The sequence below is a fragment of the Rhineura floridana genome, chromosome 1, assembly GCF_030035675.1.
Source record: "Rhineura floridana isolate rRhiFlo1 chromosome 1, rRhiFlo1.hap2, whole genome shotgun sequence".
Taxonomy (NCBI): domain Eukaryota; kingdom Metazoa; phylum Chordata; class Lepidosauria; order Squamata; family Rhineuridae; genus Rhineura; species Rhineura floridana.
This window is the reverse complement of record NC_084480.1, coordinates 289114072-289216177: the sequence shown is the minus strand read 5'-3', so window position 1 is coordinate 289216177 and position 102106 is coordinate 289114072. Positions and strand designations below refer to the sequence as shown.

General features: G+C 42.7%; 4 protein-coding genes across 4 annotated transcripts; 2 read left to right on the top strand and 2 right to left on the bottom strand.

The window, feature by feature from the left end:
* Positions 1-5149: 5149 nt before the first annotated feature.
* Positions 5150-46068, bottom strand: DCAF13 (DDB1 and CUL4 associated factor 13). Its single transcript, XM_061604769.1, has 11 exons — positions 45726-46068; positions 41842-42041; positions 40342-40449; positions 37902-37991; positions 33734-33889; positions 32793-32870; positions 28748-28830; positions 24363-24527; positions 19020-19155; positions 6580-6743; positions 5150-5848 (listed from the first exon to the last, which is right to left on the bottom strand). The coding sequence occupies exons 1-11, from the start codon at positions 45793-45795 to the stop codon at positions 5761-5763; spliced, it is 1338 nt and encodes a 445-aa protein (XP_061460753.1). The 5' UTR covers positions 45796-46068; the 3' UTR covers positions 5150-5760.
* On the top strand, positions 13272-16380 carry LOC133375618 (differentially expressed in FDCP 6 homolog). Its single transcript, XM_061607405.1, has one exon. The coding sequence runs from the start codon at positions 13291-13293 to the stop codon at positions 15163-15165; it is 1875 nt and encodes a 624-aa protein (XP_061463389.1). The 5' UTR covers positions 13272-13290; the 3' UTR covers positions 15166-16380.
* Positions 45565-64368, top strand: SLC25A32 (solute carrier family 25 member 32). The gene is made up of 7 exons (XM_061604783.1): positions 45565-46439; positions 50507-50657; positions 52550-52635; positions 54566-54726; positions 61374-61487; positions 61646-61791; positions 63818-64368. Exons 1-7 carry the CDS (start codon positions 46220-46222, stop codon positions 63948-63950), a joined length of 1011 nt encoding a protein of 336 aa, XP_061460767.1. The 5' UTR covers positions 45565-46219; the 3' UTR covers positions 63951-64368.
* A 2733-nt stretch (positions 64369-67101) lies between these two features.
* Positions 67102-77947, bottom strand: CTHRC1 (collagen triple helix repeat containing 1). The gene is made up of 4 exons (XM_061604794.1): positions 77481-77947; positions 72118-72339; positions 70027-70243; positions 67102-67542 (listed from the first exon to the last, which is right to left on the bottom strand). The coding sequence occupies exons 1-4, from the start codon at positions 77643-77645 to the stop codon at positions 67400-67402; spliced, it is 747 nt and encodes a 248-aa protein (XP_061460778.1). The 5' UTR covers positions 77646-77947; the 3' UTR covers positions 67102-67399.
* Positions 77948-102106: the final 24159 nt, after the last annotated feature.

The following is a 102106-nucleotide window of genomic DNA, read 5'->3' as shown; positions in this document are numbered from 1 at the left end:
ATACTTTCTACCAGTTTTCCAGGGACAGAAGTTAAGCTAACTGGCCTGTAATTTCCGGGATCCCCTCTGGATCCCTTTTTGAAGATTGGCGTTACATTTGCCACTTTCCAGTCCTCAGGCACGGAGGACCCGAGGGACAAGTTACATATTTTAGTTAGCAGATCAGCAATTTCACATTTGAGTTCTTTGAGAACTCTCGGGTGGATGCCATCCGGGCCCGGTGATTTGTCAGTTTTTATATTGTCCATTAAGCTTAGAACTTCCTCTCTCGTTACCACTATTTGTCTCAGTTCCTCAGAATCCCTTCCTGCAAAAGTTAGTCCAGGTTCAGGGATCTGCCCTATATCTTCCACTGTGAAGACAGATGCAAAGAATTCATTTAGCTTCTCTGCAATCTCCTTATCGTTCTTTAGTACACCTTTGACTCCCTTATCATCCAAGGGTCCAATTGTCTCCCTAGATGGTCTCCTGCTTTGAATGTATTTATAGAATGTTTTGTTGTTGGTTTTTATGTTCTTAGCAATGTGCTCCTCAAAATCTTTTTTAGCATCCCTTATTGTCTTCTTGCATTTCTTTTGCCAGAGTTTATGTTCTTTTTTATTTTCTTCATTCGGACAAGACTTCCATTTTCTGAAGGAAGACTTTTTGCCTCTAAGAGCTTCCTTGACTTTGCTCATTAACCATGCTGGCATCTTCTTGGCCCTGGCGGTACCTTTTCTGATCTGCGGTATGCACTCCAGTTGAGCTTCTAATATAGTGTTTTTAAACAACTTCCAAGCCCTTGGTCTATCTGCACCTGTGCAATGTACCATCCCCCCTGATATTTGGGAGAATCACTTTTCACAACCGTTTGCAAGAAATAGTGAAAATTCTTGCTGGTCTTCTCTTTCATTTGATCCAAACTTTTTACCAAAATGGCCCCCAGTAACACAAGCAGAGGTTTCTGCCTTAATAAATACTCTTAAAAATGGAAAGGCCCCAGGGTCCGACTCGATAATATCAGAAATGCTAAAAGTCAATGTAGCATGGTGGGCACCGTTGCTAGCCTCTCTTTTTACTCTCATAAATTTGTCTGGAAAAATTTCCGTCTCTTGGTTAGAGGCGGTGGTTATTCCACTTTATAAAAAGGGTGAAAGGGGTGACCCGGAAAACTATAGGCCCATCAGCCTTCTTTCAGTTGTGGGTAAAACCTACGCAAGTCTTCTAAATTCCAGATTACAATCCTGGTTAGAAGAAGAAAAAATTTTGGGACAAGAACAGGCTGGCTTCTGCAAAAATAGATCTACCATCCATCATTGCTTAATACTAAGGTATCTGGCGGAAAAATATATGAGTGGGAAAAAGAGGGGCCTATTTGTAGCCTTTATGGACCTTAAGATGGCGTTTGATTCAGTCCCGAGAGACCTGTTATGGATCAAATTAAGTAAGACCTCAATAGACAAACGCCTCTTATTTTTAATTAGTAGGCTATATCAATCTACATCAATCCGGGTTCGTCACGGGTTAAATGGTGACCTGACGCGCCCTATTCCAGTAGATATTGGAGTTAGGCAGGGGTGTGTTTTGGCCCCCACCTTATTCAATCTTTTTATCAATGATTTAAGTATAAATTGCTGTTCAAACAAATTCCACTCGCCAAAAATTGCAGATGTAAGATGTCCCATTCTGTTATATGAGGATGACACGGTCTTGTTGTCTTTCTCAGAAATTGGATTAAAGCGCCTCCTTCATGTATTTATGAGTTACTGCGAAAAAAACCTTACCATAAATTTTACAAAATCTAAAACAATGGTCTTTTCCCATAGGTCAATGAAAATTAATTGGAAACTTAAAGGCCAAACAATTGAACAAGTAAAGAAATTTAAATATCTTGGAATTACCTTTTGTTCCTCTCTCTCGTGGTCCTCCCATATAGGGGCTGCAATTTTAGCAGCACAAAATACCTCAAAAGCTATCATCAGATTTTTCTATACTAGGGGAGGTCGCTATATTCCTGCGGCACTAAAATTCTTAGATTCAAGTTACTCTCCCAACTTCTGTATGGTTCCCCGATATGGATAACCAATTTTAATGCGAAAGTTGAATCGGTGCTCTCAGGTTTCTTGAGAGCTATTTTCAGTTTGCCCCGTTGTGCCCCCCCCAGCAGGACTTTGTCTTGAGGCTGGAATTTCTTCAGTCGAGTGCACGGCATGGTCACAAGCATTTAGATTCTGGATCAAGATGGCTTACTCAGAACCCTCTCTGGGCTATGCTCATTTAATTTGGAAAGACCCTTTTAAAAGTTCTTGGTCTAAAATCTTTGACGAAAAATTATCTAGGTCTGTCTAAAGAACTTTTGGCTACCTGGGACTCCAGGGTAGCCAAACAAAATATTGTCCAGAGGATAAAGGACCTAGATCGTCAGTACTTAATGTCTAAGGCACATTCTTCTAGCTCTCCTCTCTATTTTGGTTTAGTTTTTGCTTTCCTTATCATGCATCATATATAGAAGAGTTGAGTTTTCCGCATTACAGATTTTTGTTTTCTCGGGCTAGATTTAACTGTTTGCCTTCCGCAATGTTGTCGGGTCGATTCTATGGCACTCCTTTGGAAAATCGTTATTGTATATGTAAGGCGAATTTGCCTGAAACTATTAGACATGTACTTTTGGAATGTGAATTACACTTGGAGGTAAGGAAAAAATTTATTGAGCCACTTATTGCCGGATTTCCCGGTAGATCTATAGAATGGAAAATAAAATATCTTTTATCAGATAATGATAAAGATATAACTGAACAAGTAGCAAAATTTTTGTATATAGCTCAATCTATACGCAAAAGACTGGTTTCTGACAATTTGTAAAACTAACTCTTTTAATAACATTGTACAATATTTTAATTTGCAGTTTGTTTTGTAATTACGGGTCTATGACTGTATAATAAACAATTAAATAAGATAAATAAATTCCACACACATTCCTCCACAATACTTTCAAACATTCTCCACTAATCACATTAAATTATTCCCCCCTCATATCTTGGAAACAGTGAGGCCTACTGTATGCAGGCTATTACTTAAGCTGAACATGTGAATTCGTTCATTCTGGGAGGAATGGCGGGAAATAAATTTAATTCAAAAAATCGAGCCAAATAAAATTTGAGCCAAATCAAGAAAGTGTCAAAGACATATTGTAAAAAAGTGTAATGAAAGAAATTCAGTTTCTTTCTCCTTCATGAAAAATAATCTATTAGAATAAACTGTGATATCTGTCTGACTCAGAAAATGATTTAACTTAGTGGCCTCTCCCCAGGTTTTTCTGTTTCAACATATCTGTTTGTGATTGAGAAACTGTCTTTAACTAAATTCCTGAAGTATCTCCAACTGAAACTTAGAGCTGAAAGGGTGTAAGCAGAAGCCATGGCTTCCTTTACATCCTCCCTGAAAAGGCACTAGTTTAGTGCCCTTGATTTCTAATAGAGAAAGTTGTTGCTTTAATTGCTCTGTGCAACAGTGAGCTCAGAGATTATTCTGTTTGGCTATTTATTCAGAGGGTCACAATCCACATCAAGGTAGCTTTCCTTTGATTAGTTAAAAAGACTCAAGGTGAACTGTATATCACAGCCTCTCCCCCATTCTGCCCATTCCCAAAAGCAAGTTGATGTTTTTCAAAAAACAGGCCTGAGGAAAAAACACAACTGCAACAATGTCAGTTTTTAAGAAAGTTTCATAAAGTATGCCAATCACTTCAAAGAACTTGCTTTCCCTGAAAGTAACAGGATTGTTCAGCAGCTGATTTCAGGGCTATCAGCAGCAGCTTTAGGAAAGGGGGCCTCTGTGCATGGAGAACATATGCACACACATTCTGTAATTTAGCAGTTTTGTTGTGTGTGCATGATAGTCTGCATGGACCAAACACTTGATAATACTGGTGCTGTCATCAATACAGTTTGGGCACCAGTTGGACCTCTCTTCTCATCTGGGCCTCTTAAGAAAGCTGATTTAACAAAGGCCAGCAGCAAATTGATGGATGCTGTCTGCCATTCCGATTATTTGGTTTTAAATTGTTGGTTGAATTTTAATTTTAACTGAATTCTAAACTGCCCTTCATCAAAGTAATAAATGATAATATATTTGGGCTTCCATTCGGTGCTTTCACCAGCCTCAATGACTGTTACTGATTACTTGTTTTTAAAACCATTCTCAGAGCAACATTTTGACCTTTTCCCAGACCTATAGAGGCATATCATGCTGGCAGAGGGTAAGTTGTCCAAAAATGTGCAGTGAACAGAGCAGGGACTTGATTTTACACCTGCATATCAGACTCAGAAGTATTTGGAAAACAAACATCATGGCATGGCTGAAGTATCTGCTCAAAGAGCACTCTGAAAAGAATCACAGAACAGTAGCGTAAGGCCATCAAGTCCAACTCCCTGCTCAATGCAGGAATCCAACTTAAAGCATAGCCGACAGGTGGCTGTCCAGCTGCCTCTTGAAGGCCTCCAGTGCTGGAGAGCCCACCACCTCCCTAAGTAACTGGTTCAATTGTCATACTGTTCTAACAGTTAGGAAGTTTTTCCTGATGTTCAGCCAAAATCTGACTTCCTGTAACTTGAGCCCATCGTTCCATGTCCTGCATTCTGGGATGATCAAGGAGAGATCCAGGCTCCCCTCTGTGTGACAACCTTACAAAGACTTGAAGAATGCTATTATATCTCCCCTCAGTTCATACTGAAAAACAATAATTCCATCATAAATGCATCATCCACATACACAGGCTCAGCTGGCCAGGTTTCTACAGCTGCAACGAGGAGGCCATGGGGGGGGGGGGAACCTCCTTCCCTGCCCATGGAGAGGGAGGTCTACAATATCCTGTTGGGATCATAGGTCCACAATATTCAGGGACTATAAGATTGCATCTCTAATTGCCATATCTGTTCCTGAGTGATGGTTAACTTTCAAGAGTAAAATTAGTATTAAGAAATCCAAACAGATAAATGAATCAAGGACCTGATCCTGCCAGTTAAGAACTTTTAAAACTCTACTGATTATAGTGAAGAAGTTCAGAACCTGCTTAACATTCTTAAAATGAAAATGAAGTGAATCAGTTCTTAATTTTGGTTGGATCATGTCCCAATAAAAAAGTTAAGGTACTACAGCAGATTGCTCTTAATCACATTCAAAATTGTTATGTATATTTTTCTGTTCCACAGTTTTACAAACTATTTCAAGCTTTACATGAGGCAGCTACAATGTATTCAACACAAATCTTCATTTTAATGTTACATATTGAAACTGTCCTATGATTTTGGTGGCTGGAGTAAGAAAACATGGTCTGTTTTCTTTTCAACAGTGTCCTAATGCTTCAGAGATTGGTTTGCCAAATTATTTAATAAGAATACTTCACAGGTTTTAGAAATTACAACCCGAATGCTTATAAATTCTACACTAAGGGGAAAAGCTGCTTGTCACATATTGAAGTTGTTTTTTTTTTGGCAGTGCATACAACAATCTTTTTCAGATGACATAAAATTTGACTGACAGAGGTACAACAGAAAGAAATACAACTGGAGGTCACAAAATTAAATTCAATCATATCAATAGCAGATCTGGATATGAATTTTTACAACTGCCTGTTAATACAATATCCACAGATTACTAAATTTCACAATGGCAACAGTGATATTTAAAAAGTAAAAGTGCTGGAATTGTATCCTATAACACAAGAGTATGCAAATTGTCTTTAACAATTCAAACACTAAAATAAGTAATTTGTATGAACCATTATTTCACTACAGCCACAATGTGTTTCTTCTTCTCTGACACAACCGGTACAGATCCAGGCTTGCTATGTTTCCGGCGGTTCATTTCCCTAGAATAAGAAACAAATAGATTGTTAATTTCAGTCATAAGTAGTAAAATTTTATTAAAAAACAGAAAGTGCTTAGCTGGTCTTATTCTATTGCTTCTAAATAATTACATATACTAAAAATTGCTTCTTATATCTAGAACATCACTAACATTTGCTAGATCATAAATTATAATGTTATTTTATCCTTAGATTATCAACTTGGAAAGAAACTCACTTTGAGCGATTCTTTTTAAGACAACCGATTCAATTAAAACAAAAAAAATGAAGAACGTATTTTATATTTTTCTCTGCTGTTTCTAAGGGACTTCTGTGTATCTTGTTCCCTGCAGAAGAAGAGAGGCCACCTCATCCCATTTCCCCAGCCCTTGAAGAGTATTTGCCACCAATTTGGCCTGCCTTTTTTACCATATCGACTCAGTCAATCCAATTGCTTAATGCAGCAAATAAATATTACATAATCAGGGTTGGAAAGGAACCAATGCACTATCTAGTCCAACTTCTTGTCCTACAAAAAATATGCAATAAAATTAAATTTCCCTAGACTGCTGTACAGATTTTTTTTAAAAGCTTTAATGGAAAGATTCCACAGCCTTCTTAGGCACTTTCTCCACTGCTTATCTGCTCTTAAAATTAGCAAGTTTCCTCTAAAACTATTCAGAACTGCTGCTGGCTAACTGAAAGCACAGCTCAACATAACATGCAATTTAAAAGACTAAACAAAAAAAGTATACTTTCGCCGACGAGCTTCTCTCATGATTCGTTGCTCCTTGGCCTGGCTGTAGATGATCTTTGGCAAGTGACGATGGCGACTTATACGTTTGATCTGGGGGTGGTGCTGGAATTTTTCTTTCAATTTTTGGTTGTAGTTTATAGCTGCTTTTTCCCGAGGAGTAAGCTGTGGAATAGATCCTGATGTTAAAACTGCATAGATGGCAACAATGATGTATTCCAAAAAAGCAAGATTGTATAGTTTTAGAAGTGTGCAATTTCCATGAAGTCTTGTTGATTTACATGTGCCTGTTATTAGACACAGGACTGTAGCTGCAAGATCTCAGAGAATGTAGCAGATACCTGAAAAATATCAGTTCAAACTGTGCAATCCCACACTTTGTAAGAGAAGAATCTGCATGTTTTAAAAGAGGTCTGAGAAACTGTGTATTCTTCTCCTATCACCCAGAAGTAGGCTATTCAGGTTGAGGAGACAGAAGGAGATGAAAAACACCACTCATCAAATAACCCTTCAATTAGCAGCAATCATCCTGCCCATCAGAGTAGAGGCAGCAGACATGAAGTAGCCCCTGGAGTGGACCAATTTCCCATTTCTTTTTAATAACAGTAGAACAAAGATTGACTACATACCCATAGCATTTGCCTAAGTTGATATGATAGAAAGAGGTTCCTAGAAAAATCAAGAACTAGTAGAACCCATTTTCAAGTATGTCTGCTTAAAACTGCTACCTAAAACTATTCTAGGAATCCACCTTACTTATCTAATGCTTACTGCCTCTGAGCTACGTAATCCAACAAACATTAACATGACCCAATTTTTCTTTGGATTTTTCATTCGATGTCTTAGCAACATCCCAACTCAAACATACTGAGCTGGATCCAATAATCCTATGAGTAGAGTTACTCATTAGGATCTACTAATGGAAGAGGGGTGCATGAGAAGAGGGTTTTTTTTGCTGATTCTCCCTTGATCTTGATAATTTGCTCCATGGTGCTGAGGAATCCTTCAAAACAGTGTGGGATATTATATGAATAGGTAGCTGCAGGGGAAATAACTGGAAATCACATTCTGCCCAATTTTGTTAATGGGTACCAGCACTGGATCAAAGTCCCTCCCTGAATGGAAGGACACCTATGGATCCAGTCTCAATGGACAAATCCCTGTAGCTGAAGTTGACACAAGAACTTTCATATTTATATTTTAAGCTTGCAGTACTCTAAAAATGGCTATTATCACTTTACTTTCAATTCACTGGGAATTTCATTGTTCTAGGATTTTAGGGTGGAAATAGTTCTGAATTTTGGTTGGAAGCGAGGAAACGGAAGCGAGGAAACAGAAGCCTCTCGTATCCAGCTGCTTGGTTTGGTATAGATTATTTTATTGCTAATTGAGGAAGATTGATCCAATTAGTCTTTCTTTCTGGACACCTTGTTTGGTATTTCTGTTATAAGGAGCACTAATAAATTAAGGGGGGAGGGAATTCACCAAAACGTCAGAACATAAGCATGTTCTGAAAACCTTAGTTAGAGGTGGTATGTTTCTGAACCCCCGTTGCTGGAAACCGTAGGAAAGTGCTCTTGCACTCAGGTCCTGCTTATGGGCTTTCCATGGGCAACTGGTTGGCTACTGTGAGAACAGGATGATCGACTAGACAGCAGGGCTGTGGAGTGGGAGTCGGGAGCAATTTTGGGTGTAGTCAGAGTCAGAGTCTGAGTCGGAAGAAATGTACCGACTCCAATTCCGTCTCCGACTCCTTCATAAATGGCAAATGTATATTAACTAGTAATAACACATTTACTGTAGTAAAATGGTAGCACAAGGCATTTCATCACCACCACGTGAATCCAGAGCTTGGAAAATTACTTTTTTAAACTACAACTCCCATCAGCCCCAGGGATTATGAAGGAGTCGGACAGTAGAAAAATAGAGGAGTCGGAGTCAAAGGTCTGGCGTACTGATTCCACAGCCCTGCTAGGCAGGCCACTGGCCTGTTCCAGCAGGCTCTTCTTATGTTACCTAGCTGCCAAACTACTCATGATTTCATCAAGATGAAACAAATGAGGAAAAGTCACCTTTTGGGGCTCTAACTGCATACATTTAACACCTAAATGACCAGTTGGAGTTGTCTGAGCATTCAAAGAAAAAATATTTAACTGTATTTCAACATTGGCTAACATTTAGAGGGGAAAAACACAGGAATCCTTTAAAGTTACATGAGATATTTTTCCTTGCTCATTATACCAAGCCATCCCATAATCGTTTGTTTAGTCAGCAATACATTCCAGGCATTCCTGCTTTGCAGACTGTCAATGCAATCCAGATTAAAAGGCTTTCATTTTAATTAAAGGCAATTACTTTTAAAAATGGTAGCTGACAGAACCTTGTGCTTTCTGCAGACAAAAACAGTCTGGCGTGTTTATATGCACTCCTCAATTACTGCGTAGGTGAATGTGTGAGAAATCACTGGGGGATGGGAGGTTGGAGGAGCAGGAAGGGATCTTGCGCTGAGGAAATGCAGGAGGACAAGGGCCATGATGAGGGGCATTCCGATATATTTATCCAAACTAATCATACAAAGGTCAGTAGCATCTCTACAAAATAAAGCATTAATTTTCACAAAATGGTAACTGGCAGCAGAGCAGAAGCCAGACATATTATTTATTTATTTGTTTATTTATTTATTGTGTGACTGACTTTGTAGCCCCAGCCTCTAAAAAGGACCAAAAAAAAGTCAGTCTGCAGTGGCTGTTAGGCCAGACTCTCACTCTCCTACCAGTCCAGTCCTAGGAATCAGCTCTTGCTGCTAAGATAACCAACCACTGCAATAGCTACAGAGTTTTCTATGCTTGGCAAGATAGCCTTCCTTGCCAAGAAACCTCAATACCTCTTTCAAAAATATGGCTAATGCGCAACTGTATCCATCTCCTACATACAAAGAAAAAGAGTTCACAAAATGCTCCACAAAAGAGATGGAGGGGCCATATCCCCTCCCTGACTTCAACCAATGGATATTGCCAACTTTGTTGTTGGCATGAATATGTAATAGCAACTGTCCTCCAAAGAATCAGCATTGTGGGCTGCCTGATGCTTAATTGTGGGACTATAATCAGATGATAATCTCTGTTCTGGAGCAAAAGCAAGAGTAGCAGCCTCACACTAGCACTCTGACCATTATACGTGTGCCTATATGCTACTACTTCAGCCAAGAACCCAAAAGGCATAGGATGTAAACGTTCATTGTATTACCAATCCCTGTATTAATCGGTATAAAGGCCAAGAGAGCTTACAAAACATCAAAGTTAGTGAATACTCATAACTACTAGTTCTTTACACTCTCATTAAGTTTCCCCTCATGACCACAACTGTAGCATTTTCTTGGTGAAGAAGATAGCCAAGATTACTAAACTGCATGTCAAAATCATATCTGGTACACCATATTAAATGCCTATCTCATAACTTAATTTCATTGCACACAAGTTTTGCAATTTAAAAACAAAATTGCTTTCAGAAACTTTGCATCACAAATGAAGCAGTTTCTTTTTCAGAAAGCAGTGTAGCCCTTTTTAAAGGACACTCTCCTGTTGCCCAAGCAACTAGACGTCATTTATCTCACAACAATTACCCAGAATATCATAAGCTTAATTGTCAGTGGAGTGTACACAGGATAAGCGCCTCTGGCTCCTGCAGAGATGCTGTTCTTGCTGGACTGTTCCACTGATTTACATAATGAGTGGAACGCCAAATACATTAACGAAGCAAAGGAAACATGAATGTCAGAACTGATGAACATTTGGGCAGCCCCAGCATCAAAGTACAACCTACACGTCAAATAAACATTCATCAGCTATGAAAACCACAAGCTAAGCAGTGTATCTATGTCTAATCCAAATGTCTAGTAAAATTCTGCAGTGCATGCATGACAGAGGAGAATGCTGTAAAGATCTAGACAGAATCTAGATGCTCTTCTGAAAGTTTTTTTTAAAAAAATTAGCCTACATGACACTTCCCACGCATTAAACACTTGCATATTTTTCTTTAGAAGCAGTAAATTTTGCAGTATCGCATTAGCATGGAGCTGAATGATTGGCTCTACCATTTTGAGGGATATTTAGCCAAATAACTATTTCTGGTACTGGCGTCCCTATACCTAAAATGACAAAAATTGTGCAGGATCCATTGGGGGCTCAGTGAAACCTTTGAATCTGTCTCTTGACTTGGTCAATACGTATTCCATCAATGAAAGCAAAGGGTTGCAGCTGTTGTTAAACCCATGAACATGTACATTCAGGCAGACCCCATTCCTTTCAGTCCTTTAAACGGGCCCCGAAGATCCATTTTTTTCTCTATAGTTCTTAATGATTAACATAAACTGGGGTTATGAACCGAGGCTGTTAAACTGGAGTGACTGGGTTAATCAAGTTTTTCTCTCTCCTGGTTTTTAGGTTTCAGTATTATGAATTTTATATTTTAAAGGGTTTTATCTGGATTTGTATTTTTATTCTAGAGGCTGCCGCTCCCGTGCACTTTGTGTGCCAACCTCACCACCTAATCCCAGGAAAGGCAGCCCCAGGTACCCCCCCTCGCCAACTCCCCATGCCACCAAGCATTGCTGCAAAGATGTAGCTGCCACCTTGCTCACTAGACACTGGCCTACCTCATGGCCCCTTGCACTGACTGGTCAGTTGGTATTCGCCTGCCTGCCTCACTCATCCTGCACCTCACCTGCCTCGCATCACCGCTTCTCACCATACTGTAGCTCACAGTGCCATCTTCTGTGGCCAAGCAAACTGCAGCATGATGGCTTTTAACATTTTTATGTATATAGGAAGGTATGTTGTGAGCTGCTTTGTGGAACAATTTCTCCAAGTGGATTATAAATCCTTTATATACAGTTCCGCAGCTGAGCTCATGGGACCAAATTAGTGGTGGAACCCCAACACTCATGAAGAAGAAAAGGGGGAACCATGGGGTAAAATCTTACCTGATGTGCTCAAGATTCTACAACAAAGGCTCTTACCATATATGGAGCGAGAAATGCCAGACATCCAAGCTGGATTTAGAAAGGAAAGAGGCACCAGATATCATACCGCAAACATACGTTGGATAATGGAATGGAGCAAGGAATTTCAGAAGAAAATCACCCTGTGCTTTATAGATTACAGCAAAGCCTTTGACTGTGTAGGTCATGAAAAACTGTGGAATGCTTTAAAAGAAATGGGGGTGCCACAGCATCTGATTGTCCTGATGCGCAACCTATACTCTGGACAAGAGGCTACTGTAAGGACAGAATATGGAGAAACCGATTGGTTCCCCATTGGAAAGGGTGTGAGACAAGGGTGTATTTTATCACCCTATTTGTTTAATCTGTACGTAGAACATATCATACAGAAAGCGGGATTGGACCAAGATGAAGGAGGTGTGAAAATTGGAGGGAGAAACATCAATAATTTAAGATATGCAAACGATACCATACTGTTAGCAGAAACCAGTAATGATTTGAAATGAATGCTGATGAAAGTTAAAGAGGAAAGCACAAAAGCAGGACTACAGCTGAACGTCAAAAAGACTAAAGTAATGACAACAGAAGATTTCTGTAACTTTACAGGTGACAATGAGGACAGTGAACTTGTCAAGGATTATCAATACCTCGGCACAGTCATTAACCAAAATGGAGACAATAGTCAAGAAATCAGAAGGAGTCTAGGACTGGGGAGGGCAGCTGTGAGAGAACTAGAAAAGCTCCTCAAATGCAAAGCTGTATCACTGAACAATAAAGTCAGGATCATTCAGACCATGGTATTCCCAATCTCTATAGCACAGTGGGGAGGACAGCCTGGCTGGAATTCCCGATCTCTATGTATGGATGTGAAAGTTGGACAGTGAAAAAGGCGGATACGAGAAAAATCAACTCATTTGCAATGTGGTGTTAGAGGAGAGCTTTGCGCATACCATGGACTGAGAAAAAGACAAATAATTGGGTGTTAGAACAAATTAAACCAGAACTGTCACTAGAAGCGGAAATTATGAAACTGAGGTTATCATACTTTGGACACATCATGAGAAGACATGATTCACTAGAAAAGACAATAATGCTGGGAAAAACAGCAGGGAGTAGAAAAAGAGGAAGGCCAAACAAGAGATGGATTCCATAAAGGAAGCCACATACCTGAACTTACAAGATCTGAACAGGGTGGTTCATGACAGATGCTCTTGGAGGTCGCTGATTCATAGGGTTGCCATAAGTTGTAATCGACTTGAAGGCACATAACAACAACAACTGGACCCAGGAACTAACAATTGTAATGTGCTAGGATTCAAGATCTATCATCAAGCCCATACAGCTGAACTTGCCTGTTTTATACTCTCCATCTCAGCTCTACAATATGTTCAGTTCTCAAATTATGAATGTTTAGAAACAGTAATCACCCTGCTTATGGAAGTTTCTGGACACTTACAACCCAATTATAGGCATATTTACTCACAAGTAAGTTTGACAGGACTTACTAAGTTTTCCTAGCCTTAAGTAATTGGTCTTAGTTAGCATCCTTGTAGAAAATGTAAGATATATTCTGCAGTATGTATCAGTGGCATGACCAAAAGATACGGTTTATGTTCCTAAATGGCATAAAGTTTCTATTTCATTTCAAACCAATATAGCAACCAGTTAGTGTGCATGGTTCTTCAGTAAGACTGTCCTCGGGGCTCTCGAATCATGGAGTTGCGAGCCGAGCTTTTAAAATCTATCTGGTACGCCTTTACGGCCTTGGACGCGGAGAAAAGCGGCAAAGTGTCCAAATCGCAGCTGAAAGTGCTCTCTCACAACCTCTACACTGTGCTTTGCATCCCTCATGATCCTGTGGCACTGGAGGAACACTTCAAGGATGATGATGATGGGCCAGTATCAAGTCAGGGGTATATGCCATATCTCAACAAATACATCCTGGATAAAGTAGAAGAAGGTGCTTTCGTCAAAGAGAGTTTTGATGAGCTTTGCTGGACATTGACAGCAAAGAAGAATTACAAGCCAAACCGGAATGGGAACAGTGTTGTACCCCATGAAGATGCTTTCAAACTTTGGTGTCTCTTTAACTTCTTATCGGAAGACAAGTACCCTCTTGTTATGGTTCCTGATGAGGTGGAATACCTCCTGAAGAAGATCTGTACAGCCATGAGCATTGAGCTCAGCAGTGGTGAGTTAGAGGACTACTTTTCCCAAGAAGCCCAACAACAGAGTGGTTTGACAGTCTGGCAATTTCTTGACTTGGTTAACTCAGGCCGGTTTTTACGGGGAATTGAGCGTGAGGCCATTAGTATGGCTGTTGAAGAGGTCTACCAGGAGATCATTGGAGATGTGCTCAAACAGGGCTATCTGTGGAAGAAAGGTCATCTGAGGCGGAACTGGTCTGAGCGATGGTTCACCCTAAAACCCAGTGATCTCTCTTACTATGTGAGTGAGGAACGGAAGGAGAAAAAGGGGAGCATTTCTTTGGACAGAAACTCATGCGTGGAGATCTTGCCCGACAAGGATGGGAAACGGTGCATGTTCTGTGTAAAAACAGCTTCTCGGACTTATGAAATGAGCGCCTCCGACACCCGGCAAAGGCAGGAGTGGACTCTTGCCATCCAGATGGCGATCCGCCTCCAGGCAGAGAGCAAGAAGTCCCTGCACAAGGATTTGAAGCAGAAGAGGCGGGAACAGCGAGAGCAGCGAGAGCGAAAGAAGGCTGCCAAGGAGGAGGAGATGCAGCACCTGAAGCAGCTGCAGGAGGAGAAGGAGCGCAAGCTGCAGGAGCTGGAGCTGCTGAAGGAGGCCCAGCGCCAGGCCGAGCTCTTGCTCCAGGAGGAAGAGCAGCGGCGCCAGCAGCAGCATGAGGAAATGCAGAGGATGCTGGAGATACAGTTGCAGGAGGCTGAACAGGCTCGTGCTAACATGCAGGCTGAGATGGTTCTGAAAGAGGCAGAGGCGGAACGTCAGCGCAAGCGCATCACAGAACTGGAGGAGATGCAACAACGACTCCAAGATGCACTGCAGCAGGAGGTTAAAGCTCATCAGGATGAAGAGTCTGTGAGATATGCACAAGCCAGGCTGTTGACTGAAGAGGAAGAAAAATTGAAGCAGTTGATGAAGCTGAAGGAAGAGCAGGAGGAGTACATCATCAAGGCCCAACATGAAAAGCTGGTCCTCAAGCAAGAGATGGAAAACAAGAGCAAGTTTCTGGAAGAGGCCCAACAGCAGCTGGAAGAAGTGAGAGTTAACAGAGAAAGGGTGGACCAGGACGTCATGTTGGCCCAGCAGAAGCTCCAACAAGCCAGCACGAATGTAAAACACTGGAATGTTCAGATGAATCGGCTGATGCACCCCATTGCCCCAGGAGACAAGCGTACAGCAGTGAGTGGAGGGTTCCCTGGTTTCAGTCCTGCACTCCTGTCCAGGAGAGATTCCTCCCTCAAACTGAAGCAGAATCTGGAAAAGAAGAAATCTGATGATTCTTTTATGAAGAATGGAAACCAGGAAAACCTAAATGGAGAGACTGAGAAGCAGCTGCAGGCATCTGATAAGAAAAATCCTAGTTCAGAAACTCTCTGATTAGCTACAGAAGTGATGCAAACCCACTTGTTGAAGTTTAGGGACCAGGAATTAGACACCACAACAGCCTGAAATAGCTGTGGTTATATACATATGAGTACTGAACAGATGTAAAGATTGTATAGGGAAGTATGGTGATGATTCTAGCACCTGATGTATATAAAATGGACAGAATCCAAAATACATGAATATGGTTCTTTGGGGTTACAGTTCCCACTGTGGCACACTTTATTTGGCCTCAGCAGAAGATGAGAAATCCTGGTCACACTGTCTCATACTTTGCTCTTACTGGCACGAGGAATTCCTAACGGCTGCTGTTGCTGGTTACCACCACTGTAATATGCCAAGAAGTTTGTCATTCATTCTCTTTAAAAGTTTTTTTTTTTTAATGGTAAAATCTATATTATGCACTATTGTGGTTTGGAATATGTTCATATAAAAAAACTAGGCCCTGTTTCTTCAGGGTAATATTGTTTAATTTCTGCTTCTTTCATTAATCTTTTATTATTTGGCAGCTGAAGCTACTGAACACGTACAGCCAGAGTTTGTGTAATGAATTATGTTTCTAACTCTCTTGAAACCAATCGGCAACCTTGTCAAAGAGGTTGTCTGGAACAATCAACTTCAGTGGACAGCTGTGTAATATATAGTATGAATTTTAAACTGAAAATCTGTACTTTTCTTTAGCAAGCATTATGAAATATATGCCCCTTTTGTTTCCAAAATGCAAAGAGCCAGCTAAGAATTCTTTAGAGAGAGGAAAGGCCCTGGAAGATCCATCATAACATTTTGCAGAGGGGCCACAGCTGGTGTCCTAAGAAGAGTCTCTTATAAAAGCAACTGTAAATAGAATTCCTGGTGCGTAATCGGGGGGGGGGATGGAGAGTAGTAAGAAAGGCAAGGGAAAGGAAGGATTAGTGGAAGACAGGGTGGGAAAGTGAAGGAGAAAGATATTATGCTCCAGCGTAAGAAAAGAGTTCTAACTAAATAGAAGTAGTTAAAAAAAGTTTGAAGTGGGGACCTTATCTTTGCACTATAGCATGATAAAATGTGAACCTAATCACAGAAATAAGTCCCACTGAATGCAATGGGACTTACTCCTTACAAAGTATATTTAGAATGGCAACCTAGGAATCGGAAAGATTAATAGTAGTTTCTCAGAGCAGAAAGTGGTACGAGTGGTATGCACCCTCTTTTGTCCCACAGTTTTTGCAGGGTCCAAAGCACTACAAAAAAGCCTGCAAACCCTGTTTGACCAGGGATACACCATGAGCAATGATGGTTCTGACATACCAGCTTCAACTCTCTGAAAAACAATTGTCAGGGTACAGTCTCAATAAAAATAATCTAAGCTTTTATCAAATTCCTCTCCATGTGTTTAAATTTCAATACTGGGGAGAAGAATTCTAGTCTGGCCTTCTTCCTGATAAGTTACTTTTATGTGCAGGGATTTCCCTCCTACCCTTCTCTGGAGCATTCAGTAATGCTCCTTCCCTACCTGCAGTGGAAATGGGCAGCTGTTCCACTGTGTCTAATACTTGTAAAATGAAGATCTTAATCTTTAAATCTTTAATCTTTTAATCTGTATTTTAATTTTTGTAGTATTTATTTTGTTTTTGCTGTGCTTTTCGTTGTTTGTTTGTATATGTTTTTGTATTTTTATTATGATATATTGTATTTTATTTTGTTTGTTCACCGCCCTGAGAGCTATTTCGCTAAGGGCGGTATATAAATTGAAATAATAAATGAAATAATAAAAATAAGTAGATGAATGTCAATGGCAGAAATTTGATTTAAATTGGTCTCTTTTCTTGGAAATGTAAACCAATTATTTACATTGCCTTGATTTAAATCAATGTACCCTATAAGCTTACTTCTGGAATGCTCTGAGCAAGTAAATGGCCTTGGTAAGTGTCCTTGCGAGTATACTAAGACACACAAACAAAAATCCGTAAAGTTTACATTTAGCTGCATCCAGTTTTAAACAGATAGGATGCTGCGGTGCTAAAGTCACGTAGGTCAATACAGTGCATTCTCCACTATGTGATGGTGGCAGATTCCATGGAGGTAGTAGGCATAAGGACTTACACATTGTCACTGTGCCCCAGGATTTCTTGAGGCTGAGTGGCCCAACCACAATAGCAACTCACATACCCTTCTACTGCTGACCCATTGTGGTCACTAATAAATGTATCTATCAGAGATACAGGGGAGAACAAAGAAGAGTCTCATTTCTTCCAAGCCACCATATAATGACTCCCCTCAACTCTATGCATAGAGGTCCAATAGGGGAGGCAAGACGCACCTTCCTCTTTATTTATTTATTGTACTTATATACCGCCCCATAGCCAAAGCTCTCTGGGCAGTTTACAGTAACTAAAAACATTAAAACAAATATACAATTTTTTTTAAAAAAATGTTAAAAACAATTTAAAACACAATTAAAAAATTTAAAACAATTTAAAACACATGCTAAATTGCCTGGGAGAAGAGGAAAGTCTTGACCTGGCACTGAAAAGATACATTTCCCTCGGAGTAGGCACCCGGAGGAGGGCCTTTGATCTTGACCGTAGTGTACGGGTGGATTCGTATCGGGAGAGGCGTTCCATCAGGTAATGTGATCCCAAGCCGTGTAAGGCTTTATAGGTCAAAACCAGCACCTTGAATCGAGCTCGGAAACATACAGGCAGCCAATACAAGCAGGCCATAATCGGTTTTATACGTTCGGACTGTCTGGTCCCTGTTACCAATCTGGCCGCTGCATTTTGCACAAGCTGTAGTTTCCGAACTGTCTTCAAAGGCAGCCCCACGTAGAGTGCACTGCAGTAATCTAATTTGGAGGTTACCAGAGCATGGACAACTGAAGCCAGGTTATCCCTGTCCAGATAGGAACGTAGTTGTGCCACCAACCAAAGTTGGTAGAAGGCACTCCATGCCACCGAGGCTACCTGAGCCTCAAGTGACAGAGATGGTTCTAGGAGAACCCCCAAGCTACGAACCTGCTCCTTCAGGGGGAGTGCAACCCCATCCAGGACAGGTTGGACATCCACCATCTGGTCAGAAGCACCACCCACTAGCAGCATCTCAGTCTTGTCTGGATTGAGCCTCAGTTTATTAGCCCTCATCCAGTCCACTGTCGCAGCCAGGCACCAGTTGAGCACATTGACAGCCTCACCTGAAGAAGATGAAAAGGAGAAACAGAGCTGTGTGTCATCAGCATACTGATGGCAACACACTCCAAAGCTCCGGATAACCGCACCCAACGGTTTCATGTAGATGTTGAACAGCATGGGGGACAGAACTGACTGATTCTTCTTTGCTCCTAGCCTTTTCAAGCAAACTGTTTCCCTCCTTCTGTTCTCTGGGTTGTATTCAATGTAGTGCTAAGGTGAATGTTCTGTCAGCACAAGGATTTCCCCTGGTGCAATGGGACATTCTCCCCCTCTCCTTCCCCATCCAATGTGCCCCCTAAATCTGTTCTGGGAGTTTCCCCAACCCTGTAGAGCAGATGTGGGGATGGCCCAAGGTATGCACTGGAGGAATGTCCTGTTGCACTAGTGGTAATCCTTCTGTGCATGCAACTGTTTAGTTGAATACCGCCTTCAGTTTTCACAGAAGATAACCCTCTCTTAAAAGTTTCTGTCTTCAAAGTAAGATGTCTTCAAAGGTTTTTAAAAAAATGTTTTTAAAGACGTTTTGTATTCATGTATTTTAAAGCCTGTTTTTATCAAGTTTTAAAGTGTCTTTAGTGCTTTTGTTTGCCGCCCTGAGCTCCTGCTGGGAGGAAAGGCAGGATAGAAATAAAATAAATAAATAAATAAAGTTATATAGACAAAATGAATTTGTTTACTTACCACACCCAGCTTTTCAGAAGCATTCGCTTTCCACAAACGAATGTTCATTTCATCAGAGCCACACAAGATATACTTGTTGTCAGATGTCCACTTAACAGTAATAACATGCTGCATTCGCTTTGTGTGATAGACTTCTCTAAAAAACAAACATACACCAAACTAGAACATATATAACAAAGTTTTCTTCCATTGTATGTCTTGCTTTCATGACTGGAAAGTGCTATTTTATTCCTAAAACAGACCATCTTTCTTTCTTAGGGTGCGCAACACATATTGTAGATACGTTAAAGAATACGTAGCACCATCTAAATCCTCAGAAATTACTAACTGGGTATAATAGACTCAAGAATAATTTTATCTGGAGCACTTACTGAACCCCTACTCAAGAAACATTACCAGGCAAATATGCAGTTGCCTAGTGATTAAAAAGAGTGGCCATGTGAATCACCTCTGTGTTAACACTGACAATTTCTGGCCTCTTCACACAACTCTGAGTGCACACATTGATTTTTTGCCGATCTGCTATGCTTCCATTAACTGAGTTGGGTGTGCAGCTGCCGTTCCAAGTGCTGAACTTGCTACAGATTAGCTTTTGCCACTCGGTCAATCCACATCCGTTTCACTATAGTTGTGACTCTGTGCCAAAAACCAATTGGCACATATGTTGTTGAAAGTGACATGACCAGTTCAGCTCACGGCATCACAGTTGAAACTCGGCTCAACCTAGTTTGATGAAAACTAGATGTTGCTATGGGCTCAAAAGGTTGTATGAATAGAAACTCAGAAGTATATTCTTAGACGATCCATGGATTTAGCTAGAAATTTTTTGTAAGCTTCTTAATTTGGGACTTCAATAATTAGATTAGAAAGGCACTTCTGCTTGTACAAGGCAGCCCCTCCACATTCTCCCAGTTTCCTTGCTGTTCTGTGGTCCCTGGTACCATTCACACAACATTCCAGAGAGTCCCTTGACCCTCAGGAGTGGCTTTTGGGAAGGGGGAGAAAGAGGAGCTAGGAAAGCTCTGTTACCCAAAGAGAGTTCCACTGCTGCATCTAGCTCCTTAAATTAGAGTACAAGCAATCTGTTCTTTTTTAAATTATATTTCAAAATATTTATATTCATAGAGGCACAGAGTACATTTTTCTAACTATTTGACAACTATACAATTGATATTTTCATTTGGTTATACATTTTTATTGTAACCTATATTTTTCTTCATTCCAGTCTATTGTGTAAAAAATAAATACACAAGACATAGAACAGACAAAAATGATAATTACTGCTTACAGTACGACTTTGCTTATGAACCTAGCAGTCTAATTTATTTTCCATTAAGATTGGAACGTGACCAAAGTACATTACAACCATGAATAAACATTCTTAATTTTAGTTTATTAGTCACAGAAAAGATCCCCCAACTCCCCCATAGGGAGTTGTAGCTCTGTGAGGGATCAAGTACAATTCCCAGGATTCTTCGGGGGAAGTAATGTGCATTAAATGCACTGTGCATACACTACTGTAGTTTTCAAGCATGTATTGGCTATTTTATTATATAGCTTTATATAGTATTAGATAATTTTAATTAATGCTTATTATTTAAAGTATAAACATTGGGCAATATCCAATGATACCCATCTCAAAAACCTGCTCCAGCCCCCTCATGCCCCTAAAGTCTGTCCCAGAGGGTCCCCCAATCTCCAGAGCATATTTCACGGTACACAGGGGCTTGCAGGGGAAGAAGAGGAGAAGCTTTGTTGCATGTGTGGTTGCCCACTTTTGAATGTCCCAATATTTTGTGTAAGCCATTTTGTGAGGTTTGCCTGTAAATCTGTGTATAAATATCCTTAAATAAAGGAGTTAAGTAGTCCAGGAGACCTCACAACAAAACCAGAGTACTGCAAGTCTTGGACTTTGCACATATGAAATGGGGCTATAGTATGCTATGGTAAGGAAATACCCAGCATACCCCATTCATTATGATTAGCTGCTTTTCATATATCACGTACACAAAAGGGAGTAACTAAAGAGAGTCTCTCAATTTGTTTAAATTATTCTAGATACATAACAGTGACATGTTCATATCAGCTGTCAATCTGGTCCTAAATTGTGCTGTTAAAGTAATCATATAAATTTCTATTCAGACATCGGTCCCAATGAGTTCAATGAGGCTTATGCACAGGTAAAGGGATTCAGGATTTCAGCCTTAATTTTTTTTAATCCACCACTAACTGATTACATACATTGGTAATCGTTCTCTTGTTCCAATCACTCCTTAACAATACCCAAACATTAAATGCACAGGATCTGTAATAGTAGTCACAGGTTTTGAAAAATCACTCTTAGGGGACAAGAGCAATACAATAGCACATGGGTGAATAACCTGATTCTTTCATTTAATCACCAACACTTGGCTCATTTGCCAAGGGCTTTTAATAAACTTAATAAACAGAGTATTTCTTATGTTTTCTGCAGTTTCACATTCAGGGTTTAATTAAGAACACAAAATATGCCATGCCTTATGAGCTCCTGGGACTATGAAAGAAATGTACTGGACTAGACAAGTAAGTTCAGCAGTGTAGTTTTGATCAGTAAAGAATTACTTCTATGCAAGACTCATGTTTTTAAAATGACATTGTCAAAGAAGCTAAGATCTCAGAAGTTACCTTATACACAAATTATTTTCTTTGTTAGAATGGCTTTACTGTATTTTATTGCTATCTGCTAATATTGTATCTGATGCTGTATTTTACTGTTTTCTTTATGTGTTTTAATGATTGTTGCTAGCCATTCTGGGTTCAGTAAGAGGAATGGTGGGCAATAAACAAATAAATAATGTTTTAAACTTCCAAGAGGCAAAGCTCTGTTCTGAAGAAAAAATTAAGCTACTTTACATAATAAGGGAGGGGAACTGGATCCATCTGGCAGGCCAGATGCTGACCTCTCCAAATCCTCAAAGGAGATTTTGACAGGCAGGTAGGGCCACCGACCTCTCAAGTGACATCAGTTCAATGGGCAAATAACATTGCATTTCCCCCCCTTTTATTACAGAGACAACAGACGAAAGGACTGTAGCTCAGTAGTATAACACCTCCTTTGCATGCAGAAGGTCTCAGGTTCAATCCTCAGGATGTCTAGACAGGACTGAGATAAAGACCCCTGCCTGAATTCTTGGACAGCCGCTGTCAGTCAGTGTGGACAATATTGGGTTAGATGGACCAAGAAGTCTGCCTCAGTATAAGGCTGTTTCCTGTGATCCTTTTCCATGCCCTTATTGCTGACACCAAGAGCTGCAAATGCTAATTGTAACCAACTTATAGGTTAACCCCAATGTTCATAATTTCTACTTGTGATCTTGCCCACTATTATTTTTTTACAAACTGAAACATACTTTTTTCTTATTTTTCATGCTATAAGAAATAAAGTTATTCTTTCCAGTGAAAAATGACTTGCTTCTTGAGCAGCCCATCATGCTGCATGGCACAAGGATCTCAAAAAACAGTGGATTTGCAAAAGCAGAAATTCCACTGAGTGAGCAAAAGCTCACAGGCTAGTCTGAATTGGGATTCTGGCCAAGGCAGACATGCTTTAATATTTGAGGTATCAAGTGAAAGCTAGTCAGGAAGAACCAAAATTTAGAACCTGACAAGAATCTAGCTTCTACATTCAACATACCGTATATTCCGGCGTATAAGACGACTGGGCGTATAAGACGACCCCCCAACTTTTGACCCTGATCCCCGTTTAAAAGCCAGCGTTCCTCTCCCCTTTCTTCCCTGCGTGGCCAGCGCCCCCTCGCCCCATAGCCCGCACCGACCTGTGGGCGGGGATGCGCTGCGCCCTGGCGCGGCCTTTGCCCACCAAGAAGTGGACATCGCTGAGCACCTCGTTGTTGAAGAGGAAGGCGAAGCGCTCCTGCACCGTCGCCTTCGTCGCCTGCCAGTTGTAGGCTGGCTCCTGCGGCGCCAGCGGCGGAGGGCACCGAGGAGGAGGCTGCAGGGGCAGCTGTCGGCAGCGGGTTCCCGCCTCCGCCGCCTCCTGCTGCTGCTGCTGCTGCTGCCGCCGCCCGGTGGTTGTGCGTCAGCGGAGGTGCCGGTGTGGCCTGTGGCGGCGAGAGCAGCAAAAGCGGCCCGCCGTTGGCCGCCCGAGGAGGAGCAGCCGTTGGCCGCCCGAGGAGGAGCAGCCGCTGCCACCGCGGCCCCGTCGCTCGCCTGAGCAGCCGTGGGCGGAGGAGCAGCAGCAGCGGCGGGAGGCGGCGCAGGCGAGGCCGCCACGGAGGAGAAGGACGCGGGGAGGCTGCTGCTGCTGCTGCTCCCCACCCCGGCCGCCATTTTGCGACCATTTTGCGACGGAGGAGGAGGTGGAGGAGGCCGCGCAGGGCGCCGCCTTCGCCACAGTGGAGGAGGCGGAGATGGTGGGATGGAGGAGCAATGGGGATTCCCCTCAGGGGAGGGGACGCCGGGCCAGGCTGCGAGCAGGAGAAATACCGTATATTCCGGCGTATAAGACGACTGGGCATATAAGACAACCCCAACTTTTGAGAAGATTTTCCTGGGTTAAAAAGTCATCTTCACATAACAGGGTAACTGTATGTTTTGGTCATGACAAAGAGGTAGAATGTCTAGATATCCCACATGCCTATTCCCGAGAACAGTTGGTCATGGAACTGACTAGAGGGAAGGAGACCCTAAACTTAATAATGATAATGGTGTGAAGTATGTGTGTTGTTGAATCAATTAGGAACAAAGTGGACAATTGCCAAGAAGGTCCAGCACAGTCATATTCTACTTCAAAAAAGGAAACTTCTCAGTAAAAGGGAAGTAGAAAGGGAAGCTCAAGAGAATGATTGGGGGTATTCAGACTACAATAATAGAAGCTCAGCTAGAATGTATACCGCAGATCGGGAAAGATAGAATGTTTAAAATGGTTTAAAATTGTGTTTTACATTTTTTTAAAAGATGTGTTTTTAAATGTGTATATTTGTTTTTAATGTTTTTTGTTATTGTAAACCGCCCAGAGAGCTTCAGCTATGGGGCGGTATATATATACAATAAATAAAATAAATAAATAAATAAATAAATAAATCTTATACGCCGGAATATACGGTACATTTTGACAACTATGAAATAGTAAAACACTTGACAGGTCAACTGGAAATTCAACAACCAATGAATTTTTAAAAAATCCAAGCAGCAATATCCCCCCCCTCCAAAAAAAACAACTACTGGTAAGAAGATGTATCCTGCCTCAAGAGAATCAACACATTAAATAAGTTAATGAGAGCATTAAGAATAGTGGAAAATAAGGAGGGGTCCCAAGAGAAGCTTATCTGTAAAATCACTGACCTGCTGTGACCTTTGTCTACAGGAAAAATGCGAACAGATTTATCAAAGCTGGCTGATACAAATTCTTTCCCAGTAGGAGAGTAATCTACATCAAGGACTGCAGACACATGATCCATATGAACCATTAAAGGCTTGTCAAGAAATCGCATATCAAAAGTATAGAGGCTGCAAAGGAAATAAAAACTCTTTACTTTTAATTCCATTACATTTGATTGCTCAAGTATTATAGTAAAGCTTAATGTTTTTTGGATGAATTCTGGCATAATCAAACATATTTTCAAAATATCTAGGCATTTTTACTATGGCTGACCATTCATTCAATTAAAAAAACTCATCTAAACAAGCAACAAAAAGATATAAGTGAAGAATTCAGTTATACTTTTAATAAAAGTTAAAGCTACACAGCTTATGTCCTACTAGCATCTGGATAAGCAGCTGCAACCAATGCATCCCTACACGAAGACCTACCAGACTACTTTTAAGCAGCATACATGAAATTAAGCACGTTTCTTCATCACTTTCAATGGGTCAAGTGCCCGAAAGACTCCACTTCAGTGAAAGTACCACCCTTTAAAAAATGCATTAAATATAAGGAAGCTCCTTTGAACTAATGAGATTTAAAAGTGGGTAGAGCAAAAGCCAAATCATCTTAACCCATCTATTCCGCCAAGGATGTTGCAGACCACAGCATCTATTTGAAATATCTGCAGAACTAATTTCAGCAAACCCTAACCAGCACATACTCCCATTTTTTCCTGAACAGTTACAAGGTAAGTTGTCCTTTGGTGTTCTCCTTCTCCACTGCTTTTCAATTAAAAAAAAATTACTTGCAGGGATCTGATTTACCCCTATTGAAATAAATGAGAAGTGAAAGTACCAAATGCCTAAGCTAAATAGGGTCCATTCTATTCTCAGTAACTTCTCAAATAAGATAAGGCATTTTGCCCATATAATAAATTCAATTTTTGTGATTATTCTACAGTATGGAATAGATCTTTTCTATTGTTGTATTTTCCCCCCTGTACATTCATGTGTACCAAGTAAGTAGATAAATTACAAAGCACTGCAGGTATCCGTTGGACCCCAAGAAAAAATTTGACCCTACCGGGCTAATTCTGTTCCAAGTTGGCTTTATCTTGACACAGGAATTAACGCTTTCACAATACAAATGTGCAATACTGTTGTCTTATATGAAATGCTCTTTTGGACCCCTTCCATTATCTACTATGATCCCAGCATTTCACCTTCTGCTTTGCTTTCTTTTCTGGTTGCAATTTTTCCCCTTTCAGGGCTTCCTGGAGGATAGCCAAATTGACTTCTCCCCAGTCACATGATTCAGTGTTGTCTGCCCCTCACAAAACAAATATATACTCACTGTTCTCTGTATGTGTTTTTCTGTTGTTGAAAAAATAAGTCAACATTCTGGGGTCTAACATACCCAATAGTTTTGTGTCTATCAGATAGACAATGTTTTTTGAAAGTTATATCATTACAATCTATTTTGATGTTTAAGTGAAGTACGTTTTACATTGTTATTTCCAGCTAAGACTCTAAAATGGTCCACTGGACCCCAATAGCAGATTAGTGCTATCAAAATTAATGGTGGCATAGAAGCACTACATCCAAATATTCTGGTACAACTGGATTTTTGATTGAAAAGATAACAAGGCTTCTCCTCCATAGTTAGTTTCAATAGGCACTAGCCAGATAGCAAAGCATGCTGACATTGGAGATCCTTAAGATCTTAATTTTCATTTAAATTCAAGAAGTAGTAAGCACAGAAAAGACTGTGTATACTTTATGATCCTAAAGGCTATGTTTATCACCTTATGGAATAAAGTGGTAGCTAATGTGCAAATGAGAGCCAGTGTGGTATAGTGGTTAAGGTGCTGGACTACGACCTGGGAGACCAGGGTCCGTATCCCCACACAGCCATGAAGCTCACTCGGTGACCTTGGGCCAGTCACTGCCTCTCAGCCTCAGACGGAGGCAATGGTAAACCCCCTCTGAATACCGCTTACCATGAAAACCCTGTTCATAAGGTCGCCATAAGTGAGAATCAACTTGAAAGCAGTCCATACATACATAATGTGCAAATAATAAATAATGGAACATATGGATAGACATTTATGTGAAACAATATGCTAGTTACCAGAGATCAAGATCACATAATTCCACAACTTTTGATATAACCACAGAGACTGTGCTCATGTTTCTCAAACAGAATCCCATGTGGCATAGCAAACTGCTTTTGAAACTTAAGGGACTTTCAAAAGCAGTGCATTATAGCACGCAGTCTGCAATTCAAAGAAAACAAATCATACTGAAAACACCTAAGTTCTCAGGCACATTGTTACATATGCCTTGGTCACATTCAAATTAGATTAGTGCAATGTGCTCTTAATGTGGTTCTGGTTTTAAAGACTGTTCAAGAACTTCAGTTGACACAGAATGCTGATATTCAGGTACTGAATGAGGCCTGCTGCTTGGATCGCATTACACCAATAAAATATCACGTTCAGTATTCAATTATCTGCTTCCGAGCCCAATTCAAAGTGTTACCTGGTTTCCTCTCTAACTGCCTTTAGATGCCAGGGAAGGAGCTCGCATTTCAGCATGCTTTTGATCTGAATGATAAGTGACTACTTAGACCACTTCTCTTTTTGAATTTTGTGGATTGGTGTTTTATTTGTAATGATATTGCATATTTTAATCTGTATTTTATTTTTTTAATCATATACTGGCCAGCTTGAAGGCCTGCACAGAGGAAAAAGCAGGATAAAATATTTTAAATAGCTCTTTGGATCCCACCTCAATAGCCCCTTTGTCTTCCTACATATATATACATATTTGGAAGCCCTGAACATTATTATTTATTTATTTATTAGATTTATATCCTGCCTTCCTCCCAGTAGGAGCCCAGGGCAACAAACGAAAGCAATAAAAACACTCTAAAACTTCATAAAAACAGACTTTAAAAGAAAATATATTTTACAACTTTTTTTTAAAAAAGCTTTAAAAACATTTTTTTAAAAAAGCTTTAAAAACATATTAAAAAGCAATTCCAACACAGATGCAGAATGGGATAAGGTCTCCACTTAAAAGGCTTGTTGAAAGAGGAAGGCCTTCAGTAGGTGCCAAAAATATAACAGAGATGGCACCTGTCTAATATTTAAGGGGAGGGAACTCCAAAGAATAGGTGCCACTACACTAAAGGTCCGCCTCCTATGTTGTGCAGAACGGACCTCCTGATAAGATGGTATCTGCAGGAGGCCCTCATCTGCAGAGCGCAGTGAGAGACTGGGTATATAAGGGTAAGACAGTCTTTCAGGTATCCTGATCCCAAGTTGTATATAGCTTTGTACACCAAAACCAACACCTTTAACTTAGCCCGGTAGCCAACAGGTAGCCAGTGCAATTCATTCAGCAGCAGGGAAACATGTTGGCAATACCCTGCTCCAGTGTGCAGTCTCGCTGCCACATTTGCACCAGCTGCAGATTCCAGACCAACCTCAAGGGCAGCCCCACACAGAGCACATTACAGTAATCCAGCTTGGAGGTTACCAGTGCATGGACAACAGTGGTCAGGCTATCCTGGTCCAGAAACAGCCGCAGCTGTCTTACCAGCCAAAGCTGGTAAAAGGTACTCCTAGCCACCGAGATCACCTGAGCCTCTAGCAACAGATGGATCCAGGAGCACTCCCACACTACAGACCTGCTCTTTCAGAGGGAGTATGACCCCATCCAAAGCAGGCAACTGGCCAATTATCTGAACTCAGGAAAATGTCACACTGCAGTTTGCAGCACCACAGACAGAGGCTACGAACTGCAGTGCAATGACATGATCAGCGGAGAGCAAGATAGTGAGGAACCAGGCAGCAGCAGGCAACATCCTGTAGGAGCTGTGGAGTAACTAGCTGGGGCAGCTTTAGGAGGCCTCAGCATTGCCAGTGTGAGGCCTTCAAAGCAGGAAGACTGGCAGCCCATGGGGGGGACAGCTTGGGGACCCATGTGTGTGTGGGAAGCTTGATGACCCTTGCTGGGGAGAACACCAGAGCTAGTGGACAACCAGTGGGCAGCAGTCTGGGCGAGCTGCAGAGCGAAAGGCCAGCACACCCCTGCCAGGCCTCAGCATCACTATTGTGCCACCTGGATGTGAAGCCTGTCGACCTGTCTAGGCGAGGGGAGAGTCGGCCTTGGCGACCTGGGGCAAAGGAAGTGCCTTGTCAACCTGGGGGAGAGTAGACACATGAAGTGCACAGGGGCAGAGCCCCTCGTAACTTTTATAAAATCATATCCTTAAGTGAGGCAGAAGTCAAAACTTAAAAATTTACAAACATTCTGAACAAGTAAAGAAGTCTAAAAAGACAGCAAGCAATTCTTACTTGTAGTCCTCATTTGCAGCAGTGAAAATAAAAGCCTCCATGGGATTCCAGCAAAGTGTATTTGTTCTCATATCCAAGATAACCTGTGGAAATTTAAATATTGGAAAGCAGACATAACAGCAAGTTTTCAAGCTTTTACTACATAATTAGTAGAAGTTACACAGATGCGGTTATAAACAATCTTCCCAACATGCCAGGGAAAGGTGCGAAAGACGCTGGTGATGACACGTGCGTGCATGTCCAAGTCCAAGATGCAGCACAAGGACTGTGGATTCAACGTAAGGTTTTCACGGCAGCAGCATTCCTCTAGAAACATGACATGTTATCATCCAGTGTATTCGTCCGATGGATTCTTGTTCAGAGTAGCCATCCACACAGTAAATACAGTTCCTGGGATCTCAAACACACCTAGATTTTCCAGCTATCAGAAGAACCTTGTGTATAAATAATGCACAATAAAATGTTCTCATACAATGATGCCAAATCCTTTAATGAAGTAATACTTCAACAATTAAATGACTTCTGTCCTTATGTAATCAGCCATCACTAGTGTTGCATCTTTACTGCATTATGCTCAAAACTACATCTTAGGAGACTCCTCTGTTATTTAGGGGAGGCTTCTATGTAGGATGGATATTGTGAAATTATGTTAATTGGTTAAAATGCAGGGCCTGCAACATACTGGTAGCAATTTGATTTGCTGCGCAGGAACTCTGTAACAAGAGACTGCTCTGATCCTCCTTCTGAAAGGATAAAACTGACAACTTACTCCAGCCAGATCCCAACATGGCAGAAGGCTGATGAGTTGAAAAGTATTTAGCAGTCCAGGTTAGATGGTCCCACTTGAAAGGGAACTTGAAATTTTAGAATGTGAGGTGAAAGCTGCTCTTAAAATATTTGGAAGAAACAAACAGGAACAGATGGCATACCAAGAGAGTTGCTACAAGTTACTAACACTGAATCTGTCCAAATTGTGACAAAAATTTGTCAACAAATATGGAAAACTAAACAATGGCCAACAGACTGGAAGCGTTCAAGATGCATCCCAATTCCAAAGAAAGGGGATCCCAGGGAATGCAGGAATTACCAAACTATTGCCTTAATATCCCAGGCAAGTAAAGTAATGCTCAAGATTCTACAACAAAGGCTCTTACCATATATGGAGCGAGAAATGCCAGACATCCAAGCTGGATTCAGGAAGGGAAGAGGCACCAGATATCATATTGCAAACATACGTTGGATAATGGAATGGACCAAGGAATTTCAGAAGAAAATAATCTTGTGCTTTATAGATTACAAGCAAAGCCTTTGACTGTATCGAACATGAAAAACTATGGAATGCTTTAAAAGAAATGGGGGTGCCATAGCATCTGATTGTCCTGATGTGCAACCTATACTCTGGGCAAGAGGCTATTGTAAGGACAGAATATGGAGAAACCGATTGGTTCACCATCAGAAAGGGTGTGAGACTGGGCTGTATTTTATCACCCTATCTGGTTAATCTGTACGCAGAACAAAGCGGGATTGGACCAAGATGAAGGAGGTGTGAAAACTGGAAGGAGAAATATCAATAATTTAAGATATGCAGATGATACCATACTACTAGCAGAAACAAGTAATGATTTGAAATGAATGTTGATGAAAGTTAAAGAGGAAAGCACGAAAGCAGGACTACAGCTGAACATCAAGAAGACTAAAGTAATGACAACAGAAGATTTATGTAGCTTTAAAGTTGACAACGAAGAAATTGAACTTGTCAAGGATTATAAATACCTTGGCACAGTCATTAACCAAAATGGAGACAATAGTCAAGAAATCAGAAGGAGGCTAGGACTGGGGAGGGCAGCTATGAGAGAACTAGAAAAGGTCCTCAAATGCAGAGATGTATCACTGAACAATAAAGTCAGGATCATTCAGACCATGGTATTCCCGATCTCTATAGCACAGTGGGGAGGAGAGCCTGGCTGAGAGTCCAGAGTCTGCGAGTTCAAATCCCCGCTCGTGTCTCCTGGGTGTCAAGGGCCAGCTAAAGATCACCCCCACAGTGAGTGGCTCAGGGGTTACGTGTCCTGCCACCTGTGCAGCCGTAGGCAAGCTGCATAGTCCCAAGGAGCCCAGTTGCCCCCCAGCTGGCAGTTGTGGACAAGGAAGGGGCTGCTTATGCAGCTGTGGCAAGCTGGGCAGGCCCTAGCCAGCTGGGGAGGACTAGCCTTAGAGGGAGGCAATAGTAAACCCCCCCTGACTACTGCTTACCATGAAATCCCTATTCATAGGATAGCAATAAGTCGGGATCGACTTGAAGGCAGTCCATTCATTTCATGTATGGATGTGAAAGTTGGATAGTGAAAAAAGCGGGTAAGAGAAAAACTCATTTGAAATGTGGTGTTGGAGGAGAGCTTTGCGCATACCATGGACTGCGAAGAAGACAAATAATTGGGTGTTAGAGCAAATTAAACCAGAACTGTCACTAGAAGCGAAAATGATGAAACTGAGGTTATCATACTTTGGACACATCATGAGAAGACATGATTCACTAGAGAAGACAATAATGCTTCGAAAAACCGAAGGGAGTAGAAAAAGAGGAAGGCCAAACAAGAGATGGATTGATTCTAGAAAGGAAGCCACAGACCTGAACTTACAAGATCTGAACAGGGTGGTTCATGACAGATGCTCTTGGAGGTCACTGATTCATAGGGTCGCCGTAAGTCTTAATCGACTTGAAGGCACATAACAACCACAACAAACGACAGCTGAGAGATATTGTAAGCCAAGGAAGAAAGTCTGTTATCCTCAGTCAGTGAATACCTTTCACCTTTACTGAACCTTAATGAGGCTTCTAATATCTCATTGTAAACAATTTCATCACATCATCTCATACCATTTATTTGGCAAATAACTGCACCAACCATACCATAAACTGAACCAGGCAAACAACATTTTCATTATGTAGTATGGTGTATTCTGATCCACAGCCAATTTCTGTATTGAAATGTTAAATTCAAGGCATGTGATAACAATGTTTCAGAAAAAGAGAACCTAAACACTTTACATTATTTATTTATTTATTTAAAAAAAAAACAGATTCCTGTTTGCAGATTCATAACCCAAGAGAAACAAAAATTAGGATCGGGAAGTGTGACACTACAGGGTAGTGACTATGGTGATGTCCTTTTCTACATCCACACTATTTTAATTCTAGCCTTTTTATATACCACATTTACTGTGCTCAAAATATTTTGCATATCTCCACTGTCTTCCTATGATAGTCTAAAGCAGGGGCAGGGAACTGGAGCCAGCCCGTACACATTCCCCTACCCCCCCTCCAGGGGCCACTTTGACAGATGGGTGTGGCTGTCCACTTACCAATCCCCTAACATCACCACAATGTCAGATGAAGGGCTTCCCTTTGCAGACCCAACTGAACTCAAAATAGATTACTATACTAAGAAAGATGCCTACAGTTGATCCCCTGCTTTCAACAGGCAGAAACTGCACTCAGGGGCTCCCAGATGGGACCACCAGAGTGCAGCCAATCCCCGTAGGGGTTACAGTCAGTGCAAATCAGTTGATCAGTGCTGATTGCATCCTCTGCTTTTAGCAGGGATTGGCTGTACTTGCACTTGGAAGTTCAAATTATAATCCTAGTGCAGCTTGTATTTGGTGCCAAACACAAGCCTCACTTGCCAAAAACAATCATGAGTGCAGTTCAACACTCCCGATTGCTCCTTTGCAGCCCAATATTTACCTGCCCCACACCTGCTGTCACATATGCCAGATGTGGGTCAGGTAGGTGCGGTTTGGGGGAAAAAGCCTTGCAGGCCAAAGGTTTCTCACTACTGGTCTAAAGTGGTCACAAAAAGCTACATTTTCTATGTTCTAAGCATCATACAAATTTTTAGATTAAAAGAATCTAAGCCCATACGAGCACTATGAAAATGAAGCTGCTTCTTGGAAGTAGAACTTAATGGACAATGTCCCTCCCAAGATAAAAAAGTGGCCGCAATGCACACACTTTAGTAACAGTATTTTAAAGATCATGCATTACCTTCTTCAGTGCAGTTGATTGTCTCATGTCATACAATACAATATTCCTGTCTGATGCACAGCTTCCCAAAAGGTACATCTGAAAAATTAGTTGTGTATCGAGTCATTTTGTATGTATATGCAGAAAGCAAAAATTTCTTCTAAAACACTGTAGGTGCCCACTGAAAACATGTATAATATATACAGGAGCTGTTTTAACAGATATCTGTATCTTTTAAACTGTGTAACTTTCAGAGGCATGCATGTGCAGCACATCAACTGGCTGATTTATTCTCCTGTTGCTTTTTTTCTTTTTAAGGCAATTTGGGGCTTCCCAGATCTCATGTGTTTAAGCGTGCTTTTAAAACACGGAAGAATGTAAAAGTAGTTTGAGTGTCTGGAAGAAATGACAGGAAAACTCTTAAACTACTCAGTGTGTACATAATGAGTGCAAACCTCAGACACATATACTGAATGATTTTTTTTAGGATTAATCCAACTTAAATTTACTTAAAAGAATTCTGGAACTCTATTTTTTTTAATGTTTCAAAAATCTCTACCTTTCCACCTCAGACTATGTTTTGGTCTCCTTGCGAACATGCTTCTGTGTTTTTCCTCTCAAAGGTCCTACTTTCATCAAGCTACCCCACCCTCCACCCCCCTCCATCAAGCCATCTCTCCCCTTCCAAAATCCTTCCTCAAGATCCACTTGTGCAAAGCACAGAAAAGGACAGGCTATGGAAGGCCAGGCAGGTTTGCCATCGCTGGTTCTTGTCTGTGCTTTCTGCAGTCCTTTAATGATCCTCACTTCTCATCTCCCTTCACCTTTGCTTCATCTATCCAACTTATCACGTCCTCCAGCAGGAACCATGTCCAGTCCTGCATTTTATACGGTGACTCTACCATGCTGTTGGTACTAAAAGGAACTTCTAGTAGAATACATACATACAAATAAATTGTTACCTCAATTGGATTGAATTTAACACTGCTGATGCTATCGACTCCCCACGTCAAAGAGCATAAAGGACTGGTTCTCTGTTCATCCCAAATATCAACCTGATGACCACAAGTAGCAAACACAGGATCCTTCCAATGGTGATCAATTCCAGTGTACACAGTCTTTAAAAAGCACAGTAACAATGATGGTTTTCTATTCAGAAGATTTTGTACTTAGTGTCATGTATCTAGTGCTAGGAGTTACAAGATGTAGCTGCAGGAAGCCCTAAGCCATGAGGGACCCTTCATATCCCAATTGTCTGCTTTATTTATTCAGACATATTGCAAGCCACTTTGGTTAGTAGGAACAGAATAAGTATTCCAAATAAATAATGTGTTTTAAAATTATAGTTAATCATGAGTGTAGCTCTATGAGTACTTAAAAACCACTATGTTTTAGGAAGTACTGATACCAGATTTTTTTATTTATGTGCATGTTGTTTGACCACACTTTAAAAAAAGAAAATAAAAGAAAATCCCTTAAGAGGAATGTGCATAGCAAGTCATCACAGTTGAGTGAACATAATTTTTAAAAGCTAAATGGTAGCTATTCTCGTAATCCACTATTCAGAAAGTTTTAATACTGAAATATAATACCCATTTACTACACTAAGGAAATTGGGAAAATTACTAACAAATATATATACTTGAATTCTATTATTTACTGCACCAGGAAACAAATGCACAAGAGGTATAGCAGGGAAATACAATCTGGTGGCTCCCATATTAAATGAGGCATATTAAATGAGGCATATTAAATGAGGCATATTAAATGAGGCATATAGTGTAGAGGCCCACGGAATAGCCTTTTTGGTGGTGGCTCAGTGTTGGGGGTACATCTCACCCCAACTTTGTATTTTTTCAGACACCAGGTTAAAAACCTAGCTTTTTGCCAAGTTTTTAGTGTCTGATGGGTTACGGTTATCCCTGGATATAAACTATAAACTATATAAACTATATCGGAAGGACAGGGAAGGACGTATTGGTGGCGGAGTCGCTCTATACGTGAAAGAAGGCATTGAATCCAGCAAGCGAAAACCACAAAAGAGCAGACTCCTCCACAGAATTGTTGTTGTTGGTGATACCATGCCCCAGGAGGGATTTAATACTGGGAACGACCTATCGTCCCCCTGATCAAAATGCTCAGGGAGACCTTGAGATGAGATATGAAATTGAGGAAGCATCCAAACTAGGAAATGTGGTAGTAATGGGTGACTTCAACTACCCAGACATAGACTGGCCGCATATGTGTTCCAGTCATGACAAAGAAGCAAAATTTTGAGATATTCTAAATGACTATGCCCTAGACCAGTTGGTCATGGAACCGACCAGAGGGACAGCAACCCTGGACTTAATCCTCAGTGGGGACAGGGACCTGGTGCGAGATGTAAGTGTTGTTGAACCGATTGGGAGCAGTGACCATAGTGCTATTAAATTAAACATACATGTAAATGGCCAATTGCCAAGAAAATCCAACACGGTCACATTTGACTTCAAAAGAGGAAACTTCACAAAAATGAGGGGATTGGTAAAAAGAAAGCTGAAAAACAAAGTCCAGAGGGTCACATCACTTGAAAATGCTTGGAAGTTGTTTAAAAACACTATATTAGAAGCTCAACTGGAGTGCATACCACAGATCAGAAAAGGTACCGCCAGGGCCAAGAAGATGCCAGCATGGTTAACGAGCAAAGTCAAGGAAGCTCTTAGAGGCAAAAAGTCTTCCTTCAGAAAATGGAAGTCTTGTCCGAATGAAGAAAATAAAAAAGAACACAAACTCTGGCAAAAGAAATGCAAGAAGACAATAAGGGATGCTAAAAAAGAATTTGAGGAGCACATTGCTAAGAACATAAAAACCAACAACAAAAAATTCTATATACATTCAAAGCAGGAGACCATCTAGGGAGGCGATTGGACCCTTGGATGATAAGGGAGAACGATAAGGAGATTGCAGAGAAGCTAAATGAATTCTTTGCATCTGTCTTCACAATGGAAGATATAAGGCAGATCCCTGAACCTGAACTAATATTTGCAGGAAGGGATTCTGAGGAACTGAGACAAATACTGGTAACGAGAAAGGAAGTTCTAGGCTTAATGGACAATATAAAAACTGACAAATCACCAGGCCCGGATGGCATCCACCCGAGAGTTCTCAAAGAACTCAAATGTGAAATTGCTGATCTGCTAACTAAAATATGTAACTTGTCCCTCGGGTCCTCCTCCGTGCCTGAGGACTGGAAAGTGGCAAATGTAACGCCAATAGTCAAAAAGGGATCCAGAGGGGATCCCGGAAATTACAGGCCAGTTAGCTTAACTTCTGTCCCTGGAAAACTGGTAGAAAGTATTATTAAAGCTAGATTAACTAAGCACATAGAAGAACAAGCCTTGCTGAAGCAGAGTCAGCATGGCTTTTGCAAAGGAAAGTCCTGTCTCAGTAACCTACTAGAATTCTTTGAGAGTGTCAGCAAGCATATAGATAGAGGTGATCCAGCGGACATAGTGTACTTAGACTTTCAAAAAGCTTTTGACAAGGTACCTCACCAAAGACTTCTGAGGAAGCTTAGCAGTCATGGAATAAGAGGAGAGGTCCTCTTGTGGATAAGGAATTGGTTAAGAAGCAGAAAGCAGAGAGTAGGAATAAACGGACAGTTCTCCCAATGGAGGGCTGTAGAAAGTGGAGTCCCTCAAGGACCGGTATTGGGACCTGTACTTTTCAACTTGTTCATTAATGACCTAGAATTAGGAGTGAGCAGTGAAGTGGCCAAGTTTGCTGACGACACTAAATTGTTCAGGGTTGTTAAAACAAAAAGAGATTGCGAAGAGCTCCAAAAAGACCTCTCCAAACTGAGTGAATGGGCAGAAAACTGGCAAATGCAATTCAATATAAACAAGTGTAAAATTATGCATATTGGAGCAAAAAATCTTCATTTCACATATACGCTCATGGGGTCTGAACTGGCGGTGACCGACCAGAAGAGAGACCTCGAGGTTGTAGTGGACAGCACGATGAAAATGTCGACCCAGTGTGCGGCAGCTGTGAAAAAGGCAAATTCCATGCTAGCAATAATTAGGAAAGGTATTGAAAATAAAACAGCCGATATCATAATGCTGTTGTATAAATCTATGGTGTGGCCGCATTTGGAATACTGTGTACAGTTCTGGTCGCCTCATCTCAAAAAGGATATTATAGAGTTGGAAAAGGTTCAGAAGAGGGCAACCAGAATGATCAAGGGGATGGAGCGACTCCCTTACGAGGAAAGGTTGCAGCATTTGGGGCTTTTTAGTTTAGAGAAAAGGCGGGTCAGAGGAGACATGATAGAAGTGTATAAAATTATGTATGGCATTGAGAAAGTGGATAGAGAAAAGTTCTTCTCCCTCTCTCACAATACTAGAACTCGTGGACATTCAAAGAAGCTGAATGTTGGAAGATTCAGGACGGACAAAAGGAAGTACTTCTTTACTCAGCACATAGTTAAACTATGGAATTTGCTCCCACAAGACGCAGTAATGACCACCAGCTTGGATGGCTTTAAAAGAAGATTAGACAAATTCATGGAGGACAGGGCTATCAATGGCTACTAGCCATGATGGCTGTGCTCTGCCACCCTAGTCAGAGGCAGCATGCTTCTGAAAACCTGTTGCCAGAAGCCTCAGGAGGGGAGAGTGTTCTTGCACTCGGGTCCTGCTTGCGGGCTTTCCCCAGGCACCTGGTTGGCCACTGTGAGAACAGGATGCTGGACTAGATGGGCCACTGGCCTGATCCAGCAGGCTCTTCTTATGTTCTTAATTCATTTTAATTATGCTATTTATGTAATTTATTTTGATTATTTTAATGATTTTGTTTATTATATACAATGCTTTTATTACATACTATGCTTTTATTACCTTCTTTTTTCCATAAACCACCCTGTGACCATTTTTGCTGAAGGTCAGTAAAGGAATACATAAATTAGCATTGCAAAGAAGCTAAGCTATATGAATATTATGTAATATTGTGTAATGAGATCATTCAGTGACACTCCCCCTACTTCATCACTGCCACTGCAGATCCAAGGTCAGTTAGACTCCAGTAAAACAATACCTTTGAGTTTTTAAATATAGAAGGAAAGAGAAAGCAAGAGAATGAATAAAGTAATACCTTTCCAAGAATTGTATTTATTGGTTCTTCTGCTTCACCATAACCTGGCCTCTCCATTTTCCAGTGCTTCACTGTTTTATCATCACCAACCTAATGATTTTGGAGAAAACATTATTTTCATCGTAAGAGAGTTAACAATTTGATCCTATTAATGTTTGTGAAAATACCAAGTAAGTGTGCATAGGATAGCACTTAGATCGATTTCCCATCCAACCTAAACAGAAACATGCCCCACATGAAATAAAGGAGCCTTACTTCAAGTAAATATGGTACCAGTTTTGCTTTTCTCCCAGATAGTATGACAAATCTATTATCCGGGAATATGGGCAGCAAACCTGAAAAGGCACTGGAAAGGAGCCTAACTATGTCTATTCTAATTGCTCAGCCCTATGGAATTCAAAAGGGCTTCCTCCCGGGGGGGGGGGGGGAGAGAGAGAGAGAGAGAGAGAGAGAGAGAGAGAGAGAAAGACTTGAGGGACCTCTGCAGAGAGCGGAGCCCTTGGTTCAACAGCATTACAAGCGGCCAAGACCCCAAGGATCTATCCGCGGAGGCAACCAAGGGAAAGGTACAACAGCCCTGCCTCAGCGAAAGGCGAGCTGCCACCCTGCCATCAAGTACATCTCCCCCAAGCACCGGCTTATCAAAATCGAAAGCAACGAAGGTTGCAAGGGAGGCAGCAGTGTCCCCATCACCTGGAGTCCTTCGGCAAGCGCCAGGCCCGGCCAGAAGAAGCTCAATAAGTGCATGGAGCAAGCGGAAGGCATTGTCGTCTCCAGCACCAAGAAGGAGAAGTGGACGCAGGAAGGCCGCAGCGAGGAAAGGCCTCCGGTGGCTTCTCACTCTTCCTCCCTCCCCCCATCAGACTCTACCTTTGGGACCCTCACAAGGCGAACCGGCAGCTCCAGGGCCAGAACTGCCATCCTGCCACCATCGTAAGCGGGAGCCCCGGCTTCTGCGGGCTGAGAGGGCCATGCCACTCCCAGAACTATGGGGATAGGACTATGACTGAGAGTGTGTGGCTAGCTTTGCAAAGTAGCCCAATGCCTATAATACCTATTTAGCCAAAGTGAAGGGGGAGGTAGTTTGTGTTAACTTTAAAATGTATTACCAATTGTACTGTTTTTATTATTGTTTTATTTATGTATTATTTATGTTTTGTTGATATATTACTGTTTTATTGGTGTATTTTTATACAGGTGCTCTTCTGTAAGCTGCCTTGAGGGCCTTTTGGCCGGAAGGCGGGGTAGAAATATTAAAATCAAATCAATCCTACCAACTGTGTCCCTAACCATCTCAAAGGTATTATGGAAAGAACTATGGAAGTGAAGCAGTTGTATTTCTGCTAGTAGCATAATGCACACTGCAAATTGTGAAAAACAAATGATGAATAAAGCAGAGACATTAGCTCTAACAAGTATTACAAATGTTACCACGCATCCATTCCAAGCCTGAAATCATATACAAGTAGTGGATCTTATTTTTGCGTAAACACAGACTGCACAAATATTCCAAAATATCCATAAAATGCCATATTAGATTATTTTGATTAGTCTCACAATATTCATCAACAGACAGATGTTTGTACCAAAGAGGATTGTATTTAATTATGCTGACGTATACTGCAGTAGCTTCACTCTCTTAATTTATTGAATTGTTTGATGGAGATAAAATAGTCACCTGCACTGAGCGAATAGACATACACTATAGTGACACAGGATTTTTAAATCAGATGCATTGATCCACATATTCAGACATCTATATACTTCAAACAGAGGACATGTCCTTCTGAGATTTGGAAGCTCAAAAAAGGGAGCAGACTCCTGCAACAGCTTGCTTTATGCTCCCAGAAAGGAGCACTTGTATGGAAGAGTAAAATGTAAAGATTTCATCTGGGACAGCGACAGGGAACATGATTTTTAGTCTGCAGACCACATTTCCTCATGGACAACCTTCTGGATGCACATACCAGTGATGGTCATAGCCAGAGGCAAAAGTGGTCAGTACAATGGATGTGATTTCACAGAAGGCTACATTCCACCCACACAAAAGTCAGGTTTCAACACACACACTCACTCTCACTCCATTCAGGAAAGCAAGGGGCTATTACCACATTTCAAGGTCATATTCAAGCCAGGCAAAAACACTGAAGAAGAATGTGGGCCAGGGCTGGTGAGGGAGTATCTTGCCGAGAGGTCTGAGGGTCACATAGAGAGGACTGGAGAGCTGCATTTGACACTCCCCTCCTCCCCTCCCCAGCCTGAGGTTTCCAGCCCCTGGCCTAGGACAACAAATAAAGTGCAGTAATAATTGAGTCATAAAATAAAAGCACTTGATTCTATTATTTAGAAAACAAAATGCAGCATGTGGGAAAATAACAGAGAAAAGAAGTACAGCAAGCAAACTTTTGAATTTCTCCTTAAGTCTCACTATTACACTTACAGTGAAGAAAGACGTACCACAGAAACGGGTACACATTCCTCTCACAAAGCCCTCATGTGCTAGCACTGTGCGGGTGCATTCATGCTTCATCAAGTTCCAAATTCTAACCTGTTAAAAACAAACAGCAACATATTGCCATTGAACAATCCAGCGTTAATACTGTTTTTGTAACAAAACAACTGACACCCTTTTAAAACTAGATATAAATAACATCATTTCAATATTTCTGTCCATTTTTATTGCTTGGAGACATAGCAATACACAGGAAGCTGTTCCATTGTTGACCAGGCAAATACAACTGAATGTTTTGTAGAAAGAGATTTGAGTGACAAGACAAACTGGCACATTTTTAATTTGGTAGTTCAGTTTTTTCAGGAGTTGATTCTGAAATTTCACTTTTGAAATATTACAACTCACACATCCTGGAGTGAAAATGGTTGACCTTCCAAAGAAAAGCTCTGAGATCTAATTTTCACCAGCCAGGATGAGAACAGGTCAACATGCTACTAGTCATGTACACACTACCCCTACAGTGCAATCCTATATGTGTCTACTCAGAAGACAGATCCTACTGGAGTTCAATGGAATTTACTTTCTAGTAACGATATAGTTGATTTGGCCTTTAGGAGGACCTTATAATATCAATAATTTGATACCCGAGTTTGCTTGTTTTCCTCTCCCCTCCCTGTCCCTTCTTCCTTCTGTACCATGCCTTTTCAGATTGCAAGCCTGGGGGAAGGGACTGTGTTGCTTTTGTCAATCTGTAAGCCATTCTGAGAGCCTATCTGGCTGAAGAGCAGGGTATAAAAATATATTTGTTTTTAATGTTTTTAGTTACTGTAAACCGCCCAGAGAGCTTCGGCTATGGGGCGGTATATATCTATATCTATATATAGATATATGTAGGATTGCAAACCTGAGCATCTTCTATGGCTATGTCCATGATGATGATGATGGATTGCCTTCAAGTCAATTCTGACTTATGGCAACCCTATGAATAGGGTTTTCATGGTAAGCAGTACGCAGAGGTGGTTTACCATTGCCTTCCTCTGAGGCTGAGAGGCAGTGACTGGCCCAAGGTCACACAGTGAGCTTCATTGCTATGTGGGGATTTGAACCCTGGTCTCCCAGATCGTAGTCCAATAACCACTACGCTACACTGGCTCAACTGAACTCAACCCAGTTACAGTTATCCAATCCTTCATGCTATGACAAGATCATTATTTCCTAAAGTCATGGGCTTCCTTCCTACCCTTTCTTGCCAAATACTTTGTCTCAGGAAGCACGGAGAGCATGCACCTGGAAGAAGGACCAAGACAACCAGTTCCCATTGAAATAGCCCTTGTTCCAGGGCATAGGACCCAAGAACTAAAACTAAGAGTGCAATCTTGCTCATAGTTACAGATACACACACACAACTGAAACCCAAGAAGCATTTCCTTGCAGCACTGAAATAAGGTATAAAAACATGACTTTAAAAAAAAATCAAGTTACACTTACCTCTCCATCACATGCTCCAGACAAAACTGTGGACAAGCTCTGTGGATGCTTAGCAATGCAGTTAATACCATCCCTATGACCATCTAATGATGCAACAAAAGGCTTTGCAAATACACGGTCTAATTTTGTTGCATTTAGAGCCCGTGTATATTCCCGTGGAACCTCAAAGGGATGCAGTGCAGGATCATAATTCCGTGGAACTATAAGACAAATTATATGAACATATAAAACAATAGAAAATAATATTGTCATAAAGCTTTTGCTTTGCTTTTTATACATTTAGCTAATAAGCCACCTGGAAAACAAACATGTTCTCACAGTTTGGATCAGCTATACTAGCTTTGAGGAAATTAAGAAACATGTTAAAACAGAAATATATTGTTCATAATCTGCCTTCAAGGAATTTTGTTTTTAAAATGGATACTCAAACAATTTGTTTTAGCTCAGTAGATTTAATTTGAGTTTTTAATAATTTGGTGATCAAACCAGTAAATGACAAAACCACTCAGAGAACATGTAATATATTCAGGAATGGCTACTCATCCCCAGTGTTTCTGCAAATTTATATTTATTATTTTTATTATGAGTTACATTTCTAAACCACCCTTCTACCCAAGGAAGCCCAGAGCAATGTACAATAATATATAAAACCATAAAATACATATTATAAATAAAACAGTAACCAATATACAAAATATCTATAACCCTCAGAGCCATTTAAACACATACAAAAAACCATCTGCAGCCATTAGGTATTAAAATAAACTAACCTCAGCTCATAAAAGCCAGAGTAAATAAAAATGTCTTTAACTGATGTTTAAACATGTAAAGTGAGGAGGACAAACATATCTCCAAGGGAGGCCATTCCAAAGTAAGAGTGCCACCAGAGAGAAGGCCCTGACACATGTACCCATACACTGAATCCTTTTGGGGGGGGGGCACAAGCAGAGAGCTCCGATGGCAATAATATTAAGGATCAAATTGGCTGGTATTGGAGGAGATGTTCCTGCAGATACTTGGGCTCTGAGCTATGTAAGGCTGTTAAGTGTGTCCTGGCAGCATATAGGCAGCCAGTGCAGCGTTTTTAGGATTTGTCTTACATGTTCCATTGCGATTGTCCCAGTTAATAACCAGACAGCTGCATTCTGCACTAACTGAAGCTTCTGGACATTCTTTGAGGGTAGCCCCATGTAAAGGACATTACAATAATCTAAGCGTGATGCCACCAAGTCTTGGTTACTGATGCCTGATTGTCTCAGCCCAGGAATAGCCACAGCTGACAAACCAGCCATAGCTGGAAACAGGTACTCCTTGCCACAGGTACACTAGTATCTCCAATGACAACATCAGATCAAGATGCCATATACCTGCTCCTTCACAGTGTGTTACCCCATCCAGAAAAGGCCATCTTTTCACTTCCCCAACACAAGAACTGCCTGTACACGGGGCTCCATCTTACTGGGATTCAGTCACAATTTATTGGTCTTCATCCAGCCCATCACCACCTCCAGGCACCAGTCCAGCATACTCATAACCCTGTACTTTGAGTATCTGGACAACTTCTCCCAGCAGTTCCATATTCATAATAAATAGCACACAAGCCAAGGTAGAACTCTGTGGGACTCCATAGCCCAACTGCCATGGGGCCGAACAGGAGTTTCCCACTGCTACACTCTGGTACTGATCCTGCAGGCAGGGTGGAACCAATGCAACACTGTGCCCCCAACCCAAACAGCAGCTCCAGGAGGATATCATGCTCTGTGGTATCAAAAACTGTAGAGAACTCAAATAGAATCAACACAGTAGCACCCTGTCTCTCTTCTGACATAACTCATCAATCATGGCAACCAAGGCTGTTTCCATGCTGAAACTGGGTCTAGATAATCCACTTCATCAAAATGCACGTGCCCATCCACCAACCCCTTGATCAACCTTGCCCCAAAATGGTTTATTTACAATTGAGTGGTAGTTGTCCAATAACTCTGGGTCTACAGATAGTATTCAACCTCAGGATAAAGTACCAGCATGATGGTGTTTAGGTTTTGCATCCATGTTTAAAGATCACAACTGTCAAGAGCAGTAGCAAAGACTGCTTTCAACTTTATTTTTTAACCAATGCACATCTTAAGAACCGTATAAAAGTTCTGGATCTATAGCCACACTTAAATGAAAAATGTTAGAAGAAATGTTGAGTAGTTCGGAACACTACCTGTCTCCCTTGCTGCTTCATATTCTTGCAGCTACCTATCAGAACACCTGAAAGATGTCACCTCTCTTACTTACTTCAAATCCCTACTCTAAACACACCTTTTTCATTTAGTTTTTAAGCTCAACCCTACTGTGACTAACAGAGGAAGCTAAACTCTTGATCCACCATGCATCATATGCAATGGAGATATCTGCCTGGCTTTGCCAGCAGGGGTCTCCACCATCATGGAGATCCCTACTGCACCTCCCAAAAGCACAAATGGGCAGAACTTAACGTTGGTGGCATCCCTGCCAGTGATAGCCAGCAGAACCCCCCAGAAACCTGGTGTTTCTGGGGCATGGAGGGGATGGAGCTGGGTTGGGCAAGCATCCACTGGATACTAAAGTGGTCCAGCTACTGGTGATGGGCCTGAGCTCAGCCTCTCTGCTGCACTAGTTTGAAGCTGGTGCAGCAAAAACTGGAGCAGAATTTACTCACACACACACCTTCCACTCTGGCTAGTGTGACCAGCAGGCCTTTATATGTGGAGGTAACTCTGCCACTCTGTTCAGTCCCACTGCTCCCAGCCTGGAGTTAGGATTGCTTCCTAAGTCTTTAAGCAAGCTTAAGCACAGTAGTATATTATTTCCCTGTTGTCCTGCTTCCCTCCATGTCAGATTTTAGACTGTAAGCTCCTCTTGTGTTCTGCAAAGTGCCATATACATGGATAGCACTAAAAACAACAGGTTCAAGACTTCTGCAACCCCTCAATCCAGACCTGACTGAAAGCTCAAGAAGTCAAAGGCAACCGATCAGACTATACTTCTGTAATTATTGGCCTCCTTATACAACAATGAAATCCTAAATAGATTAAAGGAGAACAGGAAAGCACGGCTGAAATGGTAACAAAAGGTATGTGAAACCTGAGGCTTTGGTGATTTGGGAGAAATACTAGTAAAGAAAAAATTACTGAATTATTGTACAGTTACTCATGACTGTATGGTCCATGGGAAGACACCCATTGTTAGACAGCACAAGAGCATCTAGGCGCCTGCTCAAACCCATTATATGTCTAGCTGCACACCTAAAGTATAATTGCACCGAATGGATTCCTATTGGTTGCTCATTTGATGACAAGCTTACATTTACTCTACCCAGTGAGATTAGAGTTTGCCCTAACCTCCCACAAGAACTGGGCTACACAAGCCCCAGACTGTGCCAGCTACACACACCAAAAATTACAAGAAGCAGCCATGCAATCAAGACCCTTGGAAAAGACACAGGTATTATTGCTCCAGATGTGCAAACCACATGAAGGTCTCAGTGTTCTACGGATGTTCTTCAACAGATTTTACTCCCCATGCATAAAATAATCCCCCTCCCTAATTTAGATTATGGTTATTGGAACAGGATTGGCAGACACAGCGACACTCTCAGCCCAGATCACGTGATTACTCTCCCAGTAGATATTTCTCAGCCTGAAGGGGGAAAGCAATCCAAGCACGATGTACGAGAAAGAAAAGAAGGAAAACGCAGCCTGACTTGGAAGTCGCCTTCACGCTTTGCGAGCAGCAACATTCAGCTCCTTGGTGCCTTGGCAAACTTGGTGGCTGCCAGGTCGCCGCTTCCTTAGAAGCGTCCCCTCCTCGTAGGAAACGCGCCTTCCCTTTAAAAAAACTCCTTTTTCAGCGCTCACCCCGTTGAAGGTCCAGCTTGGTCTCGCGCACATAATCATCCGGATTCCGGCTCAACACTTTCACCTTCATCCTGCGCGACTGAGAAGGGAGCTGGTGGTGGTAGCGGAGAAGAAACAATACCCCGCCCTAGCTACCCTTCGCCAGACCACATGGAATGGGCAGAAACTAGGCAACGCCAGAAATAACTTCCGGCTCAAAAGAGCCACGGTAGGCACGGGCTCCTGGTAGGAGGCACAGACAAGAGAAACCGGCTGCTCCACGATCACGTGAACAAGGACGAATTAAGACACACTAAGTCCGCCCACTGGGGGGGCACGGCTGCCAGTACCGCGATTTGATTGGAAGAGCCGAGAGGGAGGGACTCGGCTCTTACTCTCTATAGGACGAGAGAAGTGCCTCATAGGTCAAAGGGCAGGTTACTTCAGACCTCCCACATGACCGGCTGCGGTCTGCATATTATTAAATCAAAACAAAATTCTCCTGGTTCTCTCCCATGAATTCTACTGCCGCCATTCCGGGCGCGCAGAGCCCGGCATGTGCCGTGGCGGGGTCTGCTTCTTCTTCTTCTCCTTCTCCTCCTTCTACCTCGGTCCCACCAGCGCGGTCTCTGTTCAGGCACGTGCACTTCGAGAACCTGGTGGCCGGGCTGAGCGGCGGCGTCATCTCCACGCTAGTGCTGCACCCGCTCGACCTGGTGAAGATCCGCTTCGCAGGTGAGACATCCCATTTTACAAGCCCTCCTCCCACCTCTCCCGACCTCAACGGTGACGTCATCGCCTGGCCCACAGGTCACGACCCCTCCCCCACTTACTGCTGGTGTGGCAGTCCAGCCCGGCTCCATTCCTCGCCGATAGAGGGCACGAAAATTTGCACAAAATTCGAATGTGCATAGATGTGACAGTAGAAACAATTCCTATAAATTTAAAGTAGAGCTAGCAGGGGATGAGGGTTGGCCTTGCTTCCCGAGAAGAAGATATAGGAGATAGTCGAACCTATAATAATGCAAGGTTCCTGATCATGAGGAGGATTTTAAGGGTATTCAGCTGAACAGGCATGGAATCCCTCTTTAGACCTTCACACTCAAGGCGAGTAGGGTGAGACAGAGTGGGTGGGACAGGCAAGTGTGAGGGTGGGAGGCCAGGCTGCCACATGTAGTCCTGTACCCTCTTTAAACGGAGCAATTCTATTAGTACAGGAATTTGGCTGAACTTACACCAATTTAAGTTACCCCATTCCAAACTCTGTTCAGGAGTGGGGCTATTACTGAATTGTATTTATATCCCACCTTTTCTCCAAGGAGCTCAAGATGGCTTACATGGTACTCCCCCTCTTCATTTAAGCCCCACAACAACCCTGTGAGTAGGTTAGGCTGAGAGGCTGTGACTGGCCAAAGGTCACCCAGTGAGCTTTGTCACTCAACTGGCCCAAGCCTGGCAGAGGGAAAACAAGCCTTTAAAATATATCAATTCAATGTAAACAATGGTAACGTTATACATATTGGAACAAAACATCTTATTTCACATATATGGTCATGGGGTCTGAACTGGCGGTGTCTGACCTGGAACGAGACCTTGGGCTCGTAGTGGATAGCTCAATGAAGATGTCGCAGTGTACGGCAGCTGTGAAAAAGGCAAATTCCATGCTAGGGATCATTAGGAAAGGTATTGAAAATAATGCTAATATCATAATGCCGTTATACAAATCCATGGTGCGGCTGCATTTGGAATGCTGTGTACAGTTCTGGTCGCCTCACCTCAAAAAGAATATTGCAGAGTTGGAAATGGTTCAGAAAAGGGCAACCAAAATGATCAAGGGGATGGAGCAGCTGCCCTATTTGGAAAGGTTGCAGCATTTGGGGATTTTTAGTTTAGAGAAAAGACAAGTAAGAGGTGACATGATAAACATGTATAAAATTAGGGATGGCATGGAGAAAGTGGATAGAGAAAAGTTTTTCTCTGTCTGTCATAACACTAAAACTCATGTCACCTCACTGCTGAAAGAATTGCACTGGCTGCCCATTAGCTACTGGGCCAAGTTCAAGGTTCTGGTTTTGATATACAAAGCCCTGTTCAGCTTGGGACCAGGATACCTGAAAGATCGACTTATCCCTTATATACCCAGTCGATCACTGAACTATGCGGGTGAGGCCCTCCTGCAGATACCATCTTATCTGGAGATCTGTTTTGCACAACATAGGAAGCGGACCTTTATTGTTGTGGCACCTACCCTTTGGAATTCCATCCCCTTTAATATTAGACAGGCACCATCTTATATTTTCGGCGCCTACTGAAGACCTTCCTCTTTCAACAAGCCATGTAAGTAGAGACCTTATCCCAGTCTGTGTTGGAATTTCTTTTTAAGATGTTTTTAAAGCTTTTTTAAAAAGATATTTTGTTTTAATATGTTTTTAAAGATGTTTTCTTTTAATATATTTTAAAGTCTGTTTTTAAGATGTTACACAGCACATAGCTGTGGTAATTTGCTCCCACAAGAGGCAGTGATGACCACCAACTTGGATGGCTTTAAACGAGGTTTAGACAATTCATGGAAGTTAAGGTTATCAATAGCTACTAGCCATGATGGCTATGCTTTGCCTTCATAGTTGAAGGCAGAATACCAGTCTGAATGCCAGTTGCTGGAAACTGCAGGAAGAGAGAGTGCTAATGCACTCAGGTCCTGCTTGCAGGCTTCCCATAGACATCTGGTTGGCTACTATAAGAACAGGACACTGAACTAGATGGGCCATTGGCCTGATCCAGTGGGCTCTTCTTGTGTTCTTATAGTCTTGTTTTAATAGAGCTTGATTTACACTACCCTTTTTGGCTGTGTAAGCTCTGCTAAGTTGCCCGGTTGTGTGACTGTGCTGAAAGAGGATTGGAATAGGTCTGCCTCTTTGTGCCATGCCCCCCCACACCCAGTTTTGGGTCTTGCCCCAGTGTAAGCTTCATCCATTTAAGTTTCACTAGCTGAGCCTCATCTGAGCCCACATAGCCCCTGCTCAGCAGGTTTGAGGGAGTTACGTCAGTGTACTCCTGATGAGGGAGTTAAGCCAGCTGAGCCGCAGCTCAGCCAGGACAGCCCAAGATCTACCTATTCCAGATTCACTTATCCCAGCAGATCTAGGGCTTGGATTGTGCCGTATGTATTATTTTCACATATGTTGGAATAACACCTGAATAGGTCTTTCTTTCACAATTTTCATAACAAGTATAGTATGGATAACTGCACCATTCTTGCATGGAAAAGGGCTACTTGCAGTGTGGTATTTCTGTACGTTGTTCACTTACTCATTCTAGAAGATGCAGCCAAACAGTTACAGACACACTTGGAGGAAGCAGATTATCTAGACCCATTCCAATCGGGCTTCAGGACTGGACATGGAACTGAAACAGCCTTGGTCGCCCTGGTGGATGATATGAGGAGGGCGTTGGATAGTGGAGAATATACCTTCCTCGTCCTCCTGGATCTCTCAGCGGCTTTCGATACCGTCGACCACGGTATCCTTTTAGATCGCCTGGAGGGATTAGGAATAGGGGGCACTGTTTTACGGTGGCTCTGTTCCTATCTTTCAGACAGGCATCAGTGGGTGGCATTGGGGGACGAGGTTTCAGACCCTTGGCCTCTCAATTGTGGAGTGCCACAGGGTTCTATCCTCTCCCCCATGCTATTTAACATCTATGTAAAGCCGCTGGGGGGCCATCATCAGGAGATTTGGGCTGCAGTGTCACCAATATGCGGATGATACTCAGCTCTATCTCTCGTTCAAGTCCTCACCAGAGTTGGTGGTGGATACCGTGTCCAAGTGCCTGGAATCCGTAAGTGGATGGATGGGAAGGAGTAGGCTGAAACTGAATCCTGACAAGACCGAGGTGTTGCTCGTGGGAGATAGGAAAAGGTTGGGAAATATAGACCTGGTGTTCAATGGGGTAAAACCAGGTCCGCAGCCTCGGGGTCGTTCTTGACTCCCAGCTGTCCATGGAGGCTCAGGTCTCGGCAGTGAGCCGGGCAGCTTGGTGTCAACTCCATCTGATATGGAGGCTGCAACCCTACCTTTGCGCCCATCTTCTCCCACGGGTGACACATGCCCTGGTCTCCTCTCGCCTAGACTACTGTAATGCGCTCTACGTGGGGTTGCCCTTGAAAACGGTCCGGAAATTACAGCTGATACAGAATGCGGCGGCACGTTTGATTAAGAACAGCCGTCGCCGTGATCATATCACTCCGGTGTTAGTAGATCTACACTGGTTACCAGTTGTTTACCGGGCCCAATTCAAGGTGCTGGTGTTGACCTTTAAAGCCCTATACGATTTCAGCCCAGTTTATCTGAAGGAGCGCCTCCAGCATCACCAATTATGCCGCCTGACAAGATCAGCCTCACAAGACCTTCTCTCGGTCCCACCAGTTAAAACAGCTAGGCTGGTGCGGACTAGAGAGAGGGCATTTTCGATTGTGGCCCCCACCCTCTGGAATTCCCTTCCTTTCGATCTTCGCCATGCCCCCTCCTTGATAGGTTTCCGCCGAGCCTTGAAGACCTGGCTGTTCAGGCAGGCCTATGGGATCTCTGGGGTGGGTTAGTTTTAAAGCTGTTGATTAACATAAGAGGGGTGATTAGTTGATTATTGAGTGTGCTTTGTAATGGTTTTATATTGTATTTTATTTTATTATGTCAATGTACGTCGCCTAGAGTGGCCATTGATTTGGCCAGATAGGCGACTCAAAAATAAAATTTTATTATTATTATTATTATTTCTTTAGACTAATCTGCAATTGTTTTGTATAGTGAATGACGGCTTGGAGCTGAGACCAAAATACAATGGTATCCTGCACTGCTTGACAACCATCTGGAAACATGAAGGATTACGCGGCTTGTATCAAGGGGTGACTCCAAACATGTGGGGGGCAGGTGCTTCTTGGGGACTCTACTTTTTCTTGTAAGTTTCAGTACTTCCCTGTGTTCTATTCAAATATATAGTTGAAACACATTTTGCACATCCTTCTAAGTGAGTATTAAATTACATTAGATAACATTATTTTAGCCTTCTTATGATGCAAGTGTAAGTAAGAATCCTTTCTAAATTTTTCACAGGTCCCTAAGGTGGATAACAAAATCTGTAACTTAAAAAGTGCTAGTTAAATATCAATACCTGTTCATACTTATTAATCACAGCAATTTAGGATTATGCAGCCAAACTGAAAGAATATAAGATGCAAACAAATAACTATATTCATGCTATTGTAGTTTTATATTAATCATGACTGCTGCAGATTTATCTTTCTGACTTTGGAAGGTGAAGCTAACCAGGCCAATTCAATGTTTTTATAGGCCGATCAGAAGTAAATCAAGCTGGGGAGAGAGGGCTATTCCTATAAGCAAAATCCAGGATCTGGCTTCTTGGTTCTGACTAGCCATATTAGGTCATTCTTCTTAGGACTCAGCATAATATTTTAAAGACTCATCATGAGTGTGCTGAAGGCTACTCTCAAAAGGATCTCTGTACTAGAGGCTGCAGTTCACTTGAGAGTTTGAGTTAGACTGCTAGAACAAGCAATGTGAATTGAGACGTAGGAAGCAATACCAGGGAGGTTTCTAATTTAACCCTCACTGAATGAAATGAAGTAGTGGATGCTCTTTTGTGTCTTAACCGTTCAGTTAATGGCTGGGGAAGCTGGGCATCTGCCATTAACTTCACCAGGACAAGGGTCAAGTCTGAAGAATGCACTGAGCTAATCTATTAATTTTCAACAGCTTTTACTTGTCTGATTTCTGTTGCACACCAAGCCACGCTCTGGATTACTGTTCACCAGCCATAGCTAGATCTTACTACAGTCAACACCTTGAAGTCATGAGGTTATAGAAATATATAAAAGTTTGGTGTAATCAAGGCTGCATTGATATTTAATGCTTTGAAATATTGCTTTCTTATCAGCAGTTTCCCCTCCAAGGCTTTTACAGCTCCGGTAGCATATTTTTCAGTTTTACACTTGTATTTGTAGCAACGTGTTGTTTTTATATGCCTTCAAGTTGATTACAACTTATGGCAACCCTATGAATGTTTTTTTTATATATTCATAGGGTTTTCATGGTAAGAGGTATTCAGAGGTGGTTTACCATTGCCTTCCTCTAAGCCTACGGCACCCGGTATTCCTAGGTGGTCTCCCATCCATGTAGCAACATACAAATCTATAAATTATTACTGTATGGATAGTAGCTTAATCTTTAAATGCTTTGTATTTCAGGAATAGTTGTAAAGTTCATACAATATAAAAAGCCTAAATGAAATATTAATTTATGTATAGGATTATCAAAATCCAAATAACCAAACTCCTAATGTCATGTATCCATGGGGCTTTGGACTATGGCCCTCCATACCGTGTACCCAATCACCTCTGAAACTGAGGAAAGTTTTAAAAGCAGTTGGTGGGATCTGCTGTTCAGAGAAGAAGAAAATGTGGGGTGGGATCCTTCTAGTTGCTGGTATGTGCCCATGGGCTTGCTAAACAGCTATTTAAAGAGAGCCAGTGTGGTGTAGTGGTTAAGGTGTTGGACTACGACCTGGGAGACCAGGGTTCAAGTCCCCACATAGCCATAAAGCTCACTGGGTGACTTTGGGCCAGTCTATTCTTAGGGTTGCCATAAGTCAGAATCGACTTGAAGGCAGTACATTTACATTTTTATATATTTTATATGCACATAGATAAGGATGTATAATTTTGTGTGTTCTTAGGTGCATGTGTAATTTTGTGTGTTGATATACAGACTGTATTTCACTTAGTTCTAAAACATCTGATCAGCTTAACCTTATCTCAACATTTCACTCCTCAGCTATAATGCCATTAAAGCCTACAAGACAGAGGATAAGCGGGAAAGCCTTGGTGCAACTGAACACCTAGTATCAGCTGCTGAAGCTGGTGAGGAAAATATATGTGGGAAATAATGTATACTTCCAGCCTGTCCATATGCTATATTTTGTTTTTGTTGATCATTTTGTGGATGCCTCCAGTTCCAAATGCTCATGTTTAGTTCTGCAAATCTGTTTGATCATCTCTAAACAGTCAACTTTACTAAATATCTAAACTCTCAATGGAATCACTTGCCTTGAGCAGCAGTGTATTCTGATACAGATTTAAATTCTTGACCATACAATTTTGGTTCAGTAAAGAGGCACCCCTAAATATATTCTGAATCTTACAGTGCAATTCTGTGTTTGTTTACACAGAAGCAAATCCCACTGTGTTCAGTAGTGCTCATTCACTAATAAATGTGTTTAGGATTACAGCCTTAGTTATATTTTACTCTTCAGTGAGTTTGCCAATGGAGTATAGATACTGAATTTTCTTCAGCTTTAAACACTTGCAGCATTTGCTGTTTGTCAGAGCTGCTCTTTACAACACCTGGTATTGCAACACAGTTCTTTCCTAGGCTGGAATTCAAAGAACTGTGCAACTAATTCTGTGTTTGTAAGAGGCTTTTTTTAATTATTTATAAGCATTTTTACTCTACTCTTCAGCTAAAAAGGCTCCCAGAGCAGCTTACAACCATCAGTAGTAAGACAGTGCCTGAGGCTTACAATCAAAAAGACATGATGCATAACGAAAAGAGGATGAGGAGGGAGGAGAGGGAAAAAGCAAGCTTCAGTTATAGTCCTTGTACCAAGAATTGGGATGGAAACAGTTCAGGAAGCCCAATGGAATGGCTGCTGTCAGGTGACTGTTGGAGACAAGCCAAAGGCAACCCATGTCTCAGCAGAGGTGATGGAATGGCCTGGTTTCTCTTCTCTCCTTCTGCTGTGCAGCCTTGTGTGTAATCAACAGCAGATTTCCATGCCTCATGGCAACCCACTTCTGAACAGAAGATGGAGAGGGATACCATGTACAAGAGCAAAAGAAAGAAGCATACATCTTGTCAACAATGAATTATGCTGTACTGATACGATTACTAGCCCTGATTGCAAGGTTGATGTCAGAAATACATAGGGTAGGGGCTGCCAAACGTTTGGGGCACATTCACGAACCAGTGAAACTGGGGCAGCTCATGTGTATGGCAAACCATACACATGCTCTGTAACCACATGCTCACTCTTCTCCCCCTACCTCCGCAGATCAGTGAAAATACTTTTTCTTTTCAAGCCTAATGAAAGGAGGTGTGATCTTGGAGCTGGGAAGGCAAGAGTTAACCTGCAGCCTCCAGGGATATCACTCCCTTCGTGATTTTAGGTGGGTGGGTGAGCTGAAAAAGAAAGGGTTGACCCTTTCTCCAAAATAGATTGTCCTCTGTCTGTTGTAATTAGGCTTGAAAGAAGTCTTCTATTGTAGTAAACCCATCCACCCTCAAAATGACCTCCATGCTGCAGTTCTATTGGCTACAATAGCAGGCGTCTTTTCAAGCCTAATTTCAGCAGGGGGAACAAGATCCTGCAGGCACCAGGGAAGTCTGTGCGGGCACATTAATTATTTATTCTGATAAAATCAGCAAATATGTAAATAAATAATAAAATAATAAAGAATAGTAAATAAATAATAAAAATAATAATGTGTTCCTGTGAGTGCCATGTTGGTAACCCATGATATAGGAAGTGAAAAGGAGGCATTTGGCAAAGGGCACACTGTGCAAATACCCCATATTCTACTGATCCATTTTCTTCAGCAAAAATTACTTTCTATCTGCTGCTCTTGAGAGATGCAGAACAATAGGTAAAATAAGTCTGGAATGTTAAATACTGAAGTAAAACTTTATTGAAGTGAGAAACTGTCATGTTTGTGTGTGTGTTGAAATGCTGTCCTTTGGACAGTATGAAAGTGCTCACACTGATACAATTCTTGACTCTCCCTCTGACGATAGGAGCAATGACGCTGTGCATTACAAACCCAATCTGGGTAACGAAAACTCGGCTTGTGTTGCAATATGAAGCTGGTGTTGACTTGTCAAAGAGGCAGTACAATGGGATGCTTGATGCCCTTAGTAAAATATACAAGTACGAAGGTATACGTGGCCTGTATAAGGTAAGATAACTAGAAGTTATGGCCAGGAGTCCTGGTATTTCATATTGGTAAAATAGTATTTTGACACTGCGTACAAAATCACTGAATTGCATGAGTTTCCTCCTCTTCTCCCTGCCTCTTCAGTGTTTTCATTCTCTTGTCACAGTGCCATACTCAAGACTGTTGAAAAAGTTGTGAGTAGTTTATTCTAAACTTAGTCAGGATTACAGTTTTGGTCCAGCATGCTTTAGCTGAGTGACAATTCTGTTCTGTAGGGATTTGCTTTACAGTTTTCTATTGTTGCTAGCAAAAGCTATAATTTCTGCCCAGTCGCAAATGCTTCCTTTATGGGGAAGTTGATTGAGAGGGATGTGGTGCAGCAATTGCAAGTATGCATGGATAAAATATTATTTTGACTCATTCTAATCTGGGTTCAGGCCTGGTTATGGAACTAAATCAGCCTTGGTTGCCCTGTTGGATGACCTTATTGGGAGAAGGATATGGGGAGTGTGACCCTGTTATTCTTACTTGATCTCTCAGCAGTTTTTGATGCCATTGACAGTGGTATCCTTCTGAGCCAACTTGGTGAGATGGGTATCGGAGGCACTGTTTTAGTGGTTCCAATCCTATCTCCAGGGTTGTTCTCAGAGAATAACATTGGGTAATTATATTTTGGACCCCTTGCAGTTGTGCTGTGGAGTGCCACAGGGTACCATCTTGTCCCCCATGCTGTTTAAAATCTATATGAAGCCCTTGGGGGCCATCATGAGGAGATTTGGGGTGAGGTGTCAGCAGTATGCTGATGATACTCAGCTCTATTTTTCTGTAACATCTGGGTCGGTAGAAGCCGTGCAAGCCCTGGATCGGTGCCTAGACTCGGTGGAGGGCTGAATGAGGGCCAATGAACTGAGTCTGAACTATAGCGAGACTTGAGTCTCTATGAGTTGCTGGTTCTCAGGTTGGAATAACTGGTCAATTGCCTGCTTTGGATGGGGTCATACTCCTTCTGAAAGAGCAGGTTTGTAGTCTGGGGTGTTCTTGGATGCATCTTTGTCACTAGAGCCCAGGTGACCTCAGTAGCTAGGAGTGCCTTTTACCAGCTTCAGTTGGTAAGACAACTGTGGCCGTTTCTGGACTGGGATAGCATGTCGACTATTGTCCATGCACTGGTACCCTCCAAGCTGGATTACTGTAATGCTCTCTATGTGGGGCTGCCCTTGAGGATGGTCCAGAAGCTGCAGCTGGTGCAAAATGTGGCAGCGCAACTGCTCACTGGGGCAGGGTGTCTCCGACATGTTACCTGCTGCTGAAGGAATTGCACTGGCTGCCCATTAGCTACCTGGCCAAATCCAACATTCTGATTTTGATGTACAAAGCCTTATACAGCTTGGGACCAGGATACCTGAAAGATCGCTTTACCCTTATATACCCAGCCGATCACTGTGTTCTGCAGGTGAGGGCCTTTTGTGGATACCATCTTATCAGGAGGTTTGTTCTGCACAATACAAGGATCGGGCCTTTAAGTGTTGTGGCACCTACCCTTTGGAATTCCCTCCCCTGGCCTAAATATTAGGTGCCAGAGACCTTATCCCAGTCTGCATCTGTGTTGAAATTGCTTTTTAAGGTGTTTTTAAAGTCTTTTTTTCAAGATGCTTTTAAAAACGTTTTGTTTTAAAGAGGTTTTATAAGATCCTCCGTGGCACAGAGTGGTAAGTGGCGGTAACGCAGCCGAAAGCTCTACTCACGGCCAGAGTTCGATTCCAACGGAAGGAGGAAGTCGAATCTCTGGTAAAAGGGGTCGAGGTCCACTCAGCCTTCCATCCATCCGTGGTCAGTAAAATTAGTACCCGGCATATGCTGGGGGGTAAAGAAAGGCAGGGGATGGAACTGACAATCCCACCCCATATATATGGTCTGCCTAGTAAACGTCGCAAGACTTCACTATAAGAGTCGGAAACGACTGGCACTACAAGTGCGAGGACACCTTTACTTTTTAAAGTGATTTTAGTGTTTTTGTTTGTCGCCCTGGGCTCCTTCTGGAAGGAAGGGCGGGATAAAGTATTGTGTTGCAATCTCTCGGGATATTGACACTGAAATGGGTACATATGAGCATTTTAAAACTCTACTTCTCAGTCAGGTATAGAACAGTCTTCTTCTTGGGAAAGCACCTTCTCCTGACTAGAAGGCTTCTTTCTCTCTCTTTTCATCATGAGGGGTGTCCTAGCTAAACTTAATTTGAGCAGATGCCCCTATGTCCTTTTTGAATTTTACATTTTGAACTGTATACCAACAGTTCTTATACCTCTGTTTTTCACCCTTTGGTTGTTACAGTAACAATTGGATAGACAGGGTAAAGGACATACCTGTGAGTAGACTTAATGGAAAGCAGCTTGTTGAGAAGTGATTGATGGGCTTCTGATCTGAGAGAACTGGAACCCTGCCATCTTGTGAGATCACTGGGCTGTCTTCTGAACAGGATGAGGTACTTCCTAACCATAGAAGACTGGTCCACAGACATCACATAACTGGAATTTTATAGTAAAAAAAAAGCCCTCTGTTGTGATTATTGATGCTTGAAAAACATCTACTTTGTGAGCTTTTCCCCTGTAACCATGGAGGTTGGAAACTATTGTTCGGTTGTCATTTATTTGTTAACACATGTGGATATTTAAAATCATTGCTTTTTTTTCTTCAAGGAGAAACTAAGGATATTGGGATGCTTATCATATTGTAAGCATTGATGGTGATGCATGTGCAGAGTGATACTGGTCTGGGAGGATCAGAGCAGTGGAGCCACCACTGCATCCAAAGACCTGTCAGCTTGTGCCAGCCAGGGCAGAAGGGGAGGCAGTTTCTTTTGCTACTTCAGCTCCAGCTGCTGTACCTGAGGGGGCGAAGAATCAGGCTCCTCCATGGGGCTTCAGATCCAGTGGGTCCAAAGCTGCTAACACCCCACCTCCACCTCCAAATGCCATGTTTCAGGGCTTTTTGTGCTTAATTGCTGATGCAAGAGCCACCAGCTGCAGCTTCACAGCTAAATTATTATAACAGACTTCTGTAGAGTTGTGCTTAACTTGCATCTGATCTTCATAAAATTCTTCTGGAGACCAGGCAGGAAATCCATTTGTTCTCATCTCTTAAATATATTTTTTCTGTGTGAAGGACAGAACATAAGAACATAAGAAGAGCCTGCTGGATCAGGCCAGTGGCCCATCTAGTCCAGCATCCTGTTCTCACAGTGGCCAACCAGGTGCCTGGGGGAAGCCCGTAAGCAGGTCCCGAGTGCAAGAACACTCTCCCCTCCTGAGGCTTCCGGCAACTGGTTTTCAGAAGCATGCTGCCTCTGACTAGGGTGGCAGAGCACAGCCATCATGGCTAGTAGCCATTGATAGCCCTGTCCTTCATGAATTTGTCTAATCTTCTTTTAAAGCCGTTCAAGCTGGTGGCCATTACTGCATCTTGTGGGAGCAAATTCCATAGTTTAACTATGCGCTGAGTAAAGAAGTACTTCCTTTTGTCTGTCCTGAATCTTCCAACATTCAGCTTCTTTGAATGTCCACGAGTTCTAGTATTATGAGAGAGGGAGAAGAACTTTTCTCTATCCACTTTCTCAATGCCATGCATAATTTTATACACTTCTATCATGTCTCCTCTGACCCGCCTTTTCTCTAAACTAAAAAGCCCCAAATGCTGCAACCTTTCCTCGTAAGGGAGTCGCTCCATCCCCTTGATCATTCTGGTTGCCCTCTTCTGAACCTTTTCCAACTCTATAATATCCTTTTTGAGATGAGGCGACCAGAACTGTACACAGTATTCCAAATGCGGCCGCACCATAGATTTGTACAATGGCATTATGATATCGGCTGTTTTATTTTCAATACCTTTCCTAATTATCGCTAGCATGGAATTTGCCTTTTTCACAGCTGCCGCACACTGGGTCGACATTTTCATCGTGCTGTCCACTACAACCCCGAGGTCTCTCTCCTGGTCGGTCACCGCCAGTTCAGACCCCATGAGCGTATATGTGAAATGAAGATTTTTTGCTCCAATATGCATAATTTTACACTTGTTTATATTGAATTGCATTTGCCATTTTTCCGTCCATTCACTCAGTTTGGAGAGGTCTTTTTGGAGCTCTTCGCAATCCCTTTTTGTTTTAACAACCCTGAACAATTTAGTGTCGTCAGCAAACTTGGCCACTTCACTGCTCACTCCTAATTCTAGGTCATTAATGAACAAGTTGAAAAGTACAGGTCCCAATACCGATCCTTGAGGGACTCCACTTTCTACAGCCCTCCATTGGGAGAACTGTCCGTTTATTCCTACTCTCTGCTTTCTGCTTCTTAACCAATTCCTTATCCACAAGAGGACCTCTCCTCTTATTCCATGACTGCTAAGCTTCCTCAGAAGCCTTTGGTGAGGTACCTTGTCAAAAGCTTTTTGAAAGTCTAAGTACACTATGTCCACTGGATCACCTCTATCTATATGCTTGTTGACACTGTCAAAGAATTCTAATAGGTTACTGAGACAGGACTTTCCCTTGCAGAAGCCATGCTGGCTCTGCTTCAGCAAGGCTTGTTCTTCTATGTGCTTAGTTAATCTAGCTTTAATAATACTTTCTACCAGTTTCCCAGGGACAGAAGTTAAGCTAACTGGCCTGTAATTTCCGGGATCCCCTCTGGATCCCTTTTTGAAGATTGGCGTTACATTTGCCACTTTCCAGTCCTCAGGCACGGAGGAGGACCCAAGGGACAAGTTACATATTTTAGTTAGCAGATCAGCAATTTCACATTTGAGTTCTTTGAGAACTCTCGGGTGGATGCCATCCGGGCCCGGTGATTTGTCAGTTTTTATATTGTCCATTAAGCTTAGAACTTCCTCTCTCGTTACCACTATTTGTCTCAGTTCCTCAGAATCCCTTCCTGCAAATGTTAGTTCAGGTTCAGGGATCTGCCCTATATCTTCCACTGTGAAGACAGATGCAAAGAATTCATTTAGCTTCTCTGCAATCTCCTTATCGTTCTTTAGTACACCTTTGACTCCCTTATCATCCAAGGGTCCAATTGTCTCCCTAGATGGTCTCCTGCTTTGAATGTATTTATAGAATTTTTTGTTGTTGGTTTTTATGTTCTTAGCAATGTGCTCCTCAAATTCTTTTTTAGCATCCCTTATTGTCTTCTTGCATTTCTTTTGCCAGAGTTTGTGTTCTTTTTTATTTTCTTCATTTGGACAAGACTTCCATTTTTTGAAGAAAGACTTTTTGCCTCTAAGAGCTTCCTTGACTTTGCTCGTTAACCATGCTGGCATCTTCTTAGCCCTGGCGGTACCTTTTCTGATCTGCGGTATGCACTCCAGTTGAGCTTCTAATATAGTGTTTTTAAACAACTTCCAAGCATTTTCGAGTGATGTAACCCTCTGGACTTTGTTTTTCAGCTTTCTTTTTACCAATCCCCTCATTTTTGTGAAGTTTCCTCTTTTGAAGTCAAATGTGACCGTGTTGGATTTTCTTGGCAATTGGCCAGTTACATGTATGTTTAATTTAATAGCACTGTGGTCACTGCTCCCAATCGGTTCAACAACACTTACATCTTGCACCAGGTCCCGGTCCCCACTGAGGATTAAGTCCAGGGTTGCCGTCCCTCTGATCGGTTCCATGACCAACTGATCTAGGGAATAGTCATTTAGAATATCTAGAAACTTTGCTTCTTTGTCATGACTGGAACACATATGCAGCCAGTCTATGTCCGGGTAGTTGAAGTCACCCATTACTACCACATTTCCTAGTTTGGATGCTTCCTCAATTTCATATCTCATCTCAAGGTCTCCCTGAGCATTTTGATCAGGGGGACGATAGATCGTTCCCAGTATTAAGTCCCTCCTGGGGCACGGTATCACCACCCACAACGATTCTGTGGAGGAGTCTGCCTCTTTTGGGGTTTCGAGCTTGCTGGATTCAATGCCTTCTTTCACGTATAGAGCGACTCCGCCACCAATACGTCCTTCCCTGTCCTTCCGATATAGTTTATATCCAGGGATAACCGTATCCCACTGGTTTTCTCCATTCCACCAGGTCTCCGTTATGCTCACTATATCAATGCTCTCCTGTAAGACCAAGCACTCCAGTTCTCCCATCATGGTTCGCAGGCTCCTAGCATTAGCGTACAGGCACTTGTAAGCAGTGTCTCTCTTCAAGTGTCTTTGGCACTTGTGGTTTGGCCTGTGGTAATTTTGCTCTTCTGAATTTATATCCTGTGCCCCTGCTCTCGCAATGTCTACTTCTAGGCCTACCCCTTTTAAAATTTCATCATTTCTTTGGTTTTTATCCCAGGGGGGAGGTTTATTCCGAACCGGACCTTTCTCAGCTCCTGTCGGGTTTCCCCCCTCAGTCAGTTTAAAAGCTGCTCTGCCACCTTTTTAATTTTAAGTGCCAGCAGTCTGGTTCCATTCTGGTTCAAGTGGAGCCCGTCCCTTTTGTACAGGCCCGGCTTGTCCCAAAATGTTCCCCAGTGCCTAACAAATCCAAACCCTTCCAGTTTCAACCTGTTCTCATGTTCTGGCAATAAAACATTATAAACATATAACTGTAATATTATATTGCACTGTATATTAGTTTTGTGTGATAGGTTAGTTAGCTTTCATATTTTAAACTGTCTGAAAACTGTGTTTAGGGATTTGTACCTGGTCTGTTTGGAACATCACATGGAGCACTTCAGTTCATGGCATATGAAGAATTGAAATCAAAATATAATAGACATCAAAACAGACGATCAGATACGAAATTGGTAAGATAATGTGAAGGTGGAAGTATTTAGTTATAATACTTGTATATTTTAGTGACTGGGAAAAAATAACATAAATCAACTACCTAAAATGTGAAAATCTGGTTTTGGTTGTTCTAGTAAAGTTGTTGGGAGCTAATACTGTACCATTTTGTTTTTAGAGCACTTTAGAATACATAACGATGGCAGCATTATCAAAAATATTTGCAGTTTCAACAACATACCCATATCAGGTTGTGAGGGCACGTCTCCAGGATCAGCATAACAGATACTCAGGAGTAACTGATGTCATCCATAGGACATGGAGGTAGGCCTGGAGATCTAAATCTCGTGTGAATGTGCTGCCGGTATTATCACTGATGTACTTAGCATTTTTAAAGACATAAAACTTTCAACTTCTCCTCCTTGCATGTTGCTGCATCAGTAAGACAACTTTATAATTATTTAAGAGAACTTCAAAACAAGCATGAATGGGTTTGTAACAGCATTAAAGAAACTAAGTCTGCAATCCTAAGTACTTTTGTCTGGGAGAAAGCCCCATTGAACAAAGTGGGTATTTGGCTGCAATCTTAAACTTACTTACCTGGGAGGTAAGTCCCATTGAATTCTTCTGAGTAGACATGGTTAGGATTGTGCTATTAATTCTCAGTGAATGTGATTTGGATTGCACTGTAAAACTGTATAGGAAAGGTGGTGGTATTCAGTTAAGTCATACTAAGATCAAAATCAATAATTTAAGTTCTACTCTGAGTACAGTAGGCCCCACTCATATGGCAGGTTAGGTTCCAGACGCCCGCCGAAAAGCAAAAAATGCCGAAAAGCAGATCTGCTGTAGTGCGCGAGGGTCTGGAACCTAACCCGCTGATCGCACCAGAGGAGGAGGAGATCAGCTGTAGCATGCTACAGCTGATCTTCCCCTCCTCTGGCACGATCAGCTGGAGTGTGGGAGTCTGATCGCCCCGAAGAGGAGACGATCAGCTGTAGCACACTACAGCTGATCTTCCTCTCCTCCGGCAAGATCAGCTGGAGAGCAGGGAGCTCCAGCCTCCCCTCCAGCTGATCACCCCGCTGGTGCCGTATTAGCGGAACGCCAAAAAGCGGGGCGCCAAGAAGCGGGGGCCTACTTTATGACTAACGCTGGGTATCACCCAGGGTTTTTGTTATGATTTTTATGATTTAAATTATTAAACACATAATCTTTTCAAAATATTATGTAGCCATAACATTAAATGTGAAAAATGGGGTGGGAGCTAGGGTTGGAAGAAATTTGTTGCATTGCCAGCATCTTCTCCTTAAGAAGAGGGCTGAAGCAAACAACCCTGTTGAACTCCGTTGTTGATTTGTTGTCATTTTTAGCATCTTTCATTGGTAGACTGCAACGTTGCTCTTACCGATGGTTGGGCAAAGGTATAACTGCACCATCGTTCTTCCAAGGGTCCATTTGTCCAGTTCTTCCACCTCCTGCTGTAGCAAGCAAGTCTCCAGTGTTATCCCACAACATGTGGTGGATGGGGGTGTAGAAAAGGACTAAAGATATAATGTATATGTTTCCAAAAAGTGGAGGAGGAAATCACCTGGCACATAAAACCGCATGACCCATAGAATTCTGGAGATGTTGAGAAGTGTTGTGAAAGGAGAAATAGTCCATGTGTAATTTGTGGTCAGGGTGTGTCAAGGTCAAGATAAACATTTAAAGGACTTACCCATGAAATCTACATAGCAGAGGCCGCTCAGGTTGAAAACAGAAAAATGCAGTAACATTTAGAGAACAAAGAACTCTATATTATTAAGCCCACACTGACAACAGTTAGCCATATGTAATGTTACTGAAGTCAGTTCAGAAATTTGGAGGTATTTTCATGATTATCATAACACCTATCTTTGCAAATATGCTTTCAGGGGTGTTTCAGTATGGTCTTTTGGTGCTTTCCTGAATTAGGTATCTCTTTAGAAATTGTGGTTTCATGTTTCAAGATTATTTGTCTAGAAATGTAGCCTGAAAGTTCAATTTAGAAGAAAAACATGTAGATAATTAGTTGTCTATTATGGGTGGTATCCAACTAAGTCATAATTGAAGCAGACCCATTGAAATCAATGGACACGTTACTTATATCCATTGATTTCAATGGGTCTGTTTTATGATTTACTTGGCTACATCCCTACATTTGTACCTCACCTTTCTATCATTGATATTCAAGAAGGCAGTAATTAAATAAAAATATAATATAAACAATAAAATCAAAATAGCACCAACTAAAAATAATTGATTGAATGATTTTTCCCTATCAAATATGCTTGGAAGTTGCAAATAAATGTTTTCTGCTTCTAAATAGGAAAGAAGGAGTTCATGGATTTTACAAAGGAATTGTACCAAATGTGATCAGAGTCACTCCTGCATGCTGCATTACATTTGTAGTATATGAAAAAGTATCCCACTTGTTGCTTGGCCTTAGGAATGGTGACTAAGTATTGGATGCCTCAAGAAGAGCATCATCATACTTTGATTCTAGAACAGATCAGAAATATCACACAACTGTCTGGCTTGAGACTGATTTTTTCTGATTCTCACAGAAGAAGATGGAGACGAACACCTTTTGTTGTACTAGATAAACCTTTTCTGTATTTGATCTGCAGTCTGCCTGGAACATTATCTCACCTGAACCTTCTGACTAAGCATTTTTAGAATTTCGTTCTATAATACTTTTTTCTGTCTAACCCTGTTATATGAAAAGCAGTGGACTCTTCATGTATAGTAGCAGGGCCCTGATGTCAAAAATACTAGATGCAATAAGGTCCCCAGCAAGCTGGTATGTTTCAGGTTATTGCAGGTGGGTCTCTACTTGGTATTTCTCCAATAAATTGTGGTAATATTTATCCACAATGATTTCGGCTTTCCAAATCGTTTCATTGCCCAAGTAGCAAGTATCACTTTGAATGAAAATGTAATTGAGAAGGCTCTGGACTCGATAGTATAGCACTGGGAAACGGACCACTGTGGAAGGGGCCTGTCACTGCTAGGTGGTGAGAAGCTGAGATTGCTGCTCCTACCACTCTAGCCTCCTCTTAACCACCATTCTGACCATGGCCTCTCCAGCAGCCGGTTCACCAGACTGCTTGCCGCTTGCCCGGCCCATCCTTCCTCTCTTGGGCAGTAACAAGGAGCATCAGCAGCCGCTGGAAGATTGAAGTGTGATCCTATTTTAAAAGAACCAATTGAGGGTAGTTTTTAAATGAGACTTGCTTCCCAACGTGTGCAAGGAATTTCCAGTGTTAAAACTCATTGAAATAAGGGCCGGGCATGATTAATTTGGCATCTGATTGGTCACAGTGCTTAGTAGTAAAGTTTGCATTAGAAAATATAGATAGCCAACTAAGTCATACTCTGAATAGATACTTGACATCAAAGTATTGCAATGGACCTGCTTTGTAGGTGTCATCCACTGATTGTAGAGTTCTGCATGCCCATTATTAAAGATGGTTACTGAATGCTGTAATGGCACATGGAGGATGTGGCACCTAAATAAAATGAATGTATAGGTTAAACAGTCACTTGAAAATAGTTGATGGCCTGTAGTTATAACTTAACTAGTTTATGACCAAGTTCTTTTTAAAAAAAGAAACTAAATGGGTTTTTGGAAGTGTATGTCATATGCAAACTGCTTTTGAAATAAAGGGGAATTTCAGAAGCAGTTTGTGATGAGATATGCACACCAGCAGTACAAAGGGCGGGGGGAGTCTACCCTATGACTTGAAGGAAGCACAAGCCCCTATGACTTGAAGGAACTCTGGATTCTAACTTATGAATTCTTTGGACAAGATACAGCCACTGTAAAGCACCTCCACTCATTTTAAATCTGTGGGGCATTAGAGATAGTTAAAATGGTCAGTGGACAGAAATTCTTGTGTGCCTTCCAGATGCGTTTTATGCTAGTGCAAGACTGGTTCCGTCTAGTGGCCCTGCCTGCTAGGTGGAACATTGTGATAGGGGGAAAAGCTGGTCTGGCTTGTCTGTGAACTGTGGAGCCCTTGCTTCCCCTTCTCTGTGGCAACTTGGGGGGCAGGGAAGCACTCTGACCTAGCTGCTGGTTGCCTTGGAACTGCAGAAGCAAAGGAGAGGAGCACTGGCCAAAGGACGAGAACCACCAATATCTGTTCAAGCAAAAACAGCAGCAAGGGAAGATCAGCCAGGCCTGACCTGGATATAAACACCTGCTTGTAGCTTTACCACTTCATTCTGGCCTTGAAGAACTAAACTGTCTCCACTCCCCTTCCTTTGTGTCTTGCCTTTATAAATTGTAAGCCTGATGGCAGGGCCTCTCTCTCACTTTTTTTAGCTGATGCAAGTTTATGTGAGAGAATTCTTGTCTGAAAAGCAGGATATATCTCCAAACAGAACATAAGCCCCTGTGTGAGGAAAATGCTATGTCTTTTCTAGGATGTGGCATATATTTAGTTTAATATTTTTGGCAGTTTTGTTTACATTTTGTTTTAAATTGGAACAAAATGATGAAAAATTCTGAAAGGTTTTGATTACATTGTAATCTCTTCTTAGTTTCATAACGTAAGATAACCATGAATTATGTGTGATGTATTTACTCTCCCAATTTTACATGCTTCAATTAAAAAGGGGTCCAGAAAACCCATTTTTAATGCCCAAGATTAGAATACTTTACAAATTGATTATGTTAAAGACACTACCTGGCAACCTTGTGCACATATTTCATATTGCTCCCTGAAGATGTCCTCTTATAGAACTTTCTATGAAGATAGTGTACATGCAAAGTTTCATTTGAACATTCTGCCGGAGTGCAATGCTTTTGATATTAAGCTGGTTCTTTGAGATTGTGACTTATGTTTGTACCATTGACTAGTGTGAGATTTATCGGGGCTACTGATTTAGCTTGACCTTCTGTTTTACATAGATCAAAAGTTCCATGTATTTTCCCAGTTTCCACAAGCAGAAGTCCTCTGCGAGTAGTCATCCCCACTCACTACAATGGAGATAGTGGTGCTGAATACATAAAGGAATCCATGTGGCATTGCCCTGCCCTTTAAAAGGAAGAGGGAACCCAGTGTACTCAATGCTCATGAGAGCTCCTAAGCCTGAAGTAGTAATTTTCTAGAATAGAGGTTCCCAACTGGTCCATGGACCACCAGTGTTCCATGAACTTAATTCAGGTGGCCTGTAGCATGTCTGTAATTGGTATCATTGATGTATTCAGCATTGTTAAAGACATAAGTAAAAATTATAGATCATTTAGTACAGCACAGTACAATTACTGCAACAGGCAGAAAAATAATTAAGTGGTCTGTCAAGACCCTCAGCAATTTTCAAGTGGTCCCTGGAGAAAAATGTTTTGAGAACCACTTTTCTAGAAAACAATCAGAATTCAACTATAATTGATTGTGCTGTCATTTGCATCAGCATTCTGTCATTCAACACAAAATTCATTCAAATCTGTTTTGTTTACAGTAGGAAAAGTGGGTCTTCTCCCATCCTCCACCTTTCATTACAAAGGTGGTGAGATTTAAAGTAAAGCCACACTTACTTGTGGTGGTAAGTATATGTCTAAGCAGAAGCTGTTTGCTAATAAAATCTAGATTCCTTTCCTTTGGCTATTTCTAAAAGATTGTCTTTATTAACAAATGTAAGAATAGTACCGTTTTTACAAAAGTAGTACATAAAATCAGATTGCTGCTTCAGAATCTATATACCAAAAATTGTAGCAACCCATGCAAGGGCTATTTTTTTAAAAGTATAGAAATCAACTGGTTACAGAGTATTTTCTGTAAAACAAGTTTGTGCGTTATGGTCAAGGGCTTCTATATATAGAAAACTAGATTTCAAGGATGGGGTTACTATATAAGGCATGAAATATAAGTGGTTGGTGGTGGTGGGAGTCATTGGAAGACCTCTATTTAGGCAATTCTTCTATAATGATGCGAGAGACTGAGTTCCATCCAGTTGAAGCATCTCCAGGTGGGTAATCTGAGCACGTACCAACCCAAACAGCAATATCCACCAGTCCAGCACTGATTCCTTCACATAGTCCTTCCACTGTTTTAAAGACAAAACACATAGCAGTTTCACCCAAAATCATCTGTAACAAACCTCAAAAGGTGTTTAGAATTGCAGAGGATAGAAAAGGGGGAAGTAAGGACCTCTTTAATAGTAGAGGCCCCCCCCAAAGAAAATGGGTGACCAGAATGACCTACAGAAGGGCAGGAAACCTGTCACTCTCCAAATGCTGTAGGAGTCCATCATCTCTCTCCATTAATCATACTGGCTGGGTGCTGATGAGAACTGCAGTTCAACAACATTTGGAAGGCCACAGGTTCCACCCTTGCAACAATAGGCCAAGGGCTGGCAGGGCAGCAGGGAGCACTCAGTATGTACTCGTCTCCTCTGCGTGCCTGGAATGAAAGAAGATTGACAGGCATGCGGGAGAGAGCCTTTTCAATTGTGGTGCCCAGACTTTGGAATTCCCTGCCCCAAGAAGCCCGCTTTGCTCCCTCCCTGATGGTCTTCCGGAAACGTTTAATAACTGCTTTGTTCCGGAGAGCCTTTGGTTGGGACTGACGGGTCAGCCTGGCACTGTTCAAAGTTTTTTATCTTTTATTTTTATCTTTTAAGTTCTTTTATTCTCACTCTCTTATATGTGTATGCATGTATGTATGTTTGTATGTGTATGGATAATGCATTTTATGTATTTGTGTATTTTAATAAATTGTTTTAAATTTTTAAATTGTGTTTTAAATTGTTTTTAAAAGATGTGTTTTTAAATTTGTATATTTGTTTTAATGTTTTTAGTTACTGTAAACCGCCCAGAGAGCTTCGGCTATGGGACGGTATATAAGTACAATAAATAAATAGTATTTTATGCATTTTAATTTACCGTAATGTTTTGTTTTTTTATTGTGTATTTTATTATATATGTGTTCTATTTTATTGTAGCCGCCCTGAGTGCCCTATTGTAGGGTAGAAGGGCGGGATAGAAATATTTTAAGTAAATAAATAAAAATAAATATGTACACTTTCGGCTTGCCAGGACTTGAAGGTGGGATGGCTGAAGAGGAGCAAACTACTCTGGCATCCATGTGGTCACTTCGCCTAGTAGCCAAAGGGGCAGCAGATCATATACCTGCAATTGCTCCCTTCTATTGCTTTGCTAGCTAAGAGTGCACAGCCGTGGGACCTCAGAGGGAAGACAAGAAAGAGGTCCCTTCCACCTTACCTCCCTCTTCTATCCCCTGCACAAGTTACTTGCAAGTTCCCACTTGCTATCTGTATTTTTAAACCTTTACACATTGTTTAAATGTAAAGTAACCCTTTAAATTTTTATTGAAAACATTTATAAAATGTTATTTAAAAAAAACTATGTTGTGTATATAAAATAGTACAATCATATCAATAATATACAAATAAAACCAGCAGAATTTAAAAACAAATATACATAAATTATGTCCGTACAGGCTTTCTGAAATAAAAGTTTGTAGCAGACTTCTAAAACAGGGTAACAAAGATGCATGCCTAATATTAGTAGACAGGGAGTTCCAAACACAGGCATCTTTAAAAAGAGGAGGGTGATTCACTATGATTTGGGGAAAAATGGCATCACTCTTGGATTTTGTTTTTGTTCCTTTGATTTAAAAAAACCCCATCCAACTCACTTCATCAGCTCTTGAAAGCTGTCAACAAAATCAATATTCTGTGAGAAAGTGCTCATTTTAATAGAAATGTTTTAACAGTGTTTAGTTGTTGTCTAGAGACCCTCTGTGGCACAGAGTGGTAAGTGGCGGTAATGCAGCTGAAAGCTCTGCTCACGGTTGGAGTTCGATTCCAACAGAAAGAGGAAATCAAATCTCCGGCAAAAGGGGTCGAGGTCCACTCAGCCTTCCATCCATCTGTGGTCGGTAAAATGAGTACCCGGCATATGCTGGGGGGTAAAGAAAGTCTGCCTAGTAAACGTCGCAAGACGTCACCCTAAGAGTCAGAAACAACTCGCACTATAAGTGCGGGGACACCTTTACTTTTAGTTATTGGCTTATGCTTCTAGGGTTTTGTATCAGAGCAAATTTAAAAGATAATAATCAGGTTAGTTTCTGACCCTTGCATATTGGAGTCAGTCTTTCTCTGTTACAGCATCCCAAAAGGCATAGCAGGGAGGAAGCTGAATGGATCAGCTATCACTAGCATCATGCTGAGTTGCTGTAGGGCAACAACCGTAGCTTCTACTTTCCATCTATCTACCTTCCAGATGAAGAGCTACTAGCTGGCATCTAGAGTTAGGGTCTAGAAGCTGCATGTATACTATATAGTTTCTTAGCCTTAGAACTAGGGGGTTGAAGGCTGGAGGGGGGGGCTGTAATCTGTCTGATATTAAAGATCCAACAGTTCTTTACCACTAGAAAGGAAAATCAGGACATACCTTATCACTAACATTTTTACTTGCTGCTGGTGACCAGGCAAGTGACACAGTCTGCACTGCACATATTTACTGTGAAATTCTTGTTGTTCTCACAATATGATCTTCATACATACCTGAAGAAGTACGGTGTATGTTAATGGTGGAATTTAATTCTGGACTTCCTTGATCTAAATAAATTATAGCTTCAATAGGAAGTGGCCCAGAACATTCAGCTCCATTAAATGTAAAATACCATCGCTGACAACAGGCATTTTTGCATTTAAGTCGCAGTGATCCACTGAAGAGGACCCTTAAAGCACTGTTGGTGCGCATCTTTGTGAATGTACATTCCTATTAGAAAACAAGAACAAGTTGTGTGTTGAAGCTGTTGATCATTTGTTTACTTATTATTTTAGAAGAAGCTGTTGAATTTTTAGCCTGGCACCACACACTGGCTCATCTTCGCTGTGTGGGAGTTTGCATGTGTGTGTATGCATGCGTGCACACCCACGCGCACACACACACACATTTTCAACTGATCCATGACACAAATCTCTAAAGTGAATTTCAAATGAGAGAGAGTTCAGATCCTGTATGGTATTGTGCAGGGCAGGAGTAACCAACATGGGACTACAACTCCCATCATCCTTGACTTGATGGTTGGGGCTGATGGAAGTTAGAGCCCAACAACATCTGGAGGGCCACAGGTTGCTCATCCCTACTATAACAGATATCATTTACTTCTTACTCGGTGGCCTTTCCAGGTACCCCCAGATAGATGCACGCATCTGGAAACTGGCACATTGAAAGCTTCTGGAAACAGCAATTATGCCAAACTGGATTTGCCATTCCATGATGGCTAGGATCTTAGAACACACTGGACATCCTCTTCAAAAGGTCCAGCTCCACATGGATCTCCCATACAGGAGTGAATGCAAAAATCATGGTACAATGAAAGGAAATAATATAAGACTCCCCTTGTTTGTTTGAACAGTATTTGTAATTAAGCAGTAGTCCTTTATGGTATCACTTAGGCAAAGTGAAGCAAGGAGTGCATTGCTAATCATTTGTTACCTGGTCATAGGCAAATAGGAAGCTGCCTTATACAGAATTAGACTAGCTACATATTGTCTACATCACTGGTCCTCAGCTGGTAGCATGGGACCTTAAGTAGTGGGTCTCCAAATCAGAGCTTGGAAAAGTTACTTTTTTGAACTACAAATCCCATCAGCCCAATCCAGTGGCCATGCTGGCTGGGGCTGATAGGAGTTGTAGTTTAAAAAAGTAACTTTTCTAAGCTCTGCTCCAAATGCATGTCTGGGCAAAAGGTGGGTCCTGGGTCTGCACAGGTTGAAGACAACTGGTCTACACTGACTGCCAGCAGTTCTTCAGGGTTTGAAGATGTCAGGGATTGAACCCAGGACCATTTGCATTCAAAGCATGTGGTCTATCTCTGGGTATTGGCCCTATCTTGGATGACAGTGACTATACATAGTTTTAGTGAAAATAACTCAGGGTATAAAAGTGCATGCCATGATGAAATGCAGTTTTCATGGTGATGAATAATTTTGAAATCAGAACAATTAGCAGCACTCTCTTAACTAAAAGTATTATTGAAGAAAGAATCATTAACCTATTATATTCTCTAGAAAAGACAATAATGCTGGGAAAAACAGAAGGGAGTAGAAAAAGAGGAAAACCAAACAAGCAATGGATTGATTCCATAAAGGAAGCCACAGACCTGAACTTACAAGATCTGAACAGGGTGGTTTATAACAGATGCTATTAGAGGTTGCTGATTCATAGGGTCGCCATAAGTCATGATTGACTTGAAGGCACATAACAACACTATTAATCACTGACAAGGGCATTTGCCTCACAAAAGCTTATGCCATAAGTTTGTAGGTCTTGAAAGTGCCACACATTCCTTGTTATTTCTTTCAGAGTTAGACAAATTGAGTCCCTTCTCTTCCAGGTATCCTCTGTATCAGAATGCTCTAGATTTTCCCATTTAAATCCTAATACCGTGGCTTCTTCAGGACTATTCTTGTCAACTATTTGAGATATCGCAGTAGTACCCCATAAGTACTGTTACTGTTGACTGTAGCAGGTCCTGGCTGCTAGGATTAGCCAAAGCAAAGCAAAAAGGAAGGGTTTCTCACCCCACCTTTGTATTCTCACCCATTACATTTGTTGTATTATATTATAAATACAATCGTACTTACTGCAATTTTTCCAAGGTCTATGCCATAATTCAGAGCACTCCAGGAACATTGTTTGTAGTTGGGTGTCCAAGACTCCTCAAAGCTTTCTCGCATACATTCTCCTTTTTCTCCCTTTAGCCCATCTCGACCTGGGATCCCAGGTGTTCCAGGAATTCCATTGACACCAGGGTTTCCATCTCTTCCAGGAATGCCGCTAGGTCCTTGTAAACACATCCCATTATACTGAAAAATCAAATTATTCAGATTAGATTAGTTCAGATTAAGATAGATAGATGATAGATAGATGATAGATGATAGATAGATAGATAATTATACAGCCACAAGAGTGGCTGTATACTATAGCCACCATGGATTTGTTGCATTTTGCAATGTTAAATTGAAAATACCTCCATGCCATTCTTCTGCTTCCCATAAACTCATTTCAAAACAAAACCTTACAAAACCTATAGTCCTGAACTCTGAGACGCTTGCTTAAAAACGCTCTAACTGTTCATGAAGATATACAAAACACTCAGAAAATCAAGAGTTCAAAGTGTAAAACAAGAGGAAAAAATCCAGATCGCTTTTGGACTTTTCTCTGTCAGTAATCTCATAATTTATTGAAATTAATTAAAAACCAATCATGTTCACAGAGTACCTGTAATCCTATTACTGACCTTGCCCCATACTCTGACCTTTATCAGATAAAGGTTTCATGTGGATGTGGCCAGAAGCCGGGTTTACATTTGGGTGGGAGACTACATGTGTCTGCTGTAGAATAAAAAGGTTGGGGGAAACCCTGAAAACAATGATACTGTTCACAATAATTTCCTTTTGGAAGGAAAAGGGGCTTTCCTTCTGCCAGGTGCCCACCCACCTAATCTTCTCCCCTCCCTTCTCCATCTCCCCTCTACCTTCCTCCTTACCCCTACCCTTCCTCCCTTTCCCTCCCTCTTACCCCTCCTCCCCCCTCCCTGCCCCTCCCCCAGGTCAGTTTTTCACAGTGTCAGCTCTCAGCTGTAAGACAGTGATAATAACACTAATCTAGCTAGCAGGGCTGCTGCAAAGATTACAAGAAAACATGATGTGAGTTAAATGCTTTGAACACACATAAGTGCCACATAAAATGCCAAGCACTTCTCCTGTTACCAAAGCAGGATTCCTAGCAAGTGAGAGGGAAGAGCTGTCACAAAGAAGTGCTCTACATATAAACTCACCTTTCCTCTTCATCTTTTGGTTGTTAATATGGTGTTACGTGATCAAATTTGTTTTGATACCAATTTTTATTTGATTTTATTTATTATTGCATTTATATCCACCTTTCCTCCAAGGAGCTCAAGGTGGCATGCATGGTTCTCCACCTCTCCATTTGATTCTCACAACACATGCACAACAACCCTGTGAGGTAGGGTAGGCTGAGAGGCAGTGACTCGCCCAAATCACCCAGTGAGCTTCATGGCTGAGTGGGGATTTGAACCCTGATCTCCCAGGTCCCAGTCCGGCATTCTAACCACTTTGCCACACATGCTCTCAGAAAGACTGCTTCTCTCTAAATATCTTACTTACAGAGATGTACATGTATGCAAGTGTCTTATTTTGCTCACTGTACCCTCACTAGGATGTTATGATTGGCAATGGATTTCCATTAGGCACAGTGATATTTAATGTGGTTATCACACATTGGTGTCAGTGGGTTTTTCTCTATACTGTAATATACCGCTTTGTACAGAACAGATGTGTGAAACAGCCACAGGTAGTATAAAACTCCCTCTGCTCCAAACTGTGTAGTGGGCATTGGAACTGCATTCTGTACCCATCTGCTCTCAAGCTGAATGAGATTTGGAATAAATGGGCCTACTCAATGTTGGTTGTGGGTTTTGATTGCTGTCAGTTTCAGTTCCACCTGCTTCTTCATGCTCTATTTTTGTTTTGTTTTATAATCTCTCTGCTCAAAAATTGATAGTATTATGCTAGCCAGCTAAAATTTGGTGCAAAATCTAGTACTAACCAGCTAAAAACAATAGGACATGTCAGTCAAACTTTGCTTTAATACAAAAGAACAAAGTGCCCACATCAACTAGATAACAATATTACTGTCAGTGGCAAGGGGAGCATGTCTCCACTTATCTCAAGAATAGAATTTTATTTTAGAAAATATGGGGGAAGGGAAATACCATAATTTCCATTTCTGAAATAGCAAAAGAAGAGCTTATAAGACAAGTGTAGAAAAAAGACCAGTTACCCCTAAGGGAGAGTGGCTCATCCAATACCTTGAGCATTTGTGTAGTGCAGTGGTTCAACTGTAACCATTAGAGGAGGAGTGGGTAAACTTGTGGCCCTCCAGATGCTGTTGGACTCAAACTCACATCATTGACCACTGGCCATAATGGCTGATGCTGTTGGGAGTTGGTGTCCAACCACATCTGGAGGGCCTTCAATAGAGTACTGGACTCAGCATGAAGCTCACCAGGGCCAGTCACCATGTCTCAGTCTAATCTACTTCATGGGGTTGTCCAGAGGATAAAAGACAATGAGAACTATGTACCCCACTTGGAACTCCTTGGAGAAAAGTGGAATATCAATATTACTACTAATAAATCAGTTTCTAGACCAAGGATTTCCCCTCCCTCTCCAATAATTAATCACAGCACATTTGAGGTTTTGCATCTTTTCTCAGATTAAAACAGTGTTTAACATGCTCAAAGTCTGTACAATAAAACACAGTGTTATTTTGCTCTGTTTGGTCTTATTTTCAAGTGTTAGTTGCTAGCTATGTGCATCTCTTCAAACTGACAGTATAGATGAGCTCTGTCAATTTTTATCTATGACTTTTTGCTCCACCAAATCGTAAACCAAAAGCGGCAGTGTTCATTATATTTTGTTGTTGCAAAGGAACCATTTCTCCCTCTCTCTCTCTCTCTCTCTCTTACTTAGACATTGCTCCCCCAAATGGACATATAACCAGGAGTAGAGACTGTGGTGAGTGTAGCCACAGCCTACCAAGAACAGCTCTGCTGATGTGTCCACCGTGGAAATGAATGGCTTGAGTGAGGAAGAATGTTTTAAGAAACCCACTAACCATTTCCCTGGATGTTCATACACAGTGAGTAATAACAAAGAGCAGAGGAGATCAATCAGATTAGTCATCTGCTGCTGCCAGAGTGTCCCACCACAGCAGATTACACAGCTGTCTCTTTTCCAACACTGCAGCTGTGGGTATTACTTTAGCAGAGAGAGAGAGACCTCAGGTTGTAACAATGAGCACGGCACAACTGCAGCCTGCAAGGTTCCTTTAAATAAAATAGAACTGGACTGCCTTCAAGTCGATTCTGACTTATGGCGACCCTATGAATAGTGTTTTCATGGTAAGCGGTATTCAGAGGTGGTTTACTATTGCCTTCCTCTGAGGCTGAGAGGCAGCGACTGGCCCAAGGTCACCCAGTGAGCTTCATGGCTATGTGGGGATTCAAACCCTGGTCTCCCAGATTGTAGTCCAACACCTTAACCACTACACCACACTGGCTCTCTCCTTTAAACAAGTCAGGCCTTATTTAACCATGATGCCAGGTGAACAAGAAGGATTTACCTGTGTGGTGTATGCTGCATATGCCTGGCATCTAATTTAAGACCGACTCTTAGCCGCTATGCTTGCCAACATTAGCTTCACACACCTGTATGCTAGGTTATGGCTTGCCCTGGCACACTATTAATTTATTTTCTTACATTTATATACCCCCTTTCTTCCATCACGGAATCCAAGGTAGTGTACACACATGCTCTCCAAAAAGCCACCTCTCTAGGCACTGGCCAGACCCAGACTTGCTTAACCTTGTGGGCCTTTGGATCTCACATGGATGTGCAGGCCTTGGCAATCCAGTTTAAATGAGAAACAGAGCATATGCATTGGAAAATTCTTCTTGCTGCACACCATCATATTAAATTTGGTCTTAGAGGAATTCAGCATTCAGAATGGGACAAACGAACTAAGTGGAAGGCACATCACACAAATTCTCATCTTCCATCTTCCATCTGGAAACCTATGTCCTCACTGTGTGAGGCTGTGTGGATCCAGAATTGGCCTCCACAGTCACTTACGGACCCACTGTTAAATACCTTATCTTGGAAGACAATCTTACTTGGCCATGAGCGATCACCAATGAAATGAATGGTAGGTAAGCTTTCAAGATTGACCTAGTAGAATTCTGGGTTTAGTTTTCTTGCACACAGTTGGATTTTTAATGCTTCCTGGGGGAGTAGTTGCTCAGGGTCACTCAGGATCATAGATCCTTTACTTTTTTGGGAGCAGAGTCCCTATGTACAAGCTGATCAGCATGAAAGGGGAGCATGTTAGCAAATGAGAAGAGTATTCTTACTTGGCTAACAAAATACCTCCTTGCCCTTTCGTGTTGATTGGAGCTAGAGTGAAAGGAGGTGAGTCAATCACTGAGAAGACATCCCTCACCTTTCATGCTGATTGGCTCCTGGGGTAAGTGAGAAGTGAACTTCATGGCAAAGTACCTTGGTGTCCCAAGTCCTAGTCCCGCACTTGGCTTCATTTCAGAATTCTTAAACTAAAAAGGTTTCTGGTGACATTTAGCCCCCAGAGCAGCCTTTCCCAACCAGTGTGCCTCCAGATGTTGTTGGACCACAATTCCCATCTTTCCTGACCATTGGTAATGCTGGCTGAGGCTGATGGGAGTTGTGGTCCAACAACATCTGGAGGCACACTGGTTGGGAAAGGCTGCCCCTGAGAGAGAGAGAGATTTGGGGTGGGCAACCTATGCACACAGCAGTTTTATTCTGGTTCTATAATTCTGTAATTGCAGAAGAGATGGTGGATTCTGGGGGCATGGTGTGACTATCATGGAGGGACCCTGCACTTCTGATTTTGCCAGGACACTACTGATCCCTGTTTATTGTTACCCTGTTCCCTCCCCAACTCTTTTTTCCTTTTGTATTGTGTCTGACAGATTTTTTATCTTAATTAGCACCTCCAAAATATTAGGGTCTTTGATAATTGTTGTTCTTATTTCCCTGCATGTAGTTTGTAGCTAGTGTGGGGCACTGTTGGGAGACCAGGGCTCAAGTCCCCACTCAGCTATGAAGCTCGCCGGTTGACCTTGGGCACGCCAGTCTCTCAGGCTGACCTATCTCACCGGGGTGTGAGGATGATGAAATGGAGACTGGCGAGAACTGTGTAGGTTGCCTTGAGCTCCTTGATGGAAAGGTGGGATATAATGCACAGAAGCTCTCCTTGCGGGGCAGGCAATGTCCCCCAGGGCGCCCTTTCAGGTCCGCTGGTTGGCTTCAGCGAGGGTCTTTTTGCATATCCCTCCCTCTCCGCGGCGCGCGCCCTCTGTCCCTCCCGCCTCTTGCCCACTCACCAAGTCCAGCACCTCCCGCTGGCGAAGCGCCTTCTGCTTGCCTTTGGGGTTCTCCGTCATTCCGGGTGGCGGGGCGGCCGCCAGCAGCAGCAGCAGCAGCAGGAACGCCGCAGCCGGCGAAGGCGGAGAGGGCAGCACGGCGGCGGCGGGCGGCAGGCGCTTCATGGCCGGCAACCGCTGGCGGTTGTGAACCTGGAGGCAGAGGAGCGCGGATGAATTGCGCAGTGTCTGCCGCGCTCACAAGCGAGCCTTTCACTGCCTCAGCCCCTGCTCTCTCCCAAGGGACGGCCGGGAATGCGCAGCCTACAGCGCTCTCCTGCAGCCGCGGCCGCCGCCGGGCCGGCAAACGGCCAAGCAGAGAAACGGGAGAGGGAGAAGGCGGGGGTCTCCCCCACCCTAATTCTGCGGGAGGCAGAGAAAGAGTCAGTGGGGCACAGCAGCGGGGGATGGGGGCGGTCTACAGCTAGGGAATGAATGTGCGAACTTCTCCATCCCTAAAGCGGTAGCGCCTCCCCGGTTCCGCCGGAGAATTGCCACTTGGGGGCGCAAGGTTCAGCTGACCCTCCCGTCCTTCTCGCTCCTTTACCTCTAGAGCCGGCTGGCTTCTTGGATTAAAGCCAGGCTAGAAAATGCCGCCACTGCTTTGTCTGGAAAGAGGCAGAGAGAGGGTGTGTGTGTGTGTGTGCCAGAGAGTCATGGATACATATAGTCTTATATTTCCAGATTCAACACTCCTTGCTTTCTGGAATGCCTCAGAGAACCCCAGACTCTTTCCATTAACACAGAGGGGAGCCTCACCAGGAGATACTTGCTTAATGCTTACTGATATCCCTGCATTACAAACACATAAAAATTATAAAAGGATGTGGAGAGTTTACACCAGTGGCATTTATACATACACATATGCACACATTACCTTGTGGGTGGTGGTGGTTGGCAGTTGCACAGTGTGATATATGGACCAACAGTGGTGCATTTCTGAAGCACAGGGGCTCATCATGACAACATAGCCATGTTCCCCCACCCTCAAAGGACAGTCCAGAGTCATGCTCCCAAAGAGAGGCCCAAATTCCAGGGCCTATATTGATCCATTTTATACAGGAACATCCCAACAGCAACAGTATATATGGTATAATGCCCAATTACTAGGATCAGGTGACAGTAATAGAAAACGACTTACTTTATGCTTATTTCTTAAATTTTGATTTACAGAATATGGAAATGCAGAAACTTATTTAAGTATCACTTGTTTCGAAACAAAAACAGCATTGCCTCCCTTGTGTAAAGTTCAGCTGCAGTCATAAGCATAGAAGGCAGCTTCATCTTATGGCCCAGTAAGATGGTGGCGGCAGCTGCTCAGAAGTTTAAACCAGGATAACTAGCGTAGGGACCTTAAACTACCTTAGCAGCAAAGGCAGAATCACACTGATAGCTGGAGAAAACAAACGTTAGACGAAGGGAAGTACTTCTTCACACTGCGCATGCTCAAAACTATGGAATGTGTTCCCACAAGATGTAGCAATGGCCACAAACTTAGAAGGCTTTAAAGATGATTAGACAAATTCATGGAGGATAAGGCTTACCAGTGGCTACTAGCCACAGTGACTATTCGCTGTTGGGAAGCAACCAGTTGCCAGGGATCACGGATGGGCAGAATGCTGTTGCTATCATGTCCCGCTTGTGGGTTTCCCATAGGCAACTGGCTAACCGCTGTGAAAACAGGATTACTAGAATAGATGGGACTTTGGTCTGACCCAACAGGGCTCCTCTTACACTCTTAAAATTAATATAACAGCCAATCCCATAGTGACTCTGACAACCATGCAACAACAATCATCCAATAAGTGTTGCTCACTGACATCCCTGCACTAACCATGCCTACAGGCCCAGCTCCGGAGGTGGCAAGGCAAGTTGCCCAGAGTGGACCTTCCACCACTTACTAGTTGTTAGGGGTGTGCTGCAGCAAAGAGCAAAACTCCAGGCCTGCAAAGGCACATGCACTGGCTGGCCTTAGCTGCACTGCATGTATGGTTGGGTAAAGACTGGCACGAAGCTTCTGTGAGTTCAAATCCCCGCTCGTGTCTCCTGGGTGTAAAAGTCCAGCTAAAGATCACCCCCACAGTGAGTGGCTCAGGGGTTATATGCCCTGCCACCTGTGCAGCTGTGGGCAAGCTGCATAGTCCCAAGGAGCCCAGTTGCCCCCCAGCTGGCAGTTGCGGACAAGGAAGGGGCTGGCTTGTGCACCTGTGGCAAGCTGAGCAGGCCTTAGCCAGCTGGGGAGGACCAGCCTCAGAGGGAGGCAATGGTAAACCCCCTCTGAATACTGAAGTCCCTATTCATAGGGTCGCCATAAGTTGGGATCAACTTGAAGGCAGTCCATTTCTATTTCTAAGACTGGAAACTGATTTGATAAAAGTTTATCCTTTATTCATTCAGACACCGGATATTACACAACATAACAGCTTTGGAATGGACATAAGTTGATTGATCATGTTTTGTATACAATTCTTTCATAATCTTGCAAGAGTAAACTGAACTATGCAGATGGAATTATTATTTAATAAGAGCCAGTACCGTTAAACAAAGTTGTTCATGTTGAATATTGGGTTACTATTGGGTGTGTGGAAAGAAGCTGGGGCTGTCTGAACATTTCTCTTTACTTTTGGAAGGATATGCTTACTCAGCAATGATTTTAAAATAAAAGGGAAAGTTTAAAGAGAAATGGGATGTGTATGGTTGCAAATTAAATTTGTGACAGTAAATGTTTTCTTCAACTGCATTTACTTCTATATAAATAAAAATGTAAGCCCTGAATCCGTCACACTGCAGTTCGTAGCCCAGCTGACAGGTGGTGCTGGGAACTATCTTGCAGCAGTGGAGGGGAGAGGAGGCAGCTGGAAGCAGCTCAGGAAAGCCATGGAGGAACATCCTGAAAGGCAGGTCTAAAAGGGAAGGGGGGAAGCGGAGGGAAGGGTTTAACCAGCTCTAGAGAGAGAGGGGAAGGGGCAAGGGTTTAGCCAGCTCTAAAGGGCAGGGGGAAAGTGGGGGGCTTAGCCTGCTCTAAAGGCAAGGATGAAAGCGGGGGGGGCTTAGCCAGGTCTAAACCCCACATGCTAATGTTAGGTCCAAACCCAACACGCGAGTCGCCCTGTCAACCCCAACTCGCTTACACCCGAGAAAAGTGCGGAGCTGAGTGCAAATGAACCTACTATCAGAGATCAAGTAACACAAGACAATTCCTTTGCAAAGGGGACCCAATACTCACAAGTCAAGACAGGTCAGCATGGGAACCTCGTTTATTGGTGTCTTAGGGTTTATATAGTCTCACCCCGAAGTTTACAATATCGGGCTCACGTCATAAAATACAAAAGAAGCAATTGCTAGATATTACAGCCTCAAGGCATATGTAAGGAGGTAAAGGGGTGCAGGGGAAGGACAAAGTGGAAACATTGAGACTATCTTTCAGACTCTATGTCTGCATACTTCGCATGTCCTTGAGATAAGCACTATGCAGCAACAGACAAAGGCAACTATTGAGGGGAGGCCCAGCTGCAACCGGGCGCCCCATAAGTTGGAGACAGACATGAAATTACTTTGCTTGCATATCAAAGGGTTTTACAAGTCAAGGTTTGTGGGGCAGAGGAACAACTTTTAACATTTCTATGCAAGGCACATTTGTAACAATAAGCAAGGTTATAGGCATAGATGTGATACAAGAAATACATAATAGTGAAGTTTCCAGCTTAAACCGGCTTTATTATTCGAGCCACTGGAATGTAGGTAAGGGTCAGGTCACCAGGAAATAAACCGACATTTTATATCAAAAGTCATCTAAAGGCCACTTTGGTTCTGTTTTCCATGATACCCAAGCTGGTTCAGGTAAAGCAAGTGAGTTATAGTTCTACAGGCAACTGGGCTTCAAATCCAATCCTAACAGTCCCCCCTTTCAGCCCTGAGAGAATAACTAGTCTCTCAGGCAGCTGTATTACCTTGCTTGGGTTGCCAGAGCGGTCTCAAAGCCATTTCCATGTAGGTTGGCTGCGGCTTTCGGGAAAATGACAGTATGAGTCTGTTCAAACAGGCTGAGGCCAATTGCATCAGATTTGGAATGCATTGCAAACAACAGCAGACAGAGATCAATATGGCAATCACCAGGACAACATAAAATATAATTTTGTGCCAATCTGGCCATGCTGAAAACCAATCAGAAAACCCGGAGAACAAGGAGAAGTTTCCAATGCGCTCTACCTCGTGATAGATTTTTCCGATATCATTAATGTGTTTAATGACATCAGCTTTGCTGTCCGTAATGTGGGTACAACATTCGCTCCCTATTAACGAACAGACCCCCCCGTGAGAGCTTAATAAAAAGTCCAAGGCTAACCGGTTTTGCAAGACTACAGTTCTAATTTGTCCTTGCTCATTTGTGAGGTCCGAAAAGGAAATAGCCGAATCATTCATAAAACGTTCAAAGGCTTGAGAAAGTTCTACGAGTTCCTGATATGTTTTGGCTGCCCCATACATTGGGAAAAAACCTCTCAACACTGCCTCCCCTGTGCCTCTCTTGTTACAGCGGCGCAGGGTTGGCAGGGTGGGGGAAACCCAGAGCCCTGGTACCACCCTCCCTAAAGTACAGGTCCAAGAACCCGATGTTGGTAGTTTCCTTACCGCCGAGTGCCCACAAAGCCACCAGAGTCCAGCTGGGGTTTGGTGATCCACTAAGTCCGTGAGGAAAGGCACTAAGCGATGGTCTGCAAAAGTCAACCGCAACAAATGCTGCCAGATGGATAACCATGTTAAGCCTGCTGCTCTGTGTGTCCCATTTAAAAATGTCCAATTACCCGGGCTTGTAGAGAAAATTAAGCCATCACACATCATTCCTCCCGTCGGCTGGCTTCCACTGCCTACACAGACTGACCTGGCGATGGGCCCGCTTAAGACCAGTCCCCCTTCCAATTCCTGTGAACTGGAATGTGAAGCAAAAGAAAGATACTCCTTTAATGGCAGAGGGGCCCCTGTCAAGGGGACTCCAGCCTGACCATGTGGGGGAGTATGAGCACAGACATAACAAGTGCCTTTCTTAGGGGCTGTCTCTTCCATCAAGGCAACAAACGTGTTTCCATCCCACCCATCGCCTATTTTTGTGTTTCTTTGCCTGAATCCACCTATTGTTTTTATTTCACGTGTGGCATGTGTTACCTGATTTTGTGAGGGTTTCCGTGCCCTCAGCTTATCATTCAGCCATGCATAACAGGATGGTATACGAACACCCACACAAAACTTCTCTTTTTCTGTTGTCTGGATCTGAAAAGTAAGCATATTATACTCCGATCTTATAGTATTAACATCCAAATTAGAGGGACAACCATAGTTAGGCATAGGGTGATATTGTCTGCACCGAAGTGCGAGTCTGATGGGCCATTCAATTTCTATGCGGGTGCAATGAACCATCCAGCTGCCTGTGTAGTTATGTTGTAATATAACGGCCACTTTGTAACATAAACGTCCCGTAATTTCAGCCTTCACCATTCCTTCCTTTATTTGGTCTACGTCGTACAGAAAAGGGTCCGGGCAGTCCTGTGTTTTGGGTATTGTTCGTCCGAAATCTTTTAGGTAATAATAGTCATTGTCACTGCATATTTTCACATTTGGGGGGCAACAAAGGGGCCAGGCGTGGTGGATCAAGACGCCTCCGACCCACAAACAGACAAGCATCCTCCATTCTTGTCGGGCCATTTCAGCGTTGGCGTGATGCTATCGTTTACTCAATATCTGCGTCCTGAAAGGGGAGTTGAGCCGCTTGCCACTGGCCGGTTTCTTCGTTCCTCTGCAAGCGTATTTTGGGGACCCGGGGAGGTGGAGATGCCGCCACTACAGCAGGCCTTACGTGGGAATGATGTATCCACGACTTTCGCCCTTCAAGGAAGACGGCCGCTTGTGTAGATAAGAGGACTTGGTGTGGTCCCGTGTATCGTGGCTGCAGAGAATCGCCCCTCACAAATTTCTTTGCCCAAACAAAGTCCCCTGGGCGGTATGGATGCACTTGGTCCGCAAGGGGCACCGTCTTGGTAAATCCAGCAGTTTTCCACAACTCGCGAATTCTATTCTGCAGAGAAAGATACTGGGATACAGTTATGTGATCCCCCCCCAATAGTGAAACATCCACATTTGGCAAGCTGCCCCCTTTTGTTGGAGGCCTGCCATACATTAATTCATACGGTGAGAGCCCTAAGGCTCGGGTAGGACGGGTACGCAAATGGAAAAGAACGAGAGGGAGTACCTGAGGCCACCTTAAACCTGTTTCCTGAGTATACTTAGCCAATGCAGTCTTAATCTCCCGGTTCTGTCTCTCCGTCGCTCCGGATGATTGTGGATGATAAACAGTGTGAAACAGATGTTTGATTCCCAGACCTTCTTCGACTTTTGCCAGAATCTGTCCTGTGAAATGTGTTCCTCGATCTGAATCTATAACCTCTGGAACCCCGAACCGTGGTATTATCTCTTTTAGCAGTAATTTGGCCACTGTTGTAGCGGTGGCATTTGTGGTTGGGAATGCCTCTATCCATGCTGTTAAGGGACATACCATGACCAAGAGGTGTTTCTTTCCTTCAGCTTTTGGGAGATCAACAAAGTCAATTTGAATGTGTAAGAATGGTGCGGCCGGTACGGGTCTACCCCCTTGCGGGGCCCTGTTCGGTAAGGCGGGGCCGTTTGCTTGGCAAATGTGACATGCTTTCACTATTGCACCACATACTGGTTGAATTCCGGGGGCATACCAGAAACGCGTGATCGAGTCCACTAATGCGTGTGTACCATAATGACCCCCATGGTCATGGAACCATTTTGCTGCTGTTTGGTACAAGGATCTGGGAAGGCATGCTCGACCGTCAGGCATGGTCCATAATTGCTGCTTCAGGATTGCTCCTAGCTCAGTCCATCGCTTTAATTCCTGTGGGGGTACTGAAACAGATACAGGTGGGACAAAAGCAGTGGTTACCAGTGCCAGAGTTGGCATGCTTATAGGAAATAATGCCGCCTGACGTGCAGTTTGATGTGCCAGGGCATTTCCTAGGGTTACAGGGTCTTGCTCCTTGGTGTGTGCTTTGCAATGCACCACTGCTAGCTGTGAAGGTTCAAGAATAGTTTGTAACAACTTTTGCACAAGTTCCAGATGTTGGATGGGTTTGCCCCCAGCAGTTGTAAACCCCCTGTATTTCCACAAATGAATATGACAATGTATAACTCCGAAAGCATACCTGCTATCTGTGAAGATGGTCACCTTTTTACCTGCCGACAACTGGCATGCTCTAGCCAGAGCGTAGATTTCTGCTGCTTGTGCTCCCCACCGTCCCGGGAGTGCTGCCGCCTCTATTACTTCCCACTGCGTTGTTATAGCAAAACCCGTGTATCTTACCCCATCCTGGTAGTAGGAGCTGCCATCAGTGAAGAGAACGATATCTGAGTCTGGTAGCGGTTCATCAGACAGATCAGGTCTGATCTGTAAAGTAGATTGCAGAACTTGTACGCAGTCATGATCCGGAAAAGGCAGAGGCAGCTCAGGCAGAAGGGTAGCTGGGTTTAACGGCCTGCAACGTTCAAACCGCACGTTAGGATCCTCCAGCAGCTCTGCTTCCAGTTGTTGCTGTCTCTGTGCTGAAAAAACTTGCGTGGTGCCTTTTCGCAATAAAGCTGAAAGTGCGTGTGAAGTCCAGACAGTAGTGGAATGACCAAGGGTCAATCCTTTTACTTTAGTCAGGAGTAAAGCCGCCACTGTCAGCGTACGTGTACATGTGGGGGTCCCGCGAGCTACATTATCAATTTGTTGTGAATAAAATGCCACTGGGAAGTGACTGGGACCATACAGTTGTGTCAAAACTCCGCTAGCTACCCCCGATCTTTCATGCACAAACAAATTAAAGGGTTTACCGTAATTCGGTGGTTTCAAAGACATAGAAGTAGCTACGCTTTGTTTTAATAATTCAAACGCCTTTTCATTGTCCCGGCTCCATTGTATCAGATCAGGAGCTTTATTTGTGGTAAGTGCATGTAGCGGTTTGCTCAATTCTCCACATGATGGCAGCCACGGTCTGCAAAACCCAATCAGTCCCAGAAAACCTCTTAATTGTCTTTTTGTCTTTGGAAGCGGGCAATTCTGTATAGTAGAGACGCGCCCGGGATCCATTTGTCGCCCCTCTGGCGTTAGGATAAACCCTAAATATTTAACTTTTTCTGATAGCCACTGGATTTTCTTTGGGTCGATTTTATGACCCCTTGAATGCAAGTATAACAGAAAAGCCTTACCATCTTCTTGCAGCGCCCCCTGGTGTCCATTCGTGATCAAAATATCATCAACGTAGAAAACAAGAACCGAACCCCCTTTTGGGGTGAACCCCTCGAGGTCGTCCCGCAGGCACTGGCTAAACACCCCGGGACTGTCGCAGTATCCCTGGGGAATTCGGGTCCAAACGAAAGAGCGCTGATCCCATTCGAACCCGAACAAATGCTTCGAATCTGGGTGGAGAGGAATGCTGAAAAAAGCATTTTTTAGATCAATGATGGTAAACCACTTCGCGTCCCATGGAATCTGGCTGATGATTGTCACTGGGTCGGGAACAACAGTGTGTAAAGGGACCACATACCTGTTCACTGCCCTCAAGTCCTGGCAAAATCTCCACCGGACTGGATCTCCGGGTTTCTTTGGGGGTTTCTTTATAGGTAGAATAGGCGTGTTGCAGGGGGTTCGCTGCGGCCGGATGACTCCTTTTGCAATAAAGCCTTCAATTATGGGGCGTATGCCTTCTCTTGCTTCCAGTGATAAAGGATACTGTGCAACATTAGGTGGGGGAAGGAATGGCTTTACCTGGATTCTTACAGGGCTTACCGATCGCAGCAATCCCACATCCGTATCTTCTGTGCCCCATAAGTCAGGCGGTAAATCAGCAAGATCTTCTGGTAAGCTATGTCCTAAATGTTTGTGTTTAACTGCAGTTCCCACTGGAACCCTGTGATGTTCCTATATATTAGTGTATATATGGTAAGTGCTGGTTGTTTAGAGTATACATGGTAAGTAGTGAAAGAGGAGGGGGAGTGAATGGGCAATAGAATGCTTGATGATTGGCTGAATGTTTAAAATGGCTGACAGTATAAATGAAAGGATGACAGGTAAATCTGGGTGAATGTGAGGTGGTGAATTGTGGAATCTGGGGGGAGAAGAGAAAGAGTGGATTGCTTGGTGGGGTTTGAGAGAGTTGTTTGTCAGGAGAGAGTGGAGAAGGAGGGAGGTGGAGTTCGGATTAGTATTGAGTAAAACCATATGCTTATGTGCCTTAAGAAGAAATCTTGTTAATGTTGTTAGCTTTGTTATCTGTAATAAATACTTAATTTGGTTTACCAAAGGCCTGATCCTTGGCTGGGGTTTCACAGACCAGAAGGGAGGGTAAGGTAATGACCAAGGCTGAAGGGGAACTGTAACAAATGGTGGCAGCGGTGAAGAGAATAACAATACCAGTATTCAGAGTCTCTGGGAATACTAGTATTGGGACGTTACTGGTGGTTGCCTAGCAGGGGGATCTGTTGAGATCTGTGCTAGAGCGGATAGGTAAACCATAAGAGAGTGCGGTCCGGACTGGTGGAGTCCCTGGTGGTGCCTATAGACAGGCAGTAACCACGAGCAGGTAGGAACCTGACAGGGAGAGCCAGGGAAGGACGCATCACATGTGGTGTCAGTAGCGGTGGGATATGAACAACAGAGAATCCAGATACGAACAACAGAGAATCCAGATACAGTGGTGTGGCAAACAGAAATAACAAAACAAGATTTCTTGTGAGAGTGACTGGCAAAGAGTGTGTGGCAAAGAGTGAGTGACCATGGCTGAATACATAAAAATGAAAAGAGAGGAGCTGGTGGAGAAGTGCATAACATTCAATTTACCTCATGAGGGTAAAGGGGTAGATGAATTGAGGGTAGCACTTATAGGATTTGCAACTGCCCAGCAAAAACAACCTGTCAGGGAAGAGACCCCAGAAGGATATTTAAGCAATCCCGCTTATATAGAGTACTTGAGAGAGAAGTAAAGAGGGAGGCTGAGGAAAAAGACAAGCAGAGGGAGTTGGAAGCTGAGAGATTGAAGATGGAAGCTGAGAGATTGAGGATGGAAGCTGAGGAAAAAGACAAGCAGAGGGAGTTGGAAGCTGAGAGATTGAGGATGGAAGCTGAGAAAATGAGATTGGGGTTTGAGGAGAGGGAGAAGCAACGAGCAGTGGATGATGAATTACAAGTAGAAAAGTTAAAATTTGATGGAGAGAAATTTCACTCTGAGGAGACAAGGAAAGACAGAGATGGAGCAAAAATAAAAATTACTCCAAAGGACTTTGCTGTCTATGAGCCTGGTCAAGATCCTCAAATTTACCTCAGCACCTTTGAAAAAGCAGCTCAGTTGTGGGGGCTACCTGAAGATAAATACATGCAGTATTTATCAAATCTGATTAAAGGGGAATTGGCTGAGGTATACCAATATTTTCCCTCAGACAGGCCCGTCACCTATGCTGAATACAAAGAAGCAGTGTTTAAAAGATTCAGACTGGGGCCTGATTATTTTAGAAAGCTTTTCAGAAACTGCCAGATACAGACAGGGAGGTCTTTTGTGGAACTGGGAGCAAAGTTGATGGATATATTTGGAAAGTGGATGAGTAGTGCCAAAGCTCAGTCAGCGGAAGAGGTGAAAAGCCTCATGATACTGGATCAATTATACCATCAGTTACCACCAGAAATAAGGCTCCTGGTCAAAGACCGTTCCCCTACATCTGTGCAGGAGGCCGCCGAGATGGCGGATCACTTCGCCTCCAATAGAACTGGCTGGGTGGGGAAAACATCAAGAGAGTTTAAACCCAGACCATATAGTGCTGGCAGAAGGGACGTGGTACCACAGCGAGTGAGTACTCCAGTAAAATCTGAAGGGCACAGGACACCCCAGAGTGGATCTGTGTACCCTAAAAGTGAGGAGAAATTATGCTACAAATGTGGTAGACCGGGGCACCTACGTTTTCAATGTGAGGTTGCCAACCCCATTAGTAATCCTGCTCAGACAAGGGCAGTGAAAACAGAGCTCAAGGCTTTAGAAACAGCGAAAAAGGTTCAGTTCTGCCAGATAAACTGGACAGAAGTAACAGACCTTGATTCAAGTCTGAGAGAGGAAGTGAGTGTACAAGGGGCAAATTATTGGGCATTGCTTGATACTGGTGCCGCTCAGACATTACTGAGGCCAGATTTAATAAAATCTGAGGTAATATTACCTCAGGAAACTGTGACTATCCAAGGAGTGAGGGGTCAACCAGAAAGTTTGCCTGTGGCCCTGGTGGAAATGACTTGGAGAGGCCGAGAGGGCCGATATAAAGTAGGCATTAATGCCCAGCAACAAGAACCAGTAATACTGGGAAGGGATGTAATGGGCGCCCAATGAAAGATCTATGTAGTGACCAGACAGCAAATTGGCAGAGAAAAAGAAGCCATATTAAGGGGGCTGAAACAAACAGGGTGGAATCTGTTAACCAGCCTCAGGTCACCATAGCAACCACTAGCAGGCCTGCTGAAGGAGACAAAATGTATCAAGTGGTCTCTGGGGAAGAAGCAGAGCAATTCAGGGAAGAGCTGCATCAAGATATAAGTCTGAAGCAGATAAAGGAACAAGCTCTGACCCAACAGATTCCTTTCACTGACAAACTTAGGAATCAAGTTGTGTGTGAGAATGGGATTTTATATAGACTGTGGATGCCTGCTGAGAGAAAGGATGAATGTGAACCAGTGAAGCAATTGATAGTACCTAGCAAATACAGAACCAGATTGCTAGAGGTAGCCCATGATGTCCCATATGCAGGACATCTGGGAATAAAAAAGACCAAGAGGAGATTGGCTGCACATTATTATTGGCCAAATATCTCCAAGGATGTAAAACAACATTGTCTATCTTGTGGAATATGCCAAAAGGTGGGAAAGAGTGGAGTAAAGACCAAGGCACCCTTAAAGCCCCTTCCTATAATTGGACAACCCTTTTATAGAGTGGGAATAGATTTGGTGGGCCCTTTTTCCAAACCCACAAGGCATGGCAAGAAATATCTAGTGGTGGTGGTGGATTTTGCCACCAGGTACCCAGACGCAGAAGCACTGAGATCTGTAGAAGCCCCTGTAGTGGCAGAGGCTTTATTAAAAATCTTTATGAGGCTGGGTTTCCCTCATGAAGTGCTGACGGATCAAGGCAGTGTATTCATGGGAGAAGTGATGCAATGTATGTGGAAATGTTGTGGTCTAAAACATCTAAAGACCACTACTTATCATCCCGCCACTAATGGGCTAACTGAGAGATTCAATGGAGTTTTGAAGGGCATGATCAGAAGCTATGTTCAAGATCACCCACAAGACTGGGATGAACGTTTGGGATGCTTCTTATTTGCATACAGAGAAGTCCCTCAGGAGTCAACAGGCTTCTCACCCTTTGAACTAATGTTTACTAGAAAAGTGAGGGGACCTTTGGAACTGCTAAAAAATTCATGGGAAGGAACCCTGGGAGAGTACAAAACATCTGTAGTAGATTTTGTATTGGAATTCCACAATAAATTAACATCAATGATGGAAGTAGTGAAAGAGAATTTGAGTCATGCACAGGAGAAGCAAAGTTACTGGTATGACAGAACAGCCAGAGAACGTGTGTATGATGTGGGAGATATGGTTATGGCATTCATACCCAGGAAACATGACAAATTACAGGCTAACTGGGAAGGACCATATACCATCAGAGAAAGGCTTGACACAGTGACATATGTAATCACCACAGACCAATTAAACAAAAGCAAAGTGGTTCATTTAAATATGTTAAAGCCTTACCATACCAGGGATGCAAAGGTGTTGCAAGTTACCTTATTCCCTGAGGGAAGTGGGCCTGAACTTCCAGATTTGGTACAGGAAAGCAAAGACAAAGGAGGAGTAGATCAAGTGGAATGGTCAGAGGAGGTGAAGGAGGAAGTAAAAGAAGAGATTCTGAGAGTTTTGAAAACCTATAGGAATCTCTTTAGCAACAAACCTGGCCGAACCAGTATAGTTATACATTCCATTGATACTGGAGATCATGCCCCAATCAGATCTGTTCCGTACCGTGTGAATGGGAAAGTTTTGAATGAGATCAAAAAGGAGGTGGAAGAGATGCTGGAATTAGGAGTGATCAGGGAATCCATCAGTCCCTGGGCCTCAAGTATTGTCCTGGTTCCGAAAAAAGATGGAACAACAAGGTTTTGCATTGATTATCGGCTAATCAATAAAATTACTGTCCCAGATGCGTATCCTATGCCTAGGGTAGACGCAATGTTAGAGTTATTGGGGGCAGCAACCATTATCTCTACACTAGATCTCTGTAAAGGATTTTGGCAAATGGAACTAGACAAGCAATCCAGAGCCAAAACTGCCTTCAGTACACCAGATGGGTTATATGAGTTTGTGACCTTACCCATGGGACTAAGGAACTCACCAAGTTCATTTCAGAGGCTAATCAATACTGTGTTGCGAGGCATGTCAGATTTTGCAGTGGCCTATATCGATGACGTGGCCATTTTTAGCAAGTCGGTGCCTGAGCATGTCCAACACCTGACAACAGTATTGGAGGCCTTAAGAAAAGCAGGCCTCACAATAAAAGCTAAGAAATGCCAGTTTGGACTAAAGGAAGTAATCTATTTAGGACATAAGGTGGGGAGTGGGAAAATCACCCCCTTATGGAGCAAGGTGGAGACAATACAAGCGTGGCCGATCCCCTTAACCAAAAAACAAGTAAGGGCATTTCTGGGTGTGGCTGGATTTTATAGGAAGTTTGTGAGAAATTTTGGGGAAATAGCAACCCCCTTGCATGAATTGACCAAGAAGAAGTGTTCTGAGCGTGTGGTATGGACGGATAAATGTCAGAAGGCTTTTGATCTACTGAAGCAAGCCTTGTGACAAGGACCCATATTAATAGCACCAGACTATGAGAAACCATTCATCGTGGCTACAGATGCGTCGGACCTGGCGCTGGGAGTCGTCTTGCTACAGGAGAGAGAAGGCACCAGACATCCAGTGGCGTACCTGAGTTGCAAGCTGACGCCGAGGGAGAAAAACTATTCGTCGGTCCAGAAGGAGTGCCTAGCGGTCGTGTGGGGACTGAACAAGTTGCGCCCATACGTGTGGGGACAAAGATTCACAGTGACTACGGATCATCGGGCCTTGTTATGGTTGCAGACTATGAAAAACCATAACACTATGCTGCAGAGGTGGTCCTGGGCCCTACAGGACTATCAAGTGGACTTCCAGTTCATAAAAGGCAAGGACAATGTACTGGCCGATGGACTTTCCAGGCAAGTGGCTGGGACTGCAGTGACGTGACCAGACAGAGGAACAAAGAAAGACATTTTCCCCATAGAGACTTTTATTTGTTAACGCGACGTATAAATCCTGGAACAGGAATAATACTCTGCCGTTGTTAAAGGGGGGGGAAATGTGATGTTCCTATATATTAGTGTATATATGGTAAGTGCTGGTTGTTTAGAGTATACATGGTAAGTAGTGAAAGAGGAGGGGGAGTGAATGGGCAATAGAATGCTTGATGATTGGCTGAATGTTTAAAATGGCTGACAGTATAAATGAAAGGATGACAGGTAAATCTGGGTGAATGTGAGGTGGTGAATTGTGGAATCTGGGGGGAGAAGAGAAAGAGTGGATTGCTTGGTGGGGGTTGAGAGAGTTGTTTGTCAGGAGAGAGTGGAGAAGGAGGGAGGTGGAGTTCGGATTAGTATTGAGTAAAACCATATGCTTATGTGCCTTAAGAAGAAATCTTGTTAATGTTGTTAGCTTTGTTATCTGTAATAAATACTTAATTTGGTTTACCAAAGGCCTGATCCTTGGCTGGGGTTTCACAGACCAGAAGGGAGGGTAAGGTAATGACCAAGGCTGAAGGGGAACTGTAACAAATGGTGGCAGCGGTGAAGAGAATAACAATACCAGTATTCAGAGTCTCTGGGAATACTAGTATTGGGACGTTACTGGTGGTTGCCTAGCAGGGGGATCTGTTGAGATCTGTGCTAGAGCGGATAGGTAAACCATAAGAGAGTGCGGTCCGGACTGGTGGAGTCCCTGGTGGTGCCTATAGACAGGCAGTAACCACGAGCAGGTAGGAACCTGACAGGGAGAGCAAGGGAAGGACGCATCACAAACCCCCAGTACACTCATCAGTAAACCCACCCCGTCAGGGGTGCAGGTTAAGGTAGCCTCCAGTTTACATAACATGTCACGGCCCATAAGAGAAATAGGGCATGAGGCGGAATAAAGAAAAACATGGTTAAACACTTTATCATTGTACTTTACTTGCAATGGTGACGTTATGCACATAGGTGTGGGGTTTCCATCTACCCGCATTGTCATTTTTACTTCTTTACTTAACCAATTATTACAGGCAACATTTATCAAGGAGTATGTGGCTCCAGTATCCACCAGGAAAGTTACCTCCTGCCCCTGCACACTTAGGGACAGTCTGGGTTCTTGGATTGGGAGAGAAAGGGAGAGAAAAAAACCTGCTAAAGACATAAGATTCATTAGTCCTGTTCCCAGCCCCTCCCTATCCATGTTTAGTCATTTCTGGTTCACTTGGCGACCGCCGTACTGGTCCCATGAAGCCGGTGTTTGTTGAACGGCAGGTGGGGATGGGAGCGGAAACTCTGCATTCGTACCTGTAAAGTCTGGGTAAGAGGGGTTATTAGGTGTATATTGTGTGTTCCCTGTCCTCCACGGACAGTCCTTCTTGAAATGAGAGTAATCTCCACACTGAAAACAAGCTCTGTCTCCCTGCCACGACTGCCTCATCTGTCCCCTTCCTCTCTGCTCTCCGGCTCTCGGCCCCCTCGGAAACCCTCTTCCCCTGCCTCGATATCCTCTATTTGGTGGCTGGCCTCTTATCGCAAGAGCCAGCATTTCAAAATCCTCCTTCTTCTCCTTCTTTCTGCTTTTCTCCTTGTCTTTATCCCACACAAAATCCGCCACTTCCAAGATCACAGTCACAGCCTCCCCCCCCCATCCGGGTCTGAAATTTAAAAAATAATCCCTCACCGCTGGCTGCGCTTGATGAACAAAATTGGCAATGAGGGTCGGATGATCCAGCACGTTTTCTGGGTTCAAATTGGTATAGCTATGTGCTCCCTCTAACAAGCGCAACCAGAATTTCCTGGGCGGTTCGCTGGCTTCTTGTTTTATCGCCATAAATTTAGCTTGGTTGGGGGGTTTCTGTGACATCCGTTCCAAATGTGTCAGAATCCTATCCCTATCGGTCTGCAGCTGGGCGCGGCGAGGCTGCGTCCAGTCTCCCGCTACCCAAGCCGCAGCCGTTTGTGCTCGGTCCGACCAAGCTCTATTTGCTGCCGCCTCCGCAGCCCATGCGGTCTCCAGTGTCCACAACCTGCTACGTTCCTCACCTGTCAGTACCCTTCTCAACAAATGTTCCACATCCGAGTACGTCGGATTGTGGCTCTCAAACAACCTGCCCAACAGTTCTCTTATCCTTCTTGGCTGTTCCCCGAAGGTCCCAGCCATCCTACTCCATTCCTTCAAATCCCATTCCAACCAACTCTTTAACTCAACCACCTCTGTCCGCTGAACAGCACCACGGCCATCCACATACGGCTGATCATGTACAATCAAAGGCAACTCTAACGCTTCTGCTTCTTTCCTTTCCTTCTCCTTTTTTCGCTGGCGCGTGTCCATACCCCCTGAGCCCCCCTTCTCTTTTCCCTTTTCATCTGTCTCATCATCTGACACATATGAAAGGGTCCCAACCTCCGGATTGGGATCTCTGTTCCCGGGAGCTGGGAGCGGATCCGGAGCAGAGGGTATTATAGAACAATTCAAGACCGTTCTTTTGCTTGACGTATCGTCATTAAAATAATGAGGAGGGGGTTCCTCAATGGACAGAGTTCTCACTGCCATCAAAGTGAGGCTTTCCATAGGAGCCAGAATTCCAATTGGTCCGGGTGGGTATCCCCAATCCATCTCCGTACTCCCAATAGCGGACCGGTTTCAAAGGACCCACCCCTCGGCCACCGTTCACCCGGCACCGACACTGCAGTCATCCGCGGCCACTCCTCCTCACAGAGCTCTATCATCTTTCTCTTTTTTAGGCCTCTTTTGCGCACTGGCAATTCTTCCTCTTCCCACAACATGCACATTATTCCTAAAGGGCTGTCCTTTACCGGCACACTCTCTTTATTTCCCATGACGTCTGATAGAGGTTTTCCTCAACTGTGCTTTATCCCCGTAATGTCAAAGCAACCCGCTTTTATTGACAACCGAGAAAATTCTCTCGTGGCGCCTGTTATCAAATTAAGGGGTGCAATGGCAAAAAGAGGGTCCGCACAAGGGATCCCGGATGAGCCCCCAATTTGTTAGGTCCAAACCCAACACGCGAGTCGCCCTGTCAACCCCAACTCGCTTACACCCGAGAAAAGTGCGGAGCTGAGTGCAAATGAACCCACTATCAGAGATCAAGTAACACAAGACAATTCCTTTGCAAAGGGGACCCAATACTCACAAGTCAAGACAGGTCAGCATGGGAACCTCGTTTATTGGTGTCTTAGGGTTTATATAGTCTCACCCCGAAGTTTACAATATCAGGCTCACGTCATAAAATACAAAAGAAGCAATTGCTAGATATTACAGCCTCAAGGCATATGTAAGGAGGTAAAGGGGTGCAGGGGACGGACAAAGTGGAAACATTGAGACTATCTTTCAGACTCTATGTCTGCATACTTCGCATGTCCTTGAGATAAGCACTATGCAGCAACAGACAAAGGCAACTATTGAGGGGAGGCCCAGCTGCAACCAGGCGCCCCATAAGTTGGAGACAGACATGAAATTACTTTGCTTGCATATCAAAGGGTTTTACAAGTCAAGGTTTGTGGGGCAGCGGAACAACTTTTAACATTTCTATGCAAGGCACATTTGTAACAATAAGCAAGGTTATAGGCATAGATGTGATACAAGAAATACATAATAGTGAAGTTTCCAGCTTAAACCGGCTTTATTATTCAAGCCACTGGAATGTAGGTAAGGGTCAGGTCACCAGGAAATAAACCGACATTTTATATCAAAAGTCATCTAAAGGCCACTTTGGTTCTGTTTTCCATGATACCCAAGCTGGTTCAGGTAAAGCAAGTGAGTTATAGTTCTACAGGCAACTGGGCTTCAAATCCAATCCTAACACTAACATTAGACCAGCGGTTGAGAACCTTTTTTGCTCCCACCTTGTGGGCCAACTTTGATAGGTGTCAAGCATGTGACATTACAGTTATTTCATGTGATTAACATTGGGGTTGCCCTGCCCACCTCTTAAAGGTGGCCCACAGGGTGAGAGGAAAAATGTTTCCCCACCCCTGGTTGAATGAGTTTGTCTTGGGGGGGTTGGCAAGGTCTAAGAGTACAGGGAGGGGGGAGGGGTGGGGGCTGGGTTTGTGAGCAACGCAAGCAAGGGTGGAGCCCCTAGTAACACAATACAGTAGGGCCCCACTCATGCGGCGGGTTACGTTCCAGACCCCCGCCAAAAAGCAAAAACCGCTGAAAAGCGTAACTCATTGAATAGAATGGTGTGCGACGCCCGAAAACTGCCATAAAAGCAGAACAAGCGCCGTATGAGTGGGACTTTAGTCTAATTGCATCTAATTGAGACCGCCGCATTAGCAAAGCACCGTAAAGCAAAGCACCGTAAAGCAGGGCCCTACTGTATTCAGTTGTTCAGGAGAGTGCAGGGTCATTTAAACCTGAAGTTTCAGGGATCTTATGGCACAGCCAATAGTTCCCACAGGGGCTATCATGCTAAGACTGAAAGCTCCAAGTCTCTTATGAAATAATAGTCTATGTGCAGAGATTTGTATAGTTCCTTTCCTATCCCACAGTGATGGACACCCTGATAGACATTAACTACATTCTTATATCATTCTGGATGTAAGACTCTGCAAAAAGCTGCAGGTTTGTGAAAAGTCAAGCAGAACTGTTTGATTTTATGCTTACTCCAGGCTTCAAAACTAGCGGCGGTAATGCAGCCGAAGCTCTGCTCACGGCCAGAGCTCGATTCCAACGAAAGGAGGAAGTCGAATCTCCAGTAAAAGGGGTCGAAGTCCACTCAGCCTTCCATCCATCCGTGGTCGGTAAAATGAGTGCCTGGCATATGCTGGGGTGGTAAAGAAAGGCCGGGGACAGAACTGGCAATCCCACCCCATATATATATGGTCTGCCTAGTAAACATCGCAAGACATCACCCTAAGAGTCGGAAACAACTCGCACTGCAAGTGCAGGGACACCTTTACCTTTTTACACTTACAAACTGTAATGTGTTTTACATTTGCATTCCCCCCCCCACCATCCCAGTCCTCCCAATAGCTCAGTGTAGCGTAAATGTAAATGTACTGCCTTCAAGTCGACTCTGACTTATACATGAGGCTATTTCATGGCCAAGGAATCCTTAATCCAAATTCAGCACTATAAAACTACAGAAATGGAGGGGGGGGAGAGAAAGATACCACGGACAAAGTTACAACCACACTTGCAGTACAACAAAAAAAAGGGATGGTATAATACTAGACAGCCAATTCCCTATATGGTGATGGGGGGGGGAAGAAATGAACCCTCCCAGGTCAAGCCGCTATACCATCCCCAGAAGAGATGCTTGCAATTGCCACTTTGCCAGGATTGAAATAGAAGGGAAGGCAATATGGTAACTGAAGATCTCTCTTTTCCATCCACTTCCAGCAAAGGTGAATTTGCCTCTATTATGCTTCCTGCCAGGTCTAGAGGTTCACCTGTGCAGGCAGCACAGATATTGATGCGGCAACAGAAGGGGAAGCAAAATACATTTCCATCATCTTCCAACAAGCTACAGAAAATGAGCCCTGCCTCTGAACTGCCCCCTGAAGCCAAGTTGGGGAACCAGGGTTGATTTAGGAGCACTGGCCAAATAATGCTGTAGGTAGGATACTCCCCACATCGGCCAACAGCCGGCCACTCTTGGCATGGTAGGTTCTGTAACTATGTCTCACTGCTTTGATAGCCGTTCCTCCCACAAGGGACTGAACAGTACTGGCAAATCAGCATCACTACCACACTCAGGCTTTTTGTTGCAATTGTTACAATGGCCAAGCACAGCAGTTAGAAAAAAATTGAGCTTTCTGGCATTACTACAGTTGATTGCTGGCAAATGCCAGTGGTTGTGAGTCAGAGGCAAGGGATTCAACTGCTTCCCAGGAAGCTGAATTGTACTGTAAACATTTATCTTAGTTATGTATAGGGGAGGCTTGCTGGGGCTTGCCTTCTTGCCATTAAATCTGACTGATATAATCCATCTCAAAATATTTGAAAAGAATGCGCTTATCAATGCATAGTGAATGATTTAGAAAGGAAATGCCCTGCAGCTCCAATCCATAGATACTGTTTTACCAAACACTAAGGAATACACAATTTTATATATGCATAAGGATTTGTATAAAGGCAGGGTGTGACTGAGCTCTGTTAATATCAGTAGGAGCTTTATTAAGCAAATGTCTGTTTGCTTATTTGTATTATTTTTAGTTCAAATGTTCCCCATCTTAAGAGTGGAAAACCCAGCTAAACAATTTTAAAAATGCAAATTTGTAAAAGGAAGTTAAATACATTTTAAAATCTATATAATAAAAACTTTAAAAGAGCACACCATCAAAGGTATGCTGAAAAAGCAAACAGTGTTTTCTTGGCATGCAAACAGCAGCAAGGAGAGGGTTGTTGAGGTCTCCCACAGCAGGGAGTTCCAGAGTCTGTATATTTATTTATTCATTCATCCATTCAATTTGTATCCCGCCCTTCCTCCCAGCAGGAGCCCAGGGTGGCAAACAAAGCACCAAAACACTTTAAAACATCATAAAAACAGATCCCAAAACACATCAAAACAAAACAGCACCAAAAACATTTTAAAAAAAAGGCCACCCAATATACCACCATAAAAAAATAAAATGTCCTCTCCTGACAGTAGGACACTGTTTTATTTACTGCAATTATATAGGCCACCCAATAATGTTTTCTCTGGGCAACTCACAAAATACAATATTAAAGTACAACAAAGTAGGAATAGAGTAAGGAACGCTGCCTGGTAGGGGGGACGGGACTGATGATAGCAGGGAAGTTCAAAGCAAGGAAAGAAGGCAGTCAGGCAGCAGTTGTGGGGAGGAGAGTGGGTTGAATGGGGTGGAGGGAAAGCACAGTGGGGCAATGCAGAAGTCAGGTGAGAAGAACAAAGTGACTAGGGGGGTATGAGGGGAGCATAGAGTGAAGCAGAGACACCACATAAAAGTTGGATCCAGTAGAATTAACATGGCTCCTCTTGAATTGCATAAACTTTTGCATGGGATCCTTCCCAAACAAATAAAAGTTTACATTGCTGTCTATAGACTGGCCCATAAAAATTACTAATCTGGTGCTTTCTAGTGCTGCCACTGCGCTAAAACATGAATCCAAGGCATGGATCCTGATGAATCCCCATGATTTTTACAAGGGATTTCCTCAAAACTACCACCAAGTCATAGGTCACCTCCGAGTCCACAGGTGTGTTCTGCGATTTGATGGTTTTGCTGGCAATCCTGTGTAAAAAAAATGGAGATCCATGAGGATACTTGCCTTGGATCAGGATTTTTGTACCAGGGCAGCACTAGATCTATAATTTTTACTGCACAGTCTATTGACACCAGTGTAAAGCTTTAATGGGACAACGGTTTGAAAAGGGATCCATATGAAAATTGTTTGCATTCAAGAGGATCCATTTTAATTATACTGGATTCAACTTTTATTACCTGTGTGTGTGTTTTAACCAAGGGATGGAAGGTTCTTACAATTTTTTTTTTAAAACTAGAACTCCAATATACATCAACCATAGCCTGGTGCAAAAGACATAAGCTTAGAATTAAAAAAAATTCTGAGCATAGGAATTATTTTGAGGACCAGAAAGAATTCCCATAATACTAAGCAATGTGTGATGGACAGGATTGGATTCTGCCCCTTTCAATCTGCAGCCAATCCTATAATTGGAATGTTGAGAAGGACAGCAAGGGTAGGACAGAATCAGATAGGATTAAGATCAGATAGAGTTAGAGTGAGCAAGGGAGCAGGAGCATGCAGAGGGCTAGAGGCAGGATAGGGAATAAGTATAGAACAGGAATAAGAGTTGTTGTGAATTGTGAATTGTTGTGAAAGAGAAGGATTAAAGAAGAAATACTGATAGAATTCAGGGAAAGGTTAAAAAAACTGTAACAGTGTTAGCAGTCATGCATTTGTGCCAGTTATACATGCTTGTCTGAGTAATGTTATTGGTATAAACTTAAAGGTTGTCTTTGTTTTACACTACTGCCTGGATCACTTGAATGCTGGAGGAGTGGTAAGTTAAAACTAGAACTTGAACCCATGTAGAAGTGGTCATGCTCATAAAGACATACTGGGACACACATTTAAAGTAATTTATTTTCAGTTCCTTTTTGGGCAATTACTCATAGTCTATCAGTACCTTGGTAGAGGTTATATAAGGCAGGTGAGGTGGGAGAGGTAGCTCCAGTTTTTCAGTTGCTATGTCTGTACTTTCTATAATCAGAGGATTTTTTAAAAATGGTAATGTGAATAAGCCAAGAGAATATCACTGAGAGGATTTTGTCCTCGTTTATTTATGTATCCTACTATATTGTAGGAATTGTGATTTGAACGGTACACATACAGCTTCCAGTGTCACCTACAGTGATTCTCCAAATGCAGTCAGTCATGGGCTGGATCAGCTTCTTTTCAGCTTTGACCTCCAGCAAGTTATTAGTGCCAAGAAGCATAGCTGTAGAGAACAACCATCCATCAGTATGCCAATGTTTGTATAAAGGCAAGAAGCTGAGTTCATTTACATGCCTGTATTGATTTAGGCAAGAAAAAAAGTTACACTGCCGCTTCCTCCTCCTCCAAGGGTGTATCAAATTAATAACACTCAAGCAGCTTATTTCAAGCAAGATCAGAAAGCCCATTTTGGGGAGGGGGGCACTTTTGTACATAAAGTTCAGATTAATAATTGGCAAGATTCTTACAAGAACATAAACTTTCTTGCTTTTCAAAAAAACAAGACAACAGGAATAGAATCATAATGAAGAGAAATAAAAATGCAATAGTTCATACCATAACGTTCCACTGTAAGCCATGTTGCTCTTGATGCCAAGACCTCACTTTTGTTTTGGGATTTTTGCATGTTAATATTGGATGTGAATACCGGCAAGGGTTTTGCTCAAACAAAAAGCAGCCTAGCTTCTTCAAAGCACCACTGAACCCAGAAACCAGTGGCAGCTGATGGATGCTGAGTTTTCCTATGATGTGGAGTTTTAATGAGATACTTCAGTGAGAGTGGGTGGTCAGACTTCAAAGAGAAACCCGATTCTTCATCCTATTTGGCTGTTTCACTTTCAGTGTTGTGCAGAAAGCTAAGCTTACTTCTCTCTTTTGCTGAAGCAGCTGAACTGGAAGAACTTTGAATAGTCTTGATCAAACTTCATACAGCCAACTGAAAAAGACTTGGGGGGGAGAGGAGGGGCCTGCACTTTGCTTTGATGTGGGTCATCACATTTAAAATAAAAGCACAACCAACTTCCTCTGCTCCCTCCTGCTCTGTGCAGGTGGCCAAGTTTAGGTTTAAAAGAGGTGCTGCAAATTCAAAACATAATTATTTCTCTAACCTTCTCAAATAGGAGCTATCAACAAACATGGGGCTGCATCCTACTAAATCATCATGTGTGCAGAACAACTTCTGCAAGTGCAACAGAACTTCCCTTTCCATCCCTATCTTGCCCTCAAATCTGTTCCAGAGCTTTGAGAAAAACCCAGAGCAGATTTGGGGGAGGAGAGAGAAGGGAAGTGCTATTGTATTTGTGAAGTCGGTTCCCACTGCACAATGATCTATTTCAGTAGTGCCCAAACTTTTTTACCCCCATGGGCCACTTGAAAATGTTGGTGGGTCTTGGCAGACCAATAAATTTTTCTGTTTGTTGTAGAAATTGTAATGCACTGTTATGCCATATGATTTAATTATATTTTTATTGTTTCTTTTACATCTTATATATTGTATGTATTCCAGAGAATTAAAATTGTAATATAAGAAAATACAATATAAAAGAAGCAATTAAAATTAAAAATCGATATGAACACTGAATGCCATTTCCCACCATCAACCACAAAGCCACAGACACAACGCAGACCAAAGTTTGGGAACTCATCTAGTTGGATGAATGAATGAATGTTTATTTCGGTCCATGACCAGCAAGCATCTAGTTGGATACAATCCATGGGAATTATTTTGCTGGTTTACACATTTTGCATATTGCTATCATTATGGAAAGCTTATTGAAAGACAAAATAGTATCCTACAGCAGTGAAAAAAGCAAATTCAGTATTATGAAGGGATTGAAAATTGAGTGCCAGGAATCTTAATGCAATTTTATGAATATATGGTGTTCATTTAGGGTACTGTGTTATGCTCTGGTTATGCTATCTGGGAAAAAATACAGAAAAGGGAAGTTAAAATTATTGGGGTAGG

What these genes read in the sequence shown, in the direction of transcription:
- DCAF13 (XM_061604769.1), bottom strand. Translation starts at nt 45,795, where the DNA reads ATGAAGGTGAAAGTGTTGAGCCGGAATCCGGATGATTATGTGCGCGAG. An exon ending in CAAGCTGGACCTTCAACGGG is followed by an intron (nt 42,042 to 45,725) that starts GTGAGCGCTGAA and finishes TTTGTCTTATAG; the next exon opens with TTCCACGGAATTATGATCCT. An exon ending in CTTCTGAAAAGCTGGGTGTG is followed by an intron (nt 6,744 to 19,019) that starts GTAAGTAAACAA and finishes TCTATTCCACAG; the next exon opens with CTTACTCCTCGGGAAAAAGC.
- LOC133375618 (XM_061607405.1), top strand. Translation starts at nt 13,291, where the DNA reads ATGGAGTTGCGAGCCGAGCTTTTAAAATCTATCTGGTACGCCTTTACG.
- CTHRC1 (XM_061604794.1), bottom strand. Translation starts at nt 77,645, where the DNA reads ATGAAGCGCCTGCCGCCCGCCGCCGCCGTGCTGCCCTCTCCGCCTTCG. An exon ending in AGCGGGAGGTGCTGGACTTG is followed by an intron (nt 72,340 to 77,480) that starts GTGAGTGGGCAA and finishes TTGATTTTTCAG; the next exon opens with TATAATGGGATGTGTTTACA. An exon ending in TAGACCTTGGAAAAATTGCA is followed by an intron (nt 70,244 to 72,117) that starts GTAAGTACGATT and finishes GTTTTCTAATAG; the next exon opens with GAATGTACATTCACAAAGAT.
- SLC25A32 (XM_061604783.1), top strand. Translation starts at nt 46,220, where the DNA reads ATGAATTCTACTGCCGCCATTCCGGGCGCGCAGAGCCCGGCATGTGCC. An exon ending in GTATACGTGGCCTGTATAAG is followed by an intron (nt 54,727 to 61,373) that starts GTAAGATAACTA and finishes AACTGTGTTTAG; the next exon opens with GGATTTGTACCTGGTCTGTT. An exon ending in GTCATCCATAGGACATGGAG is followed by an intron (nt 61,792 to 63,817) that starts GTAGGCCTGGAG and finishes GCTTCTAAATAG; the next exon opens with GAAAGAAGGAGTTCATGGAT.